The 111570-nt window shown below is 37.3% G+C and overlaps 2 protein-coding genes across 8 annotated transcripts; one reads left to right on the forward strand and one right to left on the reverse strand.

Annotated features, from left to right (window-relative positions):
- The first annotated feature begins 7396 nt into the window (after positions 1-7396).
- PSPC1 (paraspeckle component 1) lies at positions 7397-65460 on the forward strand. 7 transcript variants are annotated; one of them, XR_010996309.1, is made up of 11 exons: positions 7410-7892; positions 9520-9821; positions 12334-12429; positions 13423-13619; positions 17183-17267; positions 18166-18274; positions 34742-34799; positions 38831-39000; positions 60738-60842; positions 63619-64254; positions 64891-65460. XR_010996309.1 is itself a non-coding variant. In XM_068181337.1 (9 exons), exons 1-9 carry the CDS (start codon positions 7506-7508, stop codon positions 42350-42352), a joined length of 1590 nt encoding a protein of 529 aa, XP_068037438.1. In that variant the 5' UTR covers positions 7397-7505; the 3' UTR covers positions 42353-43673. The 7 variants fall into 7 exon arrangements, 4 of the variants coding, with proteins under 4 accessions (XP_068037438.1, XP_068037441.1, XP_068037442.1 ...); XM_068181337.1 differs by lacking the exons at positions 60738-60842; positions 63619-64254; positions 64891-65460 and adding an exon at positions 42167-43673 and having other exon boundaries at positions 7397-7892; XR_010996311.1 differs by lacking the exons at positions 34742-34799; positions 38831-39000 and having other exon boundaries at positions 7409-7892.
- A 1776-nt stretch (positions 65461-67236) lies between these two features.
- MPHOSPH8 (M-phase phosphoprotein 8) lies at positions 67237-90706 on the reverse strand. The gene is made up of 13 exons (XM_068181336.1): positions 90426-90706; positions 87015-87170; positions 85294-86133; positions 82256-82352; positions 80451-80576; positions 80275-80363; positions 79019-79159; positions 78153-78239; positions 76044-76198; positions 72585-72739; positions 71200-71327; positions 70479-70562; positions 67237-69589 (listed from the first exon to the last, which is right to left on the reverse strand). Exons 1-13 carry the CDS (start codon positions 90687-90689, stop codon positions 69548-69550), a joined length of 2364 nt encoding a protein of 787 aa, XP_068037437.1. The 5' UTR covers positions 90690-90706; the 3' UTR covers positions 67237-69547.
- Between the last annotated feature and the right edge of the window lie 20864 nt (positions 90707-111570).

Here is a 111570-nt window from a genome sequence, read left to right on the forward strand (position 1 = left end):
GCAGAGTAATATGTCAAAAAAATGCTGCAGTAAGAAACAAGACACTGACAGTAAGAAATGTCAGGTGAAAGAATGGAGCAGAGACTCTACAGAGCAGCATAAGTGGAGCTGCTGGGCATGGCCACACTCACAAAAATTAGATTCCCAGAGCTTTGGGGAGAAAAAAAATGTAAAAATGTTTAAAATCTGATCTATGTGTGGTATAATTTTATGCATGCACCTGAATTTACGAATACTGAATAGCAACTATTAGCAAGTTAAAACCAGCTAAATGCCTTGTTACATAATGTGAAGTTGGACTTAATTTTCTGGTATCTATTTTAATTTATCAATTTAGAGATTATATATCTTGCATTACTTTTGTTGATTTTTTTTTAAACAGTGAAACTGTGCATCTGCTTCCTACATTTACTTCCTAGACAGGTCAACACTTTTCCCTTAAACATTTGGCATTAACTGTCAAAAATAGTATGATTAATAAGACAGGCCTTGAGGTTTCTCTAATATGGCAGTTCCTGAATTTCTGTGTGCTACACTACAGACAAACCACATTCCACCTTAAAAAAAAATCAAAGTTAACTATACAAAAAAGTGTCAAAACGATATTCCAATTTTTTTTTTTCATTATTTCCTAATTTTTTGCTAGGTAAAATTTTCAAGTTTTTTGAGTTTTCAGGATGGTAAAATATTTTGACCTGTAAAAAATGCTCAAAGATTATAAATACTATTTCTTCTCTAGCTGTAAGAGTGATTGACAGATACAAGTGAAATCGAAGAGGTTTAGGTAAAAGTATTAGATAAACTCCAGAAAATTGAATTCACAAATTCCTAATTCAGTTTAAATTTTTTCCCTTGACAAATACAAATTTCAATCCTGGAACTGGAAAGCAAAAGTAAAGACCATAGAGAAATGTTTTATACTTTTCCAGATTACAGTCACTGTTCAGATTACAGAACATTTTCAGTCCCAGTGGCACTATGGAAGAGTAAATCAATTCACAGAGAAATATCCTTATGCCCCAATTTGAAAGGAAAACCAAAAAAAAAAGTGAACAAATAAGAAGAATGCAAGAAAATTAACCAAATATATTAGCTCAATTGCAGAGGATACAAATAATCAAATGCAAGAAATACATTTTGTTACAGATTGTAAGAGAGATGATTTGGAATAAAAGAGAACAAAACCCCCAACCACTGGCCATCTACCATATTCTAATGGATCCCCAAGTGAAGCCCTAGTGCCTGATGTGCTGACAGGATACCAAATGATTATTTAGATATAAATTAAGGGCTGAATATATTTGGGAAATGCTTCCTTAAATCTCTAACTTCCTGCTTGCCTTAGTACTTTACTATCACTCATCTACAGAAGAAGTAAAGACAATATGCTGGAAAATATTCAAAAAGGAGTGCATTGTATGCATTGATTATATTAGTGGAGAAAGTAGCTTTGGACAACTCAGGTAACATTTGTTGAGCCTATATGTCCATCTGACAAGGACCTTCACAAACACATATATTTTCATATATTTTCAGTCCTTGTTTCCTTGAGACTAATGTTGTTTCAAAGAATAATAGTGACTATTCAAACGTTGATAATTCCAAAATACAGGTCTTTATTCACATTAAAATAGCTATTGATTTGGCATGAATTTAGGTGACTACTAACCATATTAGGTTAGGTTGTACAGATTTTATAAATGTGTTCATGTGCATTTCAATCCATGTAAAAACAATGAAAGAATGTTGCTGAATTCTGCTAGTGTTAAGAAAAGAAAAGAGAAAAAGACAGCCTTCCCATCAAGTTTAAAAATAGAAAATGCAACTCGTGCTGTCCATATGGGACCACAGAGATGGTATTATTGTAGGTCTGTCATGTTATTTCCACTTGTATTCCATTAAAGTGATAATTCCAGTACTTGTCACCAGATGGCACTGCAACGACATGATCCCGTAACCTCTCCTCGTACTCCATTAGTGGCGTCCTGAGGTCATCCCCAGGCAATCGCAAAGAATGTATCGCTATTTCAGATTGCATTAAGCCCCTCCTCCTCCACTCCCTATATTTACCCCATCGGGCTTGCTGGCTATGACAGTTTTTAATATTCCTAGCCAACTGGACTTGGTAAGAAAAGCTCAGTAGTGGACACCAATACCTGCCTAAAGTTAATTTGCCCAGATATCGATCGCCATGAGGAATACTGAAGGCAAACGCTGTCTCTAATGGCAAGAGATTAAGGTCCCACCTGTGTCAGGTCATGCACAGAGATTTGCTTCAGTTCCCTGGCCTTGCAATTCTAAGTAGCATCCCAGCCACAGGCTGTCAACCTATCTGCCTGATTCCCCACTTTTTTCAGTGCAGAATTTTGTGTTTTCCCTTGTTTCCTTTCTCCTCTCCAACGGAGCATCCTGTTCCATGCCCTAATTTGCCTCTCAGTTCTAGAGCTCCCTAATACATTCTTTCATGGCCTACCACTGCAGCTTGAATTACAAGTACTGGTTCTGTGACTCAATGCAGATTTTAGGAAGTAAAAGGAAATAAAGCTGAGAGTCCAGAGATGTTTTGAGCACTAAGCTACAGTTGCCTTTTGAGAAGTCAGTTTCAGCACTATTACCATTGTCATCACTGGAGTGCTGGCATCTGAGCAGTCACATTGAAGTAGTGTCAGATTTTTATTTGCAGATCAAGATGTGTAGCGTTTTCAAGTTTGCAGCATAAAAAGCTCTCGTGGCTTCCTTTTAGAGGTCTGATCCATTCCTGGTATTCAGCAGGATGCTGATATTTGGTAAGAAAGTGATGCTATGACACAGAAAATGAAATGCTAGGACAGTTCCTTCTGACTGTCTAATATGGCACATGGCTGGATGATGTGTGTTTTGGGAATACAGCCAAATCTCTTGATAGCATGAGCACTTCAGCATACACCAAACATAACCTGTCTCTGTAGCAGACAAAATGAAAAATACTGCTGATTTTCACAATTCTGCTCCCCCCCCTTTTTTTTTTTTTTTTTTTTTTTTTTTGCTAATAAACGTTCCTCTCAATAGTGATTGTACTATAGATACTCACACATATGCAGTATATTGTACTTATGGTAGTAAATTTAAATACAAAACCATCTGTGAGATGATAATCCAAAACAATACCTGAGTAAGAAAAGAGAGTCTGGCAGTACCTGTAAAGACAGAAATGAAATTAAATCAAATGAAATTAAAAGACAGGAAAGGAAAAAATATAATGACATTAAATGAAATTGCAAAACCCTAAAATTCCTAAATGAAGTGAAAACAATTAAATGGAATTGGAATGACAGGAATGAGCTGAAACTTCACAAAATAAGTTGTCATTGAAATCTTGAGATTTCTTTTCATGAAATGAAGGATTTTCATCACATCAGGGTACCAAGATGGCTCTCTTTTCACTTTCTGAATCCAGGCCAGCCACGGTCTATGGATCTCAGCAGCAGCGACAAGCTAGGCTCAGGTTAGGGTTCAGAGAGCTGCAGAGCCTACAGCTCCTGGCACAGAGACACTCAAAAAGGCAGTGCAAGGGCTTCAGGGCAGGGTGGCAACATTGCTGACGCAACACTTTTTAGTCTGTGCCACCTGTGGAGATGAGGACCTCTGCCACAGTGCCAAGTTGCCATTAGGGTTAGGGCTGCTGTTAGGGTTAGGGTTGAGAGGGTAAAAGAGCCTACAGCTTCAGGAACACTGGGGCTGGAGAAGTCCTGCCAAGCCTGTTCCAGCACTGGCCCCACCATTGCTGCTCTTTCATCTTTCCAATCTGGACCACCCATGGTGATGGGAATCTCAGCTCCAGCCTGAGCCATCAGGCTTACATTTAGGGTTGAGAGAGGAAAAGAGCCTCCAGCTCCAGGAACACTGGGGATGGTAAAACACATGCCAAGAGGATCATGGCAGAGCCACAACATTTCTGCCTCAACACCTTTCAGTTTAGGGCCATGCATGGTGATGGGCACCTCAGCTGCAGCCCCAAGCTTGTTAAAAGGTTTGTGTGAAAAAAGAAGAAAATTCTGAAATGAAATGAAAACAATTAAATAAAATACAATGAAGTGCAGTGAATGAGCCAAAACTTCATGAAATGGTATTGCTTGAAATCTTGAGATTTCATTTCCTTTCATGAAATGAAGGATTTTCATTTCATGAAAAGAAATTAAATGAGAAATCAAGGAATGAAGGGAAATGAAAAGACAGGAAAGAAAATAAAATGACATGAAATGAAATTGAAAAAAACAAAAATTCTGAAATTAGGTAAAAATAATTGAATGGAATGGAAAGAAAGGAAGTGCAGTGAAATGGGCCAAATCTTTGCAAAATTATTTTCGTTGAAATCTTAAGATTTCATTTCCTTTCATTAAGTGAAGTCATGACTGTTTTAAGCTCTTAAAATAAATTCCAAGTCAAAATAAATTTTGTTAGTCAAAATCAGGGCTGTCTGTTGTGGCATTTTGAATGCCAAGTTGAGTAAATTCAGGCTTCCATAAAACCCCTCAAGAATGACAAGAATGAATGTCAATTACCATGTGATTATAACTCTTTCTCCCCCACTCTTCTGAATTCACTTTCATGTAGTTCAACTACATTCTAAATATTAAATATAACAATACCAGACTAAGGGAGAGTGGCTGGAACAGCCTAGGATACCTCTTTCAATGATATGAATTTGATTTAGTAAGCCACAAAGATTTCAGTGGATGTTTATAGCTAAAGGAAAACATTGTGCCAAGAACATTAAGAGACCCTTTTTTTCTCCTTTCAAAATATTTTTTAGTTAACTGCTGTCAGTAGCAAGGTGTAGAAGTCACCAAGCCACCAAGACTCTAGGCAGCTGGGGAGATAAACTGTCTGGGGCTCTTCTGATGAATGAGTTAATTATTGTGAAGTGATGTGTAAATGAAGGTGAGGAAGTGACTGAACACAGCAGGTATAAGGTTCTTTTTGTATGTTACCATTAAATGCTTGACCATAGGGCATATGCAAATGGCTCCTTCTCAAAAAAGCTAAAACAAGTGCAAGCATTATGGTTATACTGTGAATGTGACTAATCAAGATAATGTATGTATCCATGAGCACATTAAGTACATATATTTTTTTTTCAGATATATTTCCTTGTATCTGGAAGGTGGAATTTTGTTGCTCTATTTTACTGAGGTATATATATTTTTATTGAGATATTGCTATAGTTAAGGAAAAGTAAGAATAGTACAGAATTTGTAAACACTCCTTTCTCTTCCTATTGACAATTTTATGGTACACAGGAAATTGTGGTTGCAATTTATATGGTTTCAGCTTTCACTACTAACCTGATTTGAAAATCTCTGTTTGAAAACCATGACAATTTTATTACACCACATTGGTAAAAACTTAACATCCAGACTACCTTGCATCTCCTTTTTCCCATCTACTGATGAGTACACATCTACAGTGTATAGTCACATCATTTCTAACATATATTTCACTCCTTTTTCATGCTTTATTTATAAAGTTATTGGTTTGGTGTAAGTTGGTTCCTTTTTTAAACACTTATGTCCTAACACTTGTTATTGAATCCTAAATATACTTCAAATGATTTAGCTTTGGACAGTCAAGGTGATTAGGCTTTAGGGATCCCATACTGCTACTCTAATGCCTCCATGATGTACCTACACTGCCTGACTTCCTGCCTTTTCTATGAGTAGATATCCTTCCTCTATCATCTGTATTTTCTGAATTTCAGAGGTTAAAATCTGCATTTAGCTTGATGCCCTACACCCACAAGTCTGCTTCAGAAAGGGGTGGACTGATAAAGCTGGGAACTTGTGTCTTCTCAAGGTCCTTGAACAATCTCAGAGATAGGAAGAAAGGGAGAGATCTTTGTTGTACCTCAAGTGGTACAACAAGACAGAGGAACTTAAAATATTCTGCAATAGACAAAGTAACCCCCAAGCAACACATTCACGCCTGTTGTAGAATTAATTTGTTTTTGAATATCATGTTTGATATTGCTTTTTCCAAACAACAGTGTATGCCACACACTAGCTGAAGTAACTACTGACCTCATAAGATGGTCCGGACTTAAATGAATGAAATAAATAATTCTGAGAAACCATGTTCCAGTTGTACTACTGGTCGAAGCACATGAACCAAGCCAAGCAGCTACAAATCTGGCAGGAGAGCAAACCACAGTCTGGTGCTGCAGATGAGGGACATCCACCGTCTTTGCTACAAGAAGGTGTGCCCGAGGAAGGAAATATTTGACTTCACACCTCTCAGAAGAAAGTCACCGCCTTTATAACGAAAGCTGTTGCTCTGTAAGAAGTTGTCCTGGAAGCAGCGTAACAAGGCCTCTCTTCACTCAGATTTGTCTCCCATATCAGCCTCAGTGAATGCTTTTTGTGCCCTGTCTGTTCGAAGGTCCTCCTATGCTGCACAGGAGTGCCCGGACTGCCCTTCCTGGCCTGGATCAGCACTGGTGTGGCCAGCAGGAGCAGGGCAGTGACCGTCCCCCTGTACTGGGCACTCGTGAGGTGGCACCTCGAGTGCTGTGTCAAGTTTTGGGCCTTGCAATTCAGGAATGACGCTGATAAGCTGGAACAAGTCCAGAGAAGGGCAGTGGAAGTGGAGAAAAGTCTGGAGCACAAGTCCAGTGAGGAGCAGCTGAGGGAGCTGGGGGTGTTCATCATGGAGAAAAGGAGGCTCAGGGGGACCTCATCACTCTCTACAGCTGCCTGAAAGGAGGGTGCAGCCAGGTTGGAGTTGGCCTCTTCTCCCAGGCAACAGGTCATAGGACAAGAGGACATAGCCTCGAGATGCATCAGGGCAGCTTTAGGTTGGACATCAGGAAAAATCTCATCACAGAAAGGGTAATTAGACATTCGAATGGGCTGCCCAGCGTGGTGGCGGAATTACTTTCCCTGGAGGTGTTTAAGGAAAGACGACGTGGCACTCGGTGCCGTGGTCTGGTTGACACGGCGGCGTTCAGCCACAGGTTGGATTCGATGACCTCAAGAGGTGTTTTCCAACCTGACTGATTCAGTGGTTTTGTGACTCCCCCGGCTGTCCCCGCCGCCGCCCCCTCAGCGTCTCTTGTGTCACGCCTGCCTCCCTCTCTCGCAGCGACCAGACTCCCCCAGGGCGTCCCGCCCAGCTGCCTTTCCCTGGGAGAGACCCCAGCGAGGGGCTCCTCTGCCTGGGCACGGGCTGAGAACACCACTGCTCCAACACAACGCGGCAGGGCAGCCGCGGACGCGCATCTGTCTCTAGGGGGGGAATGACGGATCTCCGCGGGCCCGGGCCAGGTGCGGCCGGGCGCCGGAGCGGAGCGGGAGCGGCGGCGGCGGCGCGGCCGTGAGGGGGAGCGGGGCCGGGGCGGGGCTTCCCGCGGGGACGGCACGACTCGCCGGGGTTGGCGGCGGCGCCATTTTGAATTGGCTGAGGGTCGGAGGCACGGCTGCCGAGCAGGGTTCCGCGTCCCCCGAGGGAGAACCCGCGAGGAAGGAGCGGATATGGCCGCGAATAGGAACTTGAAGCAAGTGCGGATCGAAAACAGCTCCCCAGCGGTGCCGCTGGGCATGGTGGGGGGCGGCGGCGGCGGCAACCTGAAAGGATTGCGCGGCCTAGAAGCGGAGAATGAGGCGGCGGCGGCGGCGGCCATGGCTCTGGTGCCGAGCAAAGAAGGTGGCAGAGATGAGGAGCAAGAGGTTGGGTTCACCATCGATATCAAGAGCTTTCTCAAACCTGGCGAGAAGAGCTACACGCAGCGTTGCCGGCTCTTCGTGGGGAATCTGCCTACTGATATCACCGAGGAGGATTTCAAGCGCCTTTTCGAGCGCTACGGGGAGCCCAGCGAGGTCTTCATCAATCGGGACCGTGGCTTCGGCTTCATCCGCCTGGTGAGGATCCGGGCGGGCCCCTGGGGCTGCCCCGTCTCCCTGGGGCTGTCTCAAAGCGGGAGACTTCGGTCCCTTTGCCCCCCGCCCCCTTCCACTCCGTTTCGGCGGGTGGAAAAAAAGGCACCATCTGCCTCTCTTCCTCCTCTCTGCTAGCACTGGTCTCTCCCGCCTCTTCTTCCCTCTTTCCCCTCCCGTGTTCGCCTCTACACATCCAAGCCAGACCTCTGCATTCAGAGTAGTCCTCCCAGCCCCTGGCGTTTCGGTCCCCGCTTCGCCCCATGGCACTTAATGCAGTTAATTTTAAAGAATGGGCAGGATTGTTTCGAAATACATCTGCTCGCACATCGTGAACACGGAACATAAAATCACGGAGTTGAAAAGGTTGCGGACCGCGGGTTGTTTAAATTACTTGTGCACAGATAAGACTAGATTTTTAGGGTAATACAGTCTTTGATTAAACACGCTTGAGTTAAGCATGCAAAAACCCGAATAATTCGAAAAGTTTATGATACTGTATTTAAATGGTAATTTAGTATGCGAGATTAGTTTTCACGATTGCTCTGTTTAAAATGCACGGATTTTTATCATTCTGGGACTAGCTTTAGAGCGCTTTAGGTATCTAGTAATGATTTTTCCATATATTTTACTGGTTAGGGTTTTTTTCTCTTTGGTTGTCGTCTTAAAATACTTGTGGCATTCTGCCATGCATCTTTTACCCTGAGAATTCCCCGGCCTGAAATAGCATTTTTATGGAGGAAGTGAGATATACTTACATCTCGTTACTCATTTTTGTGTTATAGAAATTAAAGTTTTTATGTGAACTTCCCTTTTTCATTACGTTTAGGGAATAGCTATATATATATTTTAACAGCTTGCCTAGCCAGTTGAACTGTGAAGAAATATATAAAGAATTTCCTTAAATGTCAGGGATTGCAGGTATCAAACGTGGTGAATATTTTTGAAGTGAGAAAAAAGGTAGTTGTTGATTTACACTGTCTCATGGATGTGGGTGCAGAAAGCCCATTAATGTGAGACAAATGACTAGATGAGCAAAGCAGGTAATTTCATAATTTGTTGATGAATGTTGAGCTGGACATCCATTGAGAGCAAGTGCGATATTTTCACTTATTTGAAAGCAAAACAAAACCCCAACCCAAAATACCTTAGATCCTGTAGTGTAATGTTTGAATATCGTTTCCTGCTGCTGTGAGCTATCGATGCCGAATATAAACATTTGAGTAGGTAAACGTGAAAAGCATCAACTTTCCAGCTCTACTCAAAACCTTTATAGAGCAGCAGCATCATAATGAGAATTCGTTAAATCCTCTAATGTGCAACAAAAAAATTTACTCCTGTGTTGGTTTTGGAATAAACCATAAGGGATAATAAATGCTTTTTTTTTTTTTCAATTAGAGGACAGAGGCCTTGTTGGTTAGCTTGTTGGGTTTTTTTGTTGTTGTTGGTTTGTTTTGTTTTTTTGATTGGGGGGAAACAAGTTGAATGATCCTGGTGCCAGTGTGCTCAAGTGAAGGAAAATAACTTTTCTACTTTTTGGGGAGGGCACACAAAAGTGATACTTACTGTCTTAGAAAATAAAAGATATAAAATATTTTATATCTTTATAAAGGAATCTAGGACTCTGGCTGAAATAGCAAAGGCAGAACTTGATGGTACTATTTTGAAGAGCAGACCGCTTCGGATTCGATTTGCTACCCATGGAGCTGCCTTAACAGTGAAGAATCTGTCGCCTGTGGTTTCCAATGAGCTGCTGGAACAAGCATTCTCGCAATTCGGGCCTGTGGAAAGAGCGGTTGTCGTAGTAGATGATCGCGGCAGAGCTACAGGGAAGGGTTTTGTAGAGTTTGCAGCAAAACCTCCAGCACGGAAAGCTCTAGAAAGATGCAGTGATGGGGCATTCTTGCTTACAACGTAAGTTCACAGGTTTTTGTTTGATTTTGTGAGTATATCTTCCAGATGTGAGCAAAAATTTCATTCATGGTATTCCCTAGTTCTTCTTTTGTTTTCAAATTCTGAAAGCCATAAGGTTAGAAATTTAAGTGGTTTGCATGAATACTGCAAATACTCTTGATTTTTTTTAAAAAAGAAAACCGTCTTTCTCTGCTTACTGTTTATAAGATTTCTTATTACCATATGAGAGTCTGAGAGCAAAATTCTGGATTTTTTTCTTGTTCATATGCAATATTACTTTTCCTTCTCTATATAATAAGGCATTTTCTGTTGAGACTTTATTTTCATTGATTGCACTCTTCCTGATCCCAGTAACAAAGTAACAAAATAATATTCCTTTGTTTCTTAACAAATCAGTGCGTTGCATTGCTGATATTTCTGTAGACTAAAGAAAGTGTTTATATCCCAAAAATTATCTGTGGCTTGTAAGGCCAGGATTGTCTCACTGTTTTAAAATGAAGACTGAGATTCTGAAGAGGTTTATACTCTTGATGTTTGGAAAACAATGTATTTCAAGGATAAGCAAGCTTGCAAATAGCAGCGCTTCTCTTGCATCTCCTATTTCTGTACTTGCCAGAGAGAGTTGTTAATTGATGTACTTTACACAGTCACATGTGACATTTTTAAATGCTTTCTTAAAAACGGTGTGAAATGATACATATTTATGATTTCTTTTTATTTCTGTGATTCTCATTGGGAAAATAAGGCTGTGGTTTCACAGTTCTTTTCCTGCTCTGGCTGTGCTATTCTTGAACTTCATGACACTTCCATGAGCCACTTGTGCTTGCTAAAACAACAGAAAAGCATTCATTTCTATGGAGGGCCATTGCAGTCTGTTCAAGCTCAGGAAGGTGCTTGCTAATGTCAGGTCCAGCAGAGAATAATGCAGGAGAAAATATTGCCAGGAGGAGTTGGCACATGAGTAAGGGGTCTGGAACTCCAAATCCTGTGTGCTACTGAACTGATTTGATGGTTACATAGTAAATTTAATCTGAATACATCTTTACTGTTTTTAGGAGGTGCCAGCAATTTGTTGTTATTCCCTGGGTTTTCTTGGCATTAGTAACAGAATGGAAGCCTGGTGAGCCAAACAAGGGAAGTAATGTAGTTCAGTGTTACATTAGTGCTATTCTTGGCATGAGAGATGTGGCAGGGAAAAAGAAGCTGGGATATGAGGGGAGGGTATTCTTGTTTTGCCAGCTGGATGGATCAGTTGTATTGAAATGACCATCTAACCATGGCCTGAGTGAATAAAAAGCACTTGATCGCTTACTTGCTTAGGTGACGTGTTCCCTAATGCACAGATAATTAGCATGAATCTGCTGCCATCTACCTTGATGTTTTGCTTCAGAGTCTAAAATTTTACCTTTTAACTGAAAACTCTTAGCCTAATCAGAACATCTTCCAGTTCCTGTTTTTAAAGGTATCAAAACTAGACATTCAAAACATTAGTGTTTTAACATTGTTGTTTTACATCGTAACTTGTTAGCACCACGGTTCAGTTGCATTTAAATAGCAGAACTGTCAGCAATTGCCATGCAGATGGCATCAGAAAAAGCAGTTGCTGAGTTGTGGCCTTTGATTCTGGACTTAATCTTTTCAGTGTGAACTTGGTGCACAGAGTAAAATATATTGGGGGTCATCGGTTTGGTTTGGTTTTGGTTGTTTTTTTGTTTTTTTTTTTTTTTTTTTCCCCTGATGCGAGACTGGGGCAGTAGGGGAAGATCTGCAAAGTGAAATAAAGGCATGGAACACAATAAACGAGTGCTGGTGTTTTGAAAATAATGTCTCTAGCACTCTGTGTTTTGTAAACTCTGCTCCCAAGACTGATGCAAAGAGCTTTTTACGCAATTCAGAGTTTTTACACTGCTCTCTTTGGCTCATACTTGCCTCTGGTTACTACATATCAAGGAAGCTGTTTTCAGCTTTTGAATTAGGATTCTGATTTTTGAGTATGTGGTTGTTCAAATAATGGATTTTAAGTAGCTTAAACAGAAATGTTTTTCTAATTATCGCTGTAATATTAATACCAAATTATCAAGCTGTTTTCAGTTGTAGAGTAACTTGCAGAACTAAGTTGTAGAAGTCAGTAGAAATATGAATAGGTTGTGCTGCTCTCTTTTGGGTTTGTTGCTTTCCCAGTACGATCATGGCCTCTGTGGTGCCTCTGATGAAAACAGAAAGGTAGTTCCTAGATATTTTATAATTATTGGTAGATGGTTTTGGTATTTTAAAAAAGCAAGCAGAACTGTGTCAAGTAAGTTGTGGTTTCTAGGCAGAGTAGCTGGATTTGGGCATAAAACCAATTATTTTCTCAAGGTAGTTCTTAAGATTGGGATTCATTGGAATTCTCTGATTTAAAACAAGACACAGGAATTACATGTTAGCTTTTTGGAGTGTTTCTTCAAAATGCTAAAATAAGTTGTAACTGCTTCTTTAATGATTCAGTTATTAAATTGAAAATGTTTTCCAGAACACCTCGACCTGTTGTTGTAGAACCAATGGAGCAATTTGATGATGAGGATGGACTCCCTGAGAAGCTAATGCAAAAAACACAACAGTACCACAAGTAAGTTGTGGTTAGCCTTTTTTAATAAAACATTGTTTACGTACTTAGTTATCTTTGTAAATATACACTGATTTTTATTTTGAGTTTGTGTAGCAGGAAGTAGTGCTTTTTGTGTCAAAGGATTAAATAGGACCTTCCCAAATTTCCTAATCATGGTAAAATTCAGACTTGGCTTGTTAGTCTAACAATTCTGTGCATTTAGTGCAGTAGAGAGATTCTTGGCCTACACTGCAGTCAGTAGGAGCTTGTTGCCAGCAAACTATAGTAATTTATGGATTAGGGGTGTGGTCTAATCCTATAGAGATTTTGAATACCCACAGATCTTTATGTTCTCTGAATAGCCCCTTAACTGTTTGCAGCCTCCCTGGCGCGTAAATCTTTGCAACTTCCACTGTTGAGGTAAAACTTTGAGCATGACGTGAGAAAGTGAATCATGAGATAGAAGTCCCTAATCTGAAAATACTAATTTTTTATATTGTAATTTGCCATTCATGTTGCTTGAATCTAAAATGTTTATTTTTATAAGACTGTAGAATACTACTTAACAATTTGTAACTGTTAGGTACAATATTAGTGTTAGAATGGGAAACGTAGGCTCATTTTAATGGTTACAGATTCTGGCTAATATTCTGGGCTGTCTAGTAGGCATTGACACTTATTTAAATAACTTGTTTAGTGAATTGACTGCTTGATTTAGAAGGCTGAACACTGTTAATCTCGTGATGCACCTTAGTATTTTGTATTGGTGTCAATACAAATTTTCATCTTAAAATTAAATAAATTGAATCTTTATTTGGGCAGTTTTTGGGAAATTGTCTTTTTATTTATCGTGGATTCTGATTTAAGCTTTGTCTGGTTTAGAATGTAGTCATCTGACAGGTTGATAAAAAGCTAGATCTACACTTGAAGTGATTGTGTGTATGTTCTCTGGCCGTTACAGCTGTTGATCTAAACGTGTCCTTCTGTACATTTTTACTGCAAAATTTTTATTAGGGAAAGAGAACAGCCTCCACGCTTTGCTCAGCCTGGAACATTTGAGTTTGAGTATGCTTCACGGTGGAAAGCTCTTGATGAGATGGAAAAGCAGCAGCGTGAACAGGTTGATAGGAACATTAGAGAAGCCAAAGAGAAACTTGAGGCAGAAATGGAAGCAGCTAGACACGAGCATCAGCTAATGCTGATGAGGCAAGGTAAAACCAGATCATCTACCAGTATTGAATTGTTTTGTCACAATTTTTTTTTTTTTTTGTATAGCATTGTGAGCTGTATACTTGGACATTTTGCTGGTCACCATTTAATTAAGTGCATTTAACTGAGAAAAAGGAAGGAATACTTCTCTGAGCACATATTTCTTGATGATTTGCAGAAATTAATTAAGACTCTGATACAGACGTGATTGTTTAATTCTGTTTACTTCACTTCCTAAATATATCTTTAGTAAAAAGTTTACTCAGCCTGTTTTCCCTGAATAGGCACATGTGCTCCCAGTGTGGAGCCACACTGTTTTTATAAGGTAGAGTGTAATAGCATAGAAAACTGCTTTGAAATGCCAAATAGTTGCTGCAGCACCTGAAATGACAACTGTTTCTTGGTTAATTTTCCAAGAAAAACAGTTGAAGCATTAAGTTTCATTGTAAGCACAGGTGTATATTGGAGGTGAGGAATGTGCACGTTAATGTGATCCAAGAATGCTGCTGACAATACACAGTACAGCCCTCCCTCTGCAGTTAGGCGCACATTGTAATTTTGTGTGTATGCGTGACTGAGACTTGTAAAGATGGTTCAGTGCTTAAGTTACAGGTTGGCTAAATCTACTGTTGAACTGTTGACTTATCTAATTGTTAATATTTAACAATGCTAATAGTCCTGTTCCAGAACTCATGCTCTTTCATTTCCTTTGAATTTATTCTCCTGTTTTCTGTACTTGAGGGCAAGATTAGAGATTACTTTCTCTTAAATTCATGTCTTAATTATGTGTTAAACTGAGACAAGATTACAGTGGCCTCTTCTTTAAGATAGAAAAGCACTTAATGGAAAACACCAAATTCAGAGTGTTTTTGGATAGTAGGGGTTTTTTAAGGACAACATGAAGGAAAAGATATTCTGCTTTTTGAATATTTGTTTAATGCCAGTTTTATATGAAAAAAGAGAGAATTATTCCTGCCATTAGAGAGCCACTAAACCATGAAAGCATGTGGTGCTACTATTCTAGTGATAAAATATGTTTCTTTTAGTGTGTGAGGAGGGCTTTTGCCCCTCACTGTTTGGTTAGCAGAGTACCTCTTTGGTACCAGGTAACTCAGAATTTTCTTAAAACAGTTAGATTGTTAGTTACCTGCCAACACTTGATTTTCAGAGCTCTAGAGATTAGTAAGTATTCCTTCTGTTTAAATCTTCTCAATTCTTCAGCTTCACTATGCATGAAAATAAGGTGATAATTTCACTTGTATTTTGTTTCAAAGATTAACTTCCTCTTGTTGCTCTGAACAGTGTGGGTCTAAGTTCATGCCATGCCAAGAATATTGATTATATTAATTGTATCACAGGATTGTGTAGAAAGATGCAATGAAGTTTCTAAGGCACCAGAACCTAGAATTAATACTTTTGTATCCCTGGTGCATGAAGTAAAATTTCAAGATGTATTGAAGTCATTATGAAATACGAAATAAAATGTTAAATGTCATGTTTTAGTTGTATAGGAGTTAAGAAGACAGGATGAAGGATGAACTTACTAGTCCATATGCTCTAGCAGGTGAAGGTTGTGTTAAAAGTGCTCCATGAGAGCTAGTAGAACTGGAAATCTAGAGCATGTTGATTTGAGTACTCAGGGTTTTGTGCTGTGATATTAATTCTGAAGGTAGATTTAATTCTTTTGGTATGTGTAATTTTTCACTTCGAAGTGTCATATTTTGACAGACTGAGTCAGAAGTAATTTGTAAAGCAGAATACATGTTTCCATGTGTAAGTAAATTGCATGGTATTTCTGATGTATGTACTGGTGGTATGCATCAAACATTTGTAAATATTCTCTCATAATGATGGTTAAATAGATTTTGAAAATACTGGAAAACGTGACTGAATTTAAACAGAAGGTTAATTTTGTATCACTTATATGGAAGCTTGGCATTTATTTTTCACCTTTAGAACATGAAAAATCAGCAGCTAAAACTGCTTAAAAGTCTTTGTGGAGTTGGTATTCCAGCTTGTAGGATTAACTTCTGAGGTGAGAGAACACCTTCACCTTCTGATGTCTGCTATGTAGGAGATTGAAGGTAAAACAAAGCCCTTGCCCTTTTATAAGCACAAGAAAGTGCAGAGGCTATTAATAATGCTTTCTGTTTGTTTTCTTTTTTCCCCACAGCTGCTTTAGTGCAGATTTTTTCTGTTCAGAGAAAGGGCCTGTCAATCAAGAATTACCATCATTACAGGTCTTTTAATATGAATGGCCCTTGTGTAGAGTTTGAACCTCTATATCTGTGTTTTCATCTGGTTTAGTAAGGCTTTCTGCCAAGATATGGCAGTTGTCAAATGATACTGAATCATAATTTGCTATGTTGTACTTTGAACATACTAACAATTTCCAGAAAGGCAATAAACTATGCTATGGACAAAAATTAGGAGAACAATGAGAAAAGTAGAGTGCTACACCTTAAGAACAAAGGACAGAAAATGGTAGCAGTAGAGAGAAATTAGGAAATCCTGGTCCTGTGTGCACAAGAAATAGGGAAATGCTGTATAAATTTGGAAGAACAAAGAACTGAAAAGGAAACATCTTATCCCACAGTGGACAGTGTTGTGTACAAGTTTGAGGAAACTGATTTGCATAACTAAAAAGATATTTTAATTAGTATAGTGGAGAAATGCATAGAGAAAATGTGCAGAACAGTTGAACTAAAGCATAAAAGGCATTTAATGGATGGTATGGGAAAATGTTGATTGTGGTTTCTATAAATAGTATCATGTTGCCAATGTCCTATGTAGTTAAACAATAAAAAAACCTGCTTTCTAACAAATGGCAAAATTATTATTCATTGAAGAAAGCATAAATTTCCAGGCAGAAATCAATAATGTGACTGGTCAGCAAAAGTAATTACTGCGAGTTATGCCCTGCTTTTTAAGGGCATTTTAAGTGCTTCATAGGAGGCTATGGCTGTACCTTTTTTGTGAGGTTAAAAGACATTTGCAAGTTGCAGTAAGCAGTTATGACAGATCTTCATGGAAATTCAGACTTCATACACCTGAAGTTCATATGACTTCTCTTTCTCTGATGTGTGCCATGTAGGGGTCTGCAGCAGGTAGTGGAGAGCATAAAAGTCCTATATAAAAAGAAATACAAAAATAAACATATAAAAAGAAATACAAAAATATTGTAGTGGTTTTCTTAGTAGTGTGATTTCAGCAGTGTACAGCGTTGTGAGAAAATTGATGCCGTATCCTAGATGTAAAACCAGGATATGATTTAAGGGATTGAGAGAGTTTTTTCCCATTGCTTTGAGAGCTTGAATCTTCTGTTTCCATAACCTGCTTTGGAGGCTTTGCCCATTTTGTACCTTTCTATGTTTGTAAGCCATGGATCCGGTGTTTTATTCAAGTACTAGACTTAGCTTTATGGAAACAGATGAGTTAAATGCATTGAAAATTTGCTTTAAAAACTTGAATGTTAGAACTGTAATCAGACAGTAATAACAATTTTTGTGTTGCTACATGATTGATTGGCAGCTTTTATATTTAAACGCACTTTTAATCCTACTAGATCTCATGCGTCGTCAGGAAGAATTGAGGCGCTTGGAAGAACTTCGAAACCAAGAACTTCAAAAACGCAAACAGATACAATTGAGGTATTTTGTCTTCTACTGTACAGAGGTGTGGCCACTGTAGGCCTGCATGAATTTAGATGTGTTAGCTAATCTTGCTTCTCAAAAGCAAGATGTGTGATGTTTCTGATAATATAATGCAATATAAAAGATTGGTTTTGAGTGTTGCTTGATTTTTTTCACTTATTTCAGGTCTGCTAATTTTGTTGTAAATTTCTAAGATTTCTAAGTAGTACAGAATTGTCTTAGCCTATTTTTTTGTTTCATATTTGTTTTAACATGACCGAAGCATTGTTGTAATAGACAGAAACATGCTTCTAAATTTTATGGGGCAGATGATCGGCATGTAGAATCATAGCATTGCAATCTTATAGTCTGACATGGGATTTTGTAAGTTTTTTTATTTGATATTCTAGTATGTTGAAAACAATTTTTCTTTTAGGATTTGATTCATGCAAATAATTGTTTTAATGCCTCTTGTAAAGTTTAAGAAAATAGACATAGTCTCATCATACTGATTTATACTTTATGTTAAATATCACAATAAATGTCAGTAAGATAAAAGGAACAGCACAAACACATCTCAGAATTAAAAATTGTGTCTTTTGGCACTGTTGAAATGTTTTAATCCATAGTGGCTTCTTAAAAACTGGGATATGTTAACCTGTTTACTGATATATAGCTGGAAAAGTAGGTATAGAATTGTATCAGTTTTGAAATTACTTGTATTCTAGTAAAAGAAAAACAAACCAAAACTTCAAAAGTACTCAAACTCATGAAGTTGAGCAGATTAGTGCCTTGCACTATGTAAAAAATAAATCATGGCCAGTTTTGTTTATATGATTGATCTTACCTTTGTGGCTGAGTGCAAGCCTGAACAGGTCAAGAGACTTAGCTGATGTAATTTTGAAAAATATCCTAGACATGAAGAAGAGCACAGACGTCGTGAAGAAGAAATGCTGCGCCAGAGGGAACAGGAGGAATTACGACGGCAGCAGGAGGGAGGATTTAAGCCAAATTTCATGGACAATGTAAGTACAGTTCTATGGTGAAAGTCCAAATTGCAAAAGAATTTTTTCATTACATTATTTTTATACTAGTTATTGAACTGCCATCTTTGTGTTGGCTATTTTCATTTCAGTATTTTCATTGTTCCCCTGAGTGAATTGCTACATACTCAGTAGTGTAGTTATTCTTTTGTATGATGACATCACTCCTATTTTTCCTACAAGCTGGTGATGTAACACTTCTGTTAATTGAAGGTGTTTAGATAATAATTTTTTTTACTTGGGAATTAAAATGTTTCAGTAAAATAGTTTTTCTAAGTGAGAGGTGATTAGAATCACCCATCCTGGTGTGCCCTACTCTGCCTGAAGGTTTAAATTTTAAACCAGTTCATGCTGCTAAGCTTGTTTGAATTACTGGTTTTGGTTTATGCTTAACTTACTAAGAAGGTTTTCAGAAACAAAAAGGGCAATATTGATTTCACATGGAGCCTAAAATTACTCTCCCTTTTGACCCTGTATAAAAGTAGATGAGGAGAACATCCAAATCATTACTAAAGGAGAATGAAAGATTATAAAGGTGAGGGAAAATTTGTCCTCACTATAATCTGTACATTATTTATATTAGTAAATTATGTATGCTCTGCCTCTAAAGACTCATCCTGCAGGACTAACAAAATGGTGCTATCAGAGGGGTCATATTCTAAATTTTTTTGGTCTAAGGGTATGACTTTTTTTCTACTGACCAGATCAGTTCAGTGAATGCAAACTATGTTGCAAATGCTTTATTTTCTCTTGAGTAAGATACCTTTTACTAGTGCAGCTATTCCTAGTGAGTAAATAATGAATAAGCAATTCACACAATGCTCTTTTACACTATTAACACAACTGTAGTGTGCAGGAGGGGATTTTGCTCCCCTTCACAGGTGCAACTTCACACATCAATCAGAAATGAACTGCTTGTTTCTCAGCTATTCCTGTGAAAGGAAAACCTGGTTTACATTCTATACCATGGAATTTTCTGTAGGGTTGCAAAGAATTTATTATGGATGTTCTGAGACATCCTGAGAGATGTTAGAAAATAAATGATTTTCTGTTCTCAGCAGGACATTTTTCCCCTCGTCTGCCCCTTAGTGTTTTTAGTAAAGATGGGGAGGAAGCAAAATAGTTCCTTTGATTTTATTAAGAGATATAATTTGTTTTTGCTCACTGTGTTTTGAGGGATTTACATCCAAAAGCAGATGGCAATTTATTTCCATATGTTCTCACTCTAAAAGAAAACTGCTTTCAGCACATCTTTTCTTCGGGGAAATGAAAACCAAGAATTCAGAAATCATACTGTCCTTTAGTGAGTTCCAAATATTATTAAACATAATTGGGGAAATAACATGTAACAGTCATCTCATATAATTTAGAAATAGCACTTAGTGATGACTTCTGTAGTGCCAAATATGAAATTTCATACCACTTAATGTAGCATCTTTTGGGGTTGCCTGACTTTCTGACCCTGAAAGCTGCTTGACAAAATCTTCTGGCTCCTCTGTGAGACCCCTGCTTCTTGCTGCAGAGCTGCAGTAATAGCAGGCTGGGGAGCCAACCCAAAGCCCTGGGATGGCAGTAGCTCTCTCAGATTCCATTGCCATTAGGAAGTTGTGGCCTGTGTTCTGCAGCTTGGAGTGGGGAAAACTAGATAATGTTGGCCACCACAGCCTTTACTGGTTTATTCTTACATCTGTCTTTGAGGTAAGAGTATTTAGTTTCTGTGCTTAAATTGCTTACCGCAGTTTGTCCATTCTTGTTGCTTATCTACATTTTAAAATTCCAAACCCTATATGAATAGAAAATGTTAAAGTTGTTGTGCTGGACTTGGCAAAAAAGTAGGATGGGAAGGGAAGAATAGTGGTTCAAATGGAAAGCATTTCAGTCACTATGCATAATTTTTATGACTTTTATACATCAAATTTTTTTGGAGGTGAAAGGTGGAAGACTGCTTTGGGAGAGTGTAGCTCTCCCACTCTGATGCATTACTGAAATTGTGTTCATCTGGACCTAATTAATGCACTGCAAGAATGTATAGATGTAGTTTTGCAGTAACAGCCCTACCAAAAACGTTTTAACTTATATATAAAGGACTATATATAGTACAGGTGTTGTTTTTTAAGCATCATATGAAATTGAAGTGGCATATACAATGATACATGAAAATATGTAGGCTCAAGACTAGTCTTTAGTATTCTGGTTATGTCTTGACTTAGATTTTACTTCTAATGCTCTTTAAACCTGCAAAGAGGAAAAATTGAAGCAAAATGGCAAGTGATGTGTTTACTTTCTTTAGCAACAGTTTCTAATCAGGGCAGCTGTGTGACTAAGCCTGCCTATCATTCTATAGATGCTTGTTTTAAGAACTGTAGTTATATAGTGTGAATGGGAATTTTAAAAGCCTTTGCATTTTGCAGCAGAGAAAAACTGTAAGGCTTTTCTGGAGATTGCAAAATGACACATGAAATCTGATTTCACCTTAGAATTTATTGTACAACTAATTAGTTTTTATTTGTTCTTACTAATACTCATTTACTGCGAACAGATTCCATCTTGCACTTACTTCTACTCTCAGATTAGCACTGTACATATACTGAGAGTTACTCTCTATTTTCAGAGGTTGAAAGATGACTCTTGGTGAGAATTGCATTTTTTGATACTGTTGGATACTTTTTTACCATATCAAGTCTTGATAAAGTCTTCTGGCATTATGCTTACAATATATTAAAGTCTTCTGCCAAAAATGTATTTAGAAGGACAATAATAATTGTTTCTAATCATTGTTTTTGTTTCTTAAAAGCTTTGAAAAGTAAGCTTCCTTCACTTATACCCTATCACTTTTTACTGGTCAGTCTAAAACAGGAAGATAAATGGTAAGTGCAATAGCAACCACAACTGGACCCTCTCATGTAAGGCTGCAGTATTAGGCTTTCCTATTGAAAGTTTCTGTCTGTATCTTTTCCCTAACTCATTAAACTTGGGATTTTTAAAACATATAACTACTTCTGTAAAATATCTTGTAATCACGTTTAATGCAGCTAGCAGTTACTTGATTTTGTTACAGATGATAAAAATACTTTGTGAGAGGAGTTGTTTTCCTGAAGCATTATTGTTGCTGGTGATGGTGAACATTAGAAATTTGATTGCATTGATTGTTAATCTAATGGGCAGCCTGATGATGCCTAAACAATTTATTAATCTGGTTGTGTGATCTCTATGAGATAAATTATGAATAAACGCTTTCATATTGTTTAGGGTTTTGCCCTTCCTTTCTAAAAGTCAGTTAGTTGAAATGTGCTGTTATAGCTCAATAATTTATATGTATTCTGATTTCACAGTAGCTTAATTGGGAAACTAATTTCCCAGTAGTATTTTGCTAATTTTTATTTTGCATACATTCTTCTAGCTGAAAGAGGAACTTGATGATGGTGATTTATTTTGCAACAGCAGAAATACTTTTAAAATAGAAAATACTTCTGCGTGCCAGTAATACACTAATTACTCAAACATGCAGTGGTTATTATCCAGTTATGGATGGCTTTGATTTGCATTGTTGAATCTCAATCAGAGGTGTTCTGCAAAATAATTCCTATTCCAATACCTGCTTTTATTTGTGTCAGCAACTTAGTGTTTTGAGTTTACTATATTAAAATAGTTTCTATGTGTCTAAAACAGAGACCAAAAATATGTAGGAGTTGTAGTCCTAGTTTTGTGTGGACAGATTTACTTCCGTAGTAACACTGTGAAATAGTGTTGGGTGGGTATTGTACTTAGTGAAACAATAGCTGCATTACCAGTCTTAAACTTACTCTCTTCTTACTGGTAGTTTAAAGAGGGAATTGAAATTTTTGGACATCCTTGTCCACTTCCCTCCAAGGAAAACCCCTTTTTGAATGTGTAAGGGGCTGTTTCCTGAGAATTCATCAGTTTCAATTTCTGAATGCTTGCTGGTTTTTTTCATGTAAGACTTCGTATATTAAATACTTTTCTTTTGAATCTCATAGACTTTTCAGGAATTATTTCTAGATGTTGTTTTGCTTTCCTTTAGTTTTTTTTTTTTACAGAAGCACTGCTCTCAAGTATGTTGAGTAATTATCAGCATAAAGTGTCAGCTGCTAAAGCAGTGGAGATGCTTCAACAGCAGGGGTTGTAGTGGACTTGGATCAAAAGCTGAGAACAAGAAAGTAAAAAAGCACATTGCAAAACAGCAATGACGTTTATAGCTTCAGGAATGCCATCACAACATAGTTTTTGTTCTAAGAGTTTGGTCCTTTGAAGCAGTTTATAAATGTAGTTTTCCATTTCTTACTGTTTGGAGCCCTATTGAGGCATGTCTTATCCCTCACTTCTAAGTTCACTTGCAAGTTAAGCATTAGGCATATTTTAAACAAGGCTGTCAGTTAGATTTCCTTGAACTTCAGTAATTCAGGACTAGATTTTTGCGCTTCTTGCGTGTTTAAGTTTATAGAACTGTATTTTTATCCTATCTTCTCATAGCATTGTGCTCAAAAGCTCCAGTAATGTAAGCAGTTAGAATTTTTACTGAATGGTAAATTGTTTCTTACCTAACTCAAAACTAAACTAAGACGATGCCTAATAATAAATTAATGAAACATTTCTAAGAATCTTTTCAAATTTGGTAAGTTTTCTAACAATTAATGTTGGTTATTTTTTCCTGACAGCCTTGTATACTTAATGAAGCTAACGGTGGTGAAGTTGTGTGAGTTCGTATGAAAAAAAAATCTCAGTTTCATGCTGCTTTATAAAAGCTCTTCTGTAGAGCATGATTGGACGAGATCAATTGGAAGGCAGTCTGGCATACATAGTTCATGTGTGACGCCTTAAAGGCTTTTTAAGGTAAAACTGGCTTGGAAAATGACAAATCATAAACACACCAACCTGACAGAATATGCCTGCTTTTCTTGGCAGTGGTTTTACTAAAGTGATCAAGTTTCTTCCTATGCATAAATCAACATAGGATAGGTCTTTGAGCAAGTGTTCTATAAATACACAGTTTGTGTTTTTGTGGGCAGTCCTAGTTTTGGTAGTAGCACTAAATTATGTTTATTTTTTCATAAGTGATATTCATGAGTAGACAGATTCTTAAATCATGCATTTCTTCTATTCCTTGGTGTTTCAGATACTAAATTTGTTGCTTTGGGCAAGAATAGTACTTCTTTAACAAGCCTTAAATTATTCAATTTTTATTATTTTCAGCAACTAAATAAATTATTTTCAGCTTTTAAGTACAATGTCAGGTAGAAAAAAACTATTTAACTGTCATATCCGCTTTTAGTATGAAAAGACATTGCATGAAAATTAATGCAGATCTTCGGTTTCTCTTTTTTGTAACATATGTAACATGTATATGCTTATATACATTAAATGAAGGTGTTTGTGGAATAAGTTCTTTTGGTTGTAAGTATTTCATGACTATTTTAGGATGGTTCATAATTGATTTTCTAGGTCATGTTTTTATGTATGCCAAGGATGCTACTTAAAGTAATTTTTCAGTAACAGAAAGTAATTGTTACAATCATATATTTAATTTATAACTATATTTCTGTATGTGTGAACTGTGACTATTTAAGCAATGTGATATTTTTGTATTATATTTAGGAGACTAATCTTTTGCTCTGTTGCAGTCATCTTCTAACATTTGCACAAAGTGCTTTGGAAAATACTAATGTACTTTATGTGAACTCGCAAATAGAACAAGTGACTGTTCACAAGTAATTTTCATACTTCAGTGTGCTGTCAAATGTGCGGTAATCTCCAATATGAATTTAGGTGTTGTGGTACTGCTTTTAAGCTTCCCAAATTTGTTCTTTTCTAGAGTGATTGATAGAGAATTTTCTGTCCATATTCTTTAGATTATCTGGTTTTGTTTATAACCTTACTTTCTCGTAGTAAAGATGATCAAGAAGCTAAAATAACACTTCCCAGATGCTGCTTATGTAATGGTAAAATGACATTAGTTGTTGTCCGCCTCAGCTGCAGCAGATGCCATTTTTATTTAATTAATGATAGAAGGACCTCAAATGCATCTGTGCTTGTTTATAGAATACTCCATTTACGTACTTAACTTTTGCTGTTTTATGGATAAAAATGAAAAAAATCTAATCAAGAACAGATTTTATATGTCTATATTCTATATTTTACTATTATTTCTGAAAATTGTTGCTGCTCACAATTTGAATGAAATCTTCTTATTCAACTTAAATTACTCAAATAGAGTTCTTCAGTTTTTCATATTCTGACAAGCAAGACTATTTAGAAATTATATATATAACTTAAAAAAATTCTTTATTATGTGTTAGATAAATGCTGTATATATTTGAAGAAACTAAAATTAATGTTTGCCTTAATAATTTTCATTTTTTCTTCCTCAGCTACTGGAGTTAAGTTTGACTTGGAGTTTGTACACGTATTTACCCAGACTAAGAAGAAACTAACTTTCAGTTTCAGTTGTCTGCTTGGTACCTATTTTGGACTCATCCACCTCTCTAAATCCTGAAATCTTGCTTGGTGGCACTGAGACTTGCAACCAAAATAAGTTCCTCTGCTTAGAATAGCCTGTCTTTTCTCAAGGGATTTGTGTTTAAGGAAAGAATAAAACACCCAAGAAGCAATAAGTGAGATTTCTGTAGAAATAGTATTTTTGCATGTGAGGAAATCTCTTAATGGGTCTGTTGCATAGTGTGAAGCAAGCCTGTTTAGTGACCTGGTTTCTGTCTCTCAAGCCAGTGCCTTCCAAGTAGTTTTTCTTCTTAAATGTGACCTTTTGATTAGCCTCTAGCATTTTGCTACAGTAGCTCTCACAGAGCAGAAAATGTTAATAGTGATAATGCAGTAAACGGATAGAAATAAATGTAAATTAACATAGTGCTGTTGCCTATCTATTGATACCAAGATGTTACTTTTAAAATTAAAATATTTATTATTTTTCTTGTGAATATTTCACAAACCTCCTTGTCAAAGTAATTTTTTCTTATTACTGGAGGTAGTGCTTGTTTTGGGTTATTAAATCTTCCATGAGGAAAATGGAGTTTAAATCTGATAATTGTCTTCCATCAAGTACACTTTAATTGAGCAAAGATTGGGTATTACTTTCTAATTAATTAGCACTTTTAATAAATAGTATGTTTTGGTAAGAAGATGAGTTTCAGTAGAGCTGTTCAGATGTTTTGTATGTTTCAGATGAGTTTTGTAGCTGTTCAGATGGGGAGTCCAGTAGAAACTGAAGCCTAAAGAGTCAATTAAATATATCTGTGGTTTGCTATTCAAAGATGTTTCAGCCTGAACATAATCTTAAAATCATAGCATGGTTTGGTTTGGAAGGGGCCATTAAAGTCCATCTAGTTTATTGCCTCCTGCAATGAGCAGGGCATCTTAAGCTACTTTAGGTTGCTCAGAGCCTCATCCAGTCCTTAATGTTTCCAGGGATGGGGCATCCACCACCTGTCTGGGCAACTTTTTCCAGTATTTCTTTGCCATCACTGTAAAGAATGTCTTCCTTTCACCTAACTGGAATACCCACTATTAGTTTAAAACTATCGCCCCGTGTCCTGTCACAGGCCCTACTAAAACATTTGTCACTGTTATGATTTCCTGCAGTGGCTAGTGGCTCGTTAGTTTAGGCTTAGAACTGTGTAGGATGAAAGAGTGTTTGTATTAGTTTTGTTCTGTACATGACATGAAGCTTTTACTACAGGTCCCAAATGTAGTTTGGGTTATCAGCTTGTGACAGGATAGCTAGTAGTTGTCGGTTCTAAGAAAAAGGCAATATGATGTTGAAATTAGGTTCTTCAGGCTTTATCTTCCTGCATGCTTCTGGGTTTTATAATACTTTTGAAATGTTACTTAGAGTCTTCCTGTTTGTTTCCCCCACCATTTCTGAATTATTAAACATTCATTTTAACTATAGGGGAGCTTCTGAGTTTAGGTAAGAACCAGCTATTCATGTTGTCCCTATTGATTGGGTGGTCTCCTCTGGGTCCCTGTCATAATTCTGACCTTTGGGTCTATTGTATATAAATAAAAAAGTAGTTTTTGTTGGATGGTTTTGATGAAACCAGACAGTGTAGTTTAAGAGTGTGTGAACTTGGATTAGGGTATTTAGCTAGAAAGCAATGTTTCTCAGTCTGTTTGGATTTATTCAGATGACCAGTTTTTTTACATTTTTGGTGGAAATACTTGAATTTTCTGGTAGAATGTATTTTCATCAGTCAGGACTTTGTTCAAATGACAAGCATCTTCCTCATTTGAGTCTGCCTCATGTTGCTCCAGTTTTACAGGAAATGGCCTACAAGTTGTGTAAAACAACTGTGGAGCTTGGCTTCCTGCAGAAAGTTTCACTGATGTTTCTCTGTTTATATTTTCTTATGTTTTAGTGTGCTGTATGTGTGGACAGGCCATAAGTTAATTGGAGAAATCTTAGACATTGAACTATTCTGGTTGTAAGCACCATCCATAACATCTATAAAAGATACTGTATGGGTGCTAGAAGTTTCTCCTACAGGACCTCTGGGTAGGATTGAAAGACTTTGGCTTTCAGCTTCCTTTTAACAAGTATTCTCCCATATTCTATTTACTTTGTAGCTCAAATTAATTATGAGTTAACAACTACAGTTGGACTGGCTTTTATGTCATAATTTATTTGGCATATATAATATCTACTTGGTGAGGAAAAATTTGTAATAGAGAAGTCTGGCAAAGGGTCATATTTAGTGCACTGTGGCTATAATTAGTGGTGCTTTTAAGTTGATTTTGCAGTCTTATAGTTGACACTTCAACTAAGAAGTATTTTCACTTAAACATAAAGGGATTAATTTCTCTTCTAAGTAAACTTTGATGACTTTCACTACATCTTATCATTGAATCTTGCATTTGGGGAAAACTCTTTTTTTGACTCCATCCAGTGTTCACTCTTTTAAATACTTGTATACATTTGGGGTTTGTACAAGGAAAACATAACAATTTGGGAAATCTAAAATGCAGCATTGTTCCATAACACCTGATTTTCAGTTTAGTATTTTAGTGCATTTCTGCATGAGGGTAGAGTTAGCCCAGTTTTTGTTACCAGTTAAGCAGCCCTTCAAGTCCACCCCCACCATGGTAAATAGTGGAGTGCATCTTAAATCATTTGCAGCCTGCCAGGTTGTCTGTTTTGGTACTTACCCACTCTTTTGACATTTCTTCAGCTCATATAAAACCAGAATAATTCTAAGATGAAATTCTCTAATGTGCCTCCGACAATATGAATATATTGTGAATGTAGTGTAATTGTTACATGTCTCAGTCGTAAACTTGGTGATATGCTGTATATTTCTTCTAAAAAGTACTTTAGTGGGTAAGTAAACACTAAACTGCCTTTGAAAAAATATTTGTATAATGTTCAACTGTTGATCTGTATTTAATTTATATTTTTAATTTTTCAACTGTTAATGAAAAAAGGAAGCTAACAGAAATGGGAGAATTTTTTTAATATTTTGGTTCCATGAATCTAAGGTGGCTCCCAACTACAGCAGAACCAGATTAATTGGCAGAATTGAAAAAGTTGCTATTAAGGGAATTGATATTATGGGATCTCATTTTTCACAGGATTTCCAAATCTTTTGAAGGTGGTTATCTTCTCTAAGCACCCTTGTCTTGTGAAAATGATTTCTGAATTTGAGCTTAAAATATTTGAGAAGCAGGTTTTTACCTCTCTTGTGAGTCTTAGTTGTTAAATTTGCCAGAATACCTCTGTGCTTGTTTTCTCTCAAATCATCCACAACAAAGGCATTTGGAAAAGTATCCTTCTTTGCAGTTACATCCTCAGAGAGTGCTTCATATACAGTGAAGGGATATGGTAGGATTTTTCTTTACCTGAACAGATGATGTAATGATGATTGAAAACACAGAATTAAAATATTTTGATTTCGTTCCTAGCTGCTGTATATATATGCAGGTTGTTTAGAGCCTGATTTTGCTTCCTGTGTACCTTTTTTTTGGATGATGAATAACTTTTATCTCAGGTTATGAGAAAATGAAATAAAGTTTTTGTCAGTTTTATAGATCTTGTATATACAATGTTTTACTGTATTTTAACAAATGGAAATAAGGGAGGTGGGAGCAAAGCTCACAAATTATATTAATGCAGTGGCTTAAATGCACTATTAAAATTCAGTGAAGGAGCAAGTAACTACAGGTCAAAATAATGAAGCAGAAAAGATATAAATTGCAATATGGAACCAAGTTCTATAATCAACAGAATAGGTTCCATGGTATATCTTAGCTTCTTTTAGACTATTTTCTTTCTTGTTAACAAGTTAGATTGTAATTTGAATTTTGAGCTGTAATATATTCTGAAAGTATGAGTTCTTGTGTAAAACAAAGCTGTTACTTTGGTGTGTATTAAATAGTATTGTCTTTAACCTTTAGAATTAACCTTTTCTTTAATCTTTAGGACTATTAAATGTTGCTGGTTAGTGATGTATCCCCTAAAGGTCTTGCAATTATTGAGAGTTATGTTAGTGCAATTAAACTGCTTTCTTTTCCTAAACTGTCAGTTTAGACCTGACTTAAACATCATGTGAGGATTGATGCATTGAAAGGGAGCTAACTTTGGTTCAGGTTGGGTTTTGCATCCAGCTGTAAGAGAATGATAAAACCAAAACATTCTGGGAGGTTCACAGTGGTTTAACAGTTTACTGTAAAAGTATTTTTAAATAATAACTTCAATTTACATTGGTAAATACTTTTGAGGAGTTTTAATTGGGTGGATTTTGTCTGTGGGCTTTAGCTGTCGAGGACTATCCTTAGTGACTGATGCAGAAGGAAAATGGGATCCCACAGGAGTTGAAGACTTTCTGTTCTCAGAACTAAAAGAACAGAACAAAGATGTAGTGCATAGAGGTTTTTCACAAATACATCCCTATTCTTTTGCTGTTAGTTTTGAAAGAAATTCCCCTCTTCAAATAAAATTAATACTTCCTTTTCAATCTTACTGAAATGACAGGAATACTTAAGAAATATGCTGGAATAGTAATAATTTTTTCTGTAATTGTAGTTTTTGCTACCATTAGGAGCATTTTTCCAATTTGTAGCATTTACTGGAATATGTCTATCTGATTGTATTTCATGCAACATTTATTACTGATTTTACTTATGTGATACTTTCTTAATGTTGAGGGTTTTTAGTGTTGGAACTTAATAGCCTTCTTAGTATATTTTTTCAAAGATTCAGTCCTGAAGACAGCTATTAAACCTAAAGAAAATTCTTTTCATTGGGATTGCTATTTAGAAGCAGGACTCTATAGTTTACTGCATGCTATATGTTTTATAGCTACGTTTACTATAGTTGTTATCTAGTTTAATGTATTTGTGTAGATTTGTGTGAGGTAAGAGAGTTTATATTTTTTTAGACTCCTGAGTGAGCGCTGTCACTCATTTCCTAGAATTTTGAGTAGTTTAGGCTGGAAGACATTTTTGGAATCAATATAGTGTGATGCTCAGCTCAGAGTAGGGATCAGCTCTGAATTTAGACTTCAGTGCTCAAGAGCACATAAAAATCTTGGATTTTAAAAGATCAATATTTTTCATGTGAATTTACTTACTGCTATTGTATATGAACTGTGTGGGGATATTGTAACTTTTGGATTTTACATAGAGGTCTTAATTGAGGAACAAACCAAACAGGGAAGGGTGACAAGAAGGGGAAGAGAAACCTTTCATTACTTTAACTTCTTACTGCCACTTAACTTCCAGTGCACTTGTCATTGGAGTGAAAGAGTGGACTATTCTGAGGAAAAAACAAATAATGCATAATCAAAAGTATCCCCCAGATTCTAGTTCTAACTAACTGCTAGTTCTGCTAACTAGCAGCTTTAATGACTTGTATGGTTTATGTCATTAAAATATAGATGTCTTTCACTAAGTTAAAATTTAAGTGAGGTTTAAGGGCCTTATGCCTCATTAAGAGGTCTTTGGAAATAATTTTTCTTTTCTAGAAGGAACTTAATTAAATAAACCACAGTAGAAGGGAGTAATGAATTCTCATAAGAGGTACAGAAATGTCATACCTGTTTTGACAAATATACAGTCTGTTAGAGAAAAAAATTCAGTTTTCATGTTAATGAAAAAAAGTAAGAATCAGCAGCACTGTCAGTTACATTTTGCTCTACATACACAACCTAGATAAAGTGCTAATTAAACTATTAATTTTCAAGTTTATGGGGAAAGTGTTCTTTTCTTGCTAAGGCATTTTTTGGATGCCATGCCTTGGCATCATTGTGGTTACTATACTATGAAAGGTAAGTAAATAGCTGCATGTTATTCTGGCGACAAACCATTGAAAACAGTATGGTCTGCTGTCATAACGTTTCTGAGATGTCTTGCTTTTTTGCTGTTCTAAAATTTTCCATGCCATATTTTGTTCATACCATAATTTTTAACAGTTTTGTTACTGTGAATATTGCATCGCTTGGAGACAAGATTAATTTTTGCTCGGTTGCTGTAATTGCAAGGGCTAGTTTTAAGGAAAAAAGTAGCATTGGTTTGTCAGTTAGAAAAAGTCAGGTTTATGACAATTTGTATTTTTACTTGCAGTGTGACCTGTATCAATTCTTAGGTGTTTTTCAAACGATTTCGTTTCATGGTTTTGTAGAACATTTAAAAATAGTGTAATATATTTAACAAACTCAGAAGAATCATCTTGGCTGTTCTCTGTATATTTAGACTACTGTATCAGTGGTGTTAAGAGGTGTAAGAACATAGCACATGATACACCTCAAATATTTTGGAAAACTGCTTTCAAGTACTTGGTAAAAAGGGGAGAATCTATACTATATTAAATGTTAAGTACATATTTTGAAAACTGAGTGTATTCATTATTTTGGTGTAGATCTACTTTTTACATTTGACATTAAAATTAGTTGGCATTGTGAGAAATACAAATTTAATGCTTCTGTCTGTAATTAGTAAGTATAATCCTATAGTTGCCATTGTAGCAATTTTTCTAAAAGATTACTCAGATGCGTTGGACCTTTTTGAAGGTTGTCTGCTTTAGTGAGTTCTGAAGTATTTTACAAGAATCCTGGCAACAAATAATTTGGAAAGGTTTGAGTTGGGTAAACAGTGATTTTACAATCGGACATTTTTTGTTTGCTGACTTTGTCTTTTTGATAATGTTATTTTATGATTTTCACAAAGTTTAACTTATGCTTTCCTGCACATTCTTTGTCTTACGGCTTTCTTTTCTCCCTGTAATAGCATATAATCCATTTTTCTTGTTCTCTTCCTGTTAAGATCGTTTTCCCAGGTATGGGTGACTTCAGACTTCCTAATCATGCTACATATTTCTCTCTTAAAAGTTTAGCCCTGTTCTTGTGCTGCTCAGTTTTAACTCCCTGTTGTGGGTAGTTACGGGTGGCTTTGGGGAAGGGGCTGAAGCAGGCTGCTACTGAACAGAAGAATAGGAAGTCATATAGTGAGGAAAAGAAGCTTTGAGAAGGTAACACTATCATTGTTAAGCTCTGCAAAAGGCTTGAGTATCTGAAAATGAACTCAGCTGGGCTGGAATTACCAACCAGCAGTGGTTCAGCTATTGTGTCAAACTGCCTGTTGGTATTCCTTTCTGTTGTGTTTTGGGCAAAACCCATGGACTAGTTGATCTAGCTTACCTGTAGTAACGTGTATGCTCATATAGTAAAGAGCTGTCTAAGACCTGATTTGCGTGTGACAGGATTGAATTTTTGTTACCACCCAGGGCTCCTCCAGATAGAATTTTTGAATACATCAAACATCTAATGACATATATGATATATACTGCAGGTTAATGTTTGAAATTGAGTATTTTCTCTGACAGGAAGTGTAAAGTTGCTAATTCTGTGTTAAGAGTACGGAAGACTTTTCCTGTGCTGAAAAGTCAAGGGAACGTGATATGTTTTGTACATGCAACAGTAGGAATAATTGTAAGCAGCAGCAGCATCTTAATCTTGCAGATGTGTTGATAAAGTAATAGGCAGCAGAGACCTTAAGGCACATTTATGGGTTTTGATTCTAAACCTGAAATGTTTTTTATACTGTAATAATTCAACACTGAATTAAAGCTAAAAAATGGCAAATAATTACTTAATGTTTTTTCTTACAAATGTTAAACTAGACTAAACAAAAGTAGGTTCTACCCATCTTTGCTGTACTTCAGTTAACTGAAGACTGGTAGCATTTCAAAACAGGGAAAAAATGGTTGATTGCTAGGAGGAAGACTAGTGTGTTTTTTAAAGAAGTCTGCGTCAGAGCTTGCATATGCTTCTGTCCTTTACAAAGAAAACAAGTTAAGTTCTATTAACTAGTGCAGCTTTACAGCTCTGTACTTAACATCCTTACCTAGCCAGTATAGTACTTAGCCTTGCCTTATGGCACTTGTCACATTAAAAAAACAAATACCAACCAACTTGCAGTTGAACCCGAGAGGAATCACGGAAGGTTTGTGCCTACTGTCAAGTCTGGTGCTTTGCTTTGCAATGAAAAAGTTTCTCACAACTCTTCTTGGCGTGTCCGCTTTTCACACAAAGCCTATAGGCATGCACCTGTGCGCAGATCTGACTAATGTAAACTGACAGCCACAGTGTTTCCCTATCCTTCTGGGCTAGGGACTGACATTAGGGATTATATACCACTTTCCCTTCTGCTTCCTGATGTCAAGACTGAGGTGTACAAGCAAACTAATAATCAACATGGTTGTATGCAGATTTGTGACTAACTCATGTCAAGTTTATGGGTATGGTTGATCCCCGTGGGGCTGCTGATTCTACTGAAAATGTCAATTGATGTTACTGTGAAAGGCCTGTCAGAGTAGCTGCATGTTCTCTAATAAATTTTTAATGTGGGTTCTAGGTCAGAAGAAGAGATCCTCCTTAGTGTTCTATCAATGGCCTTTTTAGCTGAACTTTAAAACCTGCCTGTGTCTTTTAGTTACCAGACCTTATTTTTCTGCTCCACATTAAGCCATATTCTTTTGAAAACAGTGTGCACTCTTCTTATGTTAAGTAGTTTTTCTAGGTTAATATGAGTTATTACAAAGTTGTTGACTTGAGAGCTCTTTATCATATATCTCATGGCAATTTCCAATAGTAGGATATTTTGGTAAAACTGTTCGTTCTGTTCTGTCAAATAGTGGTGTCTGCTGCTTCAAGTGGCTGAAGATAAAAGACTTATATTTGGCATCCCACATATGATTGACCAAACCAGACTTTTGTGAACCTGTACAAATATGTACATCCCAAATATGATTGACCAAACCAGACTTTTGTGAACCTGTACAAATGAGATGAATGTATTTTGATTTATTATTGTTTACATGTTGCTTATAGACTGATTTAGCTGGCTACTATGTGGATTTCTTTTCAATGTGCATCTGAAAGTAGGCCCTTAAATCATAAGTGGAATGGTTTTTCTCAGTGAGGTAAATTTTTGAATTTTCTTATTTTTAGCACATGTGTGTTTGTTTTCTCAAGAGAATACTTGTTAATATTTGTGTAGAAAATTAAGGAGAATTTTTTTATAAATTTCATTAGGTTTTGTTTTGAACTGTGAATCTGTTTCTATTTAATCTTTTTAACATAAACAGTAATCCAAAAATCCCTTGGAATTGTCTCTTATAGAGTATTTTGTTTTCCCATAAGTGATGTTTTTTTGCCTCTCTGGGGTATCCTTTGAGTATTGTTTCACAGCAGGCCGGGATTCTTGTTTAGTAATGTAAGAAATCTTTTGCTGTTGGGTGACTGACCATCAGTTGAATCTGGATCAATTTGATGTGTTGTCTGTTTAGTGTAAATGCACATTACAGTTTCTGGTGACACTACAGTTTTATGCTGGTTTTAAAAGGATGTTCAGTATCTGAACTAACATCAGTAGCAAAGTATAATTCATTAAAAAAACATACCTCCACCAAGTTAAGTCAAAACTATTTGAACAATGATGAATTGGTAGGCTGAATTTATATACTGTAATATAATACATCAGAGCTTGGTTTTCAATCAACACAAGTGTTTTTGAGTCAGGAAATCAGGTTGAGTGTTATTGAACCACTTGGCCTTTAGCCAAGTATTGTAATAAGACCTGTTTGTTTACAGGTAAAATAGAAACGTATTTATTAATTAAAAGAACTCTGTAAGGATTAATTCATATGTGGCTGATCACATAACTATTTGGGAGCTTTAGACTGCTGATAAATGAAACTTGGGATATTTAATCCTTATTATGCAAAAATGTACAGCATTGTTACATTGAACTTATTAATAATCCCTTTGATGCTCTAAAAACCAGGAGTGTACTTAATGTCTTTCCTTGCACTGTTTTTAATCAATGGAAACTTTTGAAACTTTAACATTTTTATTTTCATGGAGTAAATAGGAATGTTTTAAGTTCTAAGAATGATAGGTTGACCATGAAAACTATGTTTACTTTCAGAGAGAACAGGAAATGAGAATGGGTGATATGGGTCCTCGTGGAGCAATAAACATGGGAGGTAGGGATCTGAAGGAAAAAGGCTTCTCTAATGTAATTTTTTTTTTCTTTGGGACTGTACATATTACTCAAGCACTATTAAATAGTGACAACTGGTAAAAAAGGAGTAAGCAATATTAGGAAATAAAAAACCCCCAACATATATCTTGCTTTCAAGCAGCTTTCCCCCACCCTGTATTTTTATTTTATTGCTTTGACTATACATGGCAAAAAAATGATGTGCAAGTTAAGAGAAACAAAAATCAGGGACAAGTGATGCTCTGGGAGTTATCTGCTACAAAAGAAGAATTTTATGTTAAAAAAGTATTTGGCATTATTTTGGAGGGACTACCTATTTGAAGAAATTATTACTGCAATTGCATGCAGTGAAATGATGTTAAAATTGTCACGTTCTTCTTCATGTACTTGGTGTGGTAAATGAATAATGTGCTTGGTGTTCTACCAATTTCCTCCGAGTCTGTTACTGTGTAATCTACTACTATAAACTAGTACTGTGTAATAGAAAAGTATAATAATTAGTGCTTGCTCCATGTATGCAAATTGAAACAGTTTGGAATCTTACTTACTCAGAATATCTGCTTTTAAACAAGACTGAAACTTAAAATATTTCTTCAAAACCACCAAATCTAACTAAAATGTGTGAACTGTTAATCTATTGGAAGCTTCCTAATTGTAGTTTAAAATAAATTAAGGTGGTAATTAAAAGAAAAGTAATAAAACTATTTTCCCATATATTTTAATATTGAAAGTGCATACAAAACTCAGTAATTTCACTTGACCTTTTGAGTAATGTGAATTTATAGAGTAAGAAATCTGCTTCAGATTTTGAAACACATTATTCACAATTTCCTTGCATTTATTGAGACACATTTATAGCTGAAAAGTAGAAATAGGCTTGTGCTTTCAGGGATGATGAAAATTATTTACAAATAATTCTGAACAAGGACACAGTGAAATTATCTGCAAATGTTAAACTGAAGCATAAATTGAGGCTTAATTTCCTTATTTCATAGTTGTCTTTTTGCATATGATTGCATCATACTTGAAAATTTCATTTAATTAGAAGACTTTGTAAATATTGATACAGTGTCAGTTTTCCAGATCCACAGAATACACTTTCTACATGGAGATTTAAAAGGTTTATTTACTGCAGTTCTTAACATTGGTGTTATTGGTCTTTCTTTCTAAGTTTTATGTTACAACTTGATTTTAAACTTAATACTTTTAGAAATAAATTGTGTCATCCCAAAAAAAAGTTACAGTAACACTGAACTGCTACTTTAAAATATCCATAGCAAATAAGTGTAGCATTTATTTCTGCAGAAGCTGGATTTTACATTCACTCAGGATAGAGATTTTGATTTTTTTCCAGCGTATTAACTCCATTAGTACAACCAAAATAATTGACCCCAAAACCTTACAGTAGACCTTTAAATAGTAGAACTTTAGTTGTTGACAGAAGCATCCTTTCTTAAAATTTCTGTGGAAATTGTAACTTTATTTTTAACTTACCTTTATCTGTGCCATTTGTGACTTTTTATAATGTGGGACAGAGTAACTGAAATACCTGAATGATAATTTTCTTAGAAAGCAGAGTATCTCTGTGACAGATTTAATAAGTGCTGACATGTGCAGAACTGCTCATTTTTACAGCTTTCTTGGACAAGTTCTGAGAGAAGTATGCATACCCCATTAGAGCATTTAATTGGATCTTTAGTGCTAAGTGCAGATTATAAGCTTAAATATGGAAAAAAAAGGGGTTTTTTTGGGGCACTGTCGCTGCATTGATGGAGATTATTGACTTTCTTGTTGGTGTGTTTCAGACATTTAGAGTGGACTTTTTCAGCCCTTCAGTTTGCAGAAAAGGACTTTTTTTAGTGTCTGCATTGTAGCTTGAACACTAATGACTTCTTTCCATCTGTTGCTGAACATGGTCCTGTAAATTAACTCCTCACGTCAGTGTCCCACCAAAAAGAAAAAAAATCAAGTGGTTAGCACTTAGGGTCTGCTTTGGAGATAGGAGGATTTTGGAGGACCTCTGAGTTACAGCTAATCTACTGTAGTGGCCTCTTGCTGAAAGTATGCAGGACCCCACTCTCTCCTTGCATTATACTCTGTAGTTTTGCTCCTTTCAGATATGACTCTGCCTGAAACAGGATCAGAATTCTAGAGGTTTGATAGTATGAGTTGCTATCTGCCACCCTGGGTACATCTGTATGATATGGAGTGTGAGAACTTCGTGGCAGTTGACAGATAAGTGACAGTACCTGTAAGCCAGTGAGTTCCTGGCTCAGTTTAATTAGGCTGATAAGCAAACCAATGGCAAGTAATTAAGCATTTAGTTAATGACACTACTACATGCACTAATTGCTGTTACCATCATGATAGTCCTGCAGAGTGCCTCTAGACTCTGAGAATAAAGGTTTCTCCTTATATTGGCAGCTTAAGACTTCTGTTCCTCCTGTATCTAACTGAATGGGTGACAGTAAAAAAACATTTTAGAGCATATACTACTGTAATTTTCTTGAATTGTAGCCCAGTCTTCTACCTGGCACATGAACTGACCATGTGTATGGATAGGTAAGAAGCATCCAACATGAGTGTACCTTTGCTTTGACTTAATGTTATAGGGAGAGGTCTAGGAGTTACTTCGTTACTAAGCTCAAAGACTACTTCTTCTCAAAATTACAGAATTTCTGTCACTTGTAGTAAACCTGTTTAGCACTTCTCATGTGCTACTATGTAGCATGCATTGTTTTTGCTAAGGAGTTTGTAATTGGCCTAATGTCTATATGATCAAAACCAGGTCTTCAATTTTAGCAACAATATAATGAATGCCATGGTTTCACTGGCTGCTGTGACGTGGTGTTCTCAAGGCAAATAATTGAAGTGTAATTGTGCATGCCTGCAGATAGTCACAGTACTGTATCTGTGCGAAGAGACCTTCTTTGAATGATGTGTATTTATTAAAAAAATGCAGTTGTGGTGAGAAGTGAGAGGTTTTATCTTTAAAATATAAACAACAGGCTTATTAGTCTAGCAACATATCAGATTTCTTTATATTATGAAAGTATATACTTTAAAGTGTACACTAAATGACAAAGGTATGCTTTCTTACATTATCAAATTTTGGATGCATACTTTGGGCTAAAGAGTTTTTAAGATTTTTGTGGGGAATGGGAGGAATGCATCACCACCAGCCTTGAAGTTGATATTTCATAGTAGTAAGTTGTGGGGTAGATAATCAGACTCTTTTCTCAAAGCAACACACGAAACTACTATGAGGGCATTTTTACCTATGTGTTCAGTACGTTATTGAGTATTGGCAGAGTGATGCTTCTTAGTGTAATATTACAGCTAAATTATCTCCTCAGAATATGTTTTCAAGATTTTCTTTTACCTCTGATTCAGACATTTGGAGGAGATTGTTCTGTCATTTCTAGTTCTTACAAAACTACTTAGTTTTCTGGTACTTATACTGTAAGAAATTACAAGTAACTGCAAGATTTTATTTATTCTATATTGCAAATAATTTATTGTGAAGTTGAGTACCATCTCTGCTGTTGCTGTTAGACCGTAGACTAATCTACTGTACACTATATCAATTAACATACTACTGGTAGAAGACTTCTTGCAAATGTACATTTCATCTGTTAAGATCCCTAAAGAGCTAAGTTGCCTTATAGCTGCCAATATCTGTAAAATCACTTGAGATTTTTGCAAATTTGTGGTGTGCATACGCCATATAGATGCAATATGAACGTTTTGGTTCCTGCACAGAAACTGTACAGCTATATTTAGCTGTAAAGATTGGGATTTTCAAATACATGAGGCAAATTATGTAATGCAGAATAATAGAGATTATTTAAAATCTGTTTAAAAGCAGATGATTGAGATAAATGTACAGTCTCAAAGAATTTTTTTTCAAGTATTTGAAATCTTGTACATTTGGCTTTTTAAATATTGTAAATTGTTTGTGTGTTCTTGTAAGATTAAGATAGGACAGCTCTAAGTATAGATTGTTTTACATAGATGCGTTTAGCCCAGCACCTGCTGGTAACCAAGGCCCTCCTCCAATGATGGGTATGAATATGAACAACAGAGGAACTTTACCTGGCCCTGCAATGGGTCCTGGTCCTTCCATGGGACCAGAAGGAGCTGCAAATATGGGAACACCAATGATGCCAGATAATGGAACAGTGGTAATGTATCACAAATTTAATTCCTTTGAATAGCTGTCATGTCTCATGGCCCATTTTTCTTACCAAAGGTATTTTCACGCTGAGTAAGAATGTGTTCCATGTTTTGGATCTGTTAAAAGTAATTGATAAAACAAACCTTTTCATGCAAATAATTTACAACCCAAAAGAGAAATATTTTTTTGATATTACTATGAAAATCCTACTTCCCTTAGGAATGAAAATCTGTAAATCTAGACTTTTGCTGGTCTTTTCTTTAGTAAAACTAAATTCTGTGAATTAGCTTGTTGGGGTTTTTGGTGAACAGTTAAATGTTGGAAGATGCAAAGTGTGAAGATATCTTTGTGTAAACTATTTAATTTTTAAAAGCAACTTTAGTGTTCTTTGTATTTCTTTTCTAACACTGTTAAACGCATGAGATTGACAGTAATAGTACCACTGAGAAAATCACTAGCCAACAGCTATTGATAACTATTATATCAATACAGGAAAAGTAACATTGTCCAATTGCCACAGGTCATAGGGAATGTCTTTTATGTCTGGGATTTTTAATCAAGAGCAAATAGGCCATTGGGATGCAGTTAAAGCATTAGCCATTCTTGCTTTATTCTTATAGCCAGTCACTTTTCCTAGCTGTAATGTCTTATGTAGAGAAACAACTGTATAATTTGAAATCTGACTTTTACATATTTTTTCAGTACCGTTCTGTTACTAGATTAGTGGTGGTGTGATATAAAGGAATATATAGTTTAAACAGTTATTCTGTGACAGTTTTATTGGAACACAGAAGCATTTTGTAGCTGTGTTTTTTTAGATACACCTTCTCAACAGTATCTGTGTGTGATTGAGCCATCTGTATAATGAAGTTAGAACAAAATCCTTTGTTCCATAGAAGAAAAGGAGATTTCAATTTTGCACAAAATACACTGTGGGTCTGGTCTTTACCAGATAAAAAGGAGAGGTCTTATTTCACATCATAGGAGCCAACTCTTTTTATCAGTTGTGTCATTTCTCACAAAGTGGGGAGGATGCTATTTATAAAATACAGGATTTGGAAATTTTTGCTGGAGACCACTGTGTTACTGGTCGCCTTGAGAACCTTCTCTTGTGATTATATAGACACTGAAAAAGAGGTGTGTGGAAAAGAACGTGGTATCATAAATCGCAGTATCTAACTTAAACTGTTGTTTTTCTACAAAAAGTCATTCCAGGTATGGAATTGTAGGAAATATACTGACACTTCAAAATGCATGTTTAAAAAAAAATCTTTTTCCTTTCATTTTCCAATGCATGCTTCTGAAGGATAAATTAGATTTTAGTTTTCTCTTTGTTTTGGTCTTTGAAGGTTTTTAACTTGGGAGGTCTGGACCCTACAGAAAGGCATAGCCTTATTGTATTGTTGCTGTTGTTAGAAAGACACTTTAAAGATCCTTTGAAGGCTATATACTAGAACACTGTAACAGTTATTTTCCACTGAGGGAAACGAAGAGTATTCTTTATAAATTACAAATTTAATGTTTTTAATTGGATGTTTTTCTGAAGTCTTGAAGGAAAAGTTGTAGCAATCTCCCTTTTGTTTCACTGCAGTCTTTTGAAACCTGGATTGTCTTTGAACATAACATTTTAAAGGTAGCTTCCCCCACTTAACTAGTGTAGGTAGTTAATTACAGCAGTTTTCTTGTTAGCTGGAAAGAGGGTCCTTATTGGAAAGAGGACTTGACTTTTTGTCCAAAAGTCAAATGGTAAAAGGGGTGAGGAGTATGTGATGACTTACTTGCTGAAGTTCATATCCATTGCTAACAAGCTGGCATGAATTAAGATAAATTTAAAACAGTTTTTACCCAGTGCTACAGATTTAAAGGTGCTTTAGCTCAGTAGTAGATTTTTATGCAGCTCTTGAAGTAACCTTTCTCTTATACAATGTTACACTTGAAATAATGCACATATGTACAGCCATGATCTAGGTTGCATGTAATTTTATCTATATAAAAGATAAAAATGCTGGGGTTTTAGTTATTTATACATATATATATATATATATTTATATATGAATTAGCAGACTCCAGAGCTGCTGAGCTCTACTACTGTTACTGGAGTTAAGCTTTCAGAAGAATTCTTTTCTGATTCAGGCATATAAATAAAGTGCTGATCTTAAGTGTCCTTATTGAATTCTGAATACCTAGGGATTTGATGTAGATCTATGTACAGAAGGAGTTTCTTCTGAAAGCATGACTGTCCTTAACTGGTGAATGATGAGTTATTTCCACATCTGATTGTACCATGTATCTATGCTTTTAATGGTTTATGTTGAGTTTAAATTTCTCCATGTGGGGTTCTGTTTTTAAACACTTACATAAATACTGGACTGTAAGTGCTCAGATGGATTTTTTTTGCTTAGAAACAAAGCAAATAAATCTGTATAAGGATATATACCCTTGTTAATATTAAGCATAGAGCTAAGGAAAGTAAATATGGACTATTAATTGGATTTTTGTCTCATACTGATATTTGAGAATGAGCCTTAGTTACATATGGAGTTTTGTATAAACTAAGAATAGTCCAAAATTATGCATTTTCTCACTAATGCAGTTTTGTTTGGACAGAATTTCAGAATTTTAAAAGCCTTAACTAAAGATCTCCTAAATCATACAAAAAGCTAACTGCAGGTAGTGTGGACTTGAAATATCCATAGGTATGCGGGTATAGAAGTCTTAAGGCTATTAAAAGAATAAATGCAGTTTCTAGAAATACAAAAGCTGATTTCCTCCGCTCCTAGTTTGACAATGTTTCTCTAATTTATTTATGGGAGAAGCTTTGTAGTTGGTATGTAAGGCACAGTAGGGCTCAGATATAAAACTGTTTGCTGTCTCCTCTGTTACATAGGAATATATATTGCTTCAGATGAGCCTGTAAGGATGAAGTTACATTCAGCATCAGAGTCGGTCTTAAGTATTGTTTTTGATTTTTAATTTATTTTACAAAGTTGGAGCATAACATTAGCACTCTTTAATTTCCAGCTCTTTTTCCATAATAACTAATTGAATTGCTCCTTTCTTCCTTCTATGTGTGATCCTGATTCTGCTGGACTATCTGCTGAACTCCATGACAACATCACTTGTGGTTTTTGTTGTAACTCACATTTGGCATGTTCCAAATGGACTTGTGGTAGCATAATGAGAGATTCCCTCAAGGAGGCCCATCCCAGATGGGTTCACCTCTGGTTAGTAGAACGGGCTCTGAAACTCCTCAGCCGCCAATGAGTGGTGTAGGTGCCGTGAGTGGTGGACCTGGTGGCTTTGGTAGAGGAAACCCAGGGGGCAACTTTGAAGGACCTAACAAGCGTCGCAGATACTAAATCTTGATTCATTCCTTACTGTTTTAGAAATTCCAGTAAAATTATACAGTGATATGCCTTTACAATTTTAGCTGTTATCTGGAAACGGTTCTATTGTTATTGTAGTCTTTAAACAGTTTCTTTTGTAAAACTTTTTTTGTATTCAGTCATAGGCTTTGTAGTATAGAGCAGAAATGATGCGGATCTTTATGTAAGGCAATGTGTTTGTGACTAGCAAAATGCAATGTGTGACTATGCTGTATAACGTGCAGTTATCTGAATACAATAAAAATCATGAAAGGATTTTGGGAATGTTATTACTAATACTGAGTAAGAATAATTTTATGCTTAATTATAAGTGGCATCATTTTCATTTTTACCTAGTTTCTACTATGTGTCAAGAAGATTCCATTCTTAATAGTGTTTAGCTGAACTGCGTGGTGCAGTACATACTATGAAAAGCTTAAAACACAACTGCTTTTGTTTTGACTTTCAAAGAGCGTAAAATTTTATACAAAGTGTTCTCCAAGATATTGTGTCCTTGCATCTCAATCCACCATTGCAATCTTAGTCACAGTAGGCTTATCAACTGAGGTTATCTGTCAGAAAAATTATTAGAAAATTTAACTTGGGGAGGGAAAAAAAAAACTTTGGAAAGGAATCTCTATGTATGCTATATTCATAACAGTATGAGTGAATTTACCTAAACCATATTTATAGAGGAGAAAATTGGTTGTGACATCTGTGTTTTCTGCTGATGGTTAAAGTATCTCCCATTGCAAGGAAGGAGACATTTCTGCACACTGGTCAAAAGCTTTCCTCTGTGTTTGCATATCATTATTAATAAGTATACAATTTCCTTAGTGGTTGGTTTGAATAAAAACATGTCTGTTATCAATGAGTAACTGTTTAATTAGGAAGCAAATACATGTTTTCCAGCGAAAATAGGTGTTCACTTATAGTTGAGTGATAAACATTTAGAAGGATTGCACATGACTATTCTTCAGAAAGGTTTTACAGAACAAGGAATTTGGAAAATGCCCATTTACAGCACAACTCAGGGTAGATTTGCTGATTGAGTTCTAAGATAAAACTGGCAGTAAAGGTATTAGGAAGCTTATTATGGTTTTGTCAGTCTTGGAAGATGATGGAAAAGACCTATTGGTTCTATTCCTGTAATGGCAAATAAGTAGGGATATTGGTTGGTTACTATTACTCTTTTTCCTGTGCAAAATAGTTGTAAAATAGTGCTGTTCTTTTTTATCAGTTCACATACATTTTCAGAAGTAGACATAACTAAATTTTATCTGCATGAATTGTGATGCTATATTGGTTAAAAACTGATTTGAAATAACCTGGTGCCCTAATAACATCCAGATGGTATATACATAGCTCAGCATGGGATGCAAGCATCAGAGAGGGCTTGTGTGTTACTTGTTAATGTGGCAGTGATTGGCTTGGTGGATTGAATTTTGAGCAAATGGTTAACAAGAAACTTGCAATATTGCTGGCATTTTGGAAATACACTGTTACTTAAATTGTCCGTGTTACATGGCTTAAGATACTGATTTCCTACAATTCAGGAGTTACCTTAGTGTATCTAAGTATGTAGGTCCTCGCTTCTCTCACATCTCTACCTGCTAATCATTTTCCTTTAGATTGTCTTTAATGTTGCCATTTTTTGCTTGACTTACTACATGCCACACTTTGTAATACAATACTGAGTTACCTTTAGTCTGGAATACTCTTTCCACTTGGTATATGTATCACATTATAGCACTCATTCTTAAAGTAAAATTCAACCAAACGGCAGATGGTTTTCCTTTACACACTTGTCCTAAACCTCAAGATTTAGGAAAATTACTGTTTTTTCACTGCTATAAACTAGTGCTTGCATATGGCAACTAGTTAAGCTTTCTGCTCTAGTGTCCTTTATACAGATGAAAATGCAGTTTACGTTGGTATCTTGTAAGGTGTCCAAATATGAGGTTACTTTTTTTTTTACATTTTCTGCCCTTGTACATGACTTTTTTTAGGGGATTGAGGTAGTATTGGTGTGAACTGGTAGTTCTCAACTGTAAAGCTGTGCAGGGAACATGTTTTAAATACAAATTAAACTAGATTCAAAAGATGGGTCCATTTTCTTCAAAGGAATAGGCTGTGTTGTTCAGGCCTTTTAGCCAGCTCCTGTATATTTGTTTAACTATGTAAACCCTCCTCTCTGTGGTATCTGAGTATGTTTCAGAAGAACTTTACATATACTGAATCTACAGAAGTCGTTCATACTTTCCATGCCAGCTTCATGCTATTTTAAGTGCATGTTTTTTTCACTGTATTTTTGGTAGCAAGTGGAGGTATGCATGTATTTGAAAGTTATTGTAGATTTTATTTAACATTAGTGATTGTCATTCCACAGTTGTGACCTGCCCTTCCTGTAATCCTCTGACTTGGATGGCTCTGCTGCATGGTAGCAGTGGATTTGTCAGCTGTCCTTACTGCAGAAAATAATTTAATCTATTTTTAAATGTCCGTGAACAAGTCCTAACAAATAAATACTGAAATGTATTTTTGGGTAGATTGTAAGGAGTTAATGAAGAATGCCTTTTGAAGCTGATGACATGCTGCTAAGTTCAGCTCTTAAAAGTTTTCTTTGGGCTACTTGGCTCAACTCTACAGGCAGTGCTTCTCAATTTGCCAAATGTGGTAGTAACTGATCTAGCTATACAATAAACACCTAATTTTGTTAAAAAAGGAATTGTCCCAGATTTTTTCTTAAAAATGTGTAGATGTGGCCAACCAGTGTTTTTGCCTGAAGGTTCTGCACTTCTGCTAAAGTGATTAATTTTCCTTGATTCTCATCTGGTGAAGCAGTTTATCATTTTTACTGTGTACACATGTACTCAAATTTTTAACTACATTTGCACTGTTTGACTGGAAAGCACAGTGAAGTCCTGACACTCTGCTATATGCTATGCTGAAACAAGTAGGCTTGGAATGTATGTCAGTCTACCAACTACAGTGCACTTACTTTTGTAATGTACTTACTGAGCTTTTACATTATTCCTGAATTTTCATATTCCTAAAAGGCCTAATTTTCCTGTGAGATACCATTTTGGTACTTAAGGATAACAAAGCTTTACGATTCCATTTAATTCTGACCAATGTGCTCATTAGGTAATGCATATTGATACCTTGGGAAACTTCGTGGCAATCCTAATATACTTTACTGTATTTATTTCCTAAGAAAATTGTGAACTACTATGGATTACCTAGAAAGAAAATTCCTGGCATGCAGTTGTTTTATTTATTGTCCACGTTTTTTAATGCAGTTTTACATAAAGATATAATAAGCTGGAGATTCTTAATAGAACAAAATTTAGAAGAGATGGCAAGAAGACAGTATGAACTAAATACTTAATTTAATTTTAAGCATAAGCTGGTAGGATTTTATAGTATGCATTCTTTGAGGAGCATTCTGATATAAAGTATGCTGCCACATTCACCAAATTCATTTCCCTCCTTCCCTCTCTTGATTTCAGATATAGAATAATATGTAATTACAAATACTTTGAAAGGTACTAAACACAAACACAGTGACATTTATGAACTGTATCTTGTTAAACAGTTGCAATCTACCTTGAGATAACTTGGCTCAAAAATGCTGAAATAACCAATCTAAAGGTAGATTCTCAAATGAAAACCAAAACCCTATAGGCCTTTTTGGAGGGAGAAAATATGCTTGGAGGTGAGATGTTCAGCAATTAACTGATGTGCTCTGGTGGCATGAAGTTCATTTTACTTAAGTATGTTGCAGAAACAAATTTTTTTGCATACTTCTTAATTTATCTATTTTTATAAGAAGTTGAATCATGATTTTTCCCTTCTTAAGTCAAATTAAAGTGTAATTGAACTACTAAAATAGCACGGAAGGCAGGGTAGCAACTAGAGCCAGTTTATGTTGGACCACAGATGTGAAGAGGTTCTAAATCCCATTCCCAAGATTTGAAGTGTTGCATATCCACGGGCAGTTTTAGAGTCTGCATGCAGCATCTTATGTTAGCATGTGCTTGTGGGCAGGAATGGGGGACTTCAGAGAGCGCATACTTCCAATGCAATCTAATTGTCTTCTCAGGAGCCCTCAAATTATTAACATAATAACACAATAATAATAAATATTAATATAAATAACAGCACTGTGCTGTTATTAAGATGCTCATCTTGGAGTTTGGTGCTTTCCATGGGCTGTTAACTCACTCCTAGCATGAGGGAATATCAGTCCAAACTTTCTGACTCATCAGTGGTAAGGAGGGAATGGGTGTGGCCTATGAGAAATGCAAATCCAGTACTTCAGATTATTGGCTACTCAGTGCTAGTTTGGTGGCAAATATTGAACTGTAGTAACCTGAAAGCATTTGCTTTCTTAAAAATTCACTTACTGAAATGTAAGAACTTAGTAACAATAAAAGGATTGACTAAAAATTTGGAATACCTATTTTTAGGTACCAAAGTATATTTTTCCCCACTGGATTGTTTTTATGTTACCTTTTGTTACATTTCTAGATATACTGTAAAGTAGTTTTAGCAATCTCATCAGTTTAGTGTGTTTTGTTGATAATTTTGGGTGCCTTCCCATAAAGTATTTTAAAAATCATAGCTATAGGCATTTCAGGTGCATTTTCACAGTAATCCATGAAATACTGAAGCTAGTTATAAAATTCTCTAAAATGTTAGTTGTAGAATAAATAAACTGGATATGAAATTTTCATGAAAACAGTACTTTTTGTGTTTTTAAATGCATGGAAACAAGCCCTCAATGTGTTCATTTTCAGTGGGATAGATTTTAATAGGTCTTTTCCATCTTGAACTTCCTTAAGATGCTATGAAAGTTGATGTAACTGAAATTTGGAGGCATCCTTATTAATGATCTTAGCCTTACTTTTAAAAGCAGTGCGAGAAATTTCTTCTGTTTGGAACAGCAGCCCTTTTTTCTTAATTAAAGGAGCTATTCAAAAAATCATTCAGAGATAAGCACAGCATACTTACAGGTAAAACTATTAAAAAGACCCTCTTCTCTAATGTAATGCTTATTATATACACAAATCACATTGAAAGAAAAAAAGCAACTTTGTAAATGTGGGTAAAAAGCCAAGTGATTTATATGTGGTTGCTTGAGTGGAGAATAAAATGCTTATAATAACAGGTATGAGATCCAAAAGGATTGGACTGTGTTATTACATACACATGTGGATAAGGTTTCTCCATTTGTTTAGGTAACTGATTTGTCTAGAGCTTCCATTGTTCCTAGATTTACTAGTGTGCTTTTATGTCTCAATTTCTGTAGAGTAAAGTATAATTTGGTTGAATTTACATGCTAATTGTATGCGGGACATTAAGTGCTTGACTTGAAAGAATTGCAGTGAGAATAAAGATACTGTTCTTGACTTTAAGTAAAAACTGCATAGATCCTTGAACAGGAATAAGTGTGGAGTGTCCTGTATGTAAATTGAACAAAAATATGGGAGAGGGGGAATAAAGTAATGTAATAAAAGTGAGAAAAGTGTGGTTTAATTAATTTTATATTAAAATAAATATATCGTAAAGTCTTGTTCTACATGAAAACCACAAACCAACTAATTTTTAATAGAAGAGGTGGAAATACCAGTTACATTCATATCTTGGAGTTTTTGAACTGAATTTAGTTTTGTGCAGATGGCCAAGGAATAGCAGAAAAACTGAAATGAATTAATGTTCTAAAAATATTTTGAAATTCTTGGGTTGTAAGGGTGGGATCACTGCAGTTGGATATATCTCTTCTGTGTGTTTTTTTTTTTGAAGTTGATGTGTAGGACTTCATTTTGTGGCTGAATACAGCAACTGTATACAGCGTACACACACCATGTAAGTATATAACAGATGATTTTAAGGTTGCTAGCCTCTCATCAAACCAATGAGAATCCAGTCTTAAACCTGAGTGCATCATAGACAGAGAAGCACCAAACAGAAGACCATGGTAAAGGAAAATGAAATCGTACATATCTGTTAGTAGTACTGGGATGGGATTAAGGTATTTTCATTAATTTTTTGCCTTAATTCACTGTAATAATTTTTTATTTGTGTGTGACAGGGAAACTTGTTTTATTATCAGTTAAAGAAAGAAAGAAAAAAATCCTCAACAAAACACCTCTCCCAAAGAAATCCCCAAACCCTAAATACTTCAGTGTACAACCCAACCCCAAGGAAAATGTGTTTTCCCACTTTAAATAAAAAGATATACTTAAGCAAGGTGGAAGCGGAAATAAATCTAAAAATATGTAAAAACTAAAAGGGTTTACTGTAATTCTTTTTGCATCTGTTAGCTCTTGATGTTCTGGTCATTTTAAAGTGTTGCTTTTTAAAAAAAAAATTCAATTACTGTTCATTATTTGTTATAAAAGGATTTATTCTACTAAATTTATTTATTGTTACTAAGTTTCCAATATTTGTATATAGTGTAAAATGACATAAAAAACACTGCATAAGCCAGCTATTGCAGTACTGTAGAATGCAGTCTTTGAACTGCTAGCTGAATTGATCTTCCAGGCTGCTTACAAATGTTTTAAATATTTGTATGCTAACGGGAATTTGAAATATTTGTGTGCATATTTAAAATAATCTAGTACATGCCTTACTGCAGATATGAATAGCCTTTTGCCCTCCTTGCTGCTTGGTCCTGCTTCCTCTGTGTCCCCAGGCAGTGAGCAGGAGACCCAGGTAAAGGCAGGTAAAGGAGACTCTGTGAGAATTATCGATTCTGCTCATTTCAGTGTGGAAGGAAAAGCAAGAAGGGGCAGTAGAACAAGACTCTTCATAGCTGTGCATACATAGGGTAATCTGCAGACACAGAAGGTAGTTTAATAAGTGTTCTCATTAAGTGACTTTGGAAGAAATACATAGCCTAGAACAAATGGGTAAGAAGCGTGTTGAGTGCTTTAGATGTCTCAATAACATGGTTATGGTTTACATTCTTGGTGATAGTTGGGCCAAGAGGGCGAGTATTTCAAGCAGTGAAGAAAAAAATGTCCACTAAAATGTTGAGCCAATTTTATGTGAGCTTGATCTGTCTGTTCACTTTCTGCAGTTACCAAGAAGGTTACATTCAAGCCAGTAAAAAAAAGGAAAATAGTGTTCTTCGTGATTTCTCCAGGAGAGATGATACACACAGTTGCTTTAAAAAGAAGCAAGACTATTCACATGTACTTTTTGTTGGAAGAAAATATATAAACTGCCATTACAAAGATGGGAAATACTGTCTTTTAAAATGCTAACATTCTTCATTCTTTGACATGATAGCACTCTGTTGTTCCATATATTATGTTCTGCTTTTAAGGGAGAGAGCATGTGAAAGGTAAGCCACAGCTGCAGTTTTAATCAACTTCAAATAAAAAGCTTTTCCCAGAAGACACACCGGTAATAATGAAACAGTAGTTCACCTTCAGTTTTGTTTCAGTGTGGAACATTGTGTTTCTAGAACTTACAACATTGTACCAGTACCAGTTCCACATCTGACATTTTCAGAACCAGAGCTGTGCCAAATCATACAAATAAAGTTTTTGCCTTAGTGTATGAAGAGTGCAATTACTGCAATTCAAAAACTGAATGTTCAAGAGTTTTGAAAGAAAATGTATGGAAGAATTGTCATCTATTGAAATGCTGGTTTAAAAGTGAAAATGGTCAACTTGGCAGCAGGGATGGCTGTACTTCTGAAATTATTTTAGGCTATGTGTCAGTTTATTATTGCCATGTTATACTTTGTGTAGTTTTTGTAATACCACTTAATGCATGTTTGACATTTTTCTTGCATCACACTTGTGTAGTTTCATATATTATTCACACTGATGAATACAACTGTCTGTAGATGGGGGTACCAGAGCATTTGTTTAGTATTATGTAACTTGTTTAGCAGGGTTTTTCATTGATAAGCTTGTTTTCTGTCTTGTGTTTACTCTGGATTTTCTGAGCAAAATATACTTTTTCTACTTTATGTGGGGAAAAAGTAGCAAGTAAGGAAAAAGTAGTTATTAGGAAAGTAAATAGAAGTCCTGGATGCTTCTTAGTGTTTTTAAAATGACAGCTGACTCAGGAGAATAAAATCACTTGGTATACTTTCTACATGATTATTCCAGACTTTTTCCTGCTTACAGCACACTTAAGGATCATTATTCAAGGTTAAAAACAAAACGTTTAATTTCTGTCTGGTTTTAATCCTAAGCATGTTTACAAGACAGTAAATTAAACACAAATGTCTCGATGCTTGTTCTGAATAGTACTCTTTAACTCCCCAAGTTGTATTAAACAAAGAAAAATAATTTGAGTTTCATTGTTTTTAAATACTGAATTAGCCAGTCCCCTGGGGGTGCAGTGGAGGTGGAGGAAGCACAGATTTGTGGAGAAATCATACTCTTGTTTTCAGTTGCATTATGTTCCTGGGCATGCATTTTTTACTCTTTACATGGGGCCCATTTGTTACAACTATTTAAAAAGATATATCATCAATTGTATTTCATCAATTATAAGTATTAGTTCATTGCTACATTATAAAAATAGAATTGGTTAGTTCAGGCACATTTACTTTACTGGAGATCATGGCATGTAGTATAAATATTGGAAATAGGGTAATTCAGTTGTTGGTAGCAACTGATGATACGTTGTTGTTGGATAAAGCCTGGTTGGATAAAAGCTGATACATATTGAACATAACGATGTCTTAAAACTCAGTGCCCAGAACTGTGCTGCTGCACTTGCATTTCTGCCTTATTGTTGTGATAATCACAGAAATACTCACAGGTTTGAAAGTGTTCATCTAGATATATGGAGGAGGGTGAAGGATTGATTATTCTATGTTGCTTGGTTTTGAGGTCTTCTGTATTGCAGAATTTTCTTATATGATTGCTTAAAAATCTACAGGTTTTTTTAAAATTGTCTTGCATATTTAAAACTGTTCAGTGTGAAGGAAGCCAAATGTATCTTTAAAGAATGTGTGAAAATTACTTTACTGGAGGTCTTACTTGAGCTCTAAATCATTTACTGATTTGACACTGAAGACTTGATGTCTTAACTCGAACCTTACACTGCAATTATATTGAAAATTGTGCAAGCTTCTGCCAAGTTTTAGAAGTGACGTGAGGATGTAAGGAGACATACTTGACTGTAGGATTGGGCCAAATCATTCATATTTGATGCTTGTTACTGGCCTGCTCTGGTTATCCTAATCAATTCATTTTAGCGTTTTGTTTCCTTTTCTATACTCTAGGTTTTCTTTTGTTGTAAAAGGCTTTATGTTTTCCTTATGATGTGGAAGATATGAGCTGTATGAAACTTTATTTGGGGGTTCTAACACTAAACTTGATGGAAATGGTTTAAAGCAATGGAAAGATGTCAGATGCACAGTAAAAACCAGTTATTTCTATGATTTGATAAGTTGTTACATACCTCTTCATATGTGTTTTGTTAGTGTATATCATGTATGTATTCTTAACCTGTTTTGCCTTTAAAAAGGATTTATGTCTGTTTCTAAGAGGGGTAAAAACTTTTGTTCTGGTTTAATTTAATTTGATCGTTTCTCCTTTGTGTAGTTAAGCAATAATGAAGTGATAGAGCGTACATGAGAACGTAATAGATCGTTACCCTTCCTGAACTCACAGATGTGTGCAAATACTAATACAGAAAAGTAAAAGTAGATAAGTGCTCTTCATGGATTTACAGATGAGGGAGATACTATTGTGGAAAAGCAGGAAAATGTGGCTTTATCTCATCTTTCACTTTCCAGCTTTTAATAATTTGGGAACTACCATAGAATTAAACTCCCCAAATACGACTCTTTATAAACTTCATCTAAAATTCTTAAATGTTGTTTCACAGTTCTGCTATAAACAAAACTAGTTCAGTGTAAACATTCAAATAAAATACATGCTTTAATGGAACAAGTAATTCTGAAAGCCTGTGTTTTATTAAGATGAGTAATGTTATTGGGAAGTTAGGTGTATTTTCTCGTATCTTTACTTTTTGACTACGTAACCTTAAAGGAATAGAGGTGAAATTAATGAGATGCAGGGAAAGGCTAAATATACAGGACAAAATTTCCTGGGAAAGGACTGAAGTTCAAATATGTGTAACTTAAGTACCAGTGCTTCCAGTAGGTGACTTCTGTCACGAGTTTAGAGCGCTCCTGCTTAGACAAAGGGGATGCCAAATCTGGTCCTGCTGTTATGGCAGGAAAATGTAATTTTTGCCTTGATTGTGACAAACCAAAAATAGGATTATCAGGATTTTAAGTTTATGATGAACATAGTTATCTTGCCACAGTGATGAATTTGAATGGTTGAAGAGTCAGCATCTTAGGTAAGTTTGTCTGATGAGCTGGTATATGTACAGCTGCATGATTGTCACAGCCTTCCCAGGACTTGGAATATGGTAGTGCCTTTGGTTGTTTCAGAAGTTGCTTCATGTGCCTCAGTTAATGAAATTCATTTATGGTTGCACAGATGCTTTTCAAAGTCATCTTTTCTGCTTAGCAAATTCTCTTGGGTAGTGACAGTCACTGCAGTTGTGGGTTGAGAGTGGTGCCGTCATGGGGTGCTTAAATCAGCATTTGCTCCTATCAGCTGCAGTTGGCTGAGTTTATACCTGTTCGGTCATTACAGTGCACTTCCAAATATTATTTTTCACTAATGAAAGTTGTGTTCTCAATGAGGTACTGATCTGAGCAAGTTTGAGTAGAGACTTAAGAAAATATAAACTTATATATATTTGTAAGAAAATACCAAATTACATTTGTACTGTCAATGAGACAAATTCCTTTAATAATTCCAGGTGTGTTACAGAAAATTTGTCTCTTGGATGGTTCTGATTCCCTAAATTTGTAATAAAGGTACTTGGATTTTGTTCTACCTCTGTTTTCTGAGGTTCATCTTTAAACTGTTTGGACATTTGCATTTATTTTAGCTTTCACAGCATGATGTAAACTAGAGTCCTTCAAACTTTGAACATAAATATACCCTGTCAGGGCATACTCATCAGTCAGGTGCTGATGAGATGCAAGATATTGCAGAGTCCAAAAAGTAAGTGTGTAAGTTGTTAAATAAGATGGAAGTAAAGTTATGAGAAGACCAGAACAAGATTGAGCAGAATAGGAGAGCAAACTGCTCTGAAGGTGGTCTGTAAAAAGCAGTGAAAAAGAATCTGGTAACAAGTACATGTTCTGTTAATCGTTTAAAGAAATGGATGCATCAAGATATAGAACTTCAGTTTGAAATGCAGACTTCTTTGGAGAAGTTGCTGCTTGTTTAAGTGGAGTTTCTTTTTCAAGACGTTGCAAGTAATGTTTGTAGTATATTAGAATGGCTGTTTTTTTACTTGTGTACATCAAAAGTCACAATCAGGTAACTGAAGAGCTTTTATGTTTTAGTCTCTGTGTGTGTAACCATTTTCTCATTAATGTGTTGATATTTACAAACTTGGCACCTGAGATAATTTTGATAGCTTGTTTATAAATCAGTATTTTTAATGTGAGAATTATAGTGCAAGCTGTCATCTTGAAATCTGAATGATCTATAATGAAAAACAGTACCAACAATCTGTCTATTTGATTGAAAATATTTAGTTTTGAATATGATGCCAAGTTACTTACTGCCTTTGTATACAAGATGATATCAAAAGGGAGTTCCTCACTTCTCACACTGTGCTCTTGGCCTAGTCCTGTTCAAAGGAGTGTCATAATTGAGGCCTTTACTTTGCTCTCAATTGAAGAAAATGGTAACCAACTGGAGTGACTTTATGGGGGGTATGGTGGAATGGTTAATACTATTCCTAACACTCACTAACATGCCTGATCTGTTATTCAGACTTGAAATTATTTCTAGTAACAGTGCTTTTCAGTCCTCTTTGCCACATGTTAGTAGGCATTCACTTTGTTCTACATATGACAGCTGAGCTCAAAGCTTTTTTAAAATGTTTGATATTAACTTAGAAAGCTATTTCACTTTGGGTAGGAAGAATAGCATTATCTTGCAGATAGTAGTGACTTCTACTAAAATTAGGAATGCTGTACATAAAATTTACAGCATTCTATGGTGCTATAAAGCTGAAATAAATCCTGATAGTGTGGCATCAGCAATATGTCCAGTTGTGCAAGGAAAGGACAAAGAGCTGAGTTTGAGTCCCAGCTTGCCAGACAGTACAAGAGCAGCAAATAGAGAAATAGTTCCTTTATTCAACATTACTTTGTGGGTTTTTTCACAAACAGGTAAGTCTATGTCAGTATACCAATAAGAGGTAGAACATTTGCAGGATACCCTGCAGTTTATAATGCTGTTTGTTGTCTGTCTTGAAATACAGATTCCATTTCCGATGTATTTCAAATCTAATGTAAGATTTTCTGTTTTCTACCAAATATGATTTTATTATGGTGGAAGCTGGAAGCTGGTATTCTGCATTTGTTATAGAGTAATCTGAGATGGAAGTTGTCACCCAGTAGAGTTAGCACAGGAAGGAAATTACTTGATTGCACAAAGACTCACAAATATTTTGACAGGACCAGAGGTAACGGGTACACACAGAAACACAGGGGGTTACTTCTGAGCATCAGGAAACATTTTTACTGTGAGGGGTGACCAAGCACTGGCACAGGCTGCCCAGAGAAGTTGTGGAGTCTCCATTCTTGGTGATACCACAAGCCCTCTGGATGTGGTCCTGGGCACTGGTTCTAGGTGGCCCTGCTTGAGCTGAGGAGTTGGACCAGATGATCTCTAGAGATCCCTTCTGACATTAACTTGTCCATGATTCTGTCATCTCAGCAAAACTTTGAATTTATTAAACTTTGCATGAATTAATTAACAGTTAAACCCTATTACATGCTTAGGTATTTGAGTCCTTCCTTACTAGGTTTCACTTCAATGTAGATGTATGTACTGGGTAGTATTGTTAAATTTTACATTTTCAAACGAAGCATATCAAAGATGAAAGCTCTTGGAGTGAATGAGTTGTTGTTAATGAAGACTGTGTGACCACATCTTGCCCTGCCCTTCCCCCAGCACAGTCTTACTGCTTCAGAGATTTTAGCCCCACAAAGATAATCAGTTCTGCTGTCTTTATTTTGGAAGAGGAGGTTAGGACACTGGCCTAACTTGGCACCTGCTGCAAAAATGACAGGTAAGGAACCTTACAGGAGGGAATGGGGAGCATTGTGTGAAGTTCTGTAAAGCAGAATTGCAAACATTTCAGAAGCTGTGTTTTAGTGAGTTTCACAATTCCTTAGGAATACTTGGTTTGTTGTTTTTTTTTTTTTAATTAGAGAAAATTGGACTATGCACAGGATAGGAAGTTTTGAGTGAAACTATATTCCCTCTTAGATTTTGGAAGATACAAAATGTCCTCAAACTAGTGAGGTCATCACTATTATATATAAGAACTTTTCTGTAATACAAAGCTTATGCTGATTTTCTGCATTCCTAAAACTAAGCTATGAGAAAACTGTCTCCGGCTTTGCATATGCACATTTTTGCTACTTTAAAACAATTTCATATTTTTTTTTTGAAATAAAAAATGAGTCTTAATAGAAGTATGCCTATTTAAAGATCCCTAAAAATCGTACTGGTTCTCTTAACTCCTTGTATAAGAGTATATTTGTTTGCATTGTGTGTAGCACAATGGTATCCTGACTTCTGTTAAAGTAGTAGAGCTGTACGGATCCTACTTTGTGCTAGGTGTGCTGGTTTAACGATATCTGGTTTACAGCAGACTTTTCTAAATCTGTGTCTGTGATAGGTGACCTCAGAGTTTCCAGGACCTGGCAGAACTATCTCATGAAATTTTAACTGTAGCTTCCACTGCTAAGTGCAGCATTTTCAGATGCTTTTCATCTGTCAGGTTTCTTAAGTTTTCTTTGTGAAGTCACATCTATACATCATTTCTAGGTGAAAGAGATGATGAGGGTTAAAGGTTATTCTCTTCTTCAACAGTTTGTACTTTTTAGCTGTTCATGATAAAGTATCAAAAAATGCTCAGAACTTCACTTCTTTGTAACCTGTCACATGAGTTCTGAATGGAGAAAATAACACCATTACTTGGACATTTTTTCCAAGTTGCTCAGCATGAACACAGTCACTGAAAGTAAAAATCTGAACATTGAAAGATAGTTCTGCTGCTTCAATGACAACATTTTTTAAGTGGGTAATTATGAAAATCACTGATGAGACATCTATTCTGGTGCTGCAGGTTCCTCAACTTGAAATGGGAGTGTCATAGAGGGGAGGGGGCTGTATTTAAAAAAATGCAGGATTTAGTTGTTGTTTCGTACAGATTATCGTAATGACTTGGACTATTGTCTCACAATGCACAAAATTTTGCAAAAAATATAATGTACGTGTATATATATATATATCTAAAAAAACCCACTTTGATGCTATTGTGTCTTGCATCTAGGAATGTAATGACTTGCCAATGAACAATTTTTATTAATTTTACAAAGTGCTTACAAATTTTAGTATCTTTGAAATCAGACCTTGCCGAAGTTGTACAGATGAAAACTTTTGTGTCTTCTGTTTAAATACTTTCAGACATGCTCATCATTCCCTAAATACTGAAGAAATCATCTAATTTCTGTATGGTGAAGATCTGCAATCCAAGCAAAACAGAAACAAATGTCCCTTGATCGCAGATTGTCACTGGCATGTGTTCATTGCCTGGCCACTAGTAACTGCCACCATTTGTTCTTTTTTGAAATCTGATCCCAGAAGAGGAATATTACTGCATTTGCATTCCTCATTCTGTGTAAGATGCTAACTTCAGGTACCCTACACCTTGTAACTTGAAAGTTGTGAAATGGATGTAAAATTTTTTTAATGATCTTATAAAGGAAATTGAATGCCTTGTTGGCGTAGCTCAAGTAGTATTTTCCCTTTTGTTTCTAGAAACTTAATTCTTCTTTTGAGCTCTAATTTGGTAATTTTTTCCCCTTAAATGCATGCTTGCTTCTACTTCTCTGCAAGTGTATGCACTTATTAAGAGAATTTGACAAGCACAAGATTGGGAAAAATTGTGTTGGCAGTTTGTCTCCTATAATCCCTGGCAGCTGTACAGTGATGCCAGGTAACAAGTGATTTAATCTCTGATGTTTTTATTGTCCTCAGCAGGGATTACTCATAATTAAGATGAGCAGGTTTGGCCAGACTAAAGTTAAAACTAAGAGAAGAATGGGGAGGATAAGATTGCCTGACCATTTAAGAATGTCTAGCACTATATCTTCTGTTAGTATGTCAGCAGCCAACATTGTTATCTGTTACCTTTTGATAGGTAAGCCTGAACAAATGCAAACACGAACACAGCTCTGCGGATCATCTCGGGTTCCCTTTGGAAACCCCAAATAAGTGGCCACAAGGGATTGTGTGTTTTCCTGAGAACAGCTCGCCATTGGAGTTCTTCTTTCTGTGTGCTGGATAGTGGTTCTGCTACTCTCAAAATCATACCTGTGCCTGCTGGTGCAAAAAGCCATATGGTCACTTCAGTGGAAGTCAAATTTTACCTGTGCTGCTGTTGTGTGTTGCTAGGTAATTTTTAAAGTAGACCTAAAATAAAGGGGGAAACTTAGGGGGGAAGCTATTTTTTACAGTAGCCACCAAAAATCCTATTAATTAGAAAAATGAAAACCAAAAACCCCTTAATCAAACCACCAAACCTGTTCTGTCAGTCAAGCCAGTGAAGCTGCCACGCATCCGTGTGCAAGGTAAATGTGCCGTGTCCTTTGGTGTTGTAGTGTCACAGCTGTTCCTGCTCTGAATTAGCACTGGCATCCTGGAGCTTGTCCTGCACAGCCTGTCTCTGCTGGAGATACCCTGCTAAGCTGAGTATACATTACTTGAGATAGGTGCACTTAGGAGTTACTTTTCAATTTTCCATCATAATGGCACAATATATGCACAGTATCACTCAGTTTGTGTGTGATGCCTCTCTCCTCCAGAACAGGCATATTTATCATGCTGTTAGTCTTTTAGACAAGTTCAGATTCATTTTGTTTACCATGCCCACTTTGAGCTTTAATTTAAAGAAGAGCTTTATCATATGAATGAAAATTCAGTCTCTTACTTTGAAAACAACTTTCTCTTGTGTTCCAGCTCACTCTTAGAAATTACTTTTTTCATCACTGGCTGCTTGAATGCATTCAGCTCTAACAAAGTAATTACTGCTAATCATAAACAGTAGAGTTTTTATAGGTTTATATAGGGTAGAGAAGTTGGAATCATCTTAGAAGAGGGAAAATTGTGAATAAATCATGCAGAGGCACATTCCTAGTAAAAACTATAAACATTTTAACACTCCCAGCAGTCTTACTGGGTGGTTCTAGAGCCTGCCATCAAAAATAGATGATATTTATTTGGCTACAACTTTGTCACTAGTATCTACTGTTTGCCAAGAATATGGCTCACTGCTTTCTCTTCAGTAAATCTGGGTGGCCAGGAAAGAGGAAGTAATATTCATTGTCAGTTACAGAAACTGGAGAGACTGTATTAGGCCTTGGTGCTATAGCTTTCTTGATGGGGGGGGGGAAAGTGATAAAGTAATTATTGGGTTTTGTTCATAATAAAATACAGACTGAAAACTCTGCAGTGTGTAATTTTAGCCTTCCTGTTAGATGGGTACATACCTAGAGGTAATGTCTCAGGACGCTAACACTTGTCCAGATGACAGTTCCAGCCAGCTCCCTATGACTGGCAGTTCATCACTCCAGCTATTACTGCATTTGACTCACTAAATGATTGTAGTATCAACACTTGCAAAGTTACAGCTCTAGTTAGAAAGGGTTAGTGGGCTGTGCTCTCTCATTTGTGCTTAAGGAAGAAAGTATCTCTCTTGCTGAATGTCTGGTACACAATAGATAACTGAACTTTTGAAATCTGATAGATAGCAAGCTTCACCATGGTGTGGGAGGGGAGATAAAAAGGAACCAAATGGGAGAATTTATTTAATAGGGCTCAGCCATTAAATTATGCCAACTTTAAAATGGTATTTATTCTGAGCTGCAAGTCTCAGCCTGTTTTCAGCTGTGTCTGATAAGGTAAATGTTACCTTTTTTGTAAACGTATGTGGTTGTGTGTTGTAATTTATACGTCTGTCACTTCTTGAGTTGCTTTTTGGGACTGCTCCTAAAGTGAAGCTAGCCTGAAAGGTGCAACCTGCATGTGGCTTTCCAAAGGAATTCTTGCTGTAATAAATACTTTGCAGGGTGTGCTAAGTTTTATGATCATCAAAACCGGACCTCAAGATGTTGGAAAATAATTTTAACAAGTCTTGAGAGTATGGGGAGTTTTTCACTTTGTGCTGTTGTAATGAGGACCTTTCCAGGCAGTCTTCTCTGTCAACATTTCATTAGGGTTCTCAGGCTCTGCAGCATGGTTCTGTGCCTGAGTAAGGGATTATGCTAAGCCTCTCAAACATCCCAGTGCTCATATCTTACTTTAAGCCTGAGGCATTTATGGAGAAGAGGTGATTTTAATTCTGGGAGGAGGGAATGTGTCTACAGGTGAGAGCTGTTTTGAAGCCTGAATGGCTGGGGCATGGAGCTGTTGAATTTTAAACACTTTGGATAGTTGTTTTGCATGTATACCCTATGAGAAGACACTGTGCAAGATGGATACCACTTATTGCAAATACAAGCCAATTGATTGCAGAAGATGTAAAATTACGGAAGTCCTAAACTTTTGCATCAATTTCTAATGCTTGCAGTATTAAACTGTATTTAATGATACTTTTATGCAGTTCTGTTGTGAGATGTTTTTTTATTCCAGCTCAGTTCAGGCATATTATTTTGATAGATAACTTTGCCCCTAATTAATAATATCTGTACAACAACACAGTGCAGAAAGAGGAAGAGACTGCAGTGAGAGATGTTAGTTCTCAAGTGTCACTAATGACTCAGTGTTGTGTGCAGGGATCCCGATCATTTTAATGGCACTAATATTAGAAGGATGAAATGCCATTTTTGCCATGTGCCTTGGCAGGCTTAGAATGTCTAGAATGTCTTCTGTCACATGAAATACGTACGTTTTAGAAAACTTCCAAAGAGAAATGACTTGGGGCTCTTTGGAGAAGAACTGCAGTTAATCTACTCCAAGCAGAAATATGAAAATCTAGGAACTTTTTAATGTTCTTGGAACAGCTGTTGCTTAACTGCTGAGGTAGTAAAAATTTAAATAAAATCTGTGGAGAAACAACTAAGTGGTAAGAATGGGTAGAGAATAAATGGGTTTTTTCCTAGTAATGGAAAGTTTTATTATGGTTTATTACTCCATATATAATGGGTTTTTGAAAAGAGAAACTACTGTGTTTTCCCTTTTGCTTGGAATGTCAGTTATTTACTGTCTCTTTATTTTTTTAGGTCACTATTAAAATCTTGAAAATGCAGATGAAGACTGGCTTGTGCAGAATCCTTCTGCTATCTTATGCAGACAAAAGGGAATCCTAAACCAGGTTTTAGTACAAGGTGCGTATATTAAGGTATATGACTTTATCCAGCAGTTACTGAAACCAGTACCCCACTATTTATTCAGATTTGTGATTTGATGTAGTTGTGCCTCTACACTTCAATTAATACTTGATTTCAGATAATGTAATTCCTGGCATAATTCCTGCCCATGTGTTATGTTTTTAAAGGACTTCAAACATATGCACACAGCCTCTAGCAGTCAGCTCAAGCTCTGGCCAGCCATCCAAACCCCATAGTGCCACATTAATATGGTGCCATGTCTGAGCTGCTGGATGTTTCTGATGCATTGCACTCAGACTCCTGATTGTTTGTACAACCAGCACAGTAGTTACTGATTCTGAACAGTCTTTGGCATTAATCAGAGTGCTCTGGTTTAGAAGGCAGTGTCCATGCACTCTGGGAAGCCTGGGGCAGAGTTTTATTTGTGTGCACGCAGGTGCATAGTGCCATCTGCCCGTAGTGGACAGCATCTTAAGGGGGGGCTGACAGATAGCAAGGTTTTAAGGGGAGTTCTATGCAGCTGAGTTCAATAGTTCTGGTAGTTCCAAAATTCTAAAATCCCAGTTATTTTTATAAAGTAAAAGTAAATTTAAACACTGGTGGGATTTGACCAAGATGTGTTAAGTTCTACTGGTAAAGCAAGAGAAACTTGTGTTAATTTTTCTGTGTGTGTTTAGCTTAGCAAAAGGACTCAGAGCTGTCTCTGTAGTAGTGTTAACAATAAATAAGAGAACTGGAAATATAAAGGACCAGAACAATTTACCTGTTTTGTAATCACGTGTAAAAGGTGTCCCTGTCCATGGCAGGGGTTCACACCAGATGATGATCTTTCTCCATTTGCTGGCAACTTTCTTTGTAAAGCAGGATGCCATTTGGATGCCTTTGTGGCCACGTTGCGCTCTTTGCTCAGGGTGGTTCTTGGACTTGGTGTTCACCAGGGCCACCATGTCCTTACCTGCAAAGGGGCACTCCAGCCAGCTGGCCTCCAGCCTGTCCTGGTGTCTGGGATTATTTCTCCCCAGGTGCAGGATTTGGCATTTCCTTCTGTTGAATTTCATGAGAATGTGTAAGCCCATTTCTCCAGCCTGTCGAGGGATCACTGGATGGTGGCATGTCCCTATGGCCTTAGCAGCCACTCCTCTCAGCTTTGTGTCACCTGCAGACTTGCTGAGGACATGTTGTTCCATCAACCAGGGCAGAAATTAACATCCTGAAAAGGACTGGCCTCAGTACAGGGATACTCTGCTAGTCACTCACATCCAAGAGGACTTCATGCCACCAATAACCTTCTAAGCCCGTCTCTTCAGACAGTTTTTAGTCCACCTCATGGTCCACTTAGTGAAACTATCAGAAGTCTGTCAGTATCATGACAGGATCAAAAGGATAACTGGAAATACTATGGCAGTGTCAAAAGATTTCCTAAGCCAAGGCAGACAATATCCACTGCTCTCCTCATGTCTACTGAACTGGTCACCTCACCAGAGAGGCTCTCCAGTTGGGAGCCTTAAGAATTTGCAAATGACCTCGTTGTAAATACATGCTGACTGCTGCCACTTACCTTCTTGGTCTGGAAATGGTTTTTGGAGTAGCTGTTCCATCACCTTCTGAGGGCTTGTACTTCCCCACATCCTCTTTCCTGCCCTTCTTGAAGACCGGAATGACTTCTGCTTTCCCCTGGTCCTTGCACATCTCTCCCAGTTGCCGTACTCTGTCAGCAATGCAGTGTGGCCTTGCAAGGCCAGCAGCCAGCTCCTGCAGCACTCATGGGAGCATCTTATCAAGCTCAGCACTTGTGACTTGTCCAGTTTGTGTTCCGTAACCTGGACCCTGTCATGCTTTTGGTACTCAGAGGAGCACTGACGAGGTGGGAAAGTTGTTGCACACCTCTTTTTGTGGTTCTGCTTTTGCCCTTTACTAAGGAGTCACATTATTTTCCCGTTGTAGTAAAATCACAGTATAAAAATTGTCACACAATAATTTGCAATATCAACCAGACTACTGAAGTAAGCAAGCTACAACCATTTACTCACAAAATCTAAAAAAGACAAGCAGCTAAAGCTCTTTCTCAGAAAAGCAGTAGTAAAACAGAAAATGCCTATTTTTTTCAGAGTTTGAGTCAATTTTTTTAAATCTAGAGGACATTTTGTCTTGACCATGTAGCCATTGGAATTCAGTCTTGCTTGTCACTACATATGAGAGTGCTGCTGTGCATGAGAGCCATTTGGGAACCACAGTGTTTGGCAGATTTCCCAGGCATCTCAGAATTTTTCTGTCAGCTTACAGTTTCCTTCCTGTGAAGGGAAAAAAGGATGGTCAAGGTTCCTTGGAGATACAAGTGTTCCTTTTACTGGCTAAATAACAACTCCTTGTCTCGCTGAAATGGTAAATGTACCTTTCTTCCTCTTCCCCCATTCCTCATGTGTGTTTGGACCTCAGAGTGCAGAGTGAACCTGGCTGACAAAGTGTAATGGCCTAATGAAATTGTGCTAAGTATTGTGCCAGGCTGCCTGCTCCTGGGATTCCTGAACAGAAGGAGCTCCAGGTGCCTCGGCAGGGGCAGAGCTGTCTGAAAAATTGCTGGCATTTCTCAGCTCTTGATCCAGCTGTATTTGCTGATGTGTTGCTCTGTTATTTGCCATTTGAGTCTTCTTAAGTGCTCTACTTTGATGACAAAAGCACACTTGCAAGGAAGTTATCACTCAAGTGTCTTTTAATTCCTCAGCCTGAATCATACTTACTTCTTGGAAATGTTCCTCTCCCCTGAATGCATTAGGTTTCAATGGAAGCTGCTAGTGGCTGCCCACCCTCAGAACTGAGGCTGTTACGTTGTGATGATGTGCAAAATGCTGCTCTGCACCCTGGAGTTACAAGGACCATCCAGGTGAGAATATAATCATGTTGTCACTTGTTAGAACTCCTGTAATGGTAAATTTTGCACTCAGTTTTCAGTTTGTTAGTACTATTTTTGTGCTTAATCTGTTATTTTTTTTCCTTTTACCTCTCTGTGCTCTTGGGCAAACAATAATGCTGTTATTTAATAAAACAGCAACTACATCTCTCACACCTGGTTGAAGGTAGGAGGAGGACAAACTGATTATTCTCAGTTAAGCTGTTTTCTCTCTGCTTGCAGACAGGCCAGATCTGTGAGACCTGAGGGAAAAGGGCTGTTTGAAATGATAAAAAATAATCCAGCCAGGAGGTGGTGTGTCCCCCACCAATACCTCAACTTGGAAAAGACATGAGAAGAATGTGAATACATCTGCTTGTGAGCTCCAAGTCCTCTTCCTACATGAGGAGACAAGTTACAGCTTTTTTGATGTTACTGTCTTCAGCCTTTGGCACAGAAGGTGGTGCCAGTCCAGCATTTCATAATAAAGCTGATGTTGGCCTACTTTGATGTGTAACTGAGGTACTGATGCCCTTTTTATCTAGACTACACTCGAAGCAGATTTTCATCCTAGAAGTAGCAGTGTTACGGGAAGTGGGTGTCACTAAAATCATTAAAGTTTGTACATTTTACAAGATTAATAAGAGTAAATGATATATTGACTGCTCCTTGGTTTAAATGATTGCTGTTGGACTTTAAAAAAGCCTTTTAAAATTAAGAAAATATTTTTAAGCCCTACAATCTATGACAAAAAATAGGAAAGTGGTAGGGTTTAAAGAAAAAGCAGTAATGTGGATTGTGTTTATGCTGCGGTAGTTTAGAAGACTACAAAACTATTAATTACCTAGAGAAAAATGCTATGAGCCAGTGACAGCTGAAAAGAACAGGAAGGAAATATTAATCATGAGTGAGATTACAGCTGCAGTAAGCTGTCTTTGCTGTTGAGTAGGAAGTTATGCTACAAATGCCCGCTGTCTTAATGTAGCTCAATAAAAAGATGAGAAAACATGAAAAATGAAAAATTAATTTTATGTGATGTGATTTGAACATTGGCCTGTAACATACTACAAGGGTTTTTAAAAAATTTCTATATAGCTATTGTAAAATTGTTTCACATTAAATGAGTAACAGGATGTTTTTTTTTTTTCCTGAAATCAGTAATGCAGTGGACATGAATTGAAGGCTTGACAGGAACCTCACGCAGTTAAATCCTGCAGTGGGAAATGAACTAAGCTGATGCAGTTGTAGATCCTGGGCAGAGACTGGTGGCAAAGCAGCTTTGTGGAAGTTGATCTGGGGTCCTGAGGGACAAGTGAAGATGAAGGTGTCCACCCCCATGGTGGGGGCTCCATGAGAAGATCATGGCTGAGCAGGGGCCAGAAGAGCAATCTCTCTGTTTAGCACTTCTGAGTCTCTAGCTGAAACACTGTGCCCAGTAATGGGCTCTTGAAGACAAGGAGATGTGGGGACGAATCCCATGGAAGCCATTGGGCCATCAGAAGGCTAAGGAGCACAGGAGCCATGGGGCCAGGCAACAGGGGTTTTTCCAGCTGGAACAGGAGATTGAGGTGGTTAAGAGATCCTGATAATCCTGCTGTGTAAGAGAAGTGCATAGAGAAGGTGGAGCCAGGCTCATGGCAGTGGTGCACAGTACGGTGGCAGTTTTGTACCATTGTTTCAGTGCATGGAAGTGTTGCACCATACCACTAATAAAAACAGTGCAAGGCAGCACTGTGTGGCTGTACTTACCTGGACTCCCTGCACTGTGGAACCATTGGGGACTTCCTGGTAATCAATTGGTTTCAGGAAGGGTGGATGCAGGGGACGTGGTCTGGAGGTTCACTTGTGGGTTTAGGTATCTTAACCCTGCTATTCAGTGAAAGAACTACTCTGATACTGACACAGCAGAGCTGACAAATCTATAAAGGTGAGGGAATGTCCAAAGCCTTTAAATCTCCTGTGCAAACTTTTCCATACGGGTTGTCTCACGCAACCTCGTAAAGTCTTTTTGAGAAAAAATGCAACACAACCTTTATAGGGGGGAGGGGCTGGGACAGCACCTTACCCCCTCCCCCACTGGAGGGCTGTGTTCAGTGTAAGACATGCAGCTGCTGTAACAGGCCTAACAGGGCTTTCTTCCCATATTCATCTCTGTTCTTGGCTAGGGGAAGTCCATACAAGAGTAACAGCTCCAGGGTGCAAGACTCCTCATCAGGAAGTGGGAGGGAGTCTGTGCTACAGATTGAGATGTCACCACATGGGTAATCCTGTTCCCTCAAGCTTTGCTGGCCCTTGCCCACACAGTTGCAGTGTTTCAGAACAGGCCCTCATCTCCCTGGGTATGTGACAATGTCTTCAGTTCCCATACACATGGTTTGGGTGTCTCAGCAGTAGAGCTGTACCTTCCCTTAAGAGCAAGAGGCACAGCAGCGGAGGTAGACAATGGGAAGGTCTGACCACTCTGCTATAGCTGCACCAGTGCCACCAGGAACTGATCAGAGTTCCTCACACTTTATATAATGTAGGAAGTATTACAGACATCCTGGAAAAAGATTCATGATAGGTGAGACTTTGCTGTGGAAAAACAGGTGACCTGAAATCAAAAAGAACCATCTTCTGCCTGCTCTCTTCCTGCTGGCTGCTGTATTTGGGATATCTGAGATTTGAGAGACCCTTAAAGCTTAATTTTTTCCTGCTGCCTCAGTTCTGCTCTAATTTGTAGTGTGTGGTGTCTTTTTCAGGTAGTTTTTTCCAAACTTATTGTTGTCCCTCACTCAAACATTTTAAGACATGTTCAGAAGGTGAAAAATATTTTCCTTATTTACATGGGACACAGAAAACCAGGAAGTTTGAAGTGTCAGGATTCCGTGATGGGCTTGAACTACATGCCCATGTCGCAGTAGCTTAGAAACACATGGCCTTTTATAGTTCTCTTGCCTTCTTAAAAGACAAGGCTCCATTATGGCCTCCAGCTAAACTAAACACACTGCTACAGGAATGGATCCTGCAGGGTCATCACTGCTCCCATGATCCTGGGCAGTCATCACTTTGAGAAACTAACCTAAGGAAAGATATGCTACAGCAGCTGCTTTCCAGTGCCGTATGGAAAGGCACATGGTGGTAACAGAACTACAGCAGGGACAGACAAGCAGAACAGTTTGGGACAGCTTCTGTACACTTGGAGCAGCCCTGGCTGGCTAAGACAGCAGCAGAATGCTGCACTGTCTCTTCCCCATATTGGAACAGCATTCTTAAATTCAGACTGATCAAAACGCATCTTGTTTTTGCAAATGGGTGCAGAAAGCACAGAAGACCTGTGACGTGGTCAGCTGCATCACCCGACAACCTTCAGCTCCTGTGAAAGAAGCCAGCAACAGCAGGACCGGTGCTGGAGCAGAACCCTGAACCTTCAGAAGCATCTGCTACCACTGCAGTTCATGGGAACTGCAGCTGCAGCCCTTGCTGATGGCAGCAAGAAGAAACTGAGCAAGTACTTCACAGGTATTTCTCCACAGTGCCTAAATAGTTGATTTTTATTGTAGCTACTTTCTCTTCATCCTTTGTCCACCAAAAACTTTTTCAGCAATTGGACAAAACCCATACAATAAAAACGGACAAACCCCAGCTTCAAACAGCTTTTCATACACTTATGCATCTTCCATAGGGATTCTGAATTTATACTGCCAACTAAAAGCAAAAGATGGCTGCAAAATATCCATCCTTAATAAAAGCATAAAGTAACCCAGATTTCATTCCCATGTTCTGTAGAACTCCTCCCTCTCTCCCAAGTGCCTCAAGATAAAAAACAACCCCCCAGCTCAACAGCCTTTGACAAACTACTTGCTCTATCAACTCTTGGAGCATTACTAGACATTTTTAGGTTAGACTGTACAACAGTATCTAAATAACATCTCTATCATCTGGACATTTGTTCAAAACACCTTTTATCCCCACCTGGAGCAGCTCCAGTATTTCCCACTGGCAGGTGCTGTACAGATCTTGTCCCACACACTCTGTGCTGTCACACGTCCTGCGCCGGAGTGACTGCAAGGGGCAGCCACGTAGATGAAATCTGGCACTCCAGCATAAGGAAACACAAGTGTCCCCTTTCCTTATGCATCATCCAGGGTTATGCACAGTGACTAAAATTTCAGCTACACAAAGTCCCAGGTGTTGGCAGTAACATACCTGATTCTCAGCCAGTGCTTTTCATGCAACTCAGGTGTTCACACTTAGTAAAGTGAGGTATCTAACATATTTCAGAGAGGTGGAGGTAAAAAGTCTGTTCAAAACCCATATTTGTTAAGATTTCATCAATACTGTGCAAAAACATAAGCAACTATTCCAAATCAAAACAGAAATGAGTATTTCTATGTCATGCTGCTGTTCTAGTTTTATATAGCTTAATGTGACATTCCACAAAAATTGTGTCCTTTGTTACTCATTTGGCATTGCTTAAATATTAAATATGAAAGATTTAAAACTTCAAGAACCGAAAATTAAAAAACGGTTAACTAGACTTTATATTCAAAAATCACAGTTCTTAAAAGGATACTTCATACAGCTGCACCATTTTGATGGTGGGCAGTCAAAATCATCAAGAATTTATGGACAATTGTTTTGCTAATAATATAGGCACATAGTGGCATGTAAACTACACAGGACAACTAGAACAGCAAAGGCACGATCTGGTTTGGTTTTTCCTACCTTTCAAGATGTTGGTTAATTTACAAAGAAAAATATTCTATACTCCATGCAGAAGTATTAAATTTATATTTTACAGCACAGAACCATTACAAAACTGCTGTCATCTGATAAAATGGGTCATTTAAATAAAATAAGAATATAATAATAATAAAAGAAAAAGATAGCAGCTTTTTGCACTGAGGAACTGAATTTCTGAAGTAAAGGACAACACGTGTTCTGTCATCTGTCAGGCTGAGACATCTGAAATGCTCTATATATCTTCTTGTCTACAAAAAGTACTGCCTGGACACTGAAGGTAGCTACAAGTTTTCTGGTTTGCTATTTTCAGCTTGCGTTTGTTTTTCCAGATGTCACCTAAGACCTCAAAAGTTAAGATGTCTGCAAAACTGATGTCTGCAAAACTACCAGTTGCTTCTCTAATACCAAAGCAGGTTTAAGCAGAGATTTAACTGGGAACCTGACTGCGACCCTTCTGTGAATTGAACCTGTTCAGATGTCTTTGTTCACGCCTGCAGACTGGACTCTGTTAGTTTAAAGGGAGTCACTCCAAGTATAACTGGTGTCTCATTGAGAGACAGGAACAGGAGCAGTTTTAAACCAGAACACAGGCCTCAGCAACTTAAAAGTTAAACCTAATGCAATCATTTTAAAGTGTAATTTCTGCCCATGGCTCCAATAAGATGGCAGTTCTGCATTTCACTGTTAAGAGTAAGTAGAAAACTTTAGTTTACAAATGAAGATCTTTAAAAAAGACATTTCATGTAATTACCTTAAATAGTTCTTATATGAACCATTCCACATTGTGGAAAAGCTGAAATATGCAGTCTGGACTCCACAAGTTAAAGAAAAACAGAGTTATATGTATTGGCACAAATACTTACATCTACATCTGTACAAAGTAAAAAAAAGCTGACAACCCCGTCCCACCAATGCAGTGTATTCAACTGCTCTCCAACACACACTTCCTGTGACTGCCAACAAGCGGCGAGCTGGGAACTGAGTCTTCAGAATGTGGTGCCAAAAAGTTCCAAACTGCTTTGTCAGTCTCTGAACAGAGGAATCAGAAGTATATCCAAAAAAGTGTCAGTCCACTTGGCATGCTCAGAGGTCACTGCAGCTGCACTCTGTAAGCTCCTATGAGCAGCTTTACCTGTGAAAGAAAACAAAGGTTTCCATATTAACGCTGGCCACAGGTGATCACTGTGTTAAGTGCTCTAATGTAGGAATGGCACAAGAAAAGGCACACAATTGCTACTGACTAAGAAAGGAAAAAAGAGGAATTACAAAGTCCCTAATAAAAACAGTTTATAATAGCCCTACTGAAATATGGATGGCTTGTTAAAGGACTCCAGTACAATACTGCAGCATGAGGTGGTGTTTGAACAAGTTAGGCCCAAATCTGAACCAGACAAACATACACTACCATATGAATACACCTTTTTCCACTTAAAAAAAAAAAAAAAAGAAATTAAAAGAAAGTGCAATAAAACATTTAAGAGTATAACTTCAATGCAACTTTTAAATCTGAAGATCTGGAAAATACACTGTTATGTGTTTCTAGGATAAAATAAATGCTACCAGAACCAGATTCATCTTGCAACATGTAGTGGGGAATATTGCACAAACCACCTGTAAAATGCAACAGACTATTTAAAAGCAGAGTGCATACTCCAGTAAATATTTCCAACACACAAGCAAAAACATCTGTATGCAAAAAAATGGTGGCCACTCCATGTATCTTTCAGTCATCAAATTCACAATCTACATGGCGAAGATTTTTAGGTGGAACTAGTTTATCCTAGTGTATTAATTATTCTGACCACAACATAAAAATGTTTAATTGTAACAGAACTAGCACATGACAATGTTCCCAAGTTCTGGCAATGTCACAGGATGTAACTGTAACTGATGGAAACTGGGATGTGGAGACAGAGGAAGATTGCTAAGTTTTACATTTGCAACATACAGCTAGAAGCATTCAGACTATGGAAGAGTACAACAAATGAACACACACATTTAATTTTGAGAACATTCTGTACCTTGGCAGTAGGAACTTCTGCCAACCGTATGAAAAGCTTGTTAAGGCCTGCAGTAGGGCTGAAGGAATAAATAAAGTGACTATCCTACAAGGAAAAAGAAATTGGACAAAGTTAATGGTAGGTTATGGCTGAAAGAGCTGTGTAAGAGGACTAACAATACCAGATTTTCAATATGCTTTTTTTGAAAGAACATTGTTTGTTTGAAAGAACCTTTGATGCAATGACTGGGAAAACAAGAAGACTTCAAAATTGTGCAGTGATTCATTTAATAGATTAAAAAAACAAACTAGAAATTAATTATTAGAACTTTGAGGCAGGTTGTTAAGAAAATATTTAAGAACTTACTTGTGTCAAAAATGTGAGAGGCTTGGTCAATTAGAGAAGAAGCCTCAGTTCCAGAATCACAGAAGGTTGGAAGCTAGAGAAGACCTCTCCAGGCCATCTAATCCAACCCCCTGCTCAAGCAGGGCCACCTAGAATCAGGTTGTCCAGCACTATGTCCTGAACTTTTAAGTCATAAATTTTTATGGAACCTAGTACAAGAAAAGTTTATAGTTCTCTCCATATCCAAAGTTCCATTTTAGAAAAACATCATCATGATAAAAAGTATGCTTCATCACAATACTGTAAATTCAAATTACGGCACTGAGATTTGCCAGGCTGCTCTATAAAGACTTTATGAAGTAGTTTTACAGTCAATCAGTTATATGAAAAGATTTACCAAAAATATGGGAAGCTGGAATTTGTCGTTTAAAACCACAGCTTGTACACTGCATGGTCCACAGAGCCGAGCAACAACTTCTTTACCAATGAAATTTGCATGGAAAACAAAGAGAAGAATTCCAGATCCTGAAAGGGAAGGCAATTCTGTTACACGAATTTGAAATTAGATCCATCATCTAGAACTGTATACATTGGACCTTTGAAGACAGGTGCAAATACATATAAATAAAAAACCATTATATGGTGTATATATAAATTAACAACCCAACATGCAAAAATCCCATTTCCCAAGCCAGTGGACCCAGAAAACAACTGGCTTGGTCACCAAGTTAAGGACTTTTCACAGCAAAAATAATGTTATGTGTCTATTAGAAAGGAATGCAAAATGGCAACAGCAATCCTTAGCACAGTTCACTTCTGTGGTTTCAGGTTTACCCAAAGAGTGTTACGGAATTTAGTGTGGTTTGTGTCTAGTCAAGGGAACAGACATCATAGATCTTTATGAACTGCACTGAAATTCAATAAGCAGCAACTTCAACTACCCACAAATGCTTCATTTTAATACATAAACTTGCATTAAGTTTCTTAATTCTAAAATATAGGATATCTATAATAAGAACTGGAAGAATTATATAACAACTGAACAACCAGAAAACTGAGCAGACATACCCACTTTCAATCTCAGTTTAAGTGGATTCTAATAGTCACACTGATTTATCACTTTAAGAAAAATCAGTATCAATAGATATTTCCCTGATATAATCATCAAAAATGACTTAGCTAAGCCAAGCAGCAGAGAATAGCATTTGAATTCCTGGAGGAATAACGAAACATTCCCAAATACCTTGGGAATTTGATTCCCAGCTTTTTCAAAGGGTTTGTGGGCAAAACAAAGTTGACTGTAACTACTTCCTTTTCCTAGGATTTCTAGACTGCATTTGTCTCAGGGCACTGCTGGGACTACATTCCAAGCCTTCAGCACGTGACCTACTGTTCATGAAAACAAAAGGATCCACTACAAGATCTTCTCTAGTAATCTAGTAAGCCTAGATTTTCCTGAATCATTAATTCTAAGGTAAAGGTAAACCACTCCTTTCCTACAATGCCTGTCACTGAGCTAATGTAACCCATGACCAGAAAGAAGTTGACACTCTGTACGAGGCAATTAAAAGTCTTAAAAAAAAAAATACACAAATCCTACCCATAATACATCAAAGTATAATTGCTCTCCCCATGTTCCACAATCAGAGCGTTCTTAATGTGATGTACTGCAAAATCATACAAAAATTATTTTGCATAGGAGATAATTTAAGACATGCTTTACACATATTGTTCTATCTTTTTTAAACAATGGCCCCACCACAACAACAAACCCCTCCCTACCTTCTGGCACATTTTGTGGAGGTTTATAGTTAAAATCCAAAGAAAAGTCTGGTCCTTCGCAGAGACGATGACACGCAATTGGGAACACTGGCTCCAGCAAAGCAAGGCGAGTTTCAAAATAATTCCTGATGGTATCTTCTGCTACTCTTAAGAGCCTGAAAGACCAAACACGTGAGGCCTGTGCTTCACACAGTGTATTATTTTACCAGACACAACTTGGTGAGAGCTGACACACACACACATGCAAAAAAAAGGATTCCAGATCACCTTTTTAGATTCCTAATTTTCAGGAGTGAATGCCTTCCTCACTAGCATTTATGCATAGATGAACCACAGGTCTCAATACTTTGTTAATAAAATATTTCATCAGCAATCTGTTAATGAAATTCAACTACTGGGTCCAAAAAAGGAAAACGTTAATACAAATGCACTGCAGTAGTTTAAAAAAAAGGATCTTACTAGCCACATATTTTGAAGTCTTTATATACAGAAAGATATCCCAGAAACATCAATATATACTTGGTGGCTAAACAGACATCCCCACTTTCCCAGCCTGACTTAATTATCAATCTGCCTGCAAGTAAAAATAAAAAGTACATCCCTGTATTACTGGCAATACTACTAGAAAAATGCAGTTCCTAGTTAAACTCTGTGAATAAAACAGTGCAGAAGTAGCCATTCTACCACTAAAAGGCAGGCAGAGTGGGGGTTTTGTTTGCTTTTTTTGGAGGGTTAGGGAGGCAGGTGGAGTGGCAGCCTGGCCTTCAAAGAGAGACCACATTAGCACAGCAGAGGTCCCGCCTCTGGCACCTTTATGGCTTTTTCAGTTATTATTCAGAACACACTTCCCCACCCTGCTAACTGAGACTATCATCTGCAGAATCTGAAACTTCAATGTTTCACTGGAAAGAAACCACAAGAACTGCCCTGCCTAAGCAAAGCCCATGTAGCCTATTTTCCAGATGCTTGACAAAGCCATATTAAATATGAGAAATTAAACAGTCGTTCTTTTTTTATACACTGTCCTATTTTCTAGCAATCTGATTAAGAGCCATCCAAAACCAGAAACTGCAGCCAAATCCCATTTCCTTAGATCTACTTAATCCCTTCTAAAATCCCATGTATTTGTGACCACAGCATTCTGCAACAATGACATCCATGATTCAGTTTTGCTGTGCAAAAATATTCTTCCACTTCAAACCTATCACTAGATCATTTAGTAGGATGGCCTGCAGAACCTGTCTCATGGCTTGGGGTTATTTTCTGTTGTTTCCTGAATTCACATTTTGACATTTTAATAATTTTATTTTCAGCCTCACTACTACTATATTGTCCTCCTTTCTGACTGACAAAAAGCACTGAACTGGTATTTTCAGGTAGTGAGTCTAAAAGCTTCCCGAATTAGCAAGAGCTGTGATACTCCCTGTAGAGTACACATCAGCACAGTGATATCCCTAGGCACCACTTTGCAATCATCAATATTTAATTTCAACTGCAACTTCACTGGCAACATAACATGGTCAAGATCTTCCAAAACTCATTATTTAGATTAGCCAAAACTGAAGGTGGCAGGTGTCAAATAGGAAACAAACTGGAAAGGCATCAAATAGCAAATGAGTGACTCACTACATTGAACAGCAGATACCAGATCACTTATCTATCCTGCATGCTTGCTGTTGCCTTCAAAATCTTAACTAACAAGTCATGATTTGCTTCCCTAGGCAAGAATCAGCATACTCCATTCACCCACTTCAGCTGCCCCTGCTCATTTTAACAGGTTTCTAATTTCTGAAAAATAATTATTAGCTTTTATGCTTTTAGCACTTTTCTTTTCCTTTTAGCATTCTGCAAGAGAAAAATATTCCTTATAGTGTTCATCTGCTCAGGACAGAAGTTTGATACGGTGATCTACAGTATCTCACAAACTTTACAGGGCACAAAAAAGTGACATCACAATACTTTCCTCCTGGTATGAAACTGGATCCAAACATGTTCCCTCAGCAAAAATCAGTAGCACAAAATCTAGTTGGAAACCAATCACTGCTGGTGCACCCTAAGATCAGTACTGGGTCTGGTCCTGTTCAACAGCTTCATTAATGACCCGGCAGGTGGTGCAGCAATCCCTCAGCACTTTGGCAGATGAGACTAAACTGGGAGGAGTGGCTGATAGCCTCTGGTGTATTTCTGTCATCCACAAGAGACTTCAACAGGCTTGACAGGTGGGCTAAGAGAAACCTCACAGTGTCCAGATATCTTTAGAAAGTTTCCAAAGACCTGACCAACCTCTCTGAGCAGTCTGTGCCAGTGCTGCATGACCCTCAAAAGGAAAAATGCATTTCCTGATGCTTAGAGGTAGCCTCCTGTGTTCCAGTTTGTGTCCATTGCCCCTTGTCCAGTCAGTCGGAACCACTAAAAACAACCTGACTCCATTCCCTTTACCTTGTCACTTCAGGTGTTTTTTGATTGATACACATTGACCATTACAAGGCAGATTCTGTAAAGACAGACTTAAGAAGTCAGCTGATAGGAAACACAAGAGCTATGAGGCAAAAACCAGCCAAGGCTTTCTATACACTGGAAGAGAGTAAGTTTGGATTACAAACTACTTGACAGGTTGTCTTAGATTACATAGATGAATCACTAAGATTACATAATCATGAAACAAGAAAAAAACCTTGCACTGAGACAGTGTTCTTCCAGCACTAACTATGGATTCATGGCAAAATCTCACCTGCTGCAGAAGCTCTAAGACCCTTCCTGAGTCTTCCCCAGGTTTAGAGATTGCTGGTTATAATTTTCTGCCCATATACATTAACTACATTATTCCTCATGGATATTTTAAGAGCTTGCTCCTTCTCTGTATGTTTGTTTCAGTTTAGCTCAGTATATTTTTACATGACCATATGACATCAACACTTTACATGTCACATACACTGCACTGCTCTTCAGTCATTCTGCTGCATGATAATGATGATGATTTCCATCATCTATTGGCATGAAAGCTTTATGCCTGGCACTTTCAGCTCATAGCTGACGTTTAAAGGTCCAACAACACCACAACCACCTGCACAGACTTTTCATAGCGTTTCTGCTTGGTGTTTTGTTTGATTTTTTCCTATGCTTTCTAGCAAGGTATTTTATTTGGCATGCCCTACTAAGAGCTTACATTCAATGGTCCAGTGCTTTTACACTTCTAAGTTTTCATGATTGCTGAATCTTAAGTTAAAGGAATCTTTCTCTTCTAGGAATTACCTTTTCCTCCTTTCCATGCTTTTACTCAGTGTTTGAGCCAATTCTACCAGCTCACATGATTTTGATTTCACGTGATTTATTAGTTAGCTTTCTGCCTAAATCAGATCTGTTTTCTTTCCTGACATCTTCCTTGACTTCAACCAGAATTATGCCATGCCTAGCACTGCAAACTTCAGCAGAACAAACTTCAAAGTACATTTTACTCACGTATCCAAGTGGCTCCTGAGCTGCTCATACACCAGTAGGTTATTGCACTGTTTAGCAAAATGCATGGCACTGTTCTGATGCTTGGACAAAATGTTGCAGTCGGCTCCGTTTTCAATCATGAGCCGCACTATATCAGAATTCCCTCTTTTACAAGCCTGGGTGGGAAGGGAGAAGATAGAAGGACAGAAAACAATGACAAACCCATCAGAACAGAGCATACATGAGAGTAAACAGAGGTGCAGAAGTGAATTAAAATCCAAAATTAGTTACAATTCAGAACTTTAATTATTTGCTCTGTGAATGGTAACACAGCTTGAAACTCAGGAACACACTCCATAAATATTTTATCTTTATCCGGGCAATACTACAGACCCAGTCCTACTGGAGAAGCAACAGTCAGGATTACCAAGCAGATATAATTAGGAAAAAAAATAGAGAAAACAAATCCCAGAAGTTCTGTGGAAACATCTGATCTGCTGGAGTTCAGTAACTGTAAATTTTCTTGCAATTGTTTACCTGAGTAAATATGTTTTCGTAGAACTATTTAGAAATTATAGAAGTAATATTTCCAAGTGCCTGTTTTTCTGTGCATCTCAGTTTAAAATGGTACTTTGGGTATGCAGTAAATTTACAGAATTTATCTCAGACTGGTACATAGCTATGTCAGAAAGCCACTGTTATCCTCTGCATAGACGTTCAAGGCTGTTCACTGTTACAGCAAGAATTTCAGGGCACATCAACCATAAACTTTACAAAAGCACAGGAAAATCTAAAAAAAGTTTTACTTTTAAGAAAGCAAACCCATGTTCTTGGTCACTTGCTTTCAAACACTTCACTCAGATAAATTCGGAAAAGACACAAGAGATACAACATTTTTATCACTCTAAGACCTTTCAGAAGACAGCTTCTGAAATTTCTCTCTGCTCTGAACTTTTATCTGTCCCTTCAATCCATCATCTGCCATAAACAGAACAACCCACCTGCCTTCCTCAAACCAGAAAGACCAGAAAAATCTCACACCACCTGACATAAAGGAATTGAGTGCTGAGATCTTTTTTGTCTCCTAGAAAAAGTATGATCAAACTCCTAAGGTTAAATAAGAGTGACTTGATAAACACATTGATAGGTAGGTTATCCACAGAGGGCTAGCTTTGTCCCAGTAAGTTACTGGAAATTAAGATCCTATTCTTTGTATCTGCATCGCGAAACAAACACCCAGAATAAGTCACTGTAGGCTGCTAATTGGTTTGTATAGTTGTGCATCAAAGACTAATAAAAACTTTAAAGAAGGTCAAGACTGAGGTCCATGGAAGAAGCCAAATTATGAAGAGATTTTGGACTGAAGAGACTGAGGAAACCACAAATGAGTTGTTGTCTTCAGAGAAAATGCTAAATCCCCACTTGGTAAACCTCACAGAGGGCAGAACAGAAACAATACCACATTGTCTGGGCAGGAAAGCTTCTGTAACCTCTTTGGCAAACTATACAAACAGCCTACACATAAATACAGCAACTTCATCCCAAGGGGAACTTTGGTGAAATTCATCCACATAAAGAAAAAAATATTAAAAGCACAGACTGTTTTAACAGTATTAGAATTTTAAGAGTATTCGAATTTTTAATTAGCATTACAAAAAAAAATTTAAAAAATCAGGATTTCCTTTGTGACTGGGGGAGTAATGGGGCAGAACAGGCACTGGGAATCAGACTGTAAATCTGCTATTTTATTTCTGGCCTGCAATAAAACAGCAAGGGCCAATCACAGCAACACCTAAGTGAAAGATTTTTCTTTCTGGAATTTTTCTCTTCCTGCTGACAATCTGATTATCTCAGCTGGAAGACCACATCTGCATTTCTTTGAGCCAAATAACAGAAGAAGATGATGGCCCACATTTAGCACTGCGTCTGAAGACATCAGTGTTTCTTGTTTAGGTATTACAGTACATTAAAGAAATGGATCAGAACTCTGCTTAGAGTAACTACGAATGCTATTTTTATTTCAAATATGGGATGTGTTCCTGAAATGAATTCTATGAATACGTTTTTATGTTTTACTAGTTTGACAAAAGTATTCCTATTGAACCATGTAAGGACAAACACAGAATTTACCTTCATTAAGGCAGTCTCACCACTACTCTGCTGCATGTTCACATATGCTCCAGCTTCCAGAAGAATAGCTACTGTTGTTAGAAAATTCTGGGGAAAAAAACAAACCAAACCCATAACACAAGTAAGTAAAAAATACTCTGGTTTTGTTTCAGAATATAAAATGTTATTTACTTAAAATTCATCCATAGAATTCAACACATGAGTCATGGCACAATTAATATTGTTCTCTCCCACGGCTAATAAAGAGTATTTCAGACTTAGGCAAGTGCATAGCCCTAATTATTTACAATTCTTACTTTTTTTCCTAAATCCTGCAATAATAAACATCACAGGAAGGAAGCAGTGTATTTGCATCTGCCACCAAACTGGAATGAGGCTCCCCGCTGGCTTTCTATCTATTGTACATGGGAAGGCATATGGACCCACCTGAACAGAAGAGTGCACCCATGAAACCCTGACTTGCTCTAACTTACTGCTTTAGCTGGTCTTAGCTTGGGAAGAGCTTGCCACTGTGTCCATTGCCCAATTGCATTAAAATACCAAATCCTGTTTAATCAGAGATTTTCTAAGTGTTTCCAGTTTGGATCCTGTGTAGCCAGATATCATAAAAAGCAATTCTACTACAAGAACTTCAGCTCTCAGACAAAAACATTCAGAGATACCCTCTGCCTCCACTTTTCCTCCTATGATATTCTCTGCTCAGGGCAGGGTTTATACTACAATAACCACAGCTGCTGAAATTATTATTAGACACCCTGCTGTATCTTGCTAACGGCTTTTTAGGCACCATCCAAAGGTAAAAAACTGTGTACCACCTTTAACACATAAAAGCCCAGAACCACAAACAGAACAACAACCAAGCCAACCTTTTCAGCTGCATGTATCAATGCAGTTGTTCCATTTTTCTGTCTACCATTAACTTTAGCTCCTTTCCTGATTAGCACCCGCAGAAGGTCATCATGCCCTCCAGCAGCAGCAAGCATTACCAGGGTCATTCCACTTGGGTCCTGGAAAAAAAAAATCATTGTCATTACAAAAAATAATAACAAATAAAAAAGAAATACTTCAAGATAAATCAAAGCTGCAAGACAAAAATTTCAAGTACATCAACATGTTTCACAAAGATTTCCCTCCCTGGCAGAAGAATTCACACATACATGGCTGCTAGATACCAGCAAACTATCACCTCCCACTTCTCTGGTCCGCAGGTCTCATACTCTGAGCTCCATAATCTGCAAAATCCGTAACATTCTGAGGATCAGAACAAGAAGCATGAAAACCAGAATGAACCAGGAAGAAAGGCTGTAAGGTATTTGAGGGTGGGAAGACAGCAAGACTTTTCAGCACCCATGGAGAAAAACCACTATGGCTCAAGTCAGCTGCTCCCACAACATTGCTTTTTGATTTTATCAGAATGTAAGTACAAAGACACTTCGTGACCAGCCAGCCTCCTCACTCATTCCTACATTTTTCACCAGACCCTACAACTCACAGAACACATGCTGACCTCAGGAGTTCATTACGACACCTGAGAAGTCTTAGCATAATGTGGAGTTCTCAAAATGCTACAGAACACAACTACAAAAGATCGCCAGTAAAAATACCAGTATTGGAGGTTTTAAAACTCAAAAATGGAACTACAGTCCTATTCAAGAGGAAAACAGATCCTTGAAAGTAAACCAAATAAGAACACAGCTGATGACAAACTGTCAGAATACTAATTATGAAGTGAAGTGGTCCCACTGCGTCAAAAAACTTGCAGGTTTTTGGGGCTTTTCAGAGTTTTGTTTCCCATGTACAATGTTTTACACAGTTTAGCCACTTGTACTGATGGTTATTGTTCCTAATAACATGCAAAGTTCCACATTTAGTCAGTTAAATACACTGGGCAAGTAGGTTGGAAAGCTACTGGGATGATTCTATCAAACTTCATTTTTTCTTGGAAGAAATCGATAACAAATACTGAAACTTCCAAGTTTGTAGTCCTTTTTGATACCTTGTGCTTTTTTACTTAGGTGAGATGGCAATCTGCTACAACATAAGAGGGGAAAGCTTTTCAAACAAATCAATTTATTTTCTTCCCTCCTACTGTCTTCCAGTACTTCTACTGCACAAAAATTACCTCTTGATCCAAATTATATTCCTCATTTGAAGAAAGCGCCATTTTCACTGTCATGTAGTCTCCACTTTTAACAGCATCTCTCAGGAGAGCTAGAAAATAAATTCAATGTTGTTATAGGATATTTCCCTTTGAAATGTCAGCTAAGAAATACCCCTTCTTGCCAGAAAAATACTCACCACTTGATATTGGTTCTGTTGATACATGATTCTCATCTTCTCCATCAAGATGCTTCTGGAAATCTTCTAGTGTCAGCCATTCTAACTGCATGTCCATACCCAAACTCAGGACTTGCTGCTTGCCATCTATCATGTATTTAATTTTGTGGAAGGAAAAAAAAAGTAAAATAAGTAACAAATTGTAAATTTTCAAGCTAATGAATGCTTGCCCTTGCTTCAGTGATCAGCAGCTTAACAAATGACTACTGCTACTTTTCATTCAAGTAAACCCTGGCAGTCAGCATGGAATGGTTCTCAGCAGCAAAGGCTACATTACAAACATTAAAAGCTTTTACTTGAAAGAAACTGCTAATTTGTTGTAATAAATAAGGCTAAAGTGATTATGGGAAGGTGAACACTCCATCACTGTAGTAGCAGAAGCACTGGAAACACACTGAAAAGGTATCAGTGAGTTTCAAAAGAAAACCTCATTTCAGCCCCCTGCAGAGACAAGAACTGGAGCACTAGAAATGCAAGTAGGAATGGAGAAAATCTCAACTACCAGTGTTCTCCATTTGACACACATCCAGTACTTCTCAGTCACATTCTGCAGCAATGCAAGTCCATGTGTTTCCTTCATCTCTTATATTTCTCTTTTCCTTGTACACCTCGCTCTTTTAATTCTTCTCTGAATTTCTATTCTAGCAGAGATTCTTCTCTTTTGCAGTTAGTCTCATAATATTCACTTTTTTTTTCTTCTGAAGCTACATTAAACTCAAATGCACTTTTGATGACCTTAAAGCCTAGAATATTAAGACAGTTACCAAGAGTGACTACTTGAGCCACTAAATACTGTTATGTAACAAAATTTAAGTAAATGACCAGCATCAATTTAGAAAAGATTTGTTCTCTTTCTGTAAGGTATTTGAGCACAGGATCAAGCTTAACGTAAGACCAAAGTCAGGGAGAGTTAGTCCACCTTCACCTATCCTGCCAAGTTTGAGTTCTGACTGCTTTCAACATGGTACCATCTTCCTTTTAAGAAATGCAGTTTAGAATTGTGCATAAATTACTACTTCTGAAGTACGGTTCAGTATCTGCGATGACCAAAGGACAAATGCTGCACAGAAATAATCATTAATCACTCTGCTTCTTACTATTTAAGCACTGTAAGCATCTATGCTACTTTCAGAAAAAGGTGTTTCTCTAGCGAAGGAATTTATCCTGAAAAAAGTAATCCAGAGTTGTTCCAAGATGAAGAGCAGTAACACTAATAATCGATTATACTATAAGGAACAGAAACAGAACCTAGACATTTTTTGCTGTGTATTTAATCATCCAGGGTTGTATAACACAACCTGTTTCTGTGGCTAAAGTAGGAGGCAAGATGTTTGTCTGATGGGAAGCCCTACTAATTTTTCTAACTTTAAAAAGTATATATGCATAATGTCATCAGAACACTTCTGAAAATAGTCAATATTTGGATTAATTCCTCTAAAAAAAAAAAGTTACTATTACATGCCAGAGAAGCACAGTTGTCAATATTAAATAGGGCAAAATCTTGACTTGTCTACAAAAATGTCAGAGACTTCTAAATACTTCTGTGCTTCATACATGAAGCATATATTAACACTCTCATGAAGCATGTATTAACAAAGCCACTAAACACGAGACTTTTGCTTCCTAAAATAAAACCAGAATTCCTTATTTTTGGGGTGTGTGTGCACACGTGTGTTACAAAACTATACAATATCTGCCCTTGTAGAAATAAGAAGAGAATGCCCTGAAGGGTCATTCCTTCTCTGTTTCAAGAAGTTAGCACTTACTTTTTAGGACCTTCTGTTCTTTTCTGTTTTTTTCTTCTTTTTCAGGCTCCTTTTTTTGAGATTTTTCTTTAATTTCAGTTTTCTTTACTTCTTTTTCCTAAAATTGAAAACAAAGATCAAATTTTAGTGGTAGAAGAAAAACAGAAAATAAACTCCTTTCACCACTCCAACAATAAAGCATATTTACAATTAATACTACTGAAACCTGTATACAACGGGTTTCAGCAGTATTAATTGTAGACTTGTAGACATTCCTAACAATTAAACAGGTGAGTCAGGAGTTAAGTCTGTGAAGGCTTCTTTCCTAACAGCAGAGGTATTATTTCCTGAACATAGTAATTTCAATTCATATTTTTACTGCATCCCAGCCATTCAAGTTGCTTCATGGAAGAGCTGCAGATATGACAAAACCAGCATTTTGAAGGAAATTCAAAATTAGGAACTTTTTGTTTGTTCCAAATAGTACACCTGAATAGAATGTAATTATTTCAGAGTATTTAACAATTTTGTAGCACCATATTCAAAGCATTATGATATCACTGAGTTGAACCTCATCCGAGAAAACTTGACAGTTGGACACAAAAGGTTCCAAGCCTTGCAATTTACACAGACAGAACATTATGGCAACAGTTACTTGTGAAAAACTGACACTCAGCAAAATCCACCCAAACTCATGATATCCCTGCTGAAGTCCAAGCTCAACAGTATCTAATATCATTTATTGTAGATGTAGATATATAATCGAATTTGCCAAAATGGAATTCAGCTTTCTCTACCAAAGTTTGCCTTTCTCCTCCTGTAATCTTCTCTCTCCACTCAGCAAATTCACTGCAGAGTAGGTTGGACAAGGCTCCTTGGCATGGCTTTATATCAGTCTTTGACACTAACCTGGCACAGGGAGTAGCACTATCTTTCTGAAAAACTGCCCCAAAAGAAGTCCTCACAAAATTTTAAATATATGCTACCATGTGACACAGCAAAAACCTTAATTAAACCAAATTAATTTGGTGTATCATTATGTACTAGCAGAGCTGAGACATTTAATTGCTTTCCTCTTCACCCCCCTTCCCTCCACAAACCTTGGCTTTTGATCACTGACGTGATTAATGCTAACTAACACAGGCAGCTCTTCATCCTGCCAGATGCTGGGTATTTAAGAGGAAATCCATAACTTACTAGAGACTACCAGATATTTGCTACAGTGGGGCTGTTAAAATCAGTAACCCTGAATTCTATTCCAGATTTCTAATGCTGATCTGATGCAGAACATACCCATTTATTTTTGGAGGCAAATGAAATGGAAGGAATGGTTCAGCATGCAAACTGACCCTAAACAGAAAACACTGTGTTATAAATTGACATGATTGGTGTTCCGTAAGCAGAGTTACACAGGAAAGACAGGTACCTGAAATATACCTTATGACTTTCTTTGAAAGGTATCATCTGTTTGGGCCAACAATTTAGTGAACAAAAAAAAAAAAAAAAAAAAAAACCAAACAAAAAACCCTGCAGAACTCTCCACCAAAGCCACCCATGTAAGTCCACAGCTGTTCTAGAGAATAACTAGCCAGTTACAAAAAACACTGTTTAAGCCTTCTGCACTCAAAAGAAGCAAAGAGCAGAACGCCTTCCATACGTTGCTGGTACCTCGGAGCATGACCTTCCTTGGAGCACGACCATGAGAGAAACATAGAAACAACTCACTGAGAATGCTGAAGAGCCACAAGCAAACCCACTGTCCTCTGCTGTTGATTTATTCATGGTGTCAAGGTGACAGGATTTTTATACCATTGGTAAATAGAACAAAATTCCAAAGATTTTTCCTATTCTTGTCTCTCTCTCACAAACACTACAGCCTCGAATGTACACAAAACATTTGGGTAATAAAGGACCATATCACTTCAACTAATTAAACAGCATTCTGAAACTGGCCCATGCCTCAGAGTAATTCCATGTTTTGCAGAACTTTCAACACTAAGATCCTGCAAATACGCTCTTTTGTGTAGCTCTACTCTGGGATTATGCCACATGATTCTCTATCCCCAGAACAACTTATTTAAGGTGACCTACTCCATAAACAGAACAATCACAAGCAGAGAACCACTGCTGAACTTGCAGAAGAAACTTTACACCATGGAATTATGGTTTCAGAAGTGGGATATATCCAGTAAATATCAATGTGTTTTGGCTGCAATCCTGTTAAATCAGAACATGGCTGCTCTGAGCAGACAGTGTTTTATGAACTGCAAACTGTATTAGAACAGGCTGAAGCAGATGAAAGAAATTATATTCCCAGAAACATTGCAAAAAATATTTATTTTTGTCATAATTTTCTTCTTTTGCCTTTACAATACTGCTTTTCTTAAAGCATTACTGTATTAAATAAGGAACAATAAATATCCTGGTATTTGCTTAGTTCATTTCTTACAACAGGTACAGCATTTCTATTTCTATTTAATATGAAACCATGTCATTAAACTAAGCATTTGCTGTAAGTACTCCAGGAATTCTAAAAAGACAAGCCTGCTACACAATTATCTGGGAGACTTGGTCTTTAGAAGTGATTTCAGCATTGCAGTTCTCAGGTAGGTGGTGCCACCCCATGTAAGCCCTGATGGAATGGCTGGTGTCTGAGAGAGCAAGTGTTGCTCAACGCTGTTCTGCCTTACTACACAAGTAGAAGAAAGTCAAATGAGGAAACTCTTGAAGGTGGGCATGAACAAAGCTAAAAACAACAGCATGCCTTGCAAGAACTGGAAATTTCATTCTAAGACAACATAGTAAATGGGAGAAATGCATCCTTTCACATTTATGCTCTCCTTTCCTAAAGCATTCCCCCTTTAGAGTGTTCGGAATCCAGAAATTTCCCAGTCTCTGTTAAACATTGTGCAGTGGGTGGTTCTTTAAGTTCATGCAGCTCAGTACATTTCCAGTTTGTACTTTTCTCTTTGCCATCACAAACAGTCATGGTTTGATGTATCTGTATCTCCAAGATACAGACTGGTTTTACCCCCAGCCCCCACCCTAGCCATGCTTACCTCCCCAGGGGAATCCATGGGTTTGCACACCCTTTCATCAGTGCTCAATTTCAAACCCTTCTGCACTGGTGAAGGAGCAGGTGACACTTTCTCCAACTCTCCTGGTACTTTTTCTTGACCTGTTTGCTTTTTGTGAATGCTCTTATTCTCTAAATGAGTATCCTGAATTTCTACTTTTCCACCTTCTTCTCTACAGTCTTCTGCTTTAGGAATTTTTTTCTTCTTTCTTTTAGCCCTACTATCAATAACGTCATCTTCATTACTTGCTGATCCATCAAGATATTTATCAGTAATGGCATCTTTTTCATCAATTTCTTGTTCCAATCTCTCTTCTCCACTTATTACCTTTTGTTTTTCATCTTTATCTTCAGAATTTATGTTTGAAATTTCATTATCAGTTTCTTGAGAAACTGAATCATCCACAGTGCTTGATTCTGAGTCCAAGTGAACGTCTCCATGCTTCTCCTTCTGTGATTTTTTATTTTCTTTAGAATCTTCTTTAGATTTTATTTTTAAATCTTCTCCTTTCTTTTTCTTGATTTCTTTAGCATCTTCTTTCCTTTGCTTCTTTGGGTCCTTTGAATCCTCCTTAGTTTCTGAAGTCCTTTTTTTTGGCTTTGAATCTAAAACCAAAGTATCTGAGGAATTTTCACATTCTGTTCTCGGTTTTTCCTTGAGTTTTGCAGACTTAGATTTTTTCTTCTTCAGGTCATCTGGACTTTTATCCTCTCCCTCTTTTGACTTCTTCTTTTTCTTCTTTGGTGAAACATCATCTTTTGTTTCACTTTGCCAGTCGCTGTCAGACTCTGCTTCAAATATATCATCATTTAGAGGTGGTTTCTAAAAGGTAAAGAAAAAAATTAACAACTTTTCCTTCCCCAATAAACTATCACTTTGGTACAAAGTATACAAAAATGGTAGTGGTTGTGCTTGGGAAAAATAAATTTTTAAGCACTTTAAATTTTTGATCCCTGCCAAGATCATTCCTCATTGCCAAACTGCAAAACGTGACAATACAATTCAAGCTTACTTACCTAAATTACATTACATTGGATGAGAATCAATACACAAACAATTCAAGTAAACAAATTACACATCCAACAACCACATTCCAGAACAGAACTTAATCTGAGCTATTTTACATCAAAAACAATTGATTTGATTTTGCAGGATTTACCTACATGTTTCCCAGAAGCAGGGTACCAGTTTTCAAAAAAGGATTGTTAAGTGTATCAACAGTGCTTTTTCAAGCTAACTGAGCCTTAAAAAAAAAAAGAAAAGAAAAAGCCATATTCTGCCCTCTGGCATCTAATCTTTCTGCATTCCTCTCTTGCCAAAACTCATTGATCTCCTACAGAGAGCAGGAGGGTGACTGGAATGTTGTGCCCAGCTTCAGTGACAAGACAATATGCATATGGGTAAGGACAGGGGGTTATTTATGTTGTCAAAAACAAACAAAAATGACAGTACATTACTTACATAGTTCCATTAGAAATAGAATTGATGTTTAGATGGATTCAATCTACAAGCAAACTTGTCAACAAAAAAAATCCCTACCAGAGAACAGCAACAATATTAAGTTTCACAAGAAACAAAGATGTTTTGGATGAGATTCCTTAATTCCATGTTTCAAATGCCTTCCTTCTCTTCTCCCCTCCTCTCATTAGTAGTCTAGATAGGGATTATGTCTCCAGTGTAAGATACTGGAAGCTGAAACACACCTGTATGTCTTTTTTAACAGGTTTAGGCTTATTATCCACAATCTTTTTTCTGAATTCAAGAAGCACTTCTTTGCAGTCTTCCAAGTGAGCCTCTGGTTCCCAGGTATCATCATCAGAGGTGTATCCTTTCCACCGGACTTTATAGAGAGTTTTACCCTGTAAGAAAAACCCACAACATTTAATATAATATAGTATAGTATTGCATCAGCTAGTCAATTCTTGAGGATGTCAGTGGATATAAAATTTTGTGTATATAAACATCAGTATTTCTGTAGTTGGAATAGTTTTATCCAAAATACTTCCAGTATCTAACATTTGATATCTAGTTTTTTCTACCAAATTACAAAGTTCTTTACCATTAAAAAATTAATTTTTTAGCAAATGTACTTAGGCAAGCACCTTTGGAGAGGCAAAATAGCACCTCTCGCTTTCAAGCATGGACTGATAATGCTCTGGAAGACCTTACAGTGCTAACCAAGCCTGGAGAAAGAAAGCTTCAGAAGAATTGCCATTTGGCACTTACTGTTAAATGTCTATGCTTAAATTTTTGCCTGAGCATAATTAACCTTTGACCAAGTGTATATACAGGCCACTAAACTTCAGCAACCAACTAACCAACTCTATTTACAATCTTCTATATTTTGCTTCACAGACATCTAAATAAATAAATAGCCTATATTCAAACACCTTAGTTTAAGATTTCTCTTAGAATTTAGCTTAATTCTTAAATCAAGAGAGATGGGTTAAGTTTCCAAAATCATATTCCCCTCTCCTCTTTCTTTCTTCTATTGGGATTACTTACAAAACAAGCAACCAGTAACTTCCTCATTACAGTCACAGAGTGTGTTAGGCTATAAAAGATCTCCAGAACTAACAAGTGAAATGCCCTCTCAAAGCAGGACTGCCTACATCAGACTGCTCAGATACCTGCCCATTCAGTGCATTTATGCAGGCTTCCCTGTCTTCCAGCTTGTGTCCTCTGTCTCATCCTTTCCCCGCTTTTTGATTTCCCTCATTTTTTCCCCTGATTTTTCATCTCTCCTGATTCTTCTCTTCTTATGGCAAAACAAATTGAGCTCTCGGCTTCCTAACTGTTTTCATTACCCTTCTCTCTGGTATGTACATGTCTTTCTGCCCTGGGGAGCTCAGAACTTCACACAGTACTCGGGATGCTTCTCGGCAGTCTGAGAGGAGAGAATGAAGCATCTCTTGATCTTCTGGCTAGACTCTTGGATGCTGCTGGCCTCCTTTGCTGCAAGAACTGCTGACTCATGTTCACCTTACTTGCCTGTGGGGACTCCCTCCTCCTTTCTTGCAAATCTGCATCCGAGCCAGCTGGACTCTCACCTACCTGGTGGCACAAGGTTACTCCCTTTCAGATGCAGGACTTCTGCTAGCTGCAGAGTTAGGAACATCCTTGTAATTCAGGTACTAAATAAGCCACAAGTCCTTTTTTCATTAATTGAGAAAGCTGCATAAAAGAAAGTCAAATGCAAAACCATTTGGCTGCTGTACAACTACATTCCATACATGGAGAGTGACAGAAAAATGCAGCTGAGGACAGTTTTACAAAATTCAGCTTAAGTGAAGGCAGAAGATTGATTCTCACACTTAAGAAACACGGTCTTACACTCACCTATCAACACTCTTTCACACAGTATTGGTATTTTTCCCCCTCTGTTATCACTTACAAAAACAGAATTCTTCCAGGCATTTTTATACTGCTCTAGTTTCTGTGAGAACTAGTGATGAGCTAGAACCAGCTCGTACGGAAAAGGGTACCACCATGTCATTAAACAGCAGAGTTAAAACTTCCCACTTCCACTGGGGAACACCAGATTTGCACCGGAGCCTGTTGTTTTAGGATAACTGAGATGCAGTACGAAAAGCTTTATAGATACACTGAGGGACTACATTTCCAAACTTTCACTGCTTATCCTCTGTAAGTAGGTCATGTTAATGTTTTATTTATCCACAGGTCTAACCACCCAGCCCAATCCCAATCCAGAAGTGCTGTCTCTCATCCTACCACTACTGCCAGGCCCAGCAACACCAGTCCTGTGTGTGGGAAGAGCATCTCTGTGCAGGGCTCTCCAGCTGTCACACCTCTGTTCTGTGACACACAACACCCCGACCTGCCTCATGCCACGCTGCACAGCGGCTGACTTGCTCTGTGGTGACACATGGCTCTTCCCAGCCATTCTGGAAGTTACACCTGAGTATGAGCTCCTGCCTTGCCCTGCACTTGTGGAGCCCAGGAGCACAGGTCCTGCAGCACAGCAACTGAGAGGGCACCTGATGCGTTTGGAGCTCACGCCACCAAGCCACAATCACCATGTGCTGGTACATCTACACGCTGAAGCTCACTGCGCTGACCCAGCCTGGAAAACTCAGGCACACGGAGCTCAGAACGTGCTGCAGAACAGGCTGCTTGGAGTGGGATGGAAAAGAGACACCCTGTTACCAGCACGTGCCAATGACATTTTTAAGAGATGGTACTTGATGTATCCCAGTACTCTTTAATGTCTCACTACCGTGACCACCTATAGATTTCGAGTTCCATCCTTTGGGGTGGGTGGTTAAGAAAAGGAAAAAAAAACCCAAAAAAACGAATCCTCTTGTTTTCAAGCCTGACTTATGCTGACCAACATTTCATACGGGCAAAGCTATAAGTACTGTATTACCCTGAAAACATAACATAATCTGAAGACATAAACATATTTCAGCTAAGGTGCAATTTAATAACATCACAAACATTGAAAAAAATGCTGATCTGAAGGCTCTCCAACCTAAGGGTTTAAAGACTGAGCTTTTACATGGAATTGACAGAATCTTATGTCATGTACCTGACTGAAGACTAAAATAAAAACCATCAATTAGTTAAAATAAAAATCTTTCAGGCACAAAATTATTAAAAAAAAACCTGTGTCAATTATTTTTTCTATTTGAGGTTTAAGAAAATTTTTAAAGAACTTCAACCAGTCTAGGTTGCTTTCAAAGAAACAAATCAAGGTCTGGTATTTCAGTTTAAACAGTGCAAGATCACTACAGCTTATTATTTTAATTAGGAGAAGACGCTCTTATTTTAAGAAGTCTTCCTCCGTTTTGTCTGTGAACGTGGACCTAGGCAACACACCTTGAAAACACCTCTAAGTTCTCTGCTATATTCAACCCTGCCCATCTCTGCGCTAAAGCATTTCACATCTAAACAGTACCGCAGCTCAGCGCCAAGAGCGGTTTAACAAGGCGGACAAAACCGAACAGCTCCGTAAACACTTCTCTTTGGCTGAAGACCCTGAACCCGGAGTAGGGCACAAAAGCCTCCTTGCACAGCGCGGTTCACACTGCAGCTCCAACGGGACAACTCTCCTCACGCGCTCCCCGCCCGGTGGAAGAGACCCGCGCACTCACCCCCTCGTTCTTCATGTCAAGGATCTTTTCCACCTCGAACACGTCCTCCCCCTCCTCCTCCTCGTCCTCTTCGCTCTCGCCGCCGCCAGCCTCCCCGCCGGCTGCTGCCGCAGCACCCGTCGCTTGGCCCGCCCTGCCGCCGTCTTCTTTCCCGTCCTCCTCATCCTCCGCCGCCGCGGCCGCCGCCGTCTCCTCCTCTCCCTCTGCCCCCTCCAGCCTGGCCGCCGCCGCCGCCTCGGCCCCGCTCCCGGCCGCCGCCGCCATCTTGGGCCGCGTTTCAAACGACAAGGGCGCACAGCCGCTGCGACATCCGCGGCCGGGCCCGGGGGGCGGGGCAGCGGCCGCCCCAGCCAATGGCCGCGCGCGCAGCCCGTGACGCACGGGACCGCGCGCCTTCCGCGCGGCCGCCGCTGGGCGGGGCTTGGGCGGGACAGTCCCGGTGCAACATCGCCGTGGATGGCGACGGCTCCGCCCATGGACAGCGACAGCTGCCACGGGAACGGCGTGCGCAGGGCCACGGCCGACCCGGCCTTGGGCACCCCCGGGCACGGGGCAGCCACAGCTTCTCTGTGGCCTTGGGCACTTCCAGCCGTGGGGCAGCCACAGCTTCTCTGGGCAGCCTGTGCCAGTGCCTCACCGCCCTCACGGGGACGGATTCCTTCCTGACATCTAATCTAAATCTCTTCTCTGTAGTTTAAAAGCATCTCCCCCATGCCCTATCGCTATCTGCCCGCCACTCTTCCTCTTTTTTGTAATCCCCCTCTAGGTACTGGAAGGTGCTACGAACAAACCCAACCCTCGGCCTATCTTAAGAGAGGTTCTCCCTCTAAGCATCCTGGTGTCCCTCCTCTGGACTCGCTCCAGCAGGTCCCTGTCCTCCCGGTGCTGGGACCCCAGAGCTGATGCAGCCCTGCAGGTGGGGGCTGAGCAGAGCAGAGGGGCAGAATCCCCTCCCTGGTCCTGCTGCCACCAGTGGATGCAGCCCAGGACACGTTTGGCTCTCTGTGAGAGTGAGAGTTCATTGACAGCTCATGTCCAGCCTCTCACCCACCAGCACGCCCAAGTCCTTCTCAGCAGGGCTGCTCTCAGTGAGTTCTTCTCCCATGCTTGGGATCGCCCCAATCCAAATGCAGGATCTTCCACTTGGACTTGTTGGATCAAAGGTATTCTTTGCCCTCAGCTGGATGAAGTTTTGGAGAAATGCACAAGAAAGATATACATGGACATCTCAGGACAAGATCCTGCTGTGGCATTCATAGGGTTTCTTACTAAGGAAAAAGGACTGTTTTTAATTTCACAGTATTTTGCATGTTAAAGAACTTGGCAAGTGTAGCTTTTTTATGTAACATGTAGGAGGAAGGAAAAAGAAGTCTTGTAAGAAAAAGCAAATAAATCATGCCCTATATGCTTATTCCACTGCCTTTTGCTAGAGCCAGAGTGTTAGTATATTGGATCTCAGAAACAGATCCTTAGGGAACATACATCACTGAACAAAGCCTGGGTTTTAGTGTGAATGTGTATCTTCCAAACACACATACTCATGTGGTATGTATTGCTGCAAGAGTGACAGATGTACTTAAGAAAAAAAATTCTTCCTATTTTTTGCCAGTACTTTGCCAGCTTCCTAAGGTAACTCTAGTAATGCAGCTTTCTCAGGTAACTCTAGTAATGGAGCAATTGACCATGCAAATACTGAACAGCAGATTTGGAAGCTAGTTTATCATTGTCTCTATTAAGGAGTCTTTCTATTTTTTAAGAAACCCATATCCTAGCTCTTCTCATAGTGTAGTACAACTATTTCCTTTCTATTTTTACTAAAAAAGAGCCAGTGTCTTCCATCTTGAGAACAAGGATTCAGAGCACCCTAGAAACAGAAGGACATTGGGATATCCCTCCTGGCAAGGTCCTCTACATGGTCAAGTGTATCCACTCCACCCTTAGCCTGTTTGCTTAAATCCTCAGGAAAACCTCTGTGAGAAAGGTTCTGCAGCTTTCCTTAGCAGCCTCTTATTTCTGTATAACTGCTGGAGAGCATTCTTCATTTGCAAGGGCAGTATCAGGCATTACCTATGGTTCTGTTGAATCTCCTGCTTCTGAATATTTTCAAAGGATGGACAAACAAGTGTGGCATATGCTCCATACCCACTTGATCCCTCAGTGCAAGCCATTGTGCTGTCTCCAACTACATTTCGTCAGATCACAAAGTACCAAAGCATTGTTCTGTGCAGCTCCTTAATTTAGAAGATGTAGCATGTTCAAACACCTGTGAAAAGCCCCTTAAATTAATATAAATGTTAGTCTGGTTTTGTTATTAGGCTACAGTGTTTGGTCTGGTATAAAATAAAATTAATTAATCAGCATAAAATCAGAATACAGAGTAACGACAGGAAAGAAAGAGAGAACTTTCCTCCTAACAAAACCGAGCTATGTATTCACAAATAAAAATGATCAGGAAGAAAAGCAGTGCAGTAGAAAAATACCTATTCTGCTGTTTGCATTTCAGGGCACACTGTAGGAATTGCAAAACCACCCACTTAAGAACACTGATATGTTATAAAGATATTTATTAGTTCCTTGTTAATCACACTCTTGTATCTGCCAAAACATCTGCCATACTTCACTGAATTGCTACATTATGCTTTCTTTAATGTGCCGTCTAGGTACCTGAGATTTTAGTAGAAATCAAAACAAAAATATTATAAAAGTACTTTACAATGTGCAACAAAACAGAAATTAGCATAACAATTAAATATTAAGATATTTTAAACAGTTACAGGCAAGTAAAATATGACATATATGTAAAAAACCCCACTTAATTACTGTAAGATCCTTTGTTTCCATACCTTAACATGTGTGACTGTGAAAGTTATTATTTAGCAACAATATAAGATCAAATGTCCTCAACTTAAACATTGTATGTAAAACTGCAAGAAAAGCTAACTCTGTTATTATCTTAAAGAATTATATCATTGAATATTTTATGCAGAAGGATATTTCATGTTAGATAAACTTGATATCCATTACCTTCTTGAATCCCAGTCTTTCCCAAGTTCAGCTTGATAGCAAATAGACACCAATTCTATTACTTTCTTCATCAACACAAAAGCCCAATGAACATTACAGTGAGTAAAATGAAGTTTCATTATAATAAAAATCTTATAAGTCCACCAAAGGATCAGGAAAAAAATAATTTCTTCTAATGATAATTATTTTAAAGACAAAATTTTCTATACTATGATGATCCAGCATGTATAAAATATCATCTGATGTAGAATGAGTAATATAACTCCTCAAAAGAGGAAGGAAGATTTCCAGCACTCTCCTGACTGTTTCTGTATCCTTTTCCTACATGCCCAGTAAAGTATGGGGGGTATATATCTTGCCCTTTTGGCACAAGGAATCTATTATATGTTGGTTATAATATTCTTTAATATAGCCATTGAATCTCCATGATGATATTAGTCTTTGTCTTTTAAAAGCGCACCTTCAATTAGATGAATCTTCTAACTTCATCAGTGTTTTGAAAACTATCCCTTTCAATTCCTTTGTGCATTGTATGAACTGTAGCACAAGAACAGTAGCAATCAATGGCAGTAGCTTTTCTTTTCCATTTTGAACCAAGGAAGAAGAAAAGGGAAGCAACATTACTGTTTAAATGATTTCTTGATAACAATAAAGGTACTTTCTGCAAAGGCCTTTAAGCCAGCATTTGCCTAATGCCAGTTAATTGTTTCACCAGGCAACCACTGCTAGGGAGAGAATTCACAGTAGTGGTTTGTCAAACATGCTCCTGGGTTTCACACTAACCTTGGTAATGGGTTGTTGGGAATTTTGTAGTTTGTGTTTGCTTAGGTTCTAATCTACTTCTGGCACAGATGAAACACAGCACTAACCAAAACCTCCTGCCCTAAGTAGTCTACATCTGATCCTTTGGTGGCAAAAGCATTTTCCTTTTCACTGAATGCTCTTTGGTCTAAGTGCAACCTACAGTTATAAATTACAGATTCCCATAAGGAAGGAAGCAATTTCTGCTATGAGCAAGCAATGAGAAGTATGAGACTCCAAAATATATATTTAGGGGGACATAATATTCAGATGTGACTGTGCTTGTTATTAGGGCAAATTTACTTCAAATAGACTAAATTACAGAAAAAAATTTAAAATCTGGCCTAAAGAAAAAGAAAAAGCTGCATGTTAGAGTCTTGCAATGATAATCATTCCACACAAAAAGCATTCTTGAGAATATAACCAATGTGATTTACTTACTGTAGTAAACCCCTTCAGTGGTGCCAAATCATGTATGATGTTCATTGAAAAGAAAGAAAATTCTGTGAAATCCATGAGTAAAGACTGATTTTAAGACCATTAAAATATTAAGCATGGAGCAACAATATGGAAACACAAGCTTAAGATTTACGACTGGAATATCAGAACAGAAGTATTACAAACTGCCATACATTCCTGCTCATGGTTCAGTGTGTTTTGCTGGTTTGATAATAACAATGTGCATAAAATTAAGCCATGACAAGAAAGTAACAGCTGGCCCTTGGGTAAAAAGGAAATAGAGGAACTAGTCTGGGCCAAATTTGACTGTATTCATTGTCTCTCTGAAAAAAAAATAAATTCCAAAACATGTGAAGCAATTGGCTTTGCTTGGTGTAGAGCTGAGCCTGCCATAAAATTTGAGCAATATATTAAAATAATAATTTCATTGAACAGCTGCTTTTCAAATGTTGTTTCAAACTGTGGTTGAAACAGCAGCATGCAAGCTTACAGGAAGAGAAACAAAATCATCAGGGCAGTGGACAAATATTATTTCATTACAAGTATATCCAAACATTTTCATTATTCTTATTTTGGAATAAGAGCAGAATACAGCTATATTTTAGAGTTTTACCAAATATATATGTCATTTACTTCTAATGCATGAAAAATGAAAATTCTCTGTCCTTTACCTATATTCCAGGTATCACATGAAAAACTGAAAAAGGTATTTTGTGATTTCATGTTCTTATCCAATTTACTCTTCTAGAAACAGCACTGATTCTAAATCTTAAAAAAATCACAGATACAATCTTTTAGTCATCACTGCCACCATCAGTTTTTGAGAAGTACTAGAATTAAAAAGAATATGTGAACCACAATTGCATACTGTCCTTGCTAAGAACAGAGATGCTATAAAAAAAAAAAGGTTTTCAAAAATGGAACAATGAAATGCCTGAAGAACGAAAGTAGTTTCCACTAGGGAAGGAAAGATTTGCATAAACAGGAATCACTTTCTTTCTCCTTTCCTTAAGGGAGTTGCTGTATTATTGCAGTCATCACAAAGAAATCCCAAAACTCATACATTTAAACTAAGCAACACTGATGAAAAGGAATGATAAGAAAAGACATCATGGTTGGAAAGAAAATATTATCTGTCATCTTACTTATTTTAATCAATTTCAACAGTGGATGGACAGATTAGTCATGTGAAGGCTTTGCCTTTTACCTCTGCAATATTTTATCTTATGTAAGGAAAAAAAATGTAAAAAGGAGCTGAAAATAACTAAAGTGTCAGAGACTTCATAAATGTGTGTGACAATAATAACCTGGAATCACATATTTTAAGATATTCTCTTGAGTTTTAAGTGTATTTCTCAGGCAAGGAGTTTCTGTGAGTGAAAGTAAGAGGGGTTGAATTGATATCTCCTTTCCTACCTAACCTTTTATTAATTATTTTCCAGTGCTGATAATGAGCTTTTCTGTGACGCAGCCATTCCTGGATTCTGTTTGTGGGTGCTTCAGAGTGCTAGAAGTGCCACCTATGTCTTTTTCACTTTTTAGTGAAAAATATTCAGATACCTTTGAGAAAAATCACTGCAGCAGCAACAACTACAGCAGAATGCAAAATCTAGGAAGGCCAGATGCCTTAGAATAAAATACTGACAGATTCTATAAATATTTGTGTGTAAATTGTAACTGAAGTCTTAAAAATGTAATGGTTTAATAATTTGTTTATATTTAATTAGTGTAGCAATTACATGACTCATAGATGCCACTTAGTTCCAGCCTCAGCTGTGACTTGTCTGTTCACATACACTGCTCCAAATGCAACATCTGTATCAAACACTGTAGTCACTTTTCTAGGAAGTACAAACAGCAGCACAACAGTTGGGAAAAAACTGTGATTTAACAGAAATTATTGGACACTGTGTTGGAAAGTTTTACTTGTATAAGGCAAAGGATAAAAAAACTGCAAAAGATTCTCTGTGACTGAAAAAAAATTAATTAAGCATTCTGACAATGCTCAGTTTAGGAAAACAAATCAAAATGCATTCCCTTCCACAGTGTGAAAAACTCATCAAAACTAAGCTGTTCATGTTTATGATGTTTTAGCATATTCATTATTACATCAAGAACAGTACAAGTTATGCATTATATCTCTCATTTTGTTGGATGCTTCTCTACCCACTTTTGAGGTAGGTACACCTGAGAAATCTAGATATTTAGAACAAAACCTCATTAACAAATTTAATTACAGCCTGGCAGTTTGTCTTCTAGAAGAGGAAAAAAACCACTTAAATATTTATTAAATAAAAAGATAGTGAATATTAATTGTTTTGTAATGACAGAGAATGACAACAGTCGATTTAATAGATGTAGTTCCCAAGGCCTGTTCCCAAAGAGGTTATAGAAAGTCTACAAGGTACAGTTTCCATTTACATTTTATGTTCTTTAAAATATCATTCACTTTCCCCAGTGTGTTTTTAAATCAGAAGATAAACCAGAAATGCTTCAAGCACAACAGAAATTTTCAGCTGAGAACAGAGAACCAAGCTGCTTGCAGAATGAACAGTAAAGCCGAAGAGGTGAGACACAAGTGTTTTCTAGGATAAAACTTCCATTTTAAATATACAACAGAACTTCCAAGGCAGAAACATTGCTACAGTGAAATTAATTTACCTTTATCTGTACAGCTATGTATGTTTTTAATATTGGATGGTATGTCAATATCCATATCCATGGAAAATCCACTAAATAAAGTGAAAAGAAAAAAAAAAACAAAACAGGAATGGCACTCCTCCTTTTTAACTCTTTAAATGAAAGTGGGGAATACCAAACTTGTTAGACAAATTTTTGTTCCTAAGCTACCCAAAGAATAACTGCATTGATTCATTATGGGTATTCATAGCTGAAAAGGCTAGAAAGGATCAAGAGGTCATTTGGCATGATCTCCTCTATAACACATTACATTTATTTTCTAAAGCAAAGCTTTATAACTGCTAGCCAGACTGGATTTCAGAGAAGGCGAGTTCATCATTTTCCCTGGCTAACTGTTCTAAACCTCACTGGTAAAACTGTGTGTCTTTTTTATCTTTTTTAGCTTTAATTTGCAGACCTTGCTTCTTAGTTTACTTCTGCAATAGCATTAAAAAAGCAATTTGATAGGTTTAATAATACAATCAAGATACAAAAAAGACCCAAGATATCACATGATGTTGTAGAATCACCTCCCATTTTGCAGACAGAGGTCAATATGTGCAGGCCAAAGGAGAAACAGCAGCACAGACACAGCAGATAACTCAAAAAGGAGATGTGCCAACACAACTCAACTTTCCAAGTCCTACAGGAGCAAATACATCCTCAGAGACACTTACAAGGCCTTCTCCCAATCACATCAAGCCTAAGTTTATGGTTTAGTTGCTTTATGACAAGAATGAATCCAAACAATTATCCTCTAACAAAAGAGGAGAAATTGAAAAGAAAACAATCATAAGCTTATTTAAGTCTCTTGTGTAACTATATTCATCCAGGCATGGAACTTTTGCTTCTTAACAAGAGGTTATTTTAAGACTGTATATTAACAAACCTGCATGTTTTCATTCAATGCTTTGTCCTGTTGCCATAGTGACACAGAAGCTGGCACATGAAAGGAGCTACAGCCATTCTGAAAACTCAGCACAGTGACATAGGTGATTAGATCACAACTGTAGAACATGAAGATTAACTTCCAACACTTATTACAAAAATATTGTTAGAAAACCCCAAAACAAAAACCAGAAACAAGATTTAATGATCTCACTAAACCCCATGTTTTCCAAAACAATAATCTAATTAGTGTTTAGAGGCACTGAAACGAAAAGCTAAACTAGAAACTACTATTTGTTTTTGATGAAGCACTGAATTGATAATAACAATATGAAATCTCAAACTTTTCATAATTCCTTCATTTCTGGCAAAACCCGATGAATGGTATCAAATGTGTGGTCTAAATAAGTTCTATTCCCAATAAAGACATGACTCAGCAAGGAGTCTGTAACAGGACAATTGTAAATTTTCTGGTAGGCACTAAGCCACAATATTCAACACACTGGTGCATTTTGGTCCATTTGCTAAGGTCCATCACCCTGACTGATAGCTGATTGATACTACCTATTCTTTTGATTCACCACTCTTTTCTTTAACCTATGAAAGATTTTTTCAAAATAAGTCATTTAATCTCTATAGACAGAAAACTTAGTCAATATTCTCTTAAATGACATGACTAATGACTACAGTGAAATACTGCTAAGTGGCAACAACAAAAGACGTGAGAGATTTAAGAAACTAAGATTAGCATTGTACATCTTCATTACTAATTTAATGGTTTCGGGTCTTGAGATTGAAGGAACTACATCAAAGGCAAAGTACAATAATATTTTATCTCTCCAGTGATGAGTTTTCCATTGATAAAAGCTTCAAATCCATAAACAGCAGCTTTATAATCCAAAGCAAAGATATATTTAGCTTCAATTGATTTACTGTTTTAATTGGTGTAAGGCTATAACATTACTACCTGAAATGAATATTTTTTGTGCAATATTTAAATTGTGATTAAAACATCAACACTTTTAGTGTAATACTGCTTTTCACTACAAAATGTCAATGAGCATGCGACAATTAGAACTCCTATTTGTATTTCAGAAATGAAGGTATAATATTCAGCAGTGCTTGAAAAATAGACATTGCCAGAAATACATAAGGAGCTGTAGAATTTTAATCTCTAAATCATGAATCAAATCTCTTCCAGAAGAAGAGGAAAACATGACCTTCTAAAGGTGATTTGATACACTGGCAGAGTGGGAGGTGTCAAGATATTGCCTGCAAAAGAAGTCACCACTGCATTATATCTATAATCGTACAAAAACTATTATGTGCTTTTGTGAGGCTGCTTTGGCACTGAAACCTCTTGAATACAGATTCTTGTGCAGAGACACGTGATAGATTTGGTGAAGCCACAGCTCCAGCATGATGAGACTGCTTGGGGCAGGATGTAGGTGGAAGGGGAGGAGATTGTGGAATTATGTTGCAGGATTGGAAAAGACTTGTGACTTGACAGAATGTGTTCTTAGGGAATATGTACTAAAAACCAAGTTAGCCTGCTTGGCTAACTTTTATTAGCTAATTTTCAGGTTAGAATAGCAACTTCTTCTGGACTGACTGATATTTTACTTGTAACAGCTAACTTAGGTTGTCTGACCAGAGCCAAAACCAAAACACTAATACATTTACAGAAATCTTTTATCATCCTAGGTATTCCTCATGGATTACAGTTCAGCCAAGGAGGTCTTTTAAAGAAGACAGAATGTGTCTGCTACTGCAGAAAGCTTCTCAACAGTCACTTCATTACAAATAGGCAGAAAACAGGCTTGAAAATAGAGCCAAACCTTTCACTGACCTAAGAGTTTTATGTATTTGTTTCACTATACATCTCTAAGAATAAAAACTATTTCTACTCTCTTTCAGGACTTGTCTTCATTTAGAGATTGAATTGCATCCCCCTTTAAAAAAATATTTAACTGAATACTAAATAGCATTTTTACTAGCTTAACAATAGCTTGACAAATAGATTATTTTTTCAGGGCTGAGTTATGGAAAAGGACAGTAAACAGCATACTCTGCCTGGGCTACAAAGCCTATTATCCTTGCCATAAGATAAACACCCTCCAGAGGGAATGCATTTCCCAATCTGTCCTGAAGACCAGTTTTTACAAGATTTGAAAGATTTGCATTTGCTAATGTGTAGGCTAAATAAAGAGTTTATGAAAGATTAAAAAGCTATTTTTTGAGATATGCACTTCAGAAGAATGATTGAAACTGATCCTATACCAATGGCCCACATCCATTCATGAGGTTCAGAACACAAAAGTAACAAGTTTTCTGTGATGAAAACTTGTGTTGTGCAGTGCTGAGCTGTAGGCTGTCTAATGGATCATGAGTTCAGGATAGCTCTTTAAGCTTTAAAAGGTCTTTGTTTTGAACCTTGCATTTGAATTATTTAAAGAGACCATTTGATGATTTATGTAGAAGTACTTCCTTTGCTTCTCTTGTAACACACTGTGGCAGGACTGCAACTGCTGCTGGTAATTATGCCTGTAGGAAATCTGTTAAACAGATGCTAAACAGATGTCACATGGTAACCACTAATTTGGTAACATCCGCAAACAAACGACAAATTACTTTTTATTATGTTAGCGTCAAACAAGTACTCAAAAAAGGGTTGTGATAAGCATTTATGAAACTCAAGGGGCATGTCAATATACAAACAGAAAAAAAAATCTTACTTGCATACTGTAAATTGTTGTTGTAGAGCAGGACGGTAACGAGAAGACTCCAAGTCAAAGGCTAGAGAATGGACCCCCCCTTATTTCAAATGCACCGCTCTATTTATAGAGAACATCATGCGGATTAATTTCATTGGTCTTAGAGTAAAAACACTCACACCATTGGTGTGCAGTGAATGACACACGGTGGCAGAACATATCTATAAACAATGTGAACAACAAGAGAGATTAGAGAATTATTTACATTCTTTCCCAACAGTCTCCCAGGCTCTCACCTGGTTAGAAAACCTTCTCTTTTTCTCTCTGACTGAACTGAGAATATCCACAGTAAATGACATTGTAAACGTAAAATGACAATGACTCTGTGTCATTGCCTAATTGTAGGCTGAAATGGTTTTATTTGATTGTCAGCAAGGCAAGACTTCTGGATATCCTTTGCCAAAAATAAATCCTCTGGCAGGATCTATGGAATTTATATTATAATTTCATTAAAAGAGGGAAATTTCTGTTTGCTCTGCACTTACAAGAATGATGTAGCTGTTAGAGTTCTGACTGTCACCTCTCCAGAGGGCCTGGTGGTTTGGGCTTAGTGCCAGCCTTGTCAGCACAGCTGTGGAGCTTTGAAAGATTGCTGTAAGACTGAAAATTCCTGCCTCTCCTTTGCTCATGTGCCTTTGACCTTAGGCTCTTACCCATGGTCTCTCAGCTGAACTATGTTGTCAATATGTCTGCATACAGTCTTGCACCTCCCTGGTTCTGTCCCAGATCCTCATGGACTCAAGTTCCTGGTTTGATCTGGACCTGCAGATGAGCCACCATGAGGAGGCCAAAAGACTGACCGTGGCTACTATCACCAGCAGTGACGGCTGCCTGCTCTGATCTTCCTATTTGGGTACTGCTCGATCAGAGCTGCTGCCAGTCCCCCCAGCAGGCTGAGCACTTCCCTGCTAGTTTCTCCAAAGATGAGGCAATGGATTGACTTGCAGCACAGTAACAGATTTCCTGACTGACTGAACTCCTACCCAGCTTAAAAATGAAGGAACTGACACAGAAGATCAGGGGGAGTTCCTTGGAGACTGCCCTAGGCAGACCAGCTGTGCTTAGGTTAGGTGTTACCTGTCTAGATATGCTGGCTAATTCTTGCTCTGACAATCCAGGCAGTCCAAGGAACTCCCCTGAGTAGTTTCTGCTGTAGGCAAAGGAGGAGACTAATCTGTACATGGATTGGTAATTTTAAATAATCTCTGGAAACTGTTCTGGCATATGCAGGAAAGGAAAGGGTACACAGAACAGTCTATGCATGTAGGCACAACAGATCAGATATATTTTTGCATATAGTTAATCAAGAGAAATTTATTACGTATATGCTGTAGTACTTGTTAGGGTCAGCTGGAAGATGATGATAACAGTTCCCTGACTCTCCTTTGATCCAGCTGAAGATGCCCTCAGAATTATTACAATGGAAACTCTTATCACCATTTAGAGAGCCACTGGTCTTCCTGATGAAAGCACTGAATTCCCCCCGTGAGTGCTACTCTAATAAGATTCCAATAAATTAATTTGTTTTAAACTTACAACCTGTGACTTTGCCAGTTATGCAAAACAGCCTGTCAATTTATCTAGTATGTTCAGAACTGGTGTGTAGCACAGCATTTACAAGCAATATGGAAAAGTTATCTGACACAGGTCAAATTTTCTAGATAACAACTTTTTGGAAACTATGTACTCTATTTCAGTTTGGTGACATCTAACTTGACAGAACTCCATCAGCATCTTTTATAATGCCTCATCACCTATTCCCTCATCTAGGTGCATTTTTAACTTGGAGAAAAATACCTTTTGCTTTGCTCACCTTTAAATGAAGAGACTGATAAACTGAAAGCTATTGCAAAATTGCAGAAAGAGCACAAAGCAACAAATACTGAAAATGGATAATTTAATTCCATTAAATAAAACTTTAGCTCTTGTTAGTGCAATCTCCATGAAATATATTATTGCAGCTAGAATAGGAAGACAGTATTTAACAGTTGGATATTATTCTGCCCTCATCCTGGGCTACATGCAAAGTACCTCAAGCAGAGTTTAGAGACAGTAAAATAACCTCCCTGAAATAAAATGGAATATAAATTGCATTGAAAGAGACAACACTGTGTTGATTCACATTGCTAGCTTTAATGTATTGATGAGATAACATAAAGAAGATAATAAATCTCTTACTAAATGTTTAAGTGCACCACATTATCCTAAAACAATCAGTAGAAGTCTTAGTTATGAAGTGCAACCTACAGATGAAACGACAGTAATGAATATTCTATTATTTTGTCCTCTCAAGGCAAGTGGAAAAAGGCAAAATGCTCTTTAATTTACATGAACTACAGGCAACAGCTAGTAGAATATTGATATAAGAGGCTGCATAACAATGCCTTACTGCAGTTCAATATTGATCCAAGGACTAGTCTCTGTCTCTCAAATGCCTTTGGGACAAAATGAAAGGTTAATCTAACTGGACAGTATCCCACTTCTTGATTATTGTGTGAATTTTTTTTGCTGAGATTTTTTTTCCTTCAATACAAATGCTATTTCTCTTGTAAATTAATCATAAGTGGGAAGAGTTAGTGAAAACGGTTTTATTGTATTCTTACAGATAGATGCATTGAGATTCAGAATCTTTTATGTCTTGATGGTTCAGTTTTTGTAAAAGCTACCAATGACTGAACATTATTTACCAAATACTTACCAAATTTCACCTACCTGAAACACATCAGGAATGCTAATATCCAAACAATTGCATGTCATAAAAAGCATTTATCACAAATAGCATTTCCTCATGTCTTTGCTGATTTATGCAATGTAGTCATTATGGTTTCTTAGTACATTTATACAATATTGCTAATGTACTCCTTACTCACTAGAACCCATATAAATATGTATTATTTCCACATCTAAAAGTCAAAGGAATACTCTTCTGCCATATAGAAATTGGGGAAGAGCATCAAAAGTGAGTTTCATGTAGTAAGATTTAAGCAAAGTCATTCCAGAATTGGGGAACATTCTACTGGCAAAGTTCTTCAAATTTAACATAATTTTGCCTTCAGTTATAACAGAGATTAACAAAATTCTTGCCTTAAACAGTGATTTTCTTCTTGTTCTTAAGTCATAGTTGTTTGTTAGCTCATTTGAACTCAAATAATATGAATGAAGATTATCTTCTTCAACGTTTATATAGCAAAGTAAAAGAATTGAGGTACTTGGGAAAGCAGGATTAAATGAGCCATAGGCTTAAAAAAAGGGGACATAGGCAGTTGCTCTTAATAACAGCTGTAATATCCAAAGGCCTTCAGCAGTAGCTGTGCATTAATTACATGTCACCTGATAATGCAACAAGGACTATAATTAAAACTATTTTTCCATTACAAGAGAATGGCTGACTGAAGGATGGTTGAAACCTGCTGCATGCTCTGCCTTCTGTGACTATGTTCTCACATTACTGTAAAAAGCAGGCGAACCCAATAGGAAGAAATGATGATGTCCCACTCCATTTCAGAAGGCTGAATGATTTATTTATTATAACTATGCTATAATACATTAATATACGATATAAAGGAAGATACTAAAACCACATACCTACTTTTCTAACTATCATATCTAACTACCAACAACTTGTGACCCTGTTCTTGACAGTCCAGACACAGGTGGATTTGACTGGCCACCAGACTCAAACAATCCTCACCAGAATCCAATCAAGCAATCACCCCAGGTAAACAATTCTCCAAGCGTATTCCACATGAGAAAAACAAGGAGCAGAAATAGAAATAATTTTCTTTTTCTCTCTCTCTGTGCACCTCTATGAAAAATCCTGAGAGAGAGAAAAATGTCCTGCCACATTACATGATTTGATTTATCTCATGAAAGGGATCCTAAGATTTGTGCAAATTGCTATAAAATAAAAAAGTCATCTGCCCTAGGGAATGTACAGCATGGTTTTAGCATTATGACTCTAAAGTAAAATTTGAGATAAAAGTCTCTGAAGCAAGTATTGGAGCAGACTGCATGGGAAGTGGTTGAGTCACCGTTCCTGGAAGTATTTAGAAGACGTGCAGATGTAACACTTCGGGATGTGGTTTAGTGGAAGACTTGGCAGAGTTAGGATGGCTGGACTTGATGAGCTCAAAGGTCCCTTCCAACCTAAACAATTTTATAAATCTATGGATTTGCTGAAGTACAGAAGTATCAAAAGTGTAATTACCAATCCCAATCTGAAACACAAGATACCTGTTTGCTGGGAAAAAATTAATTCTAACAGTTTTTACATATTGACCCTCACAGAGTAACAAGAATTAACTTACATCATTTAGGCTTACGTTCTTTACTGATTCAATTAGTAAACTATCCAGGCCTTTCATAGAATTATCAGGTACATGGACATAAGAGTCTGCAGACCCCAAATTCTTATATTAACAATAACATAACTAAAACCCAATTCAGCGATGTGTTTTTTTATTCAGAGTTTCCCCTCTCCAACAATGAGAGAAGAAGAACAGCATGGCAATTTTAGCCAGGGGAAAAAACCCTACCTGGTTCTTTTGTGGAGAGAGAATATTGCTCTTCATTTCTTTATATGACATTTCACTACTACAGTGTCACATGCATTAAAAATATAAATGGAATATTTTAATTTAAATATTGAATCAAGATACAATCTCTACAGTTCTTGATTCCCTACATGAAGGCAAAACTCTACAACACTTGCACCACTTGGTATTTTCCTTCTGAAATCTCAGAAATAAGTATGGCACTTTGTTATTCAGCACAAAATTAACTACCGTTTTCTTTTATGGATGATTTCAACTTGTTCTTCTCCTGAATTGGCAAGAATTTCAGTTTAATAGAGAATACACAGTTTGTAAAGATCACCATTGCTGTCCTGTTAAAAGAGAAAAGACTTTTTTTTTGGCTGAGAAAACTTCTGTTCCCAATATCCACCTAAATGTCATAAAAGTATGACTACCTAAGTAGTCTCTCATATTCTTGCAATTCCAGGGAGTTCCAAAACAAATCCCATTTTATCAGCATGCTATTCAAACCCACTTGGAACATATCTTAATCATTATTATTAATTTTGTTTAATTGTGTGGAAAATTTAGTATGACCTACATTTTCAGTAAAATCATGGCTTGAACTAAGTGCGAACTCTTTTCTTAATCTCTTGCTGCTAATACATGCTGTTAGTAATGTGGAATTACCTTAATTTGGAATGGAACAACCTTGCCTTCAGTTCTCCTTTCACACAGAACCATTATAAAATAACTCTTTTTCATGAATGTAAATTGCATTTCATGTTTCCACTCACTGATTTATAATCTGAAAATATTAAAAACAAACAAACAAAAACCCCACTGCACAACATCTAAAAAGAAATGTTGGAAAACTGATCCAGACTAAACCCAATGCAGAAAACACACAACACACACCTCAACTACAACAAAACCCCTAGACACAAGAGGACAGTATTAATCCAGATGAGTTTTCCGATAGAATTCACTTATGGCAGTGGGAGTGAGGCTAAGGCAGGGGACAGATGGAAGTAGGAGTGCTGCTCTTCTCAGCAGTGTCAATCTAAATCTTCTGTAAATCAACTGGAATGAAAATTGGCTGCATGTCATTTGTGACAAACTACACTAAGACATGAGAGACTGGGAAAGTTTCATTTAAACAGAAGTAGAATTTATGACAACAAAATGTCAGTATTTGGCTTAAGTGATTAAAACATATCAATGTGTATTTGTTTTCCTGGACACTTATGAGTGTAAAGTTATTTTAAAAGCTGATTTTAAAAGAATGATAAACGCTGTGTAAATGAGCACACTGCACAGAGCACTGACCTTTTTATATAGCATATGAGCTCCTCAGCATGTCATGGGGCTTTCTAGGGTTTCAGAGCCCATCAGTGGTAAATAAGTCTTAAGTGCAAGCTAGCTGGTCTTATGACTGGGTGGGTTCAGACAGAACAAAGCCAAAAACAATGCCCATATTAAGCTTATTTGAAGCACAGGGCACAGTTTAATTTTCTCTGAAAGGCATTCAGAGGGTATGCTTCAAAACTACTCTGAGAACTTAATCAACCTTAGGCAGCTCTTGATTTGGCTGAAAACTGCATTACTGCTCCAAGCCAAGCTAATGCAGACACCCTGCTAATGCTACAGTAACTAGAGTGAAGAGAACACATGCTTGTAAAACAAAACATTCAGGTCATAAATTTTTTCACCAAGGAATGTTTGGATCCCAGTGCACCGTGTCGATATCTCATCCAGAGGGTTTGTATCAGTGTCACTGGGAAAGACTTTTATTCTATTTCTATTTCTATTTCTGAAAAGGCTACTTGATGATGTAAATTTTCCACAGTGACCTAAGGCCAAGTAATTTTATTTGTGAGATAACTGGATAGAGCTGACACTCTAGAATACTTGGCCCCTTGCACTTGCAGGATGAGGCAGAAGAAATCAGAAACTTCTTGTTCAAAGGCAATGTGAAAGGAACACAGTTCTTGTGCTTTGCAAAAACATCTGATGTTAAACTTCTCTCTCTCTTGAAGAGACCCTCTGGAACAAAAATGCCTTTTCTCTATCTTAATGAGAGCTCCACATAGACTCCAAATTCTGATTAAGTTTCTATCCTTCTATAAATAAATCTACACTAAGGACTGGAAAAAAAAGAAAAAAAAAAGAAAAAAAAGGGAAAGGAGATGTTATTTGAAGTACTGGTGTTCATTTCCTAATTCACATTTTTCTGTCCTACGTATGTCCAAATGGAGAAACATTTATTAGAAAATTTTATTTAGATTATACCCAAATAACCTAATTACCCAGTAGGTCCTTCTGGCTTTAAAATTAAGGGTCAAATTGTGCCAAAGCCTTTACAAGGTCAATAAAACCTTTGCATCCACCCTGCAGAAAGATTCTGCTTTAGTGCAGAGAGAGAATAAATCAAGAGACAGTGACAATGCAGAGGAAATGTTTAAATGGCACTGACATCAGCACTGAAAATCTGAATTGAGATTATGGTTTGATTAATTTATCAAGGGCCAAGTTGAGAGGAGATGATTAGGATAGGGTTTCAGATTAAAAAAAAATCCAAAAACCACATTACCCTGAGGTAATGTGTAGGCTGAGACTGAAAGCATGTTACCTACACTACATTTAAGGAATAAGTTTATTTTCTTACTTTCTGACCTATTTGATTTTCCATGTATGCATTGTTTCTGCAGTGCAGTAAAAGCGAAATCAGATGGCCAGCTACTGTGGAATAACATAAATTATTAGCTAAAAATAAGTAGTTAGTCAAGGAGAGAGAGCATCAAAATCCATTTGAATTTGGGGTTTTTATTAAAACCTGGAAAATCAACACTATGAGATGCAATTTTATCCACGTCTGTATACACCACACACCTGATGGAACTGGCAACTCTAATGGTAGTAGGTGCATTTAGGCCAGGTAGATAACACATCAAAGGGCACACGAGGTCAATATATACTCAATATATACTCAGTGCATTGTGGTTCTTGTTTTTGCCTGGTTGTTTTTGCATTAGTGGTGGTTTTTGCATAAAAGTACTCTCTGCTCACACACACACACACACAAAATGGGACAATGCAGTCATCAGTCACAGCCGGGTTCATGAGGAGAAAGTCCTGCTTGGCAAACTTGATTTCTTTTCATGATAAGGTAACCCACCTAGTTGATCAATGGAAGCCAGCTGATGTAACTTTTCTGGATTTCAGTAAAGCTTTCAAAACTATCTCTCACAGTATTCTCTGGCTGAGGGAGGGGATTGTACAGCTCTGCTTTGAGCTGGTGTGGCCTCACCTTGAGTCCCATGTGCAGTTTTGGGTGCCACCATATAAGAAAGACAATAAACTATTAGAGAGCATCCAAAGGAGGGCCACAGGGATGGTGAAGGGCCTTGAGGGGAAGCTGTATGAGGAGCAGCTGAGGTCACTTGGTGTGTTCAGCCAGGAGAGGAGGAGACTGAGGAGAGAACTCATGGCAGTCTGCAGCTTCCTTGTGAGTGGAAGAGGAGGGGCAGGCACTGACCTCTTTCCTGCGGTGAGCAGTGACAGGACCCAAGGGAATGGCCTGAACCTGTGTGAGGGGAGGTTCAGGTTGGACATTAGAAAAAGGTTCTTCACCCAGAGGGTGGTTGGGCACTGGAACAGCTCCCCAGGGAAGTGGTCACAGCACCAGCCTGGCAGAGTTCAAGGAACATTTGGACAGTGTGCTCAGGCACATAGGGATGGTTCTGTTGAAACACAGGCCTCAACTGATATAAGTGACATAAGCACTTTAGCATAAATATGAATTAGCAAAAGATTTAAGTGTAACTGCTGTATCTGACTGTAGCCACTTTTGCAAGCAGAGGCCTAGCCCTAGCAGGCTAAAATGGTAAGAAGGGAAAGGCATGTTGGCTGTCACAAAAGTTTAGAAAAATGCAAAGTCATAGGGTTCGTTTTCATAGATAGAAAATAGAAGAAGGTAATCAATAAACACAGTTATAGAAAAGCATGACAGCAGTTAGATGAATGTGAGGAATATGTTAGATAGGAACTATGTACTGTACTTGTAGCCCTAGGATAAATAAACCACATGTTATATAAGACTCCAACCCTTAAAACTGCAGCTTTTAGATAAGCAATCAAACAAGGGTGGATGTCAGAACTGCGAAGTATAAAAGCCTGTGTAAAATGAACCCCAGTAAGACGTGCACATGGAGGTGCTAAACCCTGCATGACCTCTTGGCTCCAGTAAAATGTGCTTTACTTTATGGTACCTGCTGAGGAGTAGATGCCTTTGAATCACTGTGCAGGGCCAGGAGCTGGACTTGACGGTCCTTGTGGGTGCCTTCCAACTCAGGACATTCAATAAGTCTATGAATTTTGGAATACCTGACAGAGATCAAGAATTTGAGTTAAAACCTGTTCAAAGCATGTACTCAGCAGCTTTTCTCTCCCTTGAGTGAGGGCGATTCTCCCTGATCTCTCTCGTTATTAATTAATGCAATCACTGGATTGTAGGCCCTTTTCTCCTATTTCCCTAGAGAATAAAATTTCTCACAATTTTTAGCAGTGTTTCGCTGTACTAGTTTTTGTGAAAAATGCATATTATATGGCTCTACGCAGATATTTACTATATGTATTATGCTAGGTTGGAAAGTTATGTTGTATTAACATTTTAATAATATAGTAAATGTAGTTTTGTAATTGAAATTAAGCTTTAGTAGTTAAAATAGAAATTATGTGTGTAAGGTATTCTTTTAATTAGCTCAAGAAAAGGAGAAGATAATCAAGAAATTCTTCGCACAGAGATAACAATTACAGAAACCCATAAATTTTCCAGAGGAGAGGAGTTTATGGTTTTCCTTATCAGCAGAAACGAACTTCTTCAAGCCTGACTTAGACTGGAAGGCGCCTGGGGATTACAGAAAATTTCTTGACAAGTACCAGATGAATTTCTTGTTTTAAATAAAATATATGCATATTCATAAAGTGTTTTGTATATGCAACAGATTACCCTTCTTAAGGAGTAAATTTTCTTTTAACGGGGTCCTTTTCCTGGCTCACTTTTGTCCACAAAGAGGTACCCAGCCCGGGCTGTAACTCTTTGCTGTTATTGTCTCATTAATTGTCCTAACTATAATTGTGTAACCTTTATTACTACACTTGTATTATTTTTATAACCATTTTATTTTTATTAAACTTTTCTAAATTTTTGAAACAAGTGATTAGCGTTTATAACATTTTGAAGGGCAAAATTTACAAAATTCAAAATCAGATTCTGTATTTGAATTAAAACTATTATATTTAATCTGTGTGTTCAGGATTGATTAGCTGGTAATAAAAACTTTAATAACTGGAATACTGTGTTTTTGCAGCACCTAATAAGGAAGCTGTGCAATGTCTAACTGCTGACCATTTTCCCTGTTTTAATTCTTACAATTTTATATTGGTGGAGATCCTTAAGGTCCCAACAGCCTCTAAAGGATTTCACCCAAGCACTCAAGCTTGTAGTTCATGATCAAACCACAATTTCAACACTGCTGTCAGTAATAGATTATATTTTTAGCACATAGGAGGAGTCAAAAATAAATTTCCATTATCCAACAATAGACCATCATTAATCTGCAGTCCTGTAAGACCATAAATGTGCAGGTAAACTGGAAAAAAAACCCCAAACCCCTCTACTAGTATTTTCCTACTAAATATGTCAAAGGGGCCGAATGTGATGCTGTGGTTTAGAAAGGCACAAGTACAAATCATTCTACATTCTAGCACATTAGCTTATCAATGTTAATGAAGATTCGAGTCTGAGGACAATCACGTAGACATTGTAACTTGCTAAACCGAAGTCCAGAAAAATGGTGGCAGTATAGCAGAAAGAGCTCTGTGGGACTACAGAAAGAATCAGCGAAAATTAAAAGCACCCCGGGCTGCCCGGGGTTTACACAGCCCAGAGCCCGGTGCTGGACCTGCCCACAAGAGCTGCTGCACCAGGACACAGCCGGAGAG

Source organism: Anomalospiza imberbis, chromosome 2 (genome assembly GCF_031753505.1).
Source record: "Anomalospiza imberbis isolate Cuckoo-Finch-1a 21T00152 chromosome 2, ASM3175350v1, whole genome shotgun sequence".
NCBI classification, from domain to species: Eukaryota; Metazoa; Chordata; class Aves; order Passeriformes; family Viduidae; genus Anomalospiza; species Anomalospiza imberbis.

Bases quoted from the DNA above. Each gene is read 5' to 3' on its own strand.
- PSPC1 (XM_068181337.1), top strand. From the start codon at position 7,506: ATGGCCGCGAATAGGAACTTGAAGCAAGTGCGGATCGAAAACAGCTCC. The intron at 13,620-17,182 runs GTAAAACCAGAT...TAATCCTACTAG, and splicing joins GCTAATGCTGATGAGGCAAG to ATCTCATGCGTCGTCAGGAA. The intron at 18,275-34,741 runs GTAAGTACAGTT...GTTTACTTTCAG, and splicing joins AGCCAAATTTCATGGACAAT to AGAGAACAGGAAATGAGAAT.
- MPHOSPH8 (XM_068181336.1), bottom strand. From the start codon at position 90,689: ATGGCGGCGGCGGCCGGGAGCGGGGCCGAGGCGGCGGCGGCGGCCAGG. The intron at 87,171-90,425 runs GTGAGTGCGCGG...TTTTTCTTACAG, and splicing joins TTGACATGAAGAACGAGGGG to GGTAAAACTCTCTATAAAGT. The intron at 80,364-80,450 runs GTGAGTATTTTT...TTTATTTTCTAG, and splicing joins AACAGAACCAATATCAAGTG to CTCTCCTGAGAGATGCTGTT.